This window comes from Ooceraea biroi, chromosome 3 (assembly GCF_003672135.1).
Source record: "Ooceraea biroi isolate clonal line C1 chromosome 3, Obir_v5.4, whole genome shotgun sequence".
NCBI classification, from domain to species: domain Eukaryota; kingdom Metazoa; phylum Arthropoda; class Insecta; order Hymenoptera; family Formicidae; genus Ooceraea; species Ooceraea biroi.
The window spans coordinates 11201633-11336275 of NC_039508.1; the positions used below are offsets into that span (position 1 = coordinate 11201633).

The following is a 134643-nucleotide window of genomic DNA, read 5'->3' on the forward strand; positions in this document are numbered from 1 at the left end:
CTCGGCGAAAAACTCCTCAAGGTGGTTTTTTATGTCGATCAAAGAGTTGAAGTTCTTGCCGCTAAGAGAATTTTGCAAAGACCTAAATAAGTGAAAGTCTGAAGGTGCAATGTCTGGTGAATACGGTGGGTGAGGTAGCACATCCCAGCCAAACTCCAACAATTTTTGTCGGGTAGTCAAAGAAACATGAGGTCTGGCATTGTCCTGATGGAACACGACGCCCTTTCTATTAGCTAATTCTGGACGTTTTTCCTGAATCGCTGTCTTTAATTCGTCCAGTTGCGAGCAGTACTTATCTGCATTTATCGTTTGGTTGTGTGGTAGGAGCTCATAATATAGGATTCCTTTCCAATCCCACCAGACACAGAGCATGACTGTTTTTGGATGAAGGCCGGCTTTCGGAGTGGTTAATGCTGGTTCATTTCGCTTACCCCAGGATCTTTTTCGTTCTACATTGTTGTAAATGATCCATTTTTCGTTACCCGTCACTAATTGCTTCAAAAATGGTACGTTTTCGTTGCGCTTGTACAGCGAGTCGCAGATGGAAATGCGATCCATTAAATTTTTTCGGCCAAATTATGCGGAACCCATACATCATAGCGACTTACGTAACCAAGCTTCACTACATGATCGTGGACAGAGGTTTTCGATATTTTCAGTATCTCTGCTAATTCACGTGTCGTGTAGCGCGGGTTATTCTCGATCAGTGTCTTGATTTGGTCATCATCAGTAGTAGAGGGTCTGCCCGAGCGTTCTTGGTCTTTAAGGTTAAAATCACCAGCTCTAAACGTAGCGAACCACTTACGTACGGTTCTTTCAGCTAAAGCGCCTTCTCCGTAAACAGAACATATCGAATTTGTTGCTTGTGAGGCATTTTTGCCTTTCCGGTAATAGAAAAGCATCAAGTGTCTAAAATGTTCTTTGTTTTCTTCCATCTTCAAAAGAGTACAAAACTGACACGAATCAATTTATCTGAAATAACTTTTTTCCTAAAGATGCGTTGAAATGTCACCTTTAAGCATATGTATATAAATCGTATGTTTTCAATAACATTGATATATTCAGACATGTTCCAACGCCATCTATTAAAAATCGGCACGAACTTTCCGGACGACCCAATACTTGCGTCTCCTCCAGATGTATAATACGTGTGATCGATCTTAGATATTCGGAGCGTTTGATCTAACAAATCAAGGCGCACCTGTCACATGATCACGCTTGAGGTACAATTACCATTGTCCTGCCGCATGATTGCGGTATTAATGGCGATCCATCATCGGGGCGATCCGGGGCGATCCAACGAGCCAGTCAGGACGTTCAGTGCGTGTAATGACGGCATAGCCCACGCGTCCAATCAACGTTTCTTCGTCGAGAACAAGCACGGTCCGCGAGCGATCCTACAAGGAGGGTAAAAGAAAAGCCTAATCAGCATGCGGCTCGGCCAGCCAATTAGAAATACTCTGTTTTACCAACTGTCACCGAGGATCGCGTATTGAGTTGTATTGGCCGAGTTATGTTCGCTTCGTTAGCCGGCGATCCGATCCTCTCCGACCACCGTGGGGTCCTCCTCCTCCTCCTTCTCCTCCTTCTTCGTTGTCTTCTGCTACTCCCTTCGGCGCATACACGTCCGTACTCCTTGCGTGTACGTACGAGGACTACGTGAATGCATCGGGGCACATACATCGCTTTAAGAGACTGCTCTCCTTTCCTCTCTCTCTCTGTCCTTCTCTGTATGGGCCGGTGCTTGATTTACGACCGACGAGTCAGCGGACTTCTCTCGGTAGTAAGAGAGACTGCTAATAGTCCCTCCATGGTCTGCGTGCGCCTACCTCGCAAATATTCCGCTCTCTAATTGGAATTGATTAGGAGGGCCCCGGCGCGTCGCTCCGTGGAATAAAGACGGAATTGCCGGCCAACCAACCGTCGACTCCCGCGTGTTCTCCATCGCGATCTTTCCCGCCACCGATCGCGCTCGTCTGCTTTCGCTCTCCTCCCTTCTTTCCGCATCCGAAAAGAATCGGGACAGTTGACTGCGAGCATAACGATCGCAGGTCGTTACCAAAGATCCTCGTCGTCACGGAAGAGGGAAGGCAAAGGATGCTCGCTTGGGTTCGGTACTGTCAGTCCTGGCGGCCTACGTCGGTCGCCAGAGGGATCACTCGATGATGCTGTCGCCGCGGGATACGTTGACGGAACTTTCAACTCCATTATCAAGATCGGCCCTAGCGATTCATGTATTATAGCTGAAGATGTAGAAATTTGTGTCGTGATGAGATTTGACGACGCCAGGCTAGAATATCATGTAGGCCATAATCGTAACGTATCTAGCTGTATCAAAATATTCTTCAGCGGTACACGTTGTATTTCGTATTACTCAATATAATATGATCTGCTCTCTATCCTCTCTCTTACGAATTCTGATACGCGTGTGTTCGTTTGATATTGCTGAACATTCGGATTGTATAGATCCAATAGGAACACTCCGATACAAGAAGAAACAGATCTTCCAGAGCGAAGAAGTATGCAAATGATTCCGCTCAGGCCTGATCGAGGTACTCCCGCAATGAGAGGAAGCCGAAGACGCGTACGTCCTCCAGTGTCTGACTCTCCTCTCATCCTCTCATCCTCCTCTTTCTCTCTCTCTCCCTTCATCTGACAATCTCCCTTGCAGCTCGGGTTTTGTCCGGGGACCAAGCCCCCCTTCATTTTATTTTCGCGTCCGAGGCGCGCTCGTTTGCTATCTCAGTTCAACGCTAACGAGCCTGTTAGCAGCAATTATTCTAATTAATATCTCCCCCATTGGTGGGCGACGAGAAGAGGGTCTCCACCCTATCCCGTGGTCACTCTCGGGGTACCTCTCCCTCTTGTTCCCCCCCGCTCTCTCTCTCTCTCTTTGTCTCTCTCCTTTCTCTCTGACCTGCTCATCCCAGGCCTCGTCTCGTGTAGATGCAGGGGCGAGAGATTACGCAAGAGCAACCGAGAGAGAGGCTATCGGCGGGCTTTACGACGCTTCTCGTTGTGGTTTTTGCGTCTGCCGCGTGATTGGCTATTACCGTCTCTTCCTCCTCGGCTATATACCGCGCCGCGGCTCGCTACGCGGGATTGAGTCTTCTTCGCCTTCGCTTCCTCCTTCTTCTCCTTTTGTCTCTTCCTTCTGCGGCGCCTGACTCCGCGGCGAGGAACAGCCCGAGACGCTGCTGCGCTCGGTTCACAGTGGGATAGGAAGAAAGAGAGCGGGCAGAGAGGGAGAAAGCCCTTCCGGGCCCTACCTCTAATTGTGTTTGCTCTCGCGTTTAAGACTTTTTAAGCGAACGCGTACCCCGCGCCAAAGAGGACGAGGTAGGGGCAGTCCGGTCATTACGCCAGCAGTCGTCAGGTTCAACGCGAGGTCCCTCCTCGTCATCTTTCTCCTTTTCGTTCCATTCGTCGCGCTCGTACCCCTCGTGTTCTCCGTGTTCTCACGGGGAAGATACTTGACCTCCGCGTTCTCTAATTACGCGTCGACCAAGTCGAAATCGTCCTCGCTCGTCGAGATAGCTGATCCAACGGGGAGAGCGATCGCCAGCTTCGGCTACGCCACTGGACTCTCTCAGACTTTCTCTCTTCCTCTCTCTCTTGGATTCTCGAAGCTAAGAGGAACTTTAACAGGAGCCCAATTGCATCGTCGGACTCGCGAGCGATACGCCTGGCACGCTCGAGCCAATCCGATTGAAGCTAATTTGAAATTTTTAAGCCGTGCCGGGGCATCCTCGAAGGGTCGTCGAGAACAAAACAGGAAGGAATACACCGTGCAGCGGTACGGAGGAAACGAGATGCAAGATTCGAGGAGGAAGGATAGCGGCGAGAGGGAGAAGAATGGACAGGAATGAGTGCAAGTCTCGCGGTATGGGACGACAAGGCAGCCTGGGAGGGTTTTAGGAGGGGGAGGCTGTGTGTCTGAGAGGTAGAGTGAATTATCGTGATATTTAAATTAACAAATGACATTCTGCATTACCATAAGCCTGTCCGCGGGATCGCTGTAGCGACGACCTCGACTTCTTCGACCGTTGTCGAAGAACAAAGACGTCTAACGCTCCATCCATCCGTCGGCCGATGAATCCAACGGCTCCTTCGAGATCCTACGGTAAAAATGTTGGATACTGCACCACCGGCGAGGACGATTCCGTTCTGCGACGAAATAAAATTGTAAGAATCGGTCCGAGCGAATGCTGAGAGAAGACTGAAGCATTTCTGAACAAAAACATCATAACTAACAAATGATTCTATCTCGTTACGTAATTTTTATCAATCGCAATTGTTTAACAAAAGAAAAGAAAAAGGACAACAAGGTTCAAAGGGAAAGAGGGATAAACGACTGGATTACAAGTCCGACGAAAAAATCGTGCAAATGCAAGTATAAAAGTGCGGATCAGACGGAGAGGACGAGTCTCTACTAGCGAGAAGAAAAAGAGAGCAGCGCACGTCGCCGATGAGAGAGAGAGACACAAAAGAACCCGCGTCTCGAGAAAGGGACTATGAAGGGACGAAAGGAGAGCGCAAGAGCCAGGCGAGGGGAGAACCAAGAGAGCGGCGACTGGACTCGAGCGAACGGAAGACTCGATGAGAGAGGCACGAGACAACGAGAACGTAAGAATAAAGGGCACGAGAGGACAGGAGGAAAGGGAGTCTCCTCAGCGGGCGGACGGTGGTGGCTGCGTCGCACGGTGTATACCGAAGCCGGGAGATCTGGCGACTTAGATAGCGGGGTGATCTGTGAGGCCCGGTGTGTGGTACCCCTTTCGCGAACGTCCTGCACGCTCTCGCGAAAGGGGGCTGCAGAACGGATCGGCGGAGCGGAGCGAGGGGGAGAGCGATGAGAGGAAGGAAGCGCGGAGGCCCGAAGGGCTCGGAGGGAGGCGGGAGAGAGCGGCGTGTTCCGCGTGGACCCTCCAAGGAGGCCTCCTCTCGAGAGGAGAGCTCGGGATTGAGACGTCGTGGCCTCTTTGTACCGCGCCGTGATGCTTTCGGAGCATCGTATTTACGAGTAACGCCATGTAACCGTGCGCCTGCGAGCGTATTTTCCTTCCTCCCCCTCAGTCGTCTTTCGCTTTCTCGGTGCTCCTCTCGTTTCCGCACCGTGATAACTCTCTTCGTCGATCTCTTCACCGCGCGAGGAGAGAGGGAGAGAAAGAGAGAAAGAGAGTCACAGGCCTCGCCCCTGCATGCTCGGAGCGCATTTGAATTCGAAGAAAAGGTACGGTCGGCACGACGACCGGCAGCGGCTTAGTTTATTCCGTAGAGGAAATCGGGAGATTGATTTTCTGCGAGGAGAATATATCGGAGATGTTCGATAAATGTCGGGGACGCGCCGCGTCGCCGCGAAAAAGAGCCCCTTCCGTAACAATAAACCGATGGCACGCTCTTCCTCATTTTTTCCGTTTAGCGTAACAAATTTATTAAGAACTTTCCGGGTAATTCTGCATAAAGCATTTGGAACGCGGATACGTTTTGAAAAAGGATTAATGCAGAAATAGAGTTGTAGCACGTATACAATCGTGAGGTTTTACAATGGCTTAACGCCATTACCAGCACCGTGCAAGCAAGCATTGCAAATCCTCTCGGAGAGAATAATAAAAACATTTATTTTCGCGAGTATCGCCCGGGTAAGAATCCTCGTGCGGACTTTGTAGATGTTCCAAGAAGGAGAGCTCGGATTGAGACATCGTGGTCGGTTGTAACGGTCATGATGCTCTCGGAGCACGGTATTTACGATCAGCTCTACGTACGCTCACGAACCTTCTGTCTTCCCTTTCCAATACGAGGCTCGGCTCGGTCTCGGCATTTGAATTCGAAGAAAAAGTACGATCAGCAATGAGAAAGCCGCGGCTCCTTCTATCGCAACGAACGGGCGTCAGCGCAGATTTCGATGAGCGTTCCTTGGTCTCCTGTCCTGTGGAAAAGAATTTTTATGATTCAGAAACGTGGATATTTTTGACTAGAAATTATTCCAAGAATTTTGGATGAAGAATGATCCATACACACGGACTTGGATATATTTAATCTTCATCTAGCTCTTTTTCGGAGAAATTATGATTCATTATGATAGACAATAAAATAATTTTTTTCCAAATTTCAGTAGGAAATTCAGGATTGTAAGGGTTAATAGAACTTGAACGAGAATGATGGACTCTCGATCGTAAGTCGTCCAGCTGACGAAATAGCGGGAAACCGGAGACGCCGTGATGTTGTCATCGCTGTCGACTCTACCTCGAGGGTGCGCATAAAGACGATTTAGTACTCCTGCAGATTAACGCACGTTCGCGGGATTCTATGATTAGAAACGAGCCACGCCTCGCGTCGACCGTCGTATTCCGCATTCGTCGTGTGATTTCCGAGTTCTCTGACGTTTACGTTGTCGAGTCAGTTTTAAACCAGACAAAATTGTATTTTTAGTATTATTCGCAAAATCGACGTAAAAGATCAACACACTTTTGCACACAGTATAATCACTTGTCTTGCGCTCGTGATTGGCAATTTTTACGCACAGTCTCTCGAATCGAGAGTCTCGATATCGTATTTCTTCATGCGCGAAATCTCCTTCTCTCGTTGTTTGTCCTCATTCAATCGCTAATTGAGCGTATCGCGTGACCATTGTTGCAATGATGGACGGAAACATTTTTCGTTGCCGATGCGAGGATGCAAGAGTGCTGAAAAAGCCTTTTATCATCAGCAATTATAAACTAGCATGTGAACTCGCCTAATCTGTCGGCTTCGAGGGATTAATTACTCCTCCTACGTAGGTCTCTGTTCGCGTCCATACCATTGCGGATGATCGGCTCAGGGGTGGCCCGTGCACGAACAAATCGCGCTCTCATCTTCGATATCTCGTCCGGATCGGCCGGCGGCCGCCTTTGACGCAGATGACTGGCTCTAATCCGCTAAGTTAGACAAACAAATGACAATGGAGATCGGTTATCTAGCTGTCGAGAGAGATTGAGACAAGGGCGAGCCTTCGGCCGCACGAGAGGGGTAATAACTTCGCCCGTTTCGCCCGTGGACATATCGCCGGTGTATCGTGAGATAAATTATCGCAATCGGATTCGCAGGTGGATGCGACGACACTGAGATTTAATGAGTAACGCGCCGTACTAATTGGCATTAAGCTGTCGGCCTTCCTGATCCTCCTTACAGCGCGACTATAAATCGAGTGCTCATTTAGAACTTCATTTAGAACGAAAAACGATCGATGGCAATCAGCTATTATCGTGATGTTATTTTCCTTCAAGCACAGTGATGCGTGAGTGTCGATTTATACATTAAAAATAAATATCGCGAAATGGAAAATTATATTAAAAGGCATTCGTAAAGTCAAAGTTTGACAGCCAGTTTTTCGCTTGTTAGTATTGTTACAATGAATCGAGTTATTTTAAAACTATTTTATATTTTTTATTTTATATTTATATATATTTAAAAACTATCGAACAGTGAAAATGAAATTTTGGACCATAACGGCTGGTGCCATCGAACATGATTGCATCCTCGACGCTCCTCAGAGATTCCAGCGTGAATCCTTCCTAAAGGAGTGAACTTTAGGAGGGTGTATCTGAAAGGTGCCATAAACCATGAAGGAACATCGCGTTCTATGCGTTCGAGATCCCCTTAGAAATCATATCTGTATATCTCTCCGAGGCACGGCATAGATTTCAAACAAAGGGAATTATTTTAACGATGACAAACGACTCCGCGCCGGTCACTGATCCGCTGGAATTCTCGAAAAAATTTAATTTTCCCGCCACGCCTCCCCCGGTGCGAGCCAGAAAACACAAATTACTCCGGCTGGGAATACACGTCGTCGCTTCTTCGAGGATCGTAGGTAGGTAGGTCAGGACCGAGTTAAAAAACGATTTTTCTTCGACGAGTGACCTATTGTGTGTCAGTTTTTCTTCCCTTTTTCACCTACCTGTTCGGTGTACCCGCGTAAGAGCGAGCTGATCCGTCGCGAGCGGTCATCCGGAAAATTTCTCGGCCGACTCCCACGTGGAGAAATGTCCTGTATATGATTTTATTAAGCACTCTCTCGTTCTCCTCTCGATCTGGAGTTTCCCAAGACCCGTCTTGGTGCGCTATTTCGACCATCTTGATGAGACACAAAGCGATCCCGGACAAGCAGAGCGAAGTTGTATCACCGTGGCGGCGAGTCCCGAAAGAACTCACCTGCGTCTCGCATTCATCGACTCGGCAACCTCTTAATCGACCGTAAGAAAGCTACTCGAGACGCTCAAAGAAGAGCCACTTGTGTGTCACAAAGGCGTTTGTGTTCGCACCACTATGACGTCTAGCTCTGATTCTCTTCGCCTAGAGTAGCAACTTTGGGAGCGGATGATCGGCTCCGGCAAAGGATGATCAATGTGACACCTGGTTTCTGTAATGTTGGAGGCGCCAGAGTGCAACTTCACAGAAAAGTCCAAGACCAAAGTAATGATATAGTAATTGACGAAACAGATATTTCCAATTTCATAACACAACTTAAAAAAATACCTTATGTAATCTTTAAACATTTATCTCTTCATGTGCTACCTCTTGTAGCTCGAAGCTGAAACAAATCAGTTATCTGTGAGCCGCGAAAATTGAAAATTAAACATTCGAAATGAGGAAAGACGGGGATTTTCTCGTTCCGGAATGATACGGGAAACTTTTAGTATCCTGAAAAGAGGGCGGCATGCAGAATGGAGTAAAAATGAAAGAGAAAGGGAGATAAGAGAGAGAACGAACGAAAGAGTCGGATCCAATGCGGAGGAGTAGGCCGTGGTTTTGCGTCGCTTTCTCGCGCTGAGCAATCAATAACTGCGGTCTCTATGACAGGCGACGCACACGGTCGTGCAGGTGTTGGTACCGGTAACAGGGCACCGCTCGGCCAGCCGACAAAGACCCCGGCAATGGGCGAGTTGCATTCGGCATTTGTTTCTGGAGATACTTAGATCGTAATCTCGCCGATGCTCCGACTTCGGTGGTGGTTATATGCACCGCCTTCGCCACCCCTCCGCCGATCTTAAATCCAGCGTGTCTCCCTCTCCGCCCTCGTACTCCCTTTCTGTTCCCTGTTGTTCTCTCGCTGTTTCTGAGAAACGAGATGGCGGGGTGGCTGCGCCGCACGATTTAGTGGCAAGGCGATTAATCACGACTGGCTTAATCAGAAAGTTTGCGAAGAGATGCGAATTCCGACGTTCGTTTTTACTGATTTGTGTCGTTATTCTGTCAAAGTCTTGTAAGTTTTTGCCGGATATTTGAAATTCTCTCGTGAGCGTACGTCGGTGTGCTGTGCTCCAATTTTTATACGCGAGAATACAGGAATAACTTGATTCACACGAATTTGCGCGTTCGGAGAAGAATTAATTAGGCAAAATCGCGCGAGCACACAGTGGAATCGAAATCGCCGATCTCGTGGCTTCCGATTAACGGCAGTGGTAGAACGAGTCTTGGGTAATTAGTAAGTACCTAACCGATCAGCATCTGCAAGGTGAACGAGCATTACCATGCTTAATGAGTCTCGGGCAGGGAGTAAGAGTAAGGCCGTGGATGTGGACTGTACAACTCGACATGTTCTATTTCTACTCGATCGACAACTTGTCAGAATCGAACAAACTCCGCAGCAACGAACATGTTTGTACGCATGAATAAAAATGATACTCGACACGCCTGTGTGCTTAAATAAAAAATACAACATTCGGCGCTGTCCCGTTAGCAACCTAGAAATATAGTGACCAACATGGGCGACAAACAATATTTAGAGTCGATTTTAATATCGCGACGCGCCTCACGCTAGGTCTGCGGCATCGTGCCGCGAAGATACGCGTTGATAATTGACGTAGCAGATCGGCCAGCGGGGTCCTGGGGCCCCGGGGACTCCTCTCGGCGACTAAATAGCCGTGCAATGTTCGAGCACGGGCCGAAAAGACATTCGTATCAATTATGGGAGGTAAAGTTTCAGTGCCCCGCTATGGAGTCTACGGTGGAGACAGACCAGCGCCTTTCGAAGGAACTGGCCCGCTATATTTTACCCAGCGGGGGACCGTCTCCCTCCTCCTCCCAAAGAGTATTCTACCCTGCGCCTTGTGGCAGACCATCCTACGTTCTCTTTGTCCTTGTTCATCTTCGTCCCCGTCTCTCTCCGTCCGTATTCTCTCGTCTTCTCCTTTTATCCGTCTCTTCTATCTCTCTCTCTTTCTCTCCTACTCTCCTTTTCTCTCTCTTCCGTTTCTTTCGTACAAATTAAATTAATTTTCGAGCAGCGAACATTACTCTCTTATGAATTCTACCGCAGCCCCATAACCCACGGAATGGAGATGTTTTCACGTTCCACTAGTCGCAGTCCAGGCCCCAGAAGTAAGATTCGGTCTAGGGGCCATTAGTAAGTCGTAGTTTGTCTGTCCATTTCGCTCTTTTCCTTCGGCTTCTCTGCGTACCTTTTATCCGTGAATCGTTCTTTTATTTTACGACACTCGTTCTCTCTTCTCCGTCATGGCGACGGTGATAATTTAATTCGCGCGCTTAATCGTGCAGAGACTGAAGAGATAATTTTTAGTGAGAGCTCGCAGAAAGTTTCCACGTTTACGGCTTAGTAAAGAGAATAAAAAGTCAACCTACAATATACTATTCTGAAGAACGCAATTACTAACGTATAAATTCAATTAAGTTTTTTCTACTGGTCTACAAATTTCTCAGGACGCAACGACGCGTCCTGAGAAATTTGTTCGGCCTTCGCGGACAGGCAAGAAGGTACGTCTGGTTACACGACGTAAGAATTGAAATATTTCATCATAACAAGAGAGACCCTCGAACGGAACTCTGAATCCTCCACTGGCGAGTGAAATCAACAGCGACTCGAACACTGTGCTCGTATGGGGTCAACGAGACGATAAGGCGGCCCAACGGGCTGCCAGCTTAGAGACGATAAGCAATTTGTAACGTTCGACCGGAAAAAAAGGAATAGAAGGAAATGCAGCGACAAGCAGAATAAAGTCGGACGAGGAGACGGAGTGGCAAGGGGTGGAGAGAAGATCGGAGATGAGGGCGAGGGAAAAAATGAGGCTCGGTTAGCGGAGCCTGCTAACAGATACGGTCTCGCTACGTCTGGCCCCGTGATGAAACATAAATGTTATTCCCGCTTGTGTAATTCATGTCTAAACTATTTAGATAAGCCGCTATCGCGGCATACAAGCGAGACAGAAACCCGCCGGGCCCCTTAGTCCCCCCTTATCCTCCTTTCTTTTTCTCGGCCGATATTTGCGTAATCACGTCTTCCACGCCTTTGCAGCGAGCACTTGTTATCTGCATTTATAATTTTATCCGTGGAATACTGCATATCGATGCAATTGTCCGAGAGCGAGAGAAAGAGCAAGAATTGACGAACGAGCAATCTTACGCTTCGACAAATCTTAATTGTACACGTTTGCCTTCAAATCGCAATCGCACTTTGCAAACTGCGAGGCGCAGCATCTCCAAACGAAATTTAAATATAACAATGAAATGATCCTTTTGCACATGTCACAATTTCTGCAGTTGACGAGATGTAGCAAAATCGATTTCTAGTTTTCACGAAGGCAAAGTATGGAAAACGCTTGCCGAGCAAGCGTGAAATGACCGATCGGGACGGCCGCTCGACCCGAAGGCCTAAACGACGATAGCGCTCGAGGCTATATTATTAAAGATGAGCTCGTAACAATATCGAACCGGCAGACAAATTGGACCACCCTGGGCAATACCCCCTGGTGCACTCCGCACACGCTGTTCAAAGCAAAAAAAAAGAAAAGTCCACGGATGCTACCAGCTGAGATATCGAGATAATGACGATGCCGAGTGGGGCGCTCGTCCTGCTCGTCAGGAATTTGCCTACAAGATGTGTTCGATGATCTGTCTTCTCGTAGAGGAAGGTATCTCCTTAAGATTTCATCGAGCTCCGTCTCTTAATCAATATCACGTGTCGCACGAGGAACGTGTCAGCATCATTTTCACGATCGAGACATAATATTCGACTGTACCGGAGAACTTTGTCACATTTGCAACGTTTGATAAGATGAGCAGCGAGATCGTGAAACATTAACAGATTGCAATTTTATAAAATAATTAATCGTATTGAATCGTATCAATGTTTGAACATCGGCATACGACAGATTAAGAAAATGTCCCGCTGATATATAATTTTCCACGTTTCACTGAAATTTTAATAGAAAGCTGATGAAGAGTGACTGTGGAGTCATGGATCAGCAAAGCCAGATGGAAATGAAATACGTCTCCGGGGCCGCGTAATCTAAAACAACGAGCGCGATATAGGTGGAAAATCGGGTGCCGTTGTAAGGGCACGTCCCATAAATAAGGAACTCGGATTTCGAGAAATTCAATAAGCCGACATTATCGAAAAGAGAAACGGCCGACCTATGCTCCGACTGACAGAAAGCGGCCTCCAGCAGGAAAGCCGATATCTCAATTGACCGCACTATCGAACGTTAATGAATTTCCAACGGTGCGTCCGCGCGCGCGCCCGATTGCAGCCCCCTAATATTACGAAATTAGTTCGGCGCTCGTTTCGTCCGCTCGGCCCTGACGTAGCAAGAAGAAGTCGGAACCGTATTTCCGAGGATCATAAATCACGAAAAATAGGCGCAGGAAAGATGACCGGCAAAAACAAAAGGAAAGGAAAAAAGGATCGAACGGCGCGACAGGAAGAGGAAAGGTGGATATCAGATTAAAATTCTCGCTCTTTCTCGTACCCCTACGCGTCCTCCCAACGTTCCCCAGGCCGCGCGCGCACCAGCAGATGAATGTGGCCCTAAAGAATAATTAAAGCCCCGGCTGAGAAATTTGCGGCGCGGAGAGATCGCCATTACGCACGTGGAGGGAACTCGGCAAATCTTAATTAAAGTTTACGGCGTGTAATTTGGTTTGTTCTCCGCTTGACGTTAAGTTGGATTTAATCGTGTGACCTCTAATTACGTCTACCTCTTCCCGGCACAACTGAGTTTAATTCTAACTAGTTCTAGATCTACTAAAATGTGTTTGTGCAGCTACGAAAAAGAGCTACGAGGAAAATATAATTATGTGTTGTAAAAATTGGGGTAATAATAGAATAATTGTAGTAAACGGAGTGAAAATTATCGCCTTTGAGAGATGTAGAAAAGTTTTCTATGAATAATTTTGATATTACACAAATAAGCAGTCATTTGTAATGTTAAAGATTAATGTTTAAATTTTAAAGATTAATTAATTTTTGAACTATAGGGGACTATAGTCGCGAGTTCATGTAAAATGTGTTATTTATAATGAAATAATTTGTGATATGAATATAAAATGTTTCACGTTTCCTAAAGTATGGTACATGCCATCTATTCACAGAGTTGGATACTAGCTTGTTCATTCGAGCGTACAACACGTTCAATAATCTTCTTTCTTCATGTAAATACGGTTTATAAATTTTTATAAAATATATGCAAAGTGCAATTTAAATATGTATAGAAATATATTAGAAAGTATATATTTTTCTTCAAGTTGTAATTTTAATCAATTATCTTTAGATACTATCTAAAGTTGGTAATACAGAGCGAATGCGTATCAACTGCAGAGAATTTACTGCACTTTGATATAAAACCATAAAAATTTAAAATTTAATTAAAAATTTAATTTTATAAAAAAATTTAATAATTTCTAGCTCTGTGTTGAGAACATTGATTGACATGGGATGTATAACATCATTTATTATCAGAATCTTTACTATCGATACTTTACCGACACTCGAGTATATCTTTAATATCATCCTCGATTAAAAATATTGTTTGCTGTATTTTTTGTATTTTAGAGTTGCTATCACATAGACAGATCATTCAAAATTGAAATTATATGTAATCATTAATTCTTCGCGTGGTTTAAATTTAAAAGAAATGCTCTTTTAATATTTATACGTACAACTTATTAAATACATTTTTATCAAAGTTGGGAAAATTAAACTTGGTGAGAAAAATTATTATACAAACTGTATTATAAGTGATTAAGTTTGTTGATACGGAGTTAATTCGGAAGGCGAGAGAAAAATCGTCTTATCTTCACAAGAGCCACCATCTTCCCACGGTGCCTCTCCTTAATTACAGAACGTCTTAAAAAATGTGATCGACAGAAAGTATACATAATCAAGCACAAAAATCTTACGATATATTAATCGTAATACAAAATAATGAAAAAATATTACATATTAAATTAAAAAAAAAAATTAAGAGAGAGAAAAAGAGGAAGAGAAAGAGACACCATGTATTACACTAATATATCACGATAGAAAGAATCTTTTTATTCATTATATCAGAAATATATTATATTAAAAATTAATTGCACGTTTCTTATTTTTGTATCACGATCTTCCGGGATTTCGGAACTATCATTAGCGTGAATTGAAAGCTAATTGTCCCGTGACATCTGACACGGAACAGAGGAGGAGTGTGTCATAATTTGGACATAGGGTGGTTTCACTGTCAGTATATCGAGGCTCTCGGGTAACGGAGTTAAAGCACAAACAAAACAATGCATTTTTCCCCGGGCAACATAGGAGGAGGAGATCCTCACGGCCCTTTTCAACTGCGCGACTTCGACGAGTCGAAACTAACATAATCCAGACGCGCTTCTAGAGGCGCCCGGAACCCTTGACGCCCGTGGCTGGAATTCGAAAAATCGCCCCCTCGAAACTCGAACTTGGTGCAGCGCACGCATCTTGCCGCACCGCAATTTTTACAATTTTATCATTTTTAATTTTATCATTCAACTGTCAGTTGTCATTTTCAATCCTTCAGCTTTCATTCTGCTATTCTGAAGTCAGAGGCAATCAAAGACGACGATCAGAAATCACGTTGGAAATATTATAGATAGTATCTTGCAATCTGGCGGAATGAATTTCACGTCAGTTCGGATTCTAAATGAGGTATTTGATGTAGGATTAAATATCAAATATTCAAGTTTTCCCGCTGACTGACGCGGTCTTATTAATGCGCCCTGTTAGTCACGCGTGTAATTATACACACGCACAAGCGGCGCGTGCGTGGACACACGCTGGGATTTATACGTAGTAGGCGCCAAAAGATAGCGAGGCGGGCGCCTTCTTAACTGTGGGAAAGAAGCGCCGGCGTCTGGAGAGTCCTGCGGAGGCGCCGTGTGAGCGTCCTCACGAATTTTTTAAACTAACTTGTTCTTAATTCTCATCTATCGACAACGCCGTTTCCCGGTAACGTGAACGAGTACTCCTGGGAATATAAAGTTCTCGTGATACACGAAAAAAACTGATTGCACATGATATTATTTTTGCATCAAAATGGACATGCAAAATTCTAAAGTATAACGCTGAATAACATTCTGATGTAGAATGACTTATTGGCTATCGTTTCGACTTGACATAAAAAAAAGTCTTGGAATGCACGCCGTTTCATTAGACGTGATTATTTACATGGATGAATATAATACTGAAACAATTTGTTGGTGCATTATTTAAAAGAAATTTTAATTTTAATTATTTGGTGATTTGAAGAGGAGTGTGAGGAATGAAAAGCACATTATGAAATACTTATCTCAGATATTGACAGCGCAGAGTTGCTCGAAAATTGATATTTAAATTAAGAATCAACTGAGCAGATACAGAAATTCAGTGTGCAGAATCGATGCACTTTAATTACATCACGGGCCAGGCTGAGGTCGTGGAAAGAGATCTCGGTACAATGTGGTGTCCAGTTGCAAGACGGGCCTCGTCCCTGTTGCTGCATAAATGGACCCTTTGTGCTGTCGCCTCGCGTCTAAATAGCCGCATGCGGCATCGACCGCCCTGTCCATGTACAGTTTATAGAAAAATCTTGCACGGTAGCGTGTATTCTGCTATGCTCGTGGGGGGTCCTATATCGCCCATGGCGACTCGTCTGCATATTCGGAATCTGCTCTTTCTCTCGTCGATGACTGTCATGTACTTATTACTAAACAATACCGAGCGGACGTCACGTAATGAATCAGAAAGTAATCTACAGGTGGGACTCAAAAAAATCTGATGAGGATTCCGACCTAAGCGGAAGAAGTTGCGTTGAGCTGTCAATAATATAATGATCGCAATTAGTTTTTACCCTTTCGATGCGAACAGTAACATTGTTAGAATCATTCCTAATGAACTAATTGATTAATATATTGATTAATTAATGCATTTCTGAGGATAATATAAAAATTGTTGATGTAACGAATGTTTTGCTGAAAGGTCTGACATGCTTTTAATTTATATCTAAAGGGATAAACGATAATAAAGAAAATTGTCACGTTAGTTTTAAAGTTAAATGTGATAATATAAATAAGCGTAACACGCAATGTTTTTACAAGAATTCTAATTAATGAATAACATTTAACGTGGCCCGCACGGCCGACCTTCCAGTCTTGCAGAGTTGCAGAGTTGCAGATGAGGATGCTCTCTATTTTACTTGAAGAAGTCAACGTGTTTCGGCGTTCGAGCGCATCGAACGAGACTTTTGTCGTTTTCTCATGAGTGGTCTAGACAATTGTGTGTATCTGGATGTCTAGACGGCCGTTTAAAAGTCGTTTCATGTTTTCTGTTATAACGTTTTCGAGTAGAAATCGTGTTAATTTGAGTATCTTTCTGTTGCTCAGTATTGCTTAAAAACAATGTGTATTATATTAAGCGCGATTCATAGCTTATATATACTCGTTATGTTAAATAAAATTTAACATGATTACGTGCTTTAAAAATTATTGCAACAGCGAGGTTAGCAAAGCAACAGGCAAGAAAGAAGAAATATTATTAAGATCATATTTAAATGTCATCACGCATCTGATTTATGAATTGCAATTTCTTTTATCATTTACTGTGCAAACGTGTACGGTGTAACATGGCATTTGTTTAACTGTCTGTTGAGTCTCATTTTGGCAATGACTTTTTGTCGCAAGCCGCAAGCACGTGCGATTGCCGAAAAAAACGCAAATTAATTATACTACTCGTTACTTCCAGGAAGAATGACGATATGTAACGGGCGAAAAACGAGGGGGAGTCGTATTGCGCAAACGATCGTTTAATCGTCGCTTTTAGAAACGCGACTCGCAGCATGTCTCGATTGGTCAGATTCTTCTCGCATAGGCGGGTCTTTCGTATTCTCCTCCGCCTTACATTGACGACGGTTATGGCTGTCGTGACGCAAAAAGATATTTCTTCGATTTATATTCAGATCCTTTCGATTACAATAATTATCATACATGAATCTTGGTTGCGTTCATTTATGAAATTTTTGTCCAACCGAGCTGTAAGTTGAAAACTTTTTATAGATCCAAAGAGCTAATTCGATTATTCAAATTATGATCAATTTTGATTTACAACTCTTTACGAATACGCTTGTAGGACTGATGTCATTTATAATCCGTGTCGTACAATTTTGAAAAAGTACCAAGTGTTTATCCACAAGAACTTGTGCACTTAAAAGCCACTTAAAGAATTATATCTTAATATCCACCGATCTGCGCTCGTCGCGGAAAATATATAAAATACATCTCCTAATTAATCAGTCCGTGAAAACCTTGATGCACGAACTGCTGTCAAAAAGCGTGTGCGGCTGTGATAGTGAAAATCTTCAGTCGATACACACTGACGCACCCTCACATCCGCATCAGCGTATCGCCATGACGTTCCTGTGCGACGGGACCAACACTTGACTCCCTTGCAAGACCAAGTCACATTATACGTCTGCCCTCCGACCCGACCACTCAACTGTGACCACCATCCTCCAAAACACGACTTGTCGGTGCATCGATGAACGATTACGTACGCTACGATCTCGCGGCTTTCGCAGGTTACAAAGTCGCGCGTATATCATCGAACTCGTCGCGCAGTGATGTGTTTCTGTCATCGCACGCAGCTGTAGAATTCTCGCGCTTGACAAGATTGCGAATTTGCGAGCAACGCGCCAAGACTTTCAAGTGCAAATTTTTCATTCTAACAACAGTTCATTGCATTTGAATTTAATCCTTGAATTATAGACTTTTAACTCAATTTAGTTATAATTGCGAGAGTTGTCAAGACTTTTACTGTCGAACAGTCTAACTTGGTAGACATTTGTTGCAATTATTACTTGGAGAATTGTTCTTCGAGACTTGAATTGATGACTGATTTAATCAAGATCGTCACAATAGCGAAATAAATAATTAGTTCTCAATCTGTGCAAAGTGACAGCAAAACTTGACTTTTGTTGACTTGAGTTTCGACTTTTATTGAAAATTATGAAGATGAAGATAGCTTAAAGAGAAGTTCAAGAGGAAATGCATTAATTATTGAAGTTTCTGCCGACAAAGTGACGTTCGGTACTTTTCAAGTGACTTGATCGAAGATCATGCTCTAGGATGTTGTCCTCTTCGGTATCGACTCCGTTCAGTGTTCGTGACATTCTCAGCGAAGACCAGCAGCAACTTGGCGTCATGGATTATGCACATCATCAAAATCAAATTCAGCAACAGCATGTGCATCAAGATTATTATTCGTACAACGTAGTGCCGGAGAACAGTTGGGAAATGGAGAAATTTAAGGAGCAGCCGATGCCTAGTTATCAACATTATTCGGATCTCAGTCATGTTCACCAGTTGAGTCAGGTGATACCACCATACCAAGAAACTTCTATCACTGAAGACGGTAAGTATTAATTTGACCCTTTTTCATCATACAATTATCCTGCAACATGAAACTATGTCACACTTTCTGTGTTAATTTCATTAAATATAACAGTAATTGTAAAAAAATTGCTGTTTATTCAAAACTTTTTAAATAAATAATATCTAAACAAGTGAGATATTAATCAATTTAAGAAAAACTATATTAAAATGTAATGTTTAGTTAAATTACTTATCAGTTATTTTAGTTTCGCGTTTTAACGTTATTGCTAAAAATTACTAAATGAATGAATTTCTTAACAGTGATATTTATGTAACAAACCATTTCTAGGTAACATAGTTACATCCAGCAAAACGGAACTGCGTAAAAGTCAGTCTGGTAAAAGAACGAAACGGAAGCCAAGAGTATTGTTCTCGCAAGTAGGTTTAATTCTTTAAAGTTTAGGTTTCACAAAAATATCTTTATACATTCGTAAAGTCAATTCTACAAATTCAAGATTATCTTCATAAAGAAATCCTCGCTTAACATTTCGCACAAAATCGATACGAGAAAACACTAAATAGCGCAAAATGCTACATTACAAGTAATCCGTTTCGCAGACACAGGTTTACGAACTAGAGCAGCGATTCAAGCAGCAGAGGTACCTGAGCGCCCCTGAAAGAGAGATGCTGGCGCAGACTCTGAAGCTAACCAGCACTCAGGTAAAGATCTGGTTCCAGAACAGACGGTACAAGAACAAACGCGCCCGGATCGAAGACGCGGAGAAGCTGCAAGCGCAAAACATGAAGAACCAACCCCCGAAGAAGATCACCGTGCCGATCCTCATCAAGGATGGCAAACCTAACGTGCAGGAGTCCTACAGTGGTCCATACTGGCCGAATATTCGGTCGGATCTGGGTGCGCCGATGCAGACAGATTTCAGGACGAGCGACATTCGCCTCAGTCCGGACTTTAGGTCCAATTCGAGCGAGATGAGGATCGACTCCAGCATCAGCCCGGAATACAAGCCGGACGTAAATGCGGAGATGCCTGGGAGGTCCAGCCTGAACGACATAACGGACAGACAACACGTACTGAGTCCAGAGTACAGAAGCAGTTTCGTGACGGAAGCTCCAGCCAGCGTGCACGATTGCAATCGATTGATCAAGACGGAATTCAAGGCGTGCGCGAGCGGCAACGAGACCACCACCTCATATCCTGACCTGAAGAACGTTCAGTCCGATAGACGGATGTCCATGGATGTCTCGAACAATGGCGAGTACGGATTCTCGAACTATCTCACTCCATCTAATTACCAAATGCAATACGTGAATTACATGGAGCAAGTGCCTTTGGACCAAAATCTGCAGCGACTGTGGTAGGTGCGGCCTAATTGCGAGGGAGGATCGCAATTACGGCTGATCGATCGCTGTACATTTCTGCCTACGGATTTATAGTGGTTTAGTTGATAAGCGATTTAGCGATTAAGTCATTATTTGAATTCTTTTGAATATTAAATTATGCGCTGCTGATAAAAATCTTATGTTTGTCAATGAATATTTTATTACTTGATCATACATATATAAATACGGTTGTTAATATTAATCACCGATCTAGGTGAGATAGAAAAATATGATGATAATTGATAAGAAAAGATAATGTAGCGATATCATACTTCATATTTTTATCTCATGTTATTGACTATTTTATATGGCGTACTTTAAATTTACTTACGATATTGAACAGCATTGCATAATTTGTTAACATTAAAGCAAATTGCTTAAGAATTATGAATATTGACAAAAAAAGGAGTGCACCAAAGATATTAACCAAAGATATATTCTGATGTATATTCTCTAAGTATTATGGATATATGTAAGCGATTAACGTTAAATATGCTACCTAAAAAACTTTGTTCACGATATTGGCAGCTGTTTTTTAGTCGACTAAGATTTTCCCTTCGAAATAGTAACGTGCGACACAAGAGGGCGGAAATTGCTTCAAGTGGCCGTTGCGGAAACGCCGAACACTTTTCCGCGGATGCGTGTCGGAGGAAGTTTTTTTCTGGTTTTGAAGTGCAGAGACCACGTTAGTTGTGCAATAAATTAATTTCCATTTAATAGTTTCCCTTACTGAATAAGAACGGAAATGTGTACATTGTCGACAATTGCGTAAAATGTTCAAATTTTTATTAAACATTTAATACGCATGAATATATGTCGTCTTTCCTACCTATTGATTTACTCTTACAATCGCAAGAATCATCGAAATGTACTTGTGATAAAATAATTCGTTTAACTCTTTTATACTTGGTTTATTATTTCGAAAGTTCTTAGGGCAAAGTATTAAAAAATACATCTTCAATAATAAATCAAATTTGTATGTTCCCTTTAAATTGCAAACTTTTATGTTAAACGAGAAATGTTTTTTGACAACAGCACTATATAAATTTGACACTAAATATACGAGAAACCAACAACTTTTCAAGTATAAATCAAATGCATAGTGCTTGTCGTGCATTTTCTGCTAGTGACGTGCGTCTTCACGAATGCGCCGTGTATTACCGATCGGTATCAATTCTCACCGAATCAAATTCAATCCAGATGCCTCTTGGAAGTTCGCGGTCCAATACAAAAATATGGCGAAATGGCATTTATAAATAGGTGAGTTCTGACAGCTTGAGCGAAGCCATGGGCGCCTTTTGGGTTATCGCGCGAACATGACGGGTCATCTGGCAGTCAAGTGCTGCCCACATAGACGATTTACATCAGTGTAATCGTGTTCATGGCGCTACTGGTGCCATAAAGGGTCATGGGAACAAGCTGATAAAAATGTCACTGTTAATTTTATAAGACTCACGTGGCCGCGCCGTATCTACCTAGAAAGGAAGACCAACTTGCACCACGCTTCCATCCGAGCCTGGCACCTGACTGCATCCGCGTAAGATCTCAATCTGATCGGACAAATCGACCAGACGCAATCGATCTTATGATCATATACGTTACATATCACACATTTACATAAAAGATCCAAAATTTATATGTGTTGTAAGAAGAACGAAGATAAAAGCTGAAAAAATCTAGAAACTGTAAATAGCAAATCTGTGCAATGAAACTGTGCGATTCTCATACTATGTATTTGAGAATAGGATTTTGTTGATTTTCGGAGGCTAAACGAGTGAATTCTTTTAACGCCGAGCGAGTTTCCCCGCGTTTTTCATGCGGCTTAAAACGCACGTTGATGTATCACTCGACATGCGCCGTATATCCGTGTCTTTTAATCGTGATAGTTCCATTACGATATCGTGTATTCAGATAATCAATCACGAAACGCTCAACATAGAAATTTGATCCTATTTGCTTGTAAGCCAACGGGGGGACTTTCATGAGCGTTTAGGTCCCGAGGGATGAAGCACGCGACGCTGCGCAAATAGATGAGCATATGCATAAATGCCAATGTCTACAAACCGAGCGATTTTAGTTATAGATGAGGATCTTCTTTATATGGAGATCATTAATCATCTTTTGGACAGAGCTTTTTATAATAGATATCAATCGCGTAGTTATATGCTACATATTGCATTTCTATTAATAAGATTGACAAATAAAAATAATCGGAAATATAAAAAAAGGATATCATTTAGAAATGCAAGTTAAATTTTGTATAGATTTTGAATATTATGATTTATTATTTGCAACAAAATTTGCGCATATTAGAGAATAAAATGTTTATTTACACATCATTTTTGATAATAATCTCTACACGCACATAAAGAATTATTTGAAAAAAATCGTTTTGAAGAATAAAGAAATTTTTCTGTACGTTACATATAACTTATTTTTTTTAAATGCATTAATTGCGATGGAGAACTCTACTTTACCAAGCGTCAAGCTGTAATCGTTCGTCGCTCGCATTCGACTGCTGAGAGATCGAGCGGGATGTTTCTCTCAAGAACTCAGGAACCCTCAGTCGAGATATCTAATTTATCAACATATGAAACAGTCATTGCTTCTTGCTACTGACATGTCCTGCACTCTATATTTTGATATAGGAAACATATCCAAAAAATATTTTATATATTAATAAAAATTTTTATAATAGAACAGTATCTGCTCTTTTTTTCTTTTTCTTAAGGAGAATTAAAATTTCTCCTATGTTTAAATGTTATATTACTAAAATATTAAAGAACTTATCTTTAACGTAATCGTTTATTATTCATTACTTTAGAATTTTCATTTTTGTTTTGGGAAATTATTAATTACTGTCCATCATTATTCATGTTTATTTCTTTGCCAATAAACTAACGTAAGTAACTAACACAATATTTTTGATTTTAGAGTACAAGAAGTTAAAGTATCATCAAATGTACGCTGATGACGGTGGAGGTGTGCTGTCGTCCAACTTTGTAGTTCGTAAGTACGAGAACTCCACGAAATATTCGAAAGAATTTCTTTGAGTCGTGGCGGCTGCATGAAACACCGTTGATTGGCCGCTCGTACGCCAATTTTCCTCGACGGCGCTTCGCCACGAAAAATCGCTAAATTGCTTCTTTGAAATGCCGGAAAAGCGGAGGAAACGGTTCCCTCGGTAGTTCGTCCGACAAGTTCTTGGTAGACTTCAAGCGTCGTTACCCGCTTGATGATCCGCGATGTACTCGGGCTGATTTGCTCTCTCATCCCCGCGAATTCAAAGCAGAGAAGGCATCAATTTCGAGGTGGAGAAGAATTGTCACACGTGTGAAAATAAGTAGCAATTCGTAGAGTAAATCGAGAACGTTCGAAGGTTTACATAATTATTTTTCATATGACAGATTTTCACCTTTATGGTGAAAATATCTCCGATTTTAGACACCGTAGCTCACATCAATTTAAATTTTGTGAATTTCAAACTCAAGCTTATCTCGAGTTTGAGATAACTCGAATGAATATAAATTATCCGGATGAGCGAAGTGACGTATGGGAAATCAAAGTATTTGGCAATTTTCTCATCTTCGGTGTCGCGCTTCGAATGTTTTCGGCGAAACGGAGAGGTGTCCCCTTTAACGTCTTCAATAGTCCATGTGACACTCCGACTCCTAGGTTTCCTTGGCAACCATCCCAATTGAAACGCGTGTCAGAAGTCGGAAGAATGGTACATAAGAGAGGTAGGAAAAAGTGACGACAGAGACGAAAGTAACGACTGAAATCTCAAACTTAGAACCGGCAATTCCGTTTATATTACTTCGAAGGGATGGCGAAGTTGATTCGCGTCTCGCGCGCGTTTGTCTTGCGAGAAAATAATGCAAGCCTGTCACAATTTTTTTTTCTCGCTTGCTCTTTTCAATGATTGCATGCTGATTGCAATTCCGTTCCGATACGTTTTTAATAATCGAGCTTAAAGAAATTTCTCAGATTTATAAAATAATGCAAGAATATTTTTTGTCTGGATAAACGCTTGGATTATACTTTTAAATCTGTTCGCCTGTTTCATATCCATTGTAAGAGACACCGCGCGAGCGCTTGAACAAGTCAGAATTTTTTACCCCGCCACGCAAATGGTTCGTGCAAAATTGATAATGGTCGCTATGCAGCCTCGAGCGGCTGAATTGTCCTCTTTGTATGGCTTTTTTTCAATGAAATTCAAATTGATACTGCTTCGGTGATCTTTCCGCGGTAAATCTGGCTCTCGGTATACTTGGCCACGAATTCGTTGAACCGCAAAGCATATTTAAAAGATCTCAAAAAGCAATTCGTGTTCCAAGAACTTAACACATATTTCTTATAGACAATTTTTTAGGGATAAATTGCATGAATTTATATTATCACATATTATATATATATATATATATATATATATATATATATATAATATAAAACGGCAGTTTTTTATTTAATAGCATTAATTTGTTCAATAAATTTTGCATTAATTTGATCAGTCCCTATATTATTGAGTGTGGAAAGCCAGTAACAAACGAAAGATATACGCTTGGAGGACGATATAACGCGAGGGTTAGATTAAGGTGTAGAGCAGTAGAGGGTGATCAAGGGAGAGGGTGGTCTCTCGCGCTATTAACAGCTAATGAAAATTAGCTTTCGTCGGTTGATTGAGCGTTAAATCGTTCCTTTCTCGTTTTACGAGACAAGTCCGCCAATGGTGCACTCGAACCAATGTGCTTTTCCTTCAAATTGCAAGCTTACTACAGTCACGTCGATAGCGAATTCCTGAATTGAGAATTGAAAATAGTTTGCTAGGCATATATATACAGGGTGAGGCACCTAAAACAGGCCAAAATTTCTAAGTGCTAGAACTTTTTCATTTCTGAGTTTACGGTATTTTCAATAGCAGAGAACTCTAGGCAATATAAAGTAAATTATTTTCCCTTGCAGTTGGCCTTCAGTGACCTTGAATGATTTTGACCCGTAGATCAATGTGCGCATCTTCAAACGCTCTACTAGATGGTATACGTAAAAAAACATCATACCATTTTAAAAAAACGAAGTTGACCTTCATATGACCTCTACGCGTCCACCTAATAAAAAATTATTTAGAACAAATTATGTGTCCCTCGAAACCATGCAAGTTTGGTCTGACACATTTTTTCTATCACCAATTAATAACAGCCGAGATATTCAGGTGGCCTGTTTTAGGTGCCTCATCCTGTATATATCTCTCAAACTAAATTTCAACAATCTTCTGAAAAAGATTTTGTCGATAAGGCATATATATTTATTGATAATAATGTCACTTCAATTTTCTCTAACGAAAAACGGAAATAATGAACGTTCTTTATTATATCTTCTTTATCTATCTCATTAATAGACTGATTTAATGAGGTGTTTATTTAACTTGCGCTTACGTTTTTTTTTATCTTCATAATTATAGCAACGTATTGCAAGATATGTGAATTCTTAGTGTTATTGATGTTCGTGTATCAAGAGATTAATTAGGTATTTGGATTACAGCTATTAATTAACGCGATGTCTTCCACTCGTAATACGTGTTCGTAGCATGAATGTGCGCAATAGAAAATCGACAGGGTACAGATTTTATAGCCGCTTCTGCAATCCATTATTGCTTCGTTTAGAACAGTTCTAAACATTCTAAAGCCATAATGCTCTTGCGCTAAACGAGGCCTTGTGTCGACGTACAGTCGTTGTTAACGCGGAAACTCGTTGCAATAATTTGTGGCTTGCGTCACGAAATTCGTGCTAACCACTACAGTTTATTGATTGATGTACTTAAAAGTACACACATAAAAAATACCAATTCACGGAACAAGATGATCGACTTGAACAGCTTTTTCATGCTTAAACTGATCCAATAAATTGATCCAAAAATTATAACTGTCTGCAGGAAAATATATATTAGACTCGAATAATTTGTTAAGTATTTTATGATTCATTATTATCGTACGTGCATGCAATTAAGGGATTCAAAAAGTCTAAACAAATAAATGAAATTTGACTTCTCAAACACGAAGAGACCGCCTCGTAAGGATTTACGCGGCGGGATGTAAAAGGCATTTCGGCGAGGGCAATGTAACACTTTTGTTTACAACAGATGAGTGTCAGATCTAGGTTTTTTCTTGTCTGTCGGTTAAGCCTGCTCGTCTCCGCGTCTGAATAAACATATCTGATGTCTGCTGGGCCCACCCAGACGCAGCCATTAAAACCCTTATGAGAAAGTCGGGTTACAATACCGTCGGGAAAATCCACTTTCCACCTGCAACGCTTGCGCTTTTCTCGAAAATTGGGGAAAGGATATCGGGGAAAAGGATAAGACTTTGAGAAAAGAATCCACTCATGACAGATTACGGACGATATACATATATTTAAAGACACTTTCGCGATCATTTCGGTGTACTTAAACGATAAATTGAGTTTGAACATGGTACACTCGTGATACACGATGCAAAACAAATTTTATTAGCGCTAAAATTAGCGTTAAATATTTGATTCGTACTTTTTACATTGCACACGTTCCGTCAGTAACTCGGAAAACACATTTCTCATTGTCACTGAAAAATTCCGTTTCGCAACGCTTTTCGACGTCGGACAGTATCTCGTAAAGTGAAGAACGTGATTGGCAATCTTGCAACATAATGGTAAGGCCGCGTAACATCATTTCCGCTCTGCGATACGAAATTTAAAACTTGCAAAACATGCAGAGGTTAACAAGAGCATTAAGCCAACATACTTTCAAGACCCAGTCATTCAAAGCTGCATGATAAAATCTTGTTTGTCCAAACGTCGATATTAGACGAACGGTAGTTTGGACACTTGTTTCTCATTCCACATTTTATACACTTATTTACAGGCTAATTTACACAATCGTCTGTATACCGTATTGGATTACGATAAATACGCGTACGATGACCAGTATAATAATCTCAACCAGTTCTACAAAATAATCGGCAAATCTAGTTATTTATGACATTATAATGCTGAAATGAAGAACTTTACGCACGAAGTGCGCGTACATAAAAATGTAATTGAAAAACTTGGCAATAGCATGTTACGTTACACGAGATCTTTACAGATGAATAATCAAACAACACTATAAATCATCAGCATCTAGTATCCAATCAAATTTGCATATTATTTTTCTATTCTAAAAAGAATGCAAAACATAATGTTTAATCCAAATTATGCAACTTAGCGTACCATTGGCTCAAGTCTTTCAATTAATTTCTTAGACAAATTTATGAATTATCCAGACAAGTCCTCCTTCACGCTTTGCGACGCGCTCTGAAATATCATTATTTCGAAGGATGATATTTCGTTATTTCGTTATTTCTTCAACTTCCGTTCGACGTGGACAGCTTCCAATTGACGTCTCGAGAGTAATCCTTTATTTCTCATCCTTGATTTTCGGAATCTGGCTGGGATCGAAGTCGGGCGTGATCGCGCTTTGTACCTGAATATGGGTGTGCAGGGGCGGGCACAGTAGCGGGTGGTATGGCAGACAGTAATACGGGAAACCCCCGAGCGCTTTGTTCGCCGGATGAATCTGCGGGCTCGACATTTGGCCGGGAAGTTGTCCGGAACCACGAAGTGGCAATCCCCTCAAATGCTCGTCCGGATGTACCAAAACGCGTACGGCCACGCGTCTGGCGCTACCAGAGTTTACGAGGGCTCCCAGTTCTTGCTGCTGGCGCCGTTTGGTCTTGTACCTGAAGCGGATAACGGTTCGTTTAACGGAATTGCCTGTCGAGAAAGACAGATCTGTTTGACGTTCTTCAAATTCGTCTGGAAATTTCTTTGTTACATTTGGTCTAATTAATTATTTCATTATGGACAAAGGAAATGCACCGTCGATTCTGAAACCAGATCTTCACTTGCGTCTCCGTTAACTTCAGGCCACGTGCTAGATCGGCTCTCTCCGGCCCCGACAAGTACTTTTGTGCAGCGAACCTCCTTTCCAGCTCGTAGACCTGCGCGTGCGAGAACGCTGCTCTGCTTCGTTTTTTCCTGCTTTGCAAACTCTGTCCTGAGCTTTGCGATTCGTACGTGTCATCCTCCGTTTCGTCTGTAAGATGAATGAGATGGATAAATTTTTCTTTGATAAGTGTAGCAACAGTCTTTGGCATGAAAATTGGATTGCACTTGAAGACAAGACTGTTATTAAGATATTTTAACTGTTTAACTTATTTCGTCAAACGCGTCCTGATTCGTATCTGGAAAATTATTATAAATTATTATTTATATTAAGAGAACAGTTTCTCTAAATTTTTTTATGCATTAACGCATATGTAGTCTCGTTTTCCGAATAACGTGGACTCGCCGTACGAATTCGTTTGCGGATAAATATTTAGATCCGCGCGAGAATCTGCAACTATACAGTAAAGCAATCGTTTAGCCCGAAAGTCGGAGTAACCATCAACGAGCGACCATAGAGACGGCGAATGATCGGAGAGAGGAAGAGAAAGAGAACTTCGTTGCTTTTGATGTCTCGTACAAACATTAACACATGTACTCGCTACTCCGACATGTTTACGCTTCTGTTCCGCGGTAATTCTCCTCTAAGTTTAACCAGTGGCACTAGAGTACAATCATATTGCAGATCAGACTGACTTCCCTTCTACTTCGTTCAATCCGCTACTCTGCGATACATCTGACTGCTAAAAAACATATTAAATATCAATAAAAAAATCGAGAGACGAGATTAAATTTTTCCATCACGGATTCGCGTTCAAGCGCGAGCGAAATCGTGAACGTCCGTCGACGTTATCGTTATAATTATTTCACGCTCAAAACGCTCATCCTACGTCAATGTTTATCGGCGGTGGTCAGCAGGGGATGCGGAGCATTTAGAGAGATCTATATTTGATCACTTTCGACGTCAACTAGATGCCATCTCGTCCGGCTAATGCGTCCATCCTTCGGCGCTCGTCAAACATCCTACACCGTCTATATCGAGAGCTCAGTTCCAGACGAGCAAGTGGCGTCGACTGACTCCGATTACATCGATGATCCTTTGAGACCACTAAAGCGTCATTCGGTTCCTCTACCTGTTACAGCACGCGACGGCCGAAAATCGGGAACAATTTTCCCGGTTATTATCGTAATAAAGCAGGCTGAGAATAATTCGTTGTTGCGTCGCCGATTCTTCCGGCTATCCATTATCATATTAAATGACTGGAGAGATTTCCCCTCGAGAGTGGACTCGTAATTTTCTGAGTGCACCTTGAATCGGTGCCAGCTCGTGACTACCTCTTCACCCTCGAGCCGCTGCAAACAATATGTCATCGCGACGTCAGGTGACAATCTTTCAACTACTAAGAGGCACCACTATATCGCACCTTCTCGTAATTATTTTAATATATTTCGAACGAAAGAAGAAGAGAAAAAGAAATCTATCTCTGAATCTTTATCGATAATTCTTCTTTAAGTACTTGCAATTTCTTCTTTTGAGAATTTGAATTTTGTAGATCTATGAAGCGCCACGTGAAAAGATTAATTGATTAATTACGGTCGATGTAAATTGAAGCTTCTTGTTGAGAACGCTAAGAGGTACATTCATTTTTCATAATTATAATGACCATGTAAATAGAAAATCGGAAGCGTGCGTATATCTCTCGGAGGCTGTTAATCATGATTGATTTCACGGAGTGGTGAAGAGGGGGAGTATCTGTTTACCTTCATATTAAGATAACGCTATTCGGCCGCGTAATTCTATATCTGCTCTTCGTAACGCGGTATCGAGGGCGAATATTACGGAAAAGTGGATGTGGGGCACAAAGGGGTGTAAACATCGCTAGGATATATCGCTATCTTGCGTGCAATACGTACGCGCTGCATCTGGCAGCACGATGAAATCAATCGCGTACATTCACTCGGGACGAATGCAAACGATTAAACGGAAAATATTGGCATTCTACGCGCGATATCTACTAGCGCAACACGGTGCAAGCGGATACGAACGATTAACCGAGAATTATTGCTATATCCCGGCGCAACATCTGTCACGAATAAATCAATCGTGATCGTTTACTCGGAAATAGTTGGCGATCGTAACCTTGATCTAAAACAGTTTTTGAGGTGATCCATGGATCCCCGCGCGCTCGACGGAGAGACAGAGGAACCGAGTGTGGCCAGAGATCGAACAAGTGCAAGAAGTAGCCGGTACTCGTGACGTCTGTCGGGTCGAGTGCCACTTATGCTACTAAAATTACATTCAATTACGTTATCTGCGCTCGGGTTAGCTTTAAAAACCCTTGAAAAGAGCTCGCCTGTTACGCGCGTATCTGCTTAAATGACCTCTTAAGCCAGCATCCTCGTGCTCGACGCAAGTTCCTCTGGCAGGTCACCATCTTCCAGGATCACGACGATATTATTTTCGACCGTGGCGTATCGGGTGTATCTATAACACTCGTCTTTCTGCTGGCAAAATTAATCTTGTCCTTCAAAGTTTTTAAAAACTTGACAATTGATTTACGCAAGATCGGACATAACAAGAAACTGAAGTAAACATACAAAGTACAGAGTATCGGGAAGATCAGGATCATTTATATAGTGTACTGACAATAAATAAGATAATGACAGTAAGTAGTCATATAGTGTATAAGTAATAATAACAGTAAGTTGTTTCCGAATCTAATTCCGTTTAGCGAGTTATAAGAACAATTCTGCTAATGATTCTTTGAACGCTTATAACTCTTCAATAAGGCATTTGTGAACACAGATTTACGAACTTTACTCACCTATCCGACTATTAATACACTATATAAATTTTGGCACAATGTATTGCATCCCGACACGCCGCACTGAATAAAATCCTCAAAGCTATCTTCCGCGTACAAAACTACGCTCGGCGAGAGAGTTAAAATCATGCGAACGGTAAGATTACGGTAATTAATATCGGCATATACCTAGATACTTGTTCTTGCTCATGTCCAACGCCTCGTCCTGTTGCCTGTGGCTGGTCTCCATCGGTTCCTTAACTGGCTGGTACGCCGTCAGGTTTCCCAGAGTCTCGAGGTGATGCTTGAAGGTTCCCTGGGTCAAGTGCGGGACGCCACCGAAATTCGATAGATTTGCCTGGGCCAGATTCCTCCTCAAGATGTCCAGCTCGTGCGCCATGCTTAGCTCCGGGCTGGGCAATCGCGGGTAATGAATCATCTGATCGTGATCGTAGTTTCCGTCCGACTGCTCGTTCTCCACGTGCTCGTATTCCCGATTGTGCCTTCTCGTCGGCGTGGAGACGGCCACCTGGATCTTCTCCAGGTCGCATCTCCTGGTGTCCATGCAGGGGGTTCTCCGGCTCAGGATGTCGGCGATGCTGAAGGGAGTCGGTTGAGAAGGTTTCGGCGACGCTTCGCTACGTTTGTCGTCCTCCATGATAATCCCGCGCGTATGATCACGACGAAAGGGCTGCGATCAAAACAATTTCTCTCTCTTTCTCTTTCTCTCTTCGGATCGTTCGCACGCGAGAAAGCTCGTCACGTCACATGTTACGAATCGTCACCACGTAGATTCACTTGTCCTTTTCCTTTATAAAACTTGGTCCTTGTTCACTGTTACGGATTTGTCGGACTACGGACTTGAGAATTGAAAGAGCGGACTTTCTCTGATCACTCGCGACGTTGTGGGTAACCAACTCGCTCTGTCTGCATCCGCCGATACGTCGGAGCAGAGGATCGACCGACGAATGTTATGCGCCTTCCGCATTCACATAATCCCTGCGGGCCCTCGAGGCAGTCAGAAGATCGCTGGCAAGCCGGACGATGTTATTAATTGTTATTCCCGAGTGCTCGACCCTTCCGATTCGAGTGTGCTTCGGTCAAGTGTACTTGTCGCCCGCGGAGACTTATTTTTCGAATTACCACACTCAGCCCGCGGCTCTCCCTTCCTCCCTCTTTTGCCCGAGCAACCCCCACTCGAGAGAGCTCGACTCTTCGTCCTTCTCTTCTCTCCTCCCTCCTCTCACTCTCACTCTCTCTTTCTCCCTTGCTCTCCTTCTGTTTCTCTTTCTATGACGTCAAAGTTTCTCTGCTTCGGTACGTAGATGAACTCCCTCACTCGAAGCGCTTTTTTGTCTCTGTCCATCGGGGGATAAAGCTCGACGATTGTCAGATTTTGATGGTGCTCTCCTCGATCGATCTTTCACCAGATATCATGGAAACGATCTGCCTCTTTTTTCCTAACGCGCGCGCTTTTCATCGTAGATACGGACGCCCACCCTCTCTCGATCCCGGCTTTCGGAGCGAGCTTGCACGCGCGAGTACCGCGCGTTCTGAGGAGGTGGAGCTTTCAGATGTCGTACGTGTGATCGGGTGCGACGCTTCCGTCACGACGCAAGCCTCGCCCTACGACCAATCCGCGGGTTTTCCCGCGACGCCGCTTTTCCGCGATGACCAATCCAGACGAGTACACGAGCCCGGAAAGATACCGCGACGGAGTGGGATCTCGGGGGGATTTTTAGATCGTCGTAGTCGTCGCGACCCCGCCGGAAACGTACTGCCACTTTGGGCATTTTCTCGTTTTGTCATCCGCGTCAGCGAGGATGATAAAAAGACCGCTTGAGTTCTCTTGCGATCACTCGTCATCTATGATCACAACAGTTTCGTCATTTATGTGTGTCTCATGATCGAGATTAGTTGCACAAGTATTTGGACAAAGTGTGCATTAATATATTGCAGCAGAACTTGCTCGATTCGGTTTATTCTTGTCTCTTCTTGAAATACGATGGAAATCTTTTTTTAGACTTGCAATATTTTTATCAAATATATTGTTACATGTATTTCTTTTCTTCCATATTCTATATCAATTTTTTTTCTCATCGCATTTTCACGTTATTCTTTCTCGTTCGAATAGTAAAGAGTAATAGAATTCTAGAGGTCGCGTCACTAATCGATCGAAGTTGCGCCAGTTGAATTGCAGCTAATGCTTTGAAAAAGTTATTTCTCTCACTCTGCACATAGATAGTACAAGCGGAATAGTACCTACGTACTTCTCGTCTCGATACGATACGAGAGAAACTGCGCGGTGCATATATAGGGTGTGCTTTACATAACAATCGTCGCTAAAGACTCGCGGCATTGTCCGCCACGTGCTGGCACCCGAGTTCCTATGGCGGTTTAATTAAGTGTGAACCACAGGAACGTGAACTACGCCTGACTTGATCTGATGATGACCTCGCGCGCTCGAGATATCGATGAGAGAATACTTTCACCCCTCTGTCGTTGCGGGATATCCTCTCTCATTCGGTACTCTTCTCGGAAAGATACATGTTGAACATAAATTGCATGAGCACGAAAATAGTTGCAAATATAATGGTTTTTATCATTTTTTATTTTAATTCTTTTTATTTTAATTGAGAGTTGGAAAGACAACAGTCTTTTACTAACAAACTTATTTCATATTTTTTCATCAAAAAAAACCGTCCATAGTAAATTCGATTGTATCAAGTACTAACATTAGCATGCTTCGGGTGTTCGGTCCGGAAATTGGAAAAACGACATCCGACATTTGCTCGTTACACACATAGAGACGATCTCGAGCCAATCTTAAGTCTACATACCAAGACCTCTTTTTCTCGATCCGGTCTAATCAATAATAAATTATAGGGGGATGGCGGTACATCTCTCCCCTAAAGCTAAGGCTCTGACCCTCCTGCTCAATTGGTCGCAATTCTTAAAGACCTTAATTGGCGCGGAAAATTATACCTTATTCCAGTTACCCCCGAACAAGACCAGCGTCCGCCCTCTGCTCGTCGTCGTCGCACGCTCTCAGCCACGTTGTACTTTGTTGCCTCTCGTCTCCTCCGACGTTCGATTTCTGCTACTCGGATATTTCCTTTTCCGCCGTGAGCAATCGCTCGAAATATCGGAGACCGCGCGAGCAGCGCCCAGAGCAGCTGACAATTTTTATTGCGCAGGAAAGGGAGGAAGGGGTGGCCCCTTTGCTAAGACACACGCGATCGAGGAGCGAAGTGTCGGTCGTTCGCGAGATGAAATCTGTGTCAGCGAACATCTCGCCGGCAGCATCCGTCCGTCAACTCCGGCAACCGTCATCCTTGCGACAAGTCACTCGGTCCTGCAGCGCAAAAAATCGCCGGTCTCGGCGCGTTTGTCTCGAGCGGAGCGTCGCGGTTACCCTTTTAACAAGCTCGTCGTCGCCTGTCGAGCGCGCGCGCGATGAGAGCGGCCGGAGATGTCCCATAAAATCAAATAGTTCCGTACGAGGCTCCTTCCGAGCCTCCCGATTTAACCGGCAGCCAATAACGGCGACGGGGACCGCGCGGCTCGTTCAACGACCGTATCGGAACGAAAGCGAAACGTTAACGTAAACTGAAAAACAATCGTCGGCCACGGCGGCTGTCACTCCGACGAGGAGTTGGCATCCGCGTGGCGAGTCATCTGTTCCCTACGTGGCCGCGGTCGTTTATTTTTCCAGAATGCCCGCTAAAACACCATCGTTCCGCTCGGTCCTCCGAGTAATTTCGACTATTTATAACCGTCCACCTAGTCGAACTATCGGGACGCTTTTTACGGGAAGGGTGCTAACGCGAATCGATCAACAGGGCTTATTACGCAGCAATTTTGCCCTGACGTGCGGATCGATGCATGTTGAGCCATCTTGCAACATAATTGGCGCAAATCACTTACAATATTAATTAATATTAGTATGATACTATTAGTAATTATAATAACATGCATAATACTAATTGTCACTCATGTCCCCAAAATTATAAAGAATTATGTGATAATAATTATTAAAAAAATATAAAAAAAGATAATCTTCTCGGATGAAGAATGTCAGATTGCGATGATGGAAGGGTACCAAATCACTGAAGCGTCAAGTAATCGTTGGTTGCATAATTGTATCAAGATAGGTAGGCCATTAACCCCAATTAACGCACGATAGTTTAATCGCGTTACGACGAGGATGGTTTGAGGCGTGCAAGAAGCCGAGGGGAAATGCAAGAGAGAAGAGAGAGAATCGAGCGAAGAGAAGACGAGAGAATCGCGCGCTGGTGGTGCACAACGAGACGGGGTGGGAAAGGGGGAGGCAAGGAGAGAGGAAGAGTGAATGAGCGGGAGTGGAGGCGGCAGCGTACACTAAGCACTAATATTACGTCTCTGGACTGACAGACGCGCGGACTTTAAAACCCAAGACTAACAAACAGTTAGCAGTCATCCGGTCTTCTTGTTTTTATATTCTTATGCGCGCGCGTGAACGTGCGCGGCCGCCCATATCGCACGCCAGCACTCGTGCGCGAGTAGTCCACCCTTGCATGTTCGTTACTTTCGCGTCGTCAAACGGCGATCGAAATTTCCTGCTCGCCTTCTTCGACGAAGACGACGACGAGATTTCCCGTCGGTGACGGGCTCGAGGAGCCTTTAAGCCTTCAAAGCGAGAGCAATTTCGCTCGACGCAAATCAGGAATAAATGCCACAATGTGTAATCGTTTATACCATGAGCAAATAGTTTTTTTAACAATTAAAAATCTAGTCTGTATTTAGGTAGTCTCCTTCGTCTACTTTTGCAAGCAACAATTGTATCTTGGAATTTTGATACTTATTGTCTACACTGAGTACAAGTTTTGAAATGACTTGTTTATTGATTAGTATAATTTTTATATGGTTTTATATAACTCCTGGCTGCGAATAGTAATAATACTTATTTTATTAATTTAAAATTAAGGGGATCCTGATATGATTGCCAAATTCCGTCGCAAAAGCCATCATTTGATGGAACTAAAAAAATCGTGATTAACGTTACCGACATGTCGGGAAGACGTGATAAATTATGAAAAAATGCTTCGAAACACTCTTTATTTTCGTGTGTTTTACAAATTTTTATATTAAACAAATTATCATACGAGATTAGAACACACATCGACAAAACTGCAATTTTCTTCGTTTTTAACATAAAGTCGAGTTATTTATCAATTTATTTCTGCGTGTACTTTAATCGTGGAAAAAGATTTATTATTTTACAACCAATAAAAAGAAAAAGAAAATTAAAAATTAAAATTCGTCAATTCCTTCGATAAGACAGATTCCAGGATTCTCTTAAGTCAGATAAATATTTGTGACAAAACGTTGTTAAAAAGAACATTCCAATGCACGTAAATTAATTTTCATACTTATTTGCATCGAATAGGAAAGATATCTGACTTGATGAGTGATAGATGCTAGAGATTATCATTTTACCATCAAGAGGTATTAGAACTGCGTTCTCACATGTTGATACTTGATAGACACATCTGGCAGTCTACCATTCAGTGTTAAGGCAGTTCTCTCTCGACGGATACAATCGCACGGTTACCTCGGGGTAACTCACCACAGATGGCTGGAGATACTAGTGGTTACCCTTCTCTCCTACAGCTCATCCTGCTCATTCAGCTGTACCAGTAGAACAAATCGTAATAGCCCATAAATCCCCGTTTTTTCCTCGGGCATCGGACTCTTTTTATTATTTTCGACCGAGCCAGTGTGAATAATCGAATAATTATCTTTCCGAGTCGTAATTAGGCCACCACGGAAGATCTTTTTTCCCCCAAAGCCAAATCGTTCCAGAATCAAGAACCTCAGAGAGAACGGAGTCCCGTGTAATAACACTTGCACTTTACCTTACTAATTGTCTTGCACCTTCGAGGTAGATCGTCGTGTAACATGCACATGCTATCCTGTCCGAGTGCAGGTAGAATACGCTTCGCGCGCTACCAGAGAGAGAGGAAGCGCAAAATTTCATCATTACGTAGACTCGCGCTTGATGCAAAGGGAACATAATGCAGTGTCAATTTTAAGCATCTCTCGCTTTTCTCAATGGCTGACAATGATCCGTTTTTCCGTCTTCTCTGCTTGCCAAATGAATCCGCTTATGACCTAATTGCGTGATTCAATAGGTCGAAATAGATCGGCGAAGAGGACCGAGGGGAGTCTTTTCTTTCGCTCGCCATAATAGAATTTGTCGGTCGACGAGGAACTCCGTTACGAGACAGTCAGAAAACAAAGCGGAACCCCAAGTACGATCGCCAGGGCAAACAATCGACGTGATCGAATTTTTTCGAAAATCGGTTGACAGTCCGGTCGAGCAGGAGATTCAGCCACGTCATCGGCGGCTCCTTTGGGCAGCTATCCTTTTTTCTTGTCCCGGAGCCTCCTCCCATTTCCCCCCTCCCCCTCCGTCGCGTCGATTTTTAAAGGGGATCCCAAGATCGCTAATTGATTAATCATGACCCCCGGGAGTTACCGGCGTCCCCGCCACGCTCCGCGCCCGCCATGCTCTTTATTTCTTCGTTGCTCTCTTCCTTTCGCGGATCGTCCGTTCCGACCGACCAATCTCCCTCTTTTTCTTGCTCGTAGTCCTTGAAGTGAGGTGAAAGGATTATCCGCGAAAAGACGCGACGTTGACGACGATGACGTTTCGGCAAATCTCGTTCCTTGACTTTTCGCGCTGGCAATCCTGCTGCAAGCGGTATTTGCGAATTTAGGTACAGGTGGTGACAGATAGTTTAAGTAATCGTAACAGATTACGATGTCAGGACAACAAAAGATGTCAGATTTTGTCGATCGCGCGATTTTTTGAAGTTGCGCATGACACTCACGTGTTGCCAGTGTGTCGACGTGCCCAATCAGGAAGCCTGAATTTTATTGCGGGTCCAAAAGCGGCCGCACAAATCCTGCAGGTCAGCCAGGGCGCGGTTATCTCCTCCTTTCTGAAAGCTTTTTATTTTATTACTGCATCCTCGTATAATGCATACCCCGGGACGTGTTCTTACTTTTATTACGACCCCGCGTCGGCAGTCTTTGATTTAATTAACTCTTAAAGTTCTGTTACCTCGTCCGTTACCGACACGTTTCCCGAACAGCAAGCGGATAGAAATATCAAGCAGCGAGCTGTTCTAGAAATTGATGTTATTTGGACGACTGACATTTTGATCTTTCACGGCCGACAATATTGTAAATAATTCTAACAATGCACATAATTTTCTCTTCTGCTTACTGTCGACTCTTTCGCTGCTGCAATATGAGTGTTTTCTGTTCTTGTAAACATTATTTTGGTACCTGTATCTAGTTTTGCGAGTTTTATCATCGGAAATTTTATCTTGCATTGAATGAATACAGTATTGGCAGTAATAAATGTACGATTATTATATATAGTTATATCGTGGCTCTTCGATTCTAAAGCTTTTTTAAAATTACGAGATCGTTTAACGATAAAGCAAATACCGCGTATACGAGACCGTATTTCATCGCTTTTGTTATTTTATTTAATATTTGACGCGCGCTTTGTTGCGCGGCCTAAGATTAAATATAGTAAATACAACCCTGTATTATCGAAGATAATTTTCTTGCTCTCGTCCAAGTACATTCGCGAGGCTGCATTGCCATGAGTTATTAGTCAGATACCTGACTTATTGCATTACAAAGCTGGATACTCGCGTATAGTTTGCAGAGAGAAAAATTTCTTGATGAATTAATGGAGACTAGCAATTAATCAGCATTAATCGCACAAGTCGATGATAAACTTTCTCGCGATGGATAGAAACATCTTTTCTTACCGGCAACGGCTACATTTCTCGTGACTGGAATTTTGTGGCTGCATTTTCAAAAATGTACATGCTTCTATTTTGAAGATTTTCTCAGACAGAATGCAAGCCGGAAAGGAGAGCAAAGGTATTTTCGAGCACGGACTTGGTAACAGAATTCATAGAAGTCCAAATAAAGCTCTAGTTTATCGACCGGTATCCTCATGGTTTTCTAACTTTTTAATAGTTATGTCATATTTGAGTAACATGTTCTGAATCACATGAAAGTGTATCGCCCCCCGACATTCTATATGCTCACATTTATTTATAGATTCGAGTACGTTGCTCATACATTCTTCCATCCTTTCTAGACCGTTGGCATATCAGAAAATATAAGTTCAAGAGCCGCGCGATATAAAGTAAGCGCGCGTAAGAAGTACATGAATAACGGTCTCGGAATTTGCTTGAAATTTCATTAGTGATCCTTGTGTTTTTTTCGCGTCTGTGAGATTTGCATGGCGAAAAAATTCGCCGTTTTGCACTCGCAACGTGATCGTATACCCCTTAAGAGTCAAAGCTTGCACGACCAAGCCAGGTGTAGCGAATTCGCACAATATCCAGGATGTTGAAGGAGAGTGCGTCTGTCGAGGGTGGATTCAGGCAGATACGATCGGTCGGCGGGAGAGATCGTTGACGCGGATAAGGGAGGATTTTCCGACGTGGCGAGACGATCGATCCTGTCATCGAGGCGGGTAGTGAGAAAATTGCTGGCGGAACCCGTCGACCTCAATTGTTTAATTAGGGTCTCCATATATCTACGTGGGATCTAAGCTGGCCCGGGCAGTCGGTGGGGAAGTCTCGATCGCCAGGATCGCTCGATCTTCTCGCGCGTTCGGAACCGAGCACTCGCGTGACCCGCTAATTTCCCTAATAGATTAAGTATCGGAAGAGGTTGTCATTTGGCTGGCACGCTAAGTGAGGCGAGCACCGAGCAACATTGTTTCACAAACAAAAGCCGGCCGCTTTGCGAGTCATGGCGGCGCTCTTTGAACGCCCCTCGACCAATCAACGGCCGCCTTTAGAGCTCCAAGTACAAAAGAAACCGGCCGGAGATGATTGAGATTTTCTGTGTGTACTGCCGCTGCCTTATACATCTCGCGAAGAGGGAAAGAGACGGATGCAAGGAGAAAGGGAGAAGAGAAAGCGCGGTGACCGCGTAGAGAGGAGGTGCGGGTTTGCTCGAAATAGATGATAGAGCGACGACGCCGAGCGTCGATCGATAAGAGATCCGAAAAAAAGCGACGGACACTCGGTGCTTTCGCATAGCTCGCGATGTAAATCGCAATTTTTATGTAGACATGGCATAAAGATACTGAATCGTTGGCGAGCAGATCAAACGTACTCGCCGTGAATAAAATAAGAGACACGTGACGGTTTGTTGGATTAATACGAAAGCTACCATCAACCGTTGGTTAGTAATTTGTTAATTAGTTCTTGAATTAACGTTTCTACACGAGCACCTACGAGTTCGAATGGTGGCACCTAAATGCAGCGTTTCACGGAAACGTACTTACGGAACATACGCGTCCGGTACTCTGGTCTCGACTGTTTCCGCGGAACGGAAGGGTGACGGCTGCCAACTGCGAACAATTCCAGTTTATGTGTCGAAGGAAAATAATGACTCTTCTGAAATTCAATACGGGATAGTTGCCGCGGCTCCGAACGTGGCTCGGAACACTTTAGAACGTCCATGAATTCCGGGTTCCGGGAGCTAGTTCTCGTTACGTATTTAGGGGTCGCGAAACGCGATCGTCGTTTCTTACATCGCAACGATATCGTACGCGATTCTCGTATCAAACGAATCAAGTGCGATCACACAATTGTCACACTCGAAGATGCTGCAAGATTCTGAAATTATGATTACGTAACGATTGGGAGGGCCGAATACCTCCACGTTCGGAGAAGTTTGGATGCAGCGAGAATTCCGAGAACCGGAGAACGTTCGCGTTAGCCGGCAATTTAAGATTGACAATTAAGCGACAACACGCGGCCGCTACAACAAACCGCAGGCCCTCGCTCGTTTTTCTCTTCATAGAAAGATCGAACCGCACCGCCAGGCGCGCTCCTGTCAAAATACATATCGGATACCATGAAGCGGACGAGGGGCAAGCGGGACCAGGATACAAGATAGACGCGAAAAGAGGAAGGAGACAAAAAACGGACGACGACGGAGCTGCGCGCGGGGGCGGCGAGCGGAGTTAATGTGGAAGAAGAGGAGGCCCCTCGCGGACTTACGACCCTCGGCCGACCGCGGGCCGGACTAATGATCGAAGAAAGAAGCCGCCTAAACGACCCGTGTCCTCGGGTGTTAGGCTCTCCTTGGATCGGGCTCCGATCGCCGTAGAATCTAAGGGGCTCCCTCGTTACCGACTGCCGAAGACGCCGGCCGTGGGAGTCGGCACGCCGATTTTTGCGTCCGTCAAGACGGAAGCGCGCGAGACTGCAGGAAAATTCGAATGGATTTTGGAAAATAGGTGGATCAAGTTAGGGTGCAGCGCTGCAGCGTGCGAGAGAGACCGCAGACAACGCAGAAAGGAAGATGCAGAAAATATTTCACTGCAATGACGTTTTATTACATGCCTCGACTGTGTATCTTGTTCTGTATGGTGCACGTTGATACTTGTTTCGCTTCTGGAACAAGCGTGCGTGTCTCCAATAAGCGAAGATCGATAATTCTTCCTCTCACGTGTCTTCCGTCCAACGATAAATCACTCGTTGGTCTTGTGGGGATACTATAAATATTCTAAGCATTCCGGACTTGAGACGTCCGCCCAGAAGGATCGTTATTCTATGGACGCGCGGCGGCATTCCGATTATTTTTGCGAATCCACGGCGACGGAGAAGAGACTCCTCGGCAACCGAGAACTCCCGTGTTTTGTCGGCAGCCCTGCTTTCGATCTTTCTACGATCCGCTGGAACGAACACCGTTACCCCTGCGCGGCGACGTCACCCGACGTCACCCCGTGGACATCCCGCGGCGACGGGTGTCGAAGCGGCGAAAAAATTCATATACACACATATATCGAGCGATTAACCAAACGAGACAGGGGTCTCCCGTATCGAACATTATCTGGCCCATGTCGAAACACCAGTGAGCGATTTCGTCCGTCTTGTTCGTTCCCTCGCTCGCTCCGTCCTCGTCGCACCCCCGTGACACGTTCTAACCCCGTCCTGCTCGTGCTCCTCGACGCAATATCCACCGGGCGTCCTTGTCGCACACCTCCCTCTCCCCTTCCTTGCCACACCTATCACTCGTTCTGCGTCTCTCTTCCTCCCGTCCCCGTTCTCCAATTCCACGTGATATTCGTTTCTCTGTCAGCCCTATGAACCCAGCAGGGCTCGCCTCGTCCTTCTCCCTCACGTCGCTCGGGTCTCACCCACCCTCGAACGACCCTCTCGCTCGCGCTCGAGCGTCGCGCATGGCGCGTATAATTTTCATATGGTGTTCTCTCTCTCTCTCTCTTGCACGGCCGTCGGCCGGCGAGCGAACCGCCGGCTCTCTCGCGCCCGTGGCGGCGCGGATGAAGGAGAGCGGCGCCCTTTGAAGTCCAGTTGGGAGCCAATTACACGAGTCACACAGGGCCGCACGCACCGCGCGGCGCGGCACCGAAAATATTATCGCGCCCTCGCGCGCTCCGAGATCGATTAAAACCGAGAATTATGATCGTAGGTGCGCGGAACACGCCGCGGACAGGGCTCGGGGAAGAGGGATTAAGCGCTTTAATTAATTAACGATCGGACTGACATCGGCGAATGCGTACGGAAGCGCGAAAGCACTCGCGCAACGTCGCTTCGCCGACTGCCGGCGAGTTTTCCGACACGACGCGTTAAAATTATTGAACGATCATCGTTCTGCAAAAATTATTTTGTAGAAAATTGTTTGATGTTGATGAAGATGGATTGCCGTAAATTTTTACCTTGCGATTAGAAGAGCGATAGTCATCTAGCGTTTGCAAAAACAATTCTATTTTCATACTATATCCTCTATAATTATACTTGACTCCTCATATAGCAATAATTAATGATTAGCACGGATTTTTTACATCGTGTATCGGAATTGTAATAGCAGCGAGAAGCATTGCTACTTGCGTAATGAACTGAACTTATCGTCCGTGATCTGTGAGTAACTTGTTAACGCTTATTAGACATGTAAATGCTTATTAATACGGTGGTAATACGCGAAGGCATCGAGAGGATCGAAGGCCGGCATCATGCGCGTTTTGATACGAATCGTTAGCCGTGACTAAACGACTAATTATCTTGTCCGAGTTTTTGCGTCGCACGAATCGATCATACTGCCGATAAGCTATCCGTCGTTCAGAAATCGTGTACACGTATCAGCCGTAATGCGTAGTGATTCGCATGATTCATTCCGTCTTGTAAATTGGAATGTTTATTGCAAATCCACGTCGCGCGACAACGTTTGAAGGAAACACGCGTCTGGCAATTCAACGTCATGAACACAAACGTAACGCATCTGATTTCTCATCGGACGTAAAAATCACAAATTTCCCATACAAATTTACTAGATTTCGTGAAGCGAATGTTACCGATTGGAGATCGTAATTTAACGCCAGCAAAAGGAATTCGCCGATCAAGAGGTAGAAAGAATTAATCTCGGAACACACTGAATCACGGCACGTTGCGTTTGCGTTGTTGCTCCAACCATGCACGTGCCTATCCACGACACGGTGCTTGGTACGGCGCACCATACAGCCTGATGCCCGCAAACACCCACATGTTTTCGTATCCATGCGGTAACGGGAGAGACTAGCCAGGGAGAACGACGGCGGGATGGGGAACGAACGGGGGGGAGGAAAGAGGAGGAAGAGCCGCGGGAGGGAAGTTGGGTGTGCATAGTGTCGGTCGTAAAGTTGCAAAAGCTCGCGTGTTAAAACGCAACCTCGGCGCAACGCGGACCAACGAGAGTGGCAAAGCCCGGGTTTCATCGTCGTTTCAAATACCCAAGCTCAGGCTGTCACGAACGATCTTCTCTCGTGACGAAGTTCGCGGCTATTTGACCTCTCGCGGCTCCCCGCGGGGTAAAGCTTGCTGCTTTGCGTTGGACTTACAACGTGCACGCTGCGTGCCTAACGAGAAATGCATCGGCGGATTCGTGATTTAAAAGCTCTCGATTCTACTCGACGGAATCGCGCGGCATGTAACCGTGTCTCTATTAAATTTGTAAGAAACATGCACACCCGCTGATGACCTAAAAATTGCACAAAATCGCATTTAGTGCTCTCAAATACACGAAAAAATGGTCGATCGTTCGAAAGCTCCTAATACAAATTTATTTCCTGTTATATTTTGCCACTTGCAAATTTAACGTTGTTCTTGGATCGTCAGGATATGTCTACCGTTGTCACACGTATAAGCATACAAGTCTATCGACAGGCAGGTGTCGGTAACCATGACCGTGCGCCAAGTTGATTGCGTTTCTTATCTCGGGTGGCGCAAGACCACCCAAACGGCGGTGAGTTCCCCGTTTGGCAACTACGCTGCAAGTGCACCATGGGTTCTGCCTTCTCTCATTCTTATAGAGGTAGAGATCTATCGAAGAAGAACGAGGAAACGGGACAGCAAATACGAGAGAGAAAGAGAGAAAGGGAGAACCGGGATTTGCGGTGGAAGAATGAACAGGTGGTGCAAGAAATTAGTGGTGGCGAAGCAAAGCGCGGGCGTTCTCGCCCTCAAGGTCCCTAATAGCCCGGATGGTATTGACGATGCTGGGTCCGCCACCCCTGCAGTTCCTCCCGCGCCCTCCTTGTTGCATTACCCTCGGCATCTATAGCTCAATTTGCCGACACCTCGCTAAGTATAGGTTGGGTGGGTGGTCCTTTCCTTGGGACCACGGGATCCACGAGCGGAGGAGTGGACCTGACCCGGGGACGATAGGTGAGAGACAGAGCGCGCGAGAGGGTGAGAGGCTCGAGGTATCGTACGGTGAGCAAGGGGTTGGGAGAAGTGAGGGGATCGCGCCTCATATATCTATCGGGCCCATGAGACAATGGGGGCCCTCGATCGGGCCGGCATCTTCGGATCGGCCGTGAAGAGCACGCAGGAAACGCCGCCCGTCCCACCCACCGCTTCGACTCGCGCGAGCGCGGTGCGTATTTACGCATCGGATCCGCCGAATTTATTTGTTCGTTTTGCGTGCGCGCCGAGGAACCACCTACGCGCGCGAGCGTTCTAGCGGGGCCAGCTGGCGACCGAAAAAAGAGAAGCCACGAACTATCCCGAGCGGAATTGCGAGGACGAGGAAAGCCGCCACCGCGAGCGAAACGCGCCGAGAGATCACGCTGCGAGGGGAGATAATGCTATCGTTGCGTTCATCGTGGCGAGAGAAAGGTCTCCGACGAACGCTCGAAGCTCCGCTCCGTCAAGATCGCGATCTCCTGACGAACTCCGCCGTTGAAGGAACTCGTCCGTCAGATTATGCTAATTCTCGCGGACGTAAGCGAGCGCGCTCTCGTCGATGCTATTCACACGGGACACCATGGCGGTATACGTGCACCGCAGTGGTGGTTTCGGGAACCACGTACATCCGCCACGTCGACTTGACGCTGACGTGATGGCCGTCCAGATGGCGAATGACATTGTGTGGAAGTATTTCGTGAAGTAGTCAATACTCGCGCCGGACACGATGCCTTTTGATGCGGCCACGCCTCTCCGCAAAAATCTGCTCCCTCACGAGAATGAGGGGGAAGTCGCGGGTAACACAAGGGATGCGGTGACGCCGTGTTAAGACGGCAGCCGACGCGTTCTTAATTGACGTTCTTATTTGCATGAGACACATTAACCGGCGCATTAACCATTATTACAAGACGTTAACGTCCCTTTGTCACCTTACGTCGTCGGGCGGCGCGATGAATACGTGGATAATGTCCGCCGTACAATCGCGTCACCTTTAAGATCGCATATTCGCGTTTCCTTTGTGCTAGTCATACGAACCGAACGACTTACGTAATGTCTCACGAGCCACGTCGAGTCTTTTTACTTTCTCGTATCGCCCCTTGTAACGAAATGATTTTATCTTATAATTATTATGCAGGTTGCACCACGAGAACAGGGCACGCGTATTCTTTTTTCTTTGTTTCGCCTTATTGAGCATTTCGACATTAAATAACGTCGGATACAATGTGCGTTAAAAAAAAACAGAAAGAAAATTAACGGGTCTCACAGGTTTACGCAGTGTAAATAAAATGTCTTGCTCGCTGCTTCTCCTCTGTTTATCGCACCCAGTCGCAACCTGTCGCGGTGCACGCAGGATGAACATCTCTTCTATCTTTTATCGCGTAGAACCAAAGAAGCAGAGCCGGCGTACGATTAGCGGGGATAATCTTGCGGTCTCCTGACCGCAGTACTTTTCCGGCTCGTCATTAATGTTTGTATGATAATGGCGAAGGTGTGGAGAAATGAGAGATACTCGCGGCAATGAGGAAAGAAAGAGGGAGACGGGGGAGAGAAGGAGCCAGGACCAGAACTCTCGGTGGTAAACGGAGAAGGGAGAGAATCGAGCGACGACGAGAAAGGAGAAGAGGAACACACGAAGCGCAGAAGGAAACGAAGAGAGAGTGGGCGCACAAGGAGAAAGAGGCGCGCGAGAGAAGCGCGGAGAAGGGGTGGAAAAAGGACGTGGAACGAGCTACGCGGAGGGGGAGGAAAGCGGTCCTTTTGATGGGGCCTTTGTCGGGTCTCGCGGCGCTTTGCGATTTGCAACTAAAATCGCGTCGCCCTCCTTCCCTCCCTCTCTCGCCGCGCCGTCCTCTCTCTCTTTCTCTCTCTCTCGCTTCTCGCTTCTCGCCGAGTGATTTGCTGCGAATTTATTAATGCAACGCTCGCACGTGACGATCGAACGCGCGTCCTCGCGCGGGCCCGAGCGGCGCGCGCAAAATTCGGTACACGTGCGTATTCAATCGGGCTTTGAATTTTCAAGTCCTATGCGTAGGGGAGGCTTTTCGTCCTTTTTTATCGATTAAACCGCAGTTTCCTTTAAATCAGATTAAACCAGATTCCTCCTGAAATTCATGTGCTCAGTAATTTTTTAAATAATATTTTTTGCTCGACTCTTACGTCAGAACCGAAGCAAGTTTTTCGAACAATTGTGCACCGCGCAATGTCGCGCAATAATAAAAAAATGGAGGATTCCTGCATCTCGTATTTAAAGTAAGAGAACGCTGGAGACTGTAATGATTTGAGTATTAGTGGTTTTACGACTCATAAATTGGAGAGTAGCACTCTCGGGTCTTTCATGATATCGAAACACCACGGATATTGCAATTGGAAAATTATGCGTGCGGGAAATCTCGGGTTACTCTATCTCAAAACGACGAGCAGGGGGATACCGGAGTCGACGGTGCAGCTTTCCGTCGAACAATTTCGCGAGGCACTGCGGCCTGTTGCGGGCCCCGGTCGTATGGTAACGGGCGCAGGGAGATCAGAGGGAACGTAGATCGTCGAACCACATAGTCGAAGAACATGAGCGTGGAAATATGAATAATATAAGCGCGAGAAGGACGGCGGGTGCGAGAGCGGGTTGCGGAGGAGCGAGAGAGACCGAGGACGCGCCGAGGCAAGATAAAAAGAGAGGAACGCCAGGAGAGCGAGGACTCTTGGTAGGCAGCGGTGGAAGAGAAGGAAGAAACGCGAGGGAGCGCGGGTAGGGACCACCCCGTGGCTCGTCGGCTCGTTTGATCTTCTCCCACCCCGGACGGCCCTTCACCCCCTCGTCGTCCCCTCTCCGAGCTGGGGCCCATGTCGTCTCGTTTCTGCTCGTTCGCTGCTCGGTACCGCCGTCTCCCTCCGCCTGCTCTCTCGCTTCCTCTCGCTCGCTCTCTTTCTCTTCCTTCTCTCGTCTCGTGATCTCTCACCTGCGGAGAAGAGGCGTCCGACACGTCAGAATCACACCTTCTACGACTACCCGCTCACTAATAATCCGAAGCTCCGTGCTGTGGTCCTTTTCTCGGGATCCGTGGAATCCTTCGAGAGGCGATGGACGCCTTTTGTCTCTGCCGTGAGCGCCGCCTGCGCGTGGATTCGCTCGACGCACGGATGCATTTTCTGGGTATTGGCGATGTAATAAACTCAACATTCTCTCTCTTTCTCTCTGCTAATTCGTCGGGTGACTCCCTCGTTCGGCTCATCTTTCACTTTTAAACAATACGCCACCGAGCTGCCGTAAACCAGTTATTAACCAATGATTGTTTAGCGCGTTTGAAGGATTCCATAAAGAAAATAAAATACTTGACGCTGTTATTATAGGACAGAGAGATGAGTTTGAAGGACATCGTAGATGGTGAACTAGTAATCTTTCTCGTTACCAATCTGTGATTTATTTGCTATAGTGCCTCTAGAACTTTAATGTGAAGCTTCGTTATCGGAATATATAATGTAGAAAATCAAGAAAACCGCAATAAAGTTATGGTGGCCGTGAAGCTTTGAGAAAAGAGAAATCGACTTCTTATCCATGCCAAGAATCTTGTTGAGACGGACGTTTGAGACACTGGACTTCGTCAGGGCCGTCGGGCTAAAGGCGCAGAGATTTACCCGCGGCAATATTTTTACGAGAGAAAACATTAATTAATCAATTATACGCTTATAATCCGCGGTAAACATAATGCACGTCGATCGCGCTCGAGTGAAGTCTCGCAAGAGAACGTGCCGACGCCGATCACGCTCTTTCCCATCATCCTCGACGAAGAAGATGTCACTGATGGGACAGAATTGCAGAAGAGGCGCGAAATTTCTCAAAGGGAAATCCGAGGCACGAATATCGGGCGTCGTTGTGTAGCTGGGCGTTATTCGAAGGCGCTACTTAATTATCTCGCAGCCTCTAATCTTCCTCAGCCGACGTGCACACGCCACGTAGCGTCTAGTGGACGTTACCTCTCCTGGCCCGGTCTATACCTAAATCTAAATCTTCCTTAACTGGAGGGCAGACTGCATAACGATCGCATTCAAAATATTACGCATTCTGACGTGAGTCCGTATCGATCGCCCGAAGGTGCTTCCTCGGAACTATTTCAGCATTGTTTACCCCGATTGAAGAATTTGCGAGTGACGATTCGATTATTTGTCGATTGTCGCACATTTAAAAATCAGTAAACTCGGAAAGCCCGCTTGTGAATGTTTTATTCAATTAATGCGCAAGTCCTGGACCGCGCGTAAGCTGAAAATTCGATGCACCATGATCTCCAAAATCTCTCTGAATTCAAACACTTCAATCAGCATCGGAAAATCAATCAGACCACCAATTTCAGGTTTCAGAGATCCAAACGCGCGATGCGTCCTGCGAATTCTAGAATCCCCGTAAGTGTCCAAATGATCTCGATAACTCACTGAGATCCAGATTGATCTGAGATCCGAGAGATCCGAGAGATCCGTGATGATCGACGGAGAACATCGAGAACCAAGCGAGTGATCCTCTCCTGGTGCGGACGACGCATTAGCGGGGGCAGGAGAACGCCACCGATAAATTTCTCGTGAAAGTGGAATGCTAGGGACCACCTCCGCGCTTTACGGGTTGCAACACCTCCTTTTCCAATCGGCGCCGCTGGTGTCGCTGCCGTCGCGCTTGAGCCGTGCCGATCGACAAACGACCGGCCGGTGATCTATAGTGGTGTCTCGGCGTCGCTCGGTACAATAACCGAAGTGAGAGCGAGAGTGTAGAGTATCCGGTGGTCTGTAATCAGGAGCCGAGCCGCTGGCAGACCCTGCCTTCGGTCCCGGGGCCTCTCCTTACCATTAACCTATCCGGTACCCGTTCCGTTCCGTCAATCTGACGTCATCGTAATTCCTGATCATTCTATACGCACGCACAGCACCTCGCGAACATCGCCGTCCACCGCGAGTGATCCGCGAAACAAGGTGGAATTAACGCACACGAAACCGGGGGTGGGCTTCGACTTCAAATGCAGGGGGAGGGCTTTTTTGCGCGCGGAATCGGCCCTTATTAGATTTACCGCTCCGAGAACCCAGGAAACTGCAACATCCTCCTTAACTCTCTCGCTAATGGGCGCCTTTGAAGCTGATAAAGGTATCAATCAACCCCTCTGGTCCAAATTGTTCCTCAACACTGTTAGGGCAATTTTTTCAGTTGGACTTTGCGAGTTGGTAAACAAGAATTTCTAAATCTCAGAAATTCAAGGCTCGTGTACGCAGGGGAATAACGAGCTGCAAGCAAACTGCTGCGTCTTGTGTATACAATATCATACGGTATTGCGGCCGCGATCCCGCGCTTGCGTTTCAGCCGCGCGGTTCTTGCGGCGCGCAGCAGAGTTCGTTAGCGTCCGGCTGTTGAATATCATGGCTTTTTAGCCTGCAGGTGTCATTAGGGCGCGGACGGACGAACGAACGCTGATTGGTCTCGGCCGATCGCCCTCGGGGACACCGGCCCATCAGCTGTCCCATTCGCGCCAACGATGCCGACGACGAACGGCTCGCACGCCCGCTCCCCGTCCTCGAGGAACGCGCGCGCAGCGGCGGCCTGCCTTTCGCTAGCCTGCTGTTTTCCAGACGCACGCGTTTTTCTTCCCGATCCGCGCGTGTGAAAGTTTTAATCACTCAGCGCACTCAGGTTTCTCATACACTGTCTGCTTAACCCCGCGCGCTAGTGCGCTTGTTAATACCGCTGTAATTAATACCGAGTGTTTGTACGCCGCGACTCACGCGGTTTCCGCAGGAGAGCATGACACGGAGTCGGAGTCGGAGCCGAGTGACAGACACAACGATGTTCGACGGCAGCATTCAGAAAACGGAAATTGCATTTCCCCTCACACTCGCGAGACGCCAACTCGCGTGTAGAAACCAGACTCGGAGTTGGCGAACACGTTTCCATCATTACCGAGATCATTTGCACTTTGTCTCCCTTTTAAAATCTTCTATGCCGAGTGCCGTGGTGGCACGTTTGTATACTCCGACACTGAGAAAAATTTTTCATCGGATAAACCGATTAAATAGTTTTCCGATTGTTAATTTTGTTTTCCGATTACCTTCATCGGATATGTCCGATCATTTTCCTTTGTCTTTTATGCACTTTAATCGGATATATCCGTTTGTTACTATGTAATCGGTTTATCCGATGAAAATTTTTCTCAGTGGAAACGGAGGTAACGTCCGCGCTACCCTTTACCGTCGAAAATGGAGAACCCCGTGAGGAATCATTCCCCGGCCATCATCCGTTATCTAACCGAGGCAACGTTTCGCAAGATCCCGACCGCGCGAATAATATATCGTCTCAATCCCCCACCCACCCTCGCCTAAACACTCCCACGTATTAATCTTCCATCGTCGGGGCCTGTGCGAGCTCTCGTTAGCCGGTGCCCGTAGCGCGTAGAGAGGCCCTGGCCCTCCGAAAAGAAGTCCTCCCGCCGTGTAAATGGACCTCGTTGGCGAAGACGAGATGAAAGACCGCGCAGGTAGAGGAGTCGGCCCGCGTGAAAGAGAGGACTCTCGGTCTAGGAGGAATCGAAAAAAGGACAACGGGCGAGATAGAGGGGAGAAGCGGGGACGGGCGGATGGATCGAGCGTGCTAGAATCGGCGCGCGGGGGACGCGGCGGGGTCAGGATATCGCATTAACGAGGCTCGCTGATGGACCGGGGCCTAGATCCACGTCTAATTACGGCGGCGCGGAGCGCGGGGAAACCCGTTTCTCGCGTGCTGAAACGGCTCGAATCGAAATTATGGATCTGCGGCACTCCGCGCGCCGGCTTGACTGACGCGTGACTGGCTGCGGGTTAAGCGAGTCAACGAGTAAATGAGTCCGAATTACGTGGGCGTGTCAATGCCGGGAAAATGAGGCCCGCGAGCTCTGCCGTTACGGAGGTATCTTCTGGCGGGCTTATGCAAAGCAAGTCGGCTCGGATAATGCGCTCGCACGCGCTCGCTCGCGCACGGCACCGATCGGTAGCACGCTCGACGACACGCGCGGCGACGCCGCGTTTTGTTGCACGTGTTTTCCCGCGCAGACAACGATGGCTGGCTGGCGTAATGGCTCGTAAGATGGATCGACTAGGCCGCTTTCCGGAGCAAATGACTTACCGGTCGTTCCGAGATGTTGGCTGTTCGGGATACAAATGTCACTCGATGGAGAATCCTGGACACCCGGCGCCTCATTCATCATCGGCGTGCACTGTCGTGCGTGTCGTCGCTTCGGGTAATTGGATGTGTCATTAATTTTTCGAGCGTCCTCGAACGCTCGAGGCCTTGAACTTTCACGCGCGTAGACTCCTCTCGTACACCACGCTCTCGCGATATCAATAATTGGATGCCCGCTCGGTGAATTTGTTACGAATCGGCAGTTTCGGACGACCTCGGTTTCTCGTATCTTGATATTGTGAGGGGAACCTTGCGAGAGAGGCAAGGGCATACGCTCGCGAAATTCAATTAAGGGTAATGAAGAGACAAGTTTTTAATTGAGAGTTTCGTCCGGGTCCGGCGAGTAAACGAGAGTGCTGCTGCTGCTGCTGCCGATCGATAATTAGTGCAAAATTAATATTTCGATAATCCGATGTAATAACATTCATTTCGCGTGCAATCTGTTGATACGTTGAATAAATGCGATCCCCCTCGGGCCTCGCATTAACGAGCGCCGTTTCGCAATGCCATTTAATTACGGGCAATATATCGGAAATAATTAGGCCGCGATCTCGCGACATTAAGTGAACCGCAAATTAATTGCGGCCGAGAATCGAGCTCGCGCATGATTCCCATCTATATCGACATCGCGGTAATAAAACTCGGAGTAAAGACGTGAACGTAGGGCCCGGTTAGATTATTGCGATTAAACGGCAATTTGTTAATGTCGCGCGCTACTCGCGCGATCCTCGCTCGCGAGTCTTGCGCTCCGGAGGAGCGTGAAGGACAGTGAATGATATTGCACGCTCATTCCGAGTCAGAGATCACCTGAATTATTGGTGTATCGGATATATCGAGAAAATTGGCGGTGGTCATCATCGCCATTATGAATTCTTTATTTGGACGTTGGCGGCGTCTGAATTACAGGGCGGCATGGGCTACCTTGCTTACCGCTTCATATATGGGCCCCATCGATACCAGCGATGGCTACGAGCCGCCTCGTATCCGTGCAAGCGTGCCTTAGCACTATCGCGTCGTTTTCATTTTTCCTCACGTCAGTCACACGCATCACACATTTTTATTCTCCTCTCACGATCTTAGAAATTTCTCTCGCGATAATTTGCTATTTTAGAAACTGCAACTATCCTGTTTGACGAAACTTTATGTTTTGGGATATTCGAATTGCCGAGTTCGAGGATCCTGTCGGACCCATCGCTTTCCGATGATCGCACATATCGATCAGGCCGATCGTAACGAGCGCCATAAACAGTCGATTTCTTAAAGCACCGGATATTTGAGAGTTTTGAAATCCGCGGGGATAGGGGTCTGCGTATAAACGCGCGGGAATTCGAAGATATTTCGCGAGATGTATATCGGGTTTATATAAGCTTCATATAAATAGAGCAACTAATCGCATATCAGCGACGAGCCTCGCCACGCCTGATACGCGAGCAGATAGACTCGACATTACCAACCTGCTTCCTGCTACTTGAATATCTGATACTAAATGGAACCGTTTGATATGAGGCCTCGCGTTAATGAGTCTATCATTAACTTGTCGTCATTATCTCTGATATAAAACGCATGCTACTGCCGCGCGATAGATTAATCGTGTCGAATCTAGGATGTTTAGAACGGATGTGTGATTACGCCTGTTAAAGATATGCTGATTATACGTCTCCCGTCTTGGGTATACTTTGTGCTTTCTCAACATTTCTAATAAGGCCCCGGCGGACATTCGCGAGTGTGCAGGTGGCTTACGCAGTCAGCATCTCTGAATCTCATTAGAACTCTTTCTCTCCGAAACAGTTGAAGCGCATGTTTCATATTTCCTGCAGTATCAAATTTTCCCATTTATCATCGCTCTATAATGAAGGAAAATTGTAGAGGATTAAGTCTTGGAGATATGACTGCGTCACCACGTATTTCGCGACACTTCCCAGTTCGCAGACTCGCGTTTCAAACTATCGACAGCAAAAGCGGCCGGTTATGACGAGTTGCAGACTCCGCGCGAGCGGATACATCGGGGAAAAGGCGAAATGACTTCATCTTAATAAATTACGTCTCCGGGTAAACCTCGCGAGCAGCTTCAAAAAGATTCCCAGAAGGACCGCGGTACACGTTATTTTTGGCGAATAATTCCGTTTCATCTTTGTGTACTGCGTGTTTGTGGCTCTTTTACCCAACGTGTACGCCGGCGTGCACGTTGGACCTTTTTTGCTGCGTGCGGTATTACGTAAGACGCAATAAAATGTAAATCTTCCCTCGTTAAAGCGATCCGCAGACAAATAACACATGCTTTTTGCGCGATTTTTTTCTTGTTAATTCGAGATTTCGTAAGTTTTCTCCGGCGGAAACTATTACCTTTTTTTTAATCGTGCATTTCTGCAGTTTCTGAAGGTGCGACGTCAGTAGTACCATTTTACAAATTTTATTTGTTCGATTAAATTAAAAAAAAGTGGAGCAAGTGTCGCGCAATGCGTGGAAATTGTAGGAGAATTGAAAGGAGAATTGAGGAAAGTGGCAAACTGGCGAGATTGATACGTGAACAATTTCAATAATGTTTCCATTTATTTAATTTCACTATACACTGTATACTAAGTCGATTTACACACGCGCTCCTTGCTTATTCTCACACGCCTATCACTTTATGAATTGCCGCAGATGTACAACTTAATCATTTCTAAACTTCGCTAATTAATTCATAATCAGGTATATTGCAATATCCCATTTATCAGTTACGAATTTTCGCTATTCTAATCATGTATAAGGACTTTATCATGTCAGATCTATGCGTAACGTTAACATTATTAAGAGAACGATATACGTATATACAACGTATGTACACCATGGCGCCACGGCACACGTGGCTATTTATAATTTACGAAATGATATCAAGAGTTAATAATTTATTACCGAGATTTCAACCGAGTCTCCCACGTTTCTTCATTTCCCCACAAATTTATAATAAATACATTATAATACATCGTGTCGAATTTCAAACTACGGTAACGCTTGTCGTTCCATTTAAAGCCGAGAATTACAGTACAAGGACACCGCCTTCGGTTCTGACAAGCACAACGGAAAGTCTTTCATCAAAGCTTTCAAGAGATCATGTTCTTTTTTCTACAAAGTCTTGATTTGTCAATCCACTTTTATACAATTCACTAAAATGAATTGAAAACAAGTGCAGCAATTTTATGAAATGTTCCTGACGTTGACATTATAATCGTCCTAATAATTGTATAGCTGGAGACGGATTTTTCTTTTTTAAATTTAAAAATTTTAATTTAAAAAAACGAATTTGTAAATTGCCCTTATCAACGATGAAAGGATTAACATTTTCGTTTTCAATCGAATTTTCACGGATCAATCGAACGACCGGATACAGCCAAACAACGTACGCCAACTCGCATAAATTTGCAGTCGATGTGCATAATTCTGGAATGACAGAATCGAGTCAAGCGAACGGATCAATAAATAGATAGCGTCAAGCGAGTCCGAGGAGAGCCTCGATTTCATGCGAAAAATCGATCGAGCGATCTCGCGCGATTCTACGATTTCTCGTCCATAGAGTTTGGCAATGGTCGTTTCTTCAGGATTCCCAGGTCCTGCACGTTCTCCAGGAAAGTCTTGTGATGCTGGGCGACCAGAAGCGGATTCACGGACTGCACGTCCTTCTTGAGCTCCTCCATATCCCTCTTGAGTTTCGCCCTTCTGTTTTGGAACCACGTGATCACTTGGGCATTGCTGAGACCCAATTGAGCGGCGATCTCGTCCCTGTCGGCCGGGCTCAAGTACTTCTGGTAGAGGAATCTCTTCTCCAGCTCGAATATCTGTTGATTCGTGAACGCGGTCCGGCTCTTGCGCTTCTTCTTCGGCTGCTGCCGATTGTTGAACAGGTTCAAGTGATTGGCTTGCTCTGCAACACAAGAGACCCGATGCTATTAGTCACGCGCTTGTAACTTCCTTAATACATCGTGTACACCGAATCGATATCGAATATCCGAATGGATTAAAGCCTCTCGTGAGATTTTAATCGGTTCGTGGCTTTCTCGGATTCTCTTCGGTTAACGCGCGTTTCTCGTGGGACTGGATATATGTAATTCCATCGATTACGATTTCTTGCGCGTAAGATGCGAAAGTGATTTGACTTTCGCGTTACCGCGTTACACCGCGTCGCCGGTTATTACGGATGCGTGTTGCGCAAACGAACCGTCGATTAAGCGGCAATTAAATCTTGCCGATAACGAGACCGTTCATCGAGCGTGTCCTCAAGAAACACGACGCGATAATTAGCTGCTGATACCGAATAAGTTTTATCACGCGTTAAGATTTTATCGCGTCGCTTACGTCGTCCGCTTGGGAACTCTCCGAGCGGGCAGAAATTCCTTCGCGAAAACGCGTCACAGCGACATGTAAAACGCGACGCGGGAAGAGGGGCATTGGGGAATTTAAACGAACGTTTAGTCCACGCTGCGTGCTTTATCCAGTTTTCGCCACTTACTTATAACGTGCGCTATGCGTAGTTAATCTCACGCGTGGGAACAAAGCGAGATAGTCGCGATAACAGGAGGATATAACGGCAGATCTGATCCGGTATACGCGCTTTTCCCATATCGTGCAGATTTGTGAAGGCATCGGTGCGATGCAGGATATGCGCGCGTGTGTCGCAATAATCGGGACGAGATAATTATTAATTAATTCCATAAGATTGCCAATAAGCGGCAGGCACATGCCGCGCGCAGATTGGAGAACATGCAGCTGCGCAATAAATAACGGCGTTTCGGGGTAACAGTTGTATCTATGAAACGAGGTTCACGTCAGGTATTTATATATACACTTTCGATCGCTACGTAATACTTTTTACCCGTACAAATTAATATCTGGGCGAGATTCTTTAAATAAGTCCTTGGAAAATCTTCTTTCCTTTCATTTTAATTTCGCTTTGATCTAGTCTTTCAAAAAATTCGTAATATCTTTGTGATATCAAAGTTTCATGATTTTGTAATAATAATGGCAATCGAGCGAGGAGATGCGACAGGAATTAAAAATCTTCCTACTCGTGAGTTCGAATTGTGGCTGGAGAATCGTGTACAAGGGCTACAAATTTAAATGCATTTCGAAACACGTGGAAGGGTTCCCCCATAAAAGTATTACGCATTCGTTACGGTGCTCACAGCACAGCGGAATTCCAAGAGAGAGCCATAACTATCATAGTTCCCGGTGATCAAGTCAAAAAAGGTTGCAGCTAAAAATGTTTCCATCAAACGTTTACTTTTTGTTGGCAGCCAAAGTGACTTATAATTGCAATAATGATGTGTATATGATTATATTTTGTAATGTCACATGCAATGTTCATTGCTGAACGATACATATAATATTATATCGATTGTAACACACACTCCCTTCATTCAAGTTAACTAACTGAATTTTCCGATTTTTCAATTAAGCAATTTTTTAATTTGAAATCGTCGAGATGTATATCAGGCGTCGAATATTTTAACGTGTTATTACAGATTTCCTCCTAAATATGCTCTGCGAGAATGGATTGCTACTTAAAAAAAAGTTCCGACTTCCATCGCGTATCTTATCGAGCTCGTTGCGAGCGCGCATTATCGCGGCAATTTTCTCAAATCGGCCTGTTATTATAAATTAATTGCCGGTGTAAGGAGCAGCCAGTTAAAGCAATCATCGTCGTATCTCATTGAGCGCTGTTCACTGAAGGTGGAAATTGCAGCCCAGTTTTTCGAATACACGCTACATACATTATTTATCAAGATCGCAAGCTGCATAAAGGTCAATTATTCCACATGAAAAAATGTGTGATATCACTAACGACACGTGCGATATCGTCGAATCGGAGAAGCATCCAATGTTTACGCGATTAGATCTTGAAGAATTCATCCCGGGACGTTATCCTGAGTGCTTGACAGGAAGATTACCGTATCGATCCTCTCGACTAATCCGTTAATCGCCTCTGCGCGAGCTGGCCGAAAATAATCGCTGACCGCCGTCGTATCTTATTAGCGGACGGCGGCGGCGCGCGTAATACCGGTTCCCGTTTTACAATTTTCGTGATGCTCGCGCTGACCCTTGGATATAGAAAATATTGTCAATTAACGTCGCCGGCCAACAACCGGAGCGCCACTGGGCGCTTTTTTTTGTATAACGTTTACCGGCCGCGTGTATGCGCGATGGCCGTTTTCGCAATGGCGTTAGCCATTAGGAAATAATCGAACCGAATGACGAAAAAGAGAGGCGGGCGCGATGAGTCGTGGACAAAGTAGCCGAGGAGTCGCTCCAGGATCAAAGGCCGCCGCCATCGGTCACACCTGCGCAACCCGACCGTACAGTCCACCTGAAAAACTCTCGCTGAGCGACACCGACGGTTTCATGTACATATAAGGCGATCGAACATCGCGCTTTTGGCAGCTCGGCGAAGCCTTAACAGAATCATTCGCGTTATTAGCCGTGCGTTTTAATTGTTACATCAATCGAAGAGCTGAGAGTCATGTACCAGCGCATTTGATGTCAGACGCTCGCCGAGAGTGCGAGTAACACGTGTTTCACTAGAGCCGCAACTCACTTTGCTAATGATAAGCTGACATTCTTGTTTAGGATCAGACGTCAGTAAACGCACCGTCCGACACTAAAGAATGTTCGTGTAAATGCATAGCTGTGCGACTTTCTATCGCTTTCAGAGTGCCTCGTTCGACCAAGCGCTGTTGGCGTGTTCGCGTCGGAGATATCGAATCGACGAAGGCGCACGGTCGTTACGTCAGGGTAAAAAAAAAACGAAAGGGATAAAAATGCAAACGAACAACTCTATGCGCGAGTGATAAGTGGATTGGACGTGCGTGGAATGCAATCGCACGTCTAAACGATATTCTCATTCCCCGATCGATTACTTTGGCCGTGTTTACGACGGAAATCAATCTCGTATCGGATAGAAATATTAATAACCGGCGTGTGTGTGTACGTAGAGAAGATTAATTTCCAATTTACGAGCCTCGGGGAAATAATTAAAGAGTTGGAAATAATTAAAGAGCATCAAATATTTCGCGATCGAGGCGAGACCTTCGCGACGGAGAGATATGGAGAGTTCTTGGGATTCTGATAATTGCAGCTTGCTTTGGGAGAAGAGCGAGATCGAAAAAATACGCCGAGGAATAAAATGGAAGGCGAATCGAACGACCTTTGCACGAGAAAGACGATGGCGAGACGACGAACGATGAACGACCGGACGAGACGAAATGGACGGAAGAAGCGGTGTGCGTCGAGATATTAGTTTCTGCGGTCGACTCTCCGCAGAGATTTAATTCGTTTGATGTTCACGAATTCGCCGCTTCGGCTGTCTTTTCGCAACTCGCGTCTCCGCAATCTCCTCTCTCTCTCTCTCTCTTTCTCTGTCTCCTTCGCTGCAACTTTCTAACAATTTTAACGGTTGCCATCGATGCCCTCGTTCCTGCGATTTTCTCACCCCTTTCGTCGAACGCAGAATCTCTCTCTCATCGAATCAATAACATTTATTTCTTTAAAAATTTGATATTGTTGAATTTTTATTTAAAAATATTAAAGATACCAGTATGACACGCATGCAACTCTCTAAATTTGATTTCTCGACCGAGTATTTATGAAAATCGACTGACACATTTCTTTGAATACTGGCAATTAATAAATCAAACAAGTTAAAGTATATCGCGTGTATTCATGGGTATACAAATTGTACAGAGTTGTACAGAAATAAATTCTTGATAAAGGGTAGCCGACTGCGACCACCTGCCGTGCGTCGAGCACCATGTATGATATTTACTAGGGTCACAGATGGCGGTGAAATTCGCTTGATTAATGTGCTGACTTGGCCGAAAATTTGGTTTAATTACGTGAGCCGGTATACTCCTCCGTATCTGTGCTTTATCTTTTCCCGAACTTAATTTAACAAACTGCTCTTATAATGAATCGCAATAATTAATAACAAATTGACTGTTTCGGCGCTGCGTGAGCACTATGCCAAGTTTCGAAAGTGGGCCACAAACTGTATCTACATGTATCTTGCTATAATATTGGACTATATATAACCACATACTGACATATAAATATCCACCAGAAGTGCAACCGATAAAATGGCAACAATTTCATAAATATAGATGGAACATTTCAAGTTTTGTACTTGACATACTTTATATCTTTCAATCAAGTTTAGTCATCAAGAAAAGATTCATATATCTGAAAAATCTGGATCATCTAACATTCAAAGAATTTTCAGAATTCAAATGTTTTTCAGAATTAAAGTTTTCTGAATTAAAAGAAATAATTTTACTGATTTGGAATCGGCTTTAGTACGATGAAATCATCGAAGAAGAACAGTTCTTGCAAACTGTCCATCAAGGCTCAAACGCTCAGATTGAGGTAAACGAAGATTACGGATCATGGGGAGGGAGGCACATCGGAAGTTCTCGAAACTCGATCTACCGTAATCACGGAAAGCGATAGGAGGGAAACAGCCGCGGAAGCGACATGATATGTTTCGCGGAGCCAACAAAACCGCCGCACCGCCATCTTGGTTACGCTCGAGCAGGATTCACTCGAGTAGAATAGTGACTGAGTTAAGAGGCGCGACGATCTTGAAGCGACCTAACTGGCATCCTCGTCGGGCGGATTATTCGACAACAGTTTCTTGTTAGCTGAATTTTACGGTCAACCTGCGAGCGAGCCTGTGACGCAACGCTCGGCGAAGAAATCGTTTGCGCCGTTAACGAGTTCCACAATGTGGCCGGTACTCGTCGTTATTATCCACTATGCTTAGGCTAATTGGCAGTTCAAGATCTCTGTGACTTATTTCTAGGTCATTTACGCTCTTGACAACCGCCGGCATGCCAAGATACTTTAGCATCCAAAAGAAATTCCCCTTCAACTTCTGAAAGCCATCATCCATCGACGTGTCTATCTTAATTCGCGTTGCAGGGTCATTCCGTGATGAGAAAGCGAAGGAGACGACGGACATAGATAGATAGATCACACAATATCGCCGCGTTAATTTGATTTCCGTTACATCGCGGGACCATCTTTGATCCGCTCGCAAGGTCTCCGACTCGGGGAGCGATTCCCGCGAGGAGGTGATTTCGTGAATGACAGACTCCTCGCGAGGATCAATTTTTTTCCCACGGCGTTACGAGATTACGAGGTCATAAACGAGATCGCAAACAGCTACCGCAGTGCTGAAGGGATTAATTGCAAATCGCGGCGATGCTACTAGGTAAGAAGCTGATTGCGCGGACGTAAATCGCTTTGAATGGCTCGAAGCGACGCGCTCGTTTCGGCTCGCCGACGCGACGCGACGTATCTTTTGCGGCAATACCGCTATCGCGTAAGGAAAGATCGAAATGGGTTAACGACTGTGAGCGATGCATCACTCGAATTCCCCGTGAGTATATTAGCGGCGTGTCGGGTTTCCATCGCTTCTTGCCATTGTGAATAACCAGTCTTTCGAGATATTTGACGTCTTTATCGACGCGCGGAACCGAGTAAAAAAGCAACTCGTTACACTGTCTCGACGTGCTTTTAACGGTATTGCCACGTTTCTCGCTTTTTATAAGCGACATTACGTGCCAACGGCAGCCTTTCGCGCCGGACAAGTTCCACGGTGAAATGCAGATACAAGAAATTCGGCGGGGAGAATAGTAAAATATTTAATCTTCGTGAAGAGAAAAACTTATCCAAAGCCCTTTTGATGCGTAAATCAGTGCGGAAAGGTAGTTTGAGAGATCCGTGGTTATTGAACGTGATAGCAAGCACTAATAAATAAATTGGGTACTACTACTTGCCGCGATTACGGTAATTTATCGACCTGATTTCCGGAGCGCGACGAAAACGCTAAGTCGAGCGATTGCGCATTGCGCGCAATTACGATCCGGAGAGAATCTAAGCGTGCAGCAATTGTTAGACACGCAGTCGAGACCGTGTAAATCCAACACGTTGCAAATAATCCTTTGCGAAATGCAAGCAGGGGGACCAATCATTTCGCATACATGTTATACATTGTCCAACAACGTAATCTCTTTAGAAATAAATATCCCATTAAAAGGTGTCCGTAAAATCTCAATTTCTTTTATAAACTGTATCGCACAAAACCTTCCGCAAGAGAAAAACACATCTCAAATTGGCGGATTGAATTCGAGGATGCCCTGCACGATCCGAGGATCGTTCTGCGATCGGATTGCGAACGCAGAATCGGCGGAGCAAAGTCGCTCGTGCCGCACGTCGACGTCGCGCGGTATTTCGCTAATAAGTCGTCCGCCCGCTACAAGAGAGCATTCGAAGAAGAATATACGAAGAGACACGCAAAAAGAGGCGGGACTGCGACACCGTGGAGCAATTTGGAAGTGTCTTCCGCCGGTCGGCGGTCATTTGTCTCCCGACTGTATCTCCGGGAGTCTCTCCTCTCCCCTGCTTCCGCCTCTCTCCAGCGCTTCTTCTCTCTCTCTCTTTCTCTCTTTCTGTCGTCTTGGCTTACTATCCCGGCTCTTAACCCGAGGGGCTTTGCCCACATGTCAACGATATATTTTCTGCCGGGCCACAAATCGTTTAGCGGGTAATTTTGAAATTGGAACACTTATTTAGTCGTTTAGACCCAAGGGCATAACCGCAGCCCGGACTTCGAGATTTATCGTTTGATTTTTCGCCGGTTTGTAAGCGCGACCTGCCACTCTCGCTTTCCTGCTCTTTCCTTCCCGCCCCGGCTTGATCCCCGCGTCGGGAATCGCGAGCGACGAAGTTACGGTGCCCTTCATCACCGCGCGACTTCTTAGTGCGCTCGGCACCGTTAATCCGTGACCGACGAGTCGTTGTCTGTAAGAGCGGAATGACGCATTCGATGAAGCGCGGCTGTGAGAGCGCAATTCTCGCGAGCTCACGTCGATAGCTGAAATGTCACGTTTCCTTCCTCCCTCTCCTTCGCTCCGGTATCGAATAAGACATCAATGAAGACTCTTTCAAAGGGGAAACGCGCAAGAAGATCAGAGACACGCGTGCGTTCGATCGCCCCGTCGATGCGGACAAACCGCATCCATCCTGGCTTTAATCGCTTCCGGAGCGATTTAGAAGCGATCGGCTCGATCGAAGGTAGCCAAGTATAACGAAGCCAAGTATACGTTAAACGCTCGCAAAACGTTCGAACGCAGAAACGAGGCGCGCGAGAGAGCCGTTGCGAGCGCGGAGCGCGTAAAACGTGGTGACCCGGCTGCCACGTAAGGATCCCCCTTGGGAATATAACTACGATGTGTCGGCTCACGCACGGTCACGGCCGACCTTATGGAGGAGGCGTGCATACATGGGGGACGCAGGGGGACGTAGGGCGTGGAGCGAAAAAAATGCTTAGTGGCTTCTAATTGCAGAAGTGACGACGCCGTAACTAATGACCGGGAGACGACGTGCTTTGTCAGTAGTCGCGACGAGACGCGCTGGTCGTCCCCCTGCGCGGACGCGGGCCGTTTAAATACTTGGAAGAAAAGTCACTTGCTTGGATCGGGGACGGATCTCCCTTCTTCCGCTCTCTCAGAACTCGGAGCGCGCTTTGGTCCGATTTTATCTCGGCGAGCGTACGCGAGCGCGCGTTTTATTGTTACAGAGAATAATTATCGCCTTGCCGCTGAAACGCAGGACGGATACGTGTTAATTGTCCCTCCGGACGTTCGCCGCACGCGATCTAAGCAGACGGATCGACGACGGAATCGCCGATCTATGGATCGCCGCGCGGCTGCTTACGCCGTAAAATAGCGCCGCAGATGCCCCGCGGGTAAATTGCAGTTGTTTATACGCGCGCGCACGGCATTAGTTTAAATTGAAAATGCCGTAGCGCGGCGAAGTTTAATGCGACTTGCGCGAAGTGCAATTTGTTCGCGAGCTCGGTTCCCCGAATTTTCGTCACGACGTAACACGCGACGTAACGCCGCTCTCCGACGTCTCTTTCGCGTCTCTCTTGAAATAACGGCGACTTCAAGGATCGTTTGAGCGCGGCCCTCTGATCCTATTAGCTCAGACTTCTTTCTCAGATTTTCATCTCTCTCGCGCGTCCTGCTTCCACCACTCGGCCGCGCGTTCGCGCAACCCCCGTCGGCGTCTCCCGCGTCTATTTCCGGCGCCTGTGGTCCTTTACTCGCTTTTGGCGGCTTTGAGACCGTCGAAAACCAGCCTTTCGGTCGATTCACGTGCCGCTGATTAGCGTAATTACGAGAGAAATTCTTCTCGGGCTGATTCTTCGCGGATTGTCACACCACCCCTTTTTCCTTTTTCCCTCCTGACTAACTGTTCGAGGTTCTCCGCCATTTACCTTATTATCGTTGCGCGCGAAAACAATGATCTATATTTGCATCGCGCAAATAACGCATAATTTAACGCTCAATGCGGTTTCCGACCCTGAATTTTATCTCGTGCAAAGATCGCGTTAATATACGCGCATAGCGGGGATTCACTCATATCTAGCGTAAATCTCATTAGGGGCAATTATGTACGAGCGTATGTTTGCTCTGTTCTAGAACGTATATTTACAATGTATAATAAAAAGGAAAGAAATAATTTTCACAGCAAGGGTGTTGCGCTCTTCCAAGATTAAAGAAAGCGATGACAATTTGGTATAATAAATTACACATTACATAGGTATCCATAACACAATTTGCATTGATGCACTTCTTGAGATAAATTGATCGTAACAAGTAAAACCCGCTAAATCATCAATAAGTAAAACTATTAAGGTATCAGTTAAATCATCAGCTGTTTTAGAGCAAAGGTATTACACGTGACACTGGTACACGTGTCTCTTAAAGCTCGTATATTTTATTGTACCTCCGTCGCATGTAAAATGGACATAATGAACGAGGGAACTTGAAAGAGAATCAAAACCTTGCCTGACACCAGGTACACAGGTATACTTTAAGTACACCCTGTACTTCGCTCGGCGAAGGGTCGCCTTGGTAAATCCACACGAGGGGTGAATAAGTCGGCTCTCAGGTCGTAAGTCCGAGGAAGACGAAGGAGAGCCAACTGTTCGCGTCTTCATCAACGACACCGAGGTGGGGGACCACCCATCAGGAGCAATATCGTTTCATCAGCCGCTAATATCACCGCTTCGAGTGGTTCAACACCTTGTAACGCCAGGTGGGACGTTAGTGGCGCCGCAGGAAGTCCTAATGAAGACAAATCTCACCCAAAATGGCGGCCGAACTTATTTCCTGCTCCGCCTCCTTCTCTCTCCGTCTGTCCCTCTTCTTTCGACCTGTCTTCCCCCTTTCCCCTCGCGAATCAATTTGGCGGCGGTGTTTTTACATTTTCCTGCGCGCCTGCATGGAGATAAAAGAGAGAGAAAGACGCAGAAAAAGAGACAAGGAGAGAGGAAGAGTCGGTGACAATTTTAATCGATCGAAGGATTATCCATGACTGTCTGAAAGGACCGCGATAGTCCTTAGAACAATCTCGGGGTGGAATTGATGTCCAGAATCAATAGGTGAAGACCGATTCTCTCGTTTGGATGCAACAAAGTGCAGGTTTTCGTTTCGTAGTTCGGTGTCATCGGTCGATGCTGGCCGGGAGTCACGTAGCGCGAAACATTTCGCGCGCTACACATGGACGTTCGCTCAACGTATGGCAATTAAACTACCGAGCGTATTTGCATATGTAAGCAAGAACATAGACGCGCGTCTACACGCTTCGGCAGCAATAGCTGTCGGATCGACGCTATAAAGTTGCCCGCTTATCGATCGCACATCTATCCGCGGATGTTACGGTCGGCATGGGAATAAACGATCGGCTGAAAAATCATAGGCTTCTTTCGCGTCGAACGAACAATTGTGGAGCATCATTCGGCTAGATATATCTCAGCTTGTGCGTCACGTGTATTTGCATTCGAAAGACCGAGACCGTCGCGAGTGCAGAATGTAAAATTTCCACGAAATCTCGAAAGACCGCGCGTGCACGATAATCTATGCTTTCTGATAATTTTGTAATTTTTTAAATAATTTTTCTTGTAATAAGGTTCTTATTGGAACACTACTTGGTGCATGCCTCCAACGACGCTGTCAATACGTCCTCTGTTTTTATGAGACATAAATTTTAGAAAGGGGAGATGCGTCCGCAACGCACACGTTTTCGGATACTCAATCTTCGCGCGGACCACACGTGCCCACCCGGAAATAGTCTCAATTCCCTTGGGTGTAATATTGCGACAGAATCTCTGGCCTAAGCGTCAAATATCAACGCTCGTCGCGGCGGGATGACGTTTCCTGGAAAATAATTTTCTTCGACGTTGTCCCTTCTCGGACATCGTTGCAGTTAGTGTGTCAGGATGTCCCGGCAATTTGTCTGGCGTAGTTTTTGTCTCCGGCTCGCTCCGCTGTTGCGGACTGTTCTCCTTGATTTTTATTTATGGCGTGACTTTTCGACTGACGCTTCGACTGACGACTGCAAATAGCGCGTAACTTACGCAGCAGCAACCTGTTTGCATTTTTCAGTACAAATTGCTTTAAAAAAACTCTTGCCTCTGAGCAGGATGAGATTTATGAAAAGGATGAAAATTTATTTGTTTGTTTGAGTTTGTGGTTTTTTTAGGTTGTTTTTTTAGAGCTGAAATAGGCAGACGAAATATTTTGTCAATTTCGTTAATTCACGACAGCTCGCCTGATAGAAACGTCAGCAGGTAGAGCTGGACCACCAACAATGCGGAAGGGTCCGAGAAGATAGCATTACGTTGCAAGCAGCTGAGAGTTAATGATCCCATATAGAACGCAAATATTGTTCTCTCTCTTTCTCTCGCTCTTTCTCTCCCACATGATGTATTAATTATAAAAAATAATCGATCGAAGAAATGGACAAATAGGTCGCGCGATTTCATCATTTGCGCACGACGAGCGTCGTAATCATTGAGTGGGAGGGAGAGAATTATTAGCTGCGGCATAAAATTAATAAACTCATAAACAATCATGCGCGCGCGGGCAACATCTCACGATAAGCTAAAAAAGCGTCTTAACGACGTCAGATTATCGCGCGACAATCGCCGGGGCCCTAAGTTCAGGGTTCAAGGTCTGTAAGGTGTCACAGTGGCAGCGGCAGCATGATGACGATGACGACGATGACTATGTACGACGAAGATGAAGACGACGCTCGCATTGGCTTCTTAATACAAAGCGCTCGTTTTACGAGACACTAATGCGCCGCATTGCTCGTAAACCGATCGGGCGTCATCTCTCTCCCCCGTTTTTCTTTTCTCTCACTTCCGGCACGCATAAATGTCGCTCATGCCGCGGGATGAAAAACGTCGCGGGGTGAGAAAGAAAAAGGCGCGTGGTGCACAATTAGCATTTATAACGTAGTAACGGCGCGGTGCGAAGCTGTTGTCGCGCTCGCGCGACTGCCAGTCGACGCGATGAAACTGATGATGCTGAATAATCGCGCTGCGAATGTGCTTCTCGCAGAATGAAGCTTTTTGTGGCACGGCAGGCCGACCGCCACGACGAGGCCAAACGTCGGATTCCCCTGCGATACCTAACGCGATCGAGATGTAGTGCACGAATGGTATTGTAATACAGATAATAGACAATTCCGGATGTCGATATGAGAAGTCATTGGTTCCGAGCAATTACAGCAGACCATTAGCGTCTCAAAACGAGCGTGTCGCGATGTTAATGAAGCTGTCGCGCGGAAAAGGGCTCTAAATATGATTTAAACGAAAATTGGGTAATTATTTAGATTAACGGAGCAACCTCGAATGACTTTGACCTTGACATATGTTGTCACGGTCACCCTCCTGAGTGACCTTCAAAAGGTTTTAGCCGTCGCTCATTGTTTATTAAAAAGTTATTAACAAAAGAAGTTTCGAAAATATAGTAGTTATTTTGAATAGTGAAAGACAAACGACGAATATGAACGAAGGAAAGAAAGTGATTTAACCTAACCTAATCTAACCTGGGTTAGGTTAGGCGTTGCCCCTCCCCCCCCCGCCCTCCCGCGAAGCGGGTTGAAAACGAGCGTATGTGTCCGGGGCTCCAGTTTCGGAAAATATAACCTAACCCAAACCTATTTCTGATTTAAAGGTAAAATTCCATCAAATATACTCTTTCGTAAACGTATATGATATCGTAAAATTATGCTCTATTCATTAAACTTTTTTGTTAATAACTTTTTACCAAACAACGAGTAACGGGTGAAACCTAGTGCGGGTTATTCGGGAAGGTGACTTTTGTAATATATGTCAAACTCAAGTCCTTGCTTCACGTGGACAGTTGAAAATTCGTGCAAAATCATTAAACTTCTTTTGTTAATAACTTTTCAATAAACAATGAGCGACGGCTAAAATCTTTTGAAGGTCACTCAGGAGGGTGACCTCTATAATATATGTCAAGGTCAAGGTCATCCGAGGTTGCTTCGTTAAACTAAATAATTACCGAAAATTGATTTATGCTATGAATGTGATTGTCTAGAACGGGAATTAATGGTTGCTACGGTAATATTTGTGCAAAATGCTAAGTACAACCTCGGCAGGCACCGATTGTAACAAGAGGTTCACACTTTTCGCTCCTCGCAGAGTAGGAATTAAAAGTACCGATCACACTCGACCAATTAGACCCGAAGGTCCTTAATGAGCCGGAGTTTCTTGTTTTTTAATCTGCACCCGGCCGACCTTGTTAATGTGTCGTCGACTGTAAATCCGACGGAACGGAATGCGCCACGGTTCTCCGCGACTTTGTCGAACTCTGGCCGAGCATCGCCGAGGACAGTAAAAAGGCAGCGTTATTAAACGCCATCGCCGCGGGGGGAGCCGGTTGAATTCTCGCTCGCCCGGCGAATAATATCATTACGAGACGAGCCGAGTGAGTGTAAGGTAAACGCGGAAGAGGAAGATCTCGATAACGGCGCTTTCGGCTTCCAGAGTCTCATCTCGTTTGGACTTTTTCTTTTCGCCGGGCCGGATTCGTCGGCGAGCGGGTGATGACGTAAGGCCGGTGTCAGAATAAAAAAGGAAACGTTGGTCTTGCACCACCAAGAGCTCGTCTTGTCTTCGTCGAGCGGCGTGAATATTCGTCACGGACGTGCAAATCAACAACCCGTAAACAATCGGATCTTCGAGACGCATCTGTCTCGAGGCTACCCGCTTCGCTGGTCCGACGCGTCGTTTTAATCCGCGCGGCGCGGAGCAAGAGTTCTGTTCGGCAGCGCGTCTCATTTATCTGTAAAATAATAAGGATTATCGTTAATACCGAGACGTTTGCGGGCTATGCGTTGCGGGGTTCTTCGCTTTAATGGCCCCGCAAGAAGCTGCCTGAACGCAGGCCTGAATCCTGTGTCCGATCACCGTGAAATAACCGACCGGGCCGGGATCGACGTGCGTAGAGCATAATGCACGGTAGCGCGGTCTTCCTAGTAGTGCTGACGATAAGCAGGTATGAGACAAGTCGGAACCGCATCAAGGCAGGCAAGCACGGGAAAAGAGTTCTATCGATTTCACTGTTACGTGCCGTTAATAATATCGACGACAGCCATTTCATCGGCCGATTCGAAAGCGAGAGGCGTGCGCGTGTGATGTATCAAATGTGACGTTCCTCCTTGATCGTCTCTGCCACGCGGCGTCCTCCCCCCGCTCTCCCGCCGTTTTAGAATTTCCTAAAGGCTATAAAGACAAGGCACGACAGATTTATTTCAAAGATACGGCTTGATTGACAGATGACTGTCACTTGTGTGTTGAGTACATGTTACATTAACAAAAATATCCGTTGACTAGGATAGATTGGATTACAGGGATAGATTAGATCTGTTAATTTCGTTTCAATTTTATTCCGAGCAACGGGAGAATGAATTGCGCTCATGTTTGCCGCTATAATCGATGCTCTTTCGTTAATAGCTCGGCTAGACAAAGTTGTACAAATTTATTGCGTTAACGGTTAACAGCGGAGAAATTACGTTCTTCTGCGTAAAAAAGAACGAACGCATACAGGCACGCATGCCGCACACGTACAGGAGAGAGTAGAAACTTAAAACCTGCTCGACAACATGATTAGCGCTCGAACTTCTACTATATAGGATGTAGGCGGAACGTATGCATTATGATATATAAGGTGCCTTCGCAGTCGCGCACTCTCTTCTAAGTATCGCCGATACTTGCAGATTCGTATGCAAATTCAAGGACGAAATTTATTATTTAAAGCTGTTCATTAATTTTCCGGTTTTAAATTTCATTAATGTTCCTTTTGACTATTTCTTTTCGAATTCTTGCGAATTTAAATGCTCTTATCGATGACTTATATGGAGTAATTGGAAACATTTAAAGCTTAAAGACCCCGCAAAATATTTTTCATAATTAATCTTGTAAAGATATAAACAAATGTGTTCTTAATGATTCTGCGAAGGTTCACGGCGCAGACTTTCCTCGGATGAGTAATTGCATGGTGTTACCATATTAACTACCTACGTTTAGCTACGTGTGCGGTAGAAATGAGCGACATCCTTACAGGACGTATCGATTTCCTTTCACTGCCACTCCCGGATGGTATTACTTGTACAGATACTCGTTAACGTCACTCGATGATCGGGACGTGAGATTAATTCGAGGAAGGCAGTTAATATGGAGAAATCAAATCAAATCATTAAGCACGATGACATTTTCCATGACAACAGTCTGCCCTGATATCAGTTTTGTCGTATTGCAGATTAAATAATTATTCGCGAGAAACATAAAACGTTCTAAGAAGAAGTCTAACATTTCTATTTTCTTCTCTCACTTTTTTCAACAGTTCTCTTTCTTTGCTAAAGATACGCTCAAGAATCTTTAACATGCTTAAACTTTGTAAGCACACAGGCATTTTATCGTGTCGCATGATAAAAACAATTATTCCCCTGTCAGCCGTTTTGCTTGATTTCGTTCCTCACTCCTTTGAAAATCATCAAAGCGAGGAAAATGATGGGAAAAGGGCGGTAACACGGAAAGAAGAAGTTAATGGCTAGACAAGCCTCGTGAGATTCCATCCGACGTTCGTCGCGCTTCGCCGAGAGGAAAGAAAAAGAAACAATGAAGGGGGCGTTTCTTGATCGCGTTCTTAATTTCCTGTCCGATTGTTGCCAATCGGCCGGCTGTGCCTCTTTGTGCGACGCCGAATCCCTCTTCCCGGTTGGACCACCATCGAATTAATTATGTTAGACCAAGTAAAAACCGCGCGCCCGTTCACACCTAGCTACCAAAGAAGTGCGCAAAGCAAGCAAGGAATTTTTCGGCCGTGCTGTGTTCCAGAACGCAGATCCTCGTACAGCGAATCAAATTCGCGAATCAGAAGACACCGTTGGTAAATCCCGTTTTAACATCAGGGCTCGTCAGTTTCGAGATCGAAATCTAATAAAAGCCTTTGATAATGCATTGTAATACAATGATGGAAGGGATAATTGTACATTTTATGCAGTTACACATTTTCTTTTTCTCGTGACATGTGGAAAGAAGTGGTTCTCGCGATCGCGCGCGACGAGGTGCTTCTTCCTTTGAGACTCTTTTACTCCTTTCTCTTACTTTACGCGGATTCTCTATTTAGCTTCGTCGGCGCATGGAAACGCGCTCGACGATGCGCGACAAACGGTGCAGTCTAATTAGCAGCCGTCCAATCCCTCCACAGCTGTGTAAAGTTGCAGCGAGCCTAATCGTCGACAGCGATGCTACAACGTTTCTGAATGCCGCAATCGCAAGCGACTGCACTGGCGGAGGATTTGTCGTGGGATATTGCAAGCATGTGCCTGGATTTTTAAAGAAAGCAAGAATTGTGTAATTTACTTGAGACATTTATAAAAAATGTAATATGTTTATATATTTCAAAAAATTGTGCTAAAGAGATTCCTAACGTATCCTCTCTTCGACCTTAAGTAAGACGTATCAGAGCTACTATTATGTGCTCCAGGCACGTGCAAACACATTGTTTGTTACTCCGCTGCAGAGGATCGCAATCTGTGTGCAAATCGACTTCTTACAGAGTTGGAACAATGGTTCCAGCGCAAAAAACCGAGCAGCATTCCGCGTAACTTGGCGCGAGCGCGAATGAAGCGCTCGATAAAGCTCACACGCGGCGCGATAAATCTCCGATTTCCGCGAGCGCGATTTAATAGCTCTCGACGCTCAAACAGCGCAGAAGAGATTGCTCTTCGTTGTCTCGCGTTCTCCCCCGAACAGCCGCTCCAGCTTCAAACGTCCGATGAGCCTCGTCGGCGAGACATCGTCGGCTTGACTTACGACGTGCGAATATAATTACAAAAAGCGTACACGTCGGCGGGATATAAAATATACGCTAAAATTATACGCTTCCACGCGAGTTGGAAGTTACCCTTTCCTTCCTCCGCGTGTACGTGTACGACGAGCAAGCTCGCACGCGAGTCTACAATCTTGCGTGAATCTCCGGCGCGTCTCTCATGGAGAACGGACGGACGACTCCTTGTATGAACGCGTTAACGGTGTATCGCTCACAATAGCCGAGGTGGTATCACAACGTGCCGCACTCGCAGAAGCATCATCCAGCCAATCGATTCCGGCCGGGATGCACGCGAGAGAGATGCACGCACGCATCTGTACACGTATAGTTTCATCGCGCCAACGTGGCGTTAAATTGCGCCCCGTGATCGGCATCGTCCTCACCGTTATTACTTACGCATTGTTTCATTATTACGCTCAGATTAATTCCTAGCGAGCGGCCATCTGCGCAGGTTGCGAAACGAAGGCCGATATGAATAGAATAGAAACCGCGTGGTTTCGTTCGGTACGGAATCACGGATTGCGCAATGACTGCAAAGATCGCAAAGAGGTTTCTAATTTATTCCTCTTTCGCTCTCAAGTAGAAATTGATCTCCAGAATCGGTTTGATAAGTAGAAAATAATTCCGTACAATTGCAAATTTATTATGTTAGTGGAGAGAGTATTCGGCAAGCGGCATTTATTTCCGCTGCAGCGGAGTGCACCAACACAAGTTGATATAAATGTAATTTATATTATACAAGAAGATACAAAAAAACCTGATCTTTCACGCATCATCTGGATTAGCGTCCATTGTGACACGGAATCCGCGGATCAATCAATTTTACCGATCGTGAAGGGAATAATCGCATGCGCCGCTCGAATGTGCCACGCTATGCCAAACGTCACCACCTGTGCGTACCGTGGCTAAACCGATTTCGCTTTCGCCTGAGCTCCCCGAGTTTTCCAGTAGATTAAATCCCGATCCCATAATTGGATGTTCGGCGACCAGGAAGCAGATGCCCGCCGCGAAAACGCTCGCCCGGCCGAATAGGCTGCAGCTCGAGAATCATCCGTATCTAATCGCGACGCGGGTACCGCTCGTATTTCCATCCCCTGCTTTCCAACAATTAGCATACACTCCTTGCGGCTTGAATAATTTATTACACAAATTTTAACGTGACGGATTCGATTTCCTCGAAAAATTAAACGTAGCAGAAAGTGCGCGATCTGACTATTGAAAATTTGTTATCTCAGTAACACAAATGTCACTGTAAAATCGTTTATCAATAATCGTTTATGACTTTGACTACATAATACTGGAAATACTAAAAACACAAATCGTAAACGGAGAACTGGCACTGCGTTATCTAGAGCAACGTAGTTGCTGTCCACGCCATTTACGCCGTATAGAGCACACGAAACTACAAAAAGCAAAATGCAATAATCTACTGCTCTTGATAAGCGTGCTGTATGCGTCCATAAAGCGTAATGCCGACTGTGCGCGCAAAAAACGGAAGGTGCCAAGATGGAAAAGCTGACTTAAGCGTGCACCTGTCGAATTCAATTAGAGCGTCCCGACCTTGAGTAATCTCCGGGAAACGGTTTTCCTCCGGGCCGTTCTCTGCGATCGAAAGAATCAATTCCTCGCAATTTGCCCGGGGCTAATTACAGAAAGCACGTGACCTAATCTCATTACGGGGTGGCTGTGAGGAACAAGGCTAACCGAGCGAAAGTGCATCAGCACGGCGACGTCCCCCTTCCGTGCGATCGGGCTCCATTCACGCCTTCGAAAATGCAGCCGGAGAAAATTCACCAATAGACATTAGCAGGTGTCTGTTTCCGCCAGAATGACCGCGGCGCGTTGCTCGTCATGCAGCAGACGCGCGTGTCCAATCCGAGTGCGCTCGAAATCATCGACGTGACGAGGAAACTTGTTCCGGGAACAAAAAAGACCAAAAAGGATTCCTTCGTTCATTATCCTGATCGACTGCAAACGTCACCTATCTATCTAATCTATCTAAACTTATCTACAAAAATCTACCAATGTCTACGAATGTACGCAAGATATGCAAGACTTGATTTTTCAGAATAAAATCTGCAAAATGAGATTCTTCTAATGCACATCGATACACACGATACTAGGAAGCAGTGTGCATGTATTGTATTGTGATAATACATATTCAGCTCGTACGTTTCTCTCAGAAAAGAATGCGAGCCGGCGAAGAAAGGGTTTACCATCGGAAGAGTTATTTTCCGCGGCAAGTTGTACAGCGAGATGACTGCGTTCTATATTTTTCGTCGGCCCCGGGGGCGCAGCCCCCGGTAAGACGAGAATATTTTCCACGCCGGCTCTACAAATCTCTCGTCATGGCGGTGGCGTAGCCAGAAGGGTGCGAACGACTTCATTCCTCCGAGCTTGCATGGAATGTTAGTTGAAACGCGGCTGCGTGAAATACACGCGTGCGGAAAACCGTAAAACGCGACTCTTGTAGATGCGCCCGCGTGGTACGCCATCCCTTTCCCCGACACGCTCGCGAGCGCGATCTCTTTTGCTCGTAAAGCTCCAATTTGCAGGGTGGCGTGTGCGCGCGCGCTACTAGGCCGCCCTTTGCAATTTTCGTTTGTTTTCAGCGGTTTTAATTTAAACCCCGCGCGTTAATGGCGTCATCCGCGTGGCTATTCACTCCACGTGCGTGTGTTAAACGCGGGGGTGGAATCCGTGGCATTCTTATATACGTGTGCAAAACGAGCAAGCCGCGTGCACGCAAGCGAGACTATTAATCTCTAAAAACTGTTCCCGCGGCGGAAATCATCATCGCGAGAATTCCGCTTTTTCGAAATTACTCGGAACTTATTTAATTGTATTTCTTAGCTGCAGGTGCGACGCGATTACGTGTTCATGAAAAATAGTACTCTTGAAAAAATATTTAATAAATTCCAGTTAAAGTTATCGTCCACTTTAAACTGGAAATTTATTCAATCGAGAGAGAGAGAGAGCGATGTCGTTGCAAGCTTATTTTGCCGCGGCGATATTCTCAGTACGAATGAACTATCTGTTCAGACACGAGTTCATTACAGGCCGGGAAAGAGAGAAAGACGACGGATCCTCTCCTTACCGGTCTATTTCTACGCCGCCATCGTTCTGCTGCGCATGGCGCATTTATCTTTCTCTATTTCTCCTCCCGCGTTAGCCACAAAGAACCAGATGACAGAATCCGACGTGTAAGTATGTATAAAGCGGCACAGGTGATTAGGTAATGACTCCTTTAGCACTGGAACAACGCCAACACCCGGCACGAGACACCGACGACACTAACGACACGCCGATAAAAGATTCCCTTGTTCCTTTGGCGCGAGTTGCGAGTCCGTTCGCGCGCGGGTATCCTCATTACCGAAAGTATCCCCGGCAATCAGCGGCAACCGACGTGATTGCGTGATTCGCGTCATTCAGGTCGCCGTTTTTAAACCGTCGTCCACGCGAGCGCGAGCGCGCGTGCAACGTCCACCGCCGAGAGCGACGTAAAAACGATTACAAAGTACCGCGAGCCGCACTCTTCTTGCCGGCGTTCGTTAGGGTTTCACGCGCTTATTTTATTATTGTATTACGGAATTGCGTTCGGCGCGTCTCCCTCGCGTCTAATTAGATTTGTCACGAAGCGACGAAGCGTCACGCGCGCGGCGATATTAAATAAATAGCCGCGCGACCCTGCCTCGTACGCTCGGCTGTGTAACGAGGAGATGACACGTTCAACGTTGGAATGCATCCAGCACTTGGTTGTTGCGATCGTGGCCGACGTTGCCGATATACGCGATGATCCTCGGGACGGCCGATCACTTTGATCCATAATTCTCGACCCGGCAGATCATAATCGCGAACGCCGGCGCGTGACTTCATTAGTCTGCCATTAATATGACGTCCGTCTATTAGTGCGCCCCTCGATATGTTCCGATACATATATGAGCATTGGATATCCCGGGGCGAGATTAGATCGATACAGTTTCAGTAAGTTCACGTCGCGAATCGGACGATCGCGAGTGATACGCAACGCGAGGGATCAATTGGCCATCGCTTTGCAGTTGAATTATGCTTAATGAAGATGCATAGAAAGTTATAAGTTAAATTATTATGATTTCTCGAGACAAAATTAATTTCATCGGAAACATTACAACCGATCGTGACCTACAATTGAGAAAAATTATTATAACGGAATTCTAGTTTTTGGAACAATATTATTTTCCATGTTCATGTCTACAACATCGTCCTTCGTTGCGTTCGCCGTTTCGCTCGGGCTGTTGTGAGTGACATATCGCGATTACGCGCGATCCATTCGCGTCCCACTTTCGCGGGTGAAAAATTCGCGAACGTTTTAGCCGCGCGTATCGGCTCGAATCTCGTTAGCGTCAAAAAACCGAGATGGCTATGATAGATCGTTAATGATCGCGGACGCAGCACGCACATCTCGTCGGCTAGAGACTATCCGATCGAGCAGCCTGCGGTGCTTTATTTGCATCATTGACGTCTAAATTGGACGCGTGAATGGAGGTCGCCCGCGGCGAGCGGGCTAACGGCATCGCCGGGCCTATAAGAGAAGCAACACGAGACCAGAACTCGAGATAAGCCCTCAAACGTGCCGCCCATGCGAGTATCTGTCGGTGATTCGAAGCAGAAGCCTGGTTCGCCACAGGAGACACTTCTGCTTATCTGCTCCGTTAGCCGCTGCGACAGAAATGGCCGCTGAGATTTTCCGTTCCGAAAAATGTCTATCCCCCGAGCGTCGTCTTACCTGAGGAAAGAGCCTCTCGCAAGTTTACTCACTCTAGACTTTTGAGCTAAACCATCAACGTGCACCAAATCTCTGTTTAAACAGTAACAAACGGAGGCCTTGCTTAAACGGAAGCGCGAAGATCTCGATAAGAACAGCGGCATCGCTTACTTGTCCTTCTCAAGAAAAGACAAGCGGATGGTCTTTCGGATTTTGCGATTTTCGCGTGCGTGTCTGATTTCACAAGCGTCGCTGGAGGGAAAAGCAGGAGACGAGATGATGAAGATTGATGGAAATTAACGTCTACGACTTTCTCGATTAATTCCAGCTGCAATAAGAATCGTAAATTAACAACCGCGGAATTACTAAGTAAGGGTCTTTAGATTCGAGGGAAAATACTCACACAACATAAATCGGTGATTAAACTCGTCGCGCGCGCGGACTAAACGCGCTAAACGTACGGGTACGCGCGCGGCGCTCGCTCGAATCGTTGATCGCGTCAGCCCGAAAGCCGCCTGTTATTTCAGCGTCTACCAACCCCAGATTCTCTCTCGCACCGTCAACAGATTGCGGACTTAATCGGCCGTGAAAAGAGCAAATCGTTTCGCGCGATTATCCGGGCGCATTGTCTCCTTTCCGCCCGCGTCCCTCGGCCGTCTTACTCCCGGCGGAAAATGCGAAGTCTTTCGACGAGGGGCGAGATATTAGCACGGCGAGATGTAAACCGATTCGTAACGCTCGCGGGATTCACGACGTGAGTTTGGGGAGTACTGGAGGGTCCGATGTGGAGAAGAGGGTGAGAGAGAAGGACGCGTCTGCTCCGCGAGAGGGGTGGCATTTAATTATCCTCTGAGAATTCAGCAATTTTCCGTTTTGTCGCGTACGTAGTGCTAGTCACCCCGCGGGATTGCCGGAGACCGCATTACGTAAGGAAACTTTACTAGATCTCTTGAGGAAATGCCGCGTTTTACGACTCCCGCAAAATTCAAAAGTCTTGAAATTCGAGAAATTATTTATCAGTCGAAATTCAAGTCGAATGCAGCTTTTCCTGAGAAGAGTTCGATCTTATCAAGATTCAAGAGATTCTAGAGGCTCAATCTCTCCTCATAAAGAGCTGAAAAATTTTATTGCGAATTTTAATGCGCAGTATGTTGATCCATTTTACAGCCGTAGCTTTAGTTGGGGACCAGAGAAATCTTATTTTACGCCTTCATGTCTCTTCCAGCCGGAATATAAACGGAAATTATGCGGCGGGAAAAAAATAAAATGGAAAAACGCAGTTGGGTGGTCTCACGCGCTCGTCGACGCGTTTACACACGCAAAGACGCGTGCACGCCGTTTAATTATTCCCCGGGAATCCGGCAATTTTCCGTTTTATCGCTCTCCCACTTTTCACAACCCTTGGCAGAAGAGGGTTCCTCGCCCCAGGCTTTCGTACCGTATGGCGGCCATAGCTCGAAGGTCGATCCACGTTGTCTCCCGTCGTAACTTACAAGTGCCTATTTCTTCGCCTACTCCGCTCGTAGGTCATCCTACACCGCCCCATTCGCCATAAGGAAAAACGCTTTTCCATCGAAGGTGACAAAAGAAACCCGCTTGGCCACGTAAAATAAATGGACCGATTTATGAGCCGCAGCTCGAATCCCGGCTAATCAAGCGCCCGCCGATAGATACTTTCCCTCGATACTTTCGCGATAACACTGACTACAGAATTACGCTTCAGGTTTCAATTCGTCAGAAAAACTCGTCGTCATGTACGGAATGGCTCTTCGAGCAGCTATGATCGAAGATTCCTAAAGAATCCTGGCGATGCAGCTCTGTAGCTTATTAGCAATGAAATTAACGAAAGATAATTAAGAATCTGTATTAATCCTTGAAACCAGTTTAAAGAGCTATATCCTGCGGCGGTTTGCAGTCTCATATACTTACGTACTTATGTATTAGGCACCTACATATAACGGTTAATGTAATATTATTACTGTGGTTCTCCTGCATCGCAGCGTCATGTTATCTGTAGCGCACGAAACCATCCGGACGACGATGGTGGACGTCGTCGTTCGTGGTTTTCTTGTCACATACGATCACGAGATGTCTCCTTTTAGATACACGCTTTTATTAATCCTAAACCCGCGTGGCAGCATTAAAGAATTTCCAAGCTTCATTAGAACGCAGAAATTGCGAAATCGCGATGCTAATCACATCGTTACGGTTCTTTCCGAGGAGAGGGTTACTTTTATCAATCTCATGCTTTTCAAGGAGATCATGAGTTTCAAGATCATCGGCTAAACGTCGCGTATTCGCGAATTTATCCGGCCGCGCGTCTCGAGAAGTCCGAAGCCGAAAGAACTGACACGCTCGGTAATTCACTCTCGCCGAGAAAAGGGCGTCGCGACGTCGCCGGAAGTTAACGGGGGGACCGTGTCTGGCCCCCCGTGCCCATCGCGCGTATATCACCGTCCCAAGTTTCGCGGCCATATAGCCTCGCGTTCCTGCCCAATGACCGCGGTGTATTCGCCCCATCCCTTGTGTCGTCGCCCTCGTAATACCAGCCGGGCGGAGCGAGCGGCAGCGTTCTCTCTCGCGCGGTGATCAACCATTTGTCACCAGGCCGCTGGATTTCCCATTTTCCGCCCGATTTCCCGGCAACGACACTGATATCCCCCTCTAAATGCGGCCCACCCCCACGTCGTCCGCATCCACCCTCGCCCTTCCGCATCGGTGCGAGGTGGAAGAACGAGGAGGTGGTGCGCTACCCCGGCGTCAAAGTATCACTGCCGGCACTAGGGAGGCCATCAGGGGTGTGCTTGTCCGAGAGGACAGGATCCGATATCGTCGCAGATAGAATTCGAACATGTTACAGCTGGAATGTGTTGTGTCAGTCGCTCTGCGCGTGCAAAATGCAAAGTTGCAGAATTGGTATCATCATTGATGATGAAGGATGTTTTTTTGAAGGCATACATTTTCGGGGTGTCTAATCCTGGTTGCTGGAGCTTGAAATTGGATGAAAATTAAAGTAACACGCGAATTCTCCGTTTCAGAATTATGTCTTGCTTTCGAGCATCTATTTATGTACTTGAGAATTAATTTGTCAAGATCCTCTTTAGTTCTTAATTTCGGATCATCATCGCGGCATCATTAGCGTCTCGATACTAAAACGACAGCCATTCACGCGAGCAAGGGTACGCATTGTAGGTGTAAGAACAGCCCTGAGCGATCCTAACGATTATCAGCGCCCAGGGGGTGTGCAACCACCGTTGTCCTTACCCGGAGGATACCCACACCGACGTCGTTACTTGGTGGGGATCGTTGTCGACGTTTGCGGGCGACGCTATTGGGGAAAAGCTCATTTTCGCTGTTAGCACCGGCGCGCCTGTGGACGCTCGTTTGTTTTCCACGCCAACGCCATTGTCATCGTCACCGAGCGGAAAATCGATACCGGGCCTTTGAACGACTTTCGTCTATCGACGAGTAAGGAGGGTGTATAGAACACGGAGTGCTTTTCGTCAATGTGACGAGGAAGAGGGTGGAAAATCCGAGCCGAAACAATTTTCGCGAAAATGTATCTCCGGCGATAGATGTATAATTTTATTAAATTAAATTAAACAATCGTTGATCTTTATGAATTTGCTTACTGGCAAATAATTGGCGATTTGATGTAACAGAATTGGGTCGACACTTTTTTTTTATCAACGTTCATTTCGACATTGGAGCAAAAAGTGCACGGCGTAAAAATGGCGTAGAAGCGAGGATCTCACTTCGCACTGTCGTACGTGCGGAGCTTCTTCACGTTCGCTGATTTCATTGAGCGGGACGTGTAATGACGCGGTTATTATATCTCGTATGATAATATAATATTCCGGAAGAGGCTCCGATAACGATCATGACGCGCCATTCGCGTAATGAGGATCGCGTGTGCCCTTTCGCGGAGGTTGAGTACTCGAATGTCGGCAGAATGTTTTCCTTGCACAGCCGCCCCCGCCCCTCACTCTCTTCGGTAATATCTTGAAACATCCGCTCTTTAAGGGTGAAACGCGATATCCCGCCGCTCGTTCGATACCTCGTTATTATAATGTGGCTAACACTCGTTAACCTTTACGGGGGAAGTCTAATTCGCGCTAGTAACAGTATCCAACTCCGAGTTAACCGACGTTTTTGCTTCATGTTTGCGATCATGTGAATTGCATTTATTACAAAGCCGATGCGTATCTGCGCACAACCGTCTTTAATATTTGGCATTACTTATTCATGCGGCGTGTGTAATTGTATTGGATTTTTAGAGCGTGTCGGGGGACATAACTTTAGAATGTTTAATTATTATTATATTGTATATAAAATATTCGTGTGAATGCATAATATTTTTGTATAATTAATTTATCCTAAAAAGAGAAAATAAAATAGGAGATTTCTAAATTGGTTAATCCAACATTTCTCAGGGAACAATTTGTAAGCAGGTATGAAAAGGATATAAAAAATAACGTATGTCGCAAAATAAATTTGTGTTATTAGGCACTGCAATAGGCAGTCACATTACGTGAATGTTAACTTAATAGACAGAGGTTACAATATAAACGATTTTAATTGCGGCTACTCTTGACGCTTTCGCGCCGTAAATATAACTCATAAATCACATCAAATTATGAATTGAATTTTGTGTGACGTCGTTCTTAAGAACGCGTCACACTAAACTGCAACATCATAAATCGTTTCTTTTGCCGGCTATATCGTCAGCCGCGCGATGATGAAGCTACCAGAGCTAGAGTAAGCGGACGTACACGTAGCTGAGATTGCATAAGGCACATATGTCTTTCATATCGTACGTTATTTATCCCGATAGCACGACGATCCCCACCAAGTAACGATGTGTTGCGCCTTGCAAGAACAAGCAAGAAACAAGATAACAACGTTATATGACACATATTAAAAAGTAATATAAATCATTTATAAAAAAAAGGTAAAATTAGGCAGGCAACAATTTCTCTTTCCTTGCTCAAAAATATCTATTTCTCAAATGACAAACGCGTTGAACGAGTTGAAGAAAATTAAATTCCTGAGGAAATTCTCATTTTTCACGAACCTTGAAGGCGTCAGAAAATGTGTTCAATGTGTTCTCAGTTCAAGTTGTACAATTTGACGAAATGTGCAACTGTGATACATGCGATTGCGTAATACGTATGACGTATGAATCGTTATACGTTATTTATTTCATCCACACCACTTCAGGTGAGGTCGTTCGATTGCTGCATCATATATACAGCAGTAAGTGGACTGGTTAATGTAAGCATGATATATAGAAACTGTAAAGACACCGTGTGTTACAGCCGCGAAAAAGTGTGAACTTTTCCGTGAACGGAAGACGTTACGTGGCGTGTTTGTTTTGCGTTACGGTATTACAAGTGTTATATTCTACGAAACAGCATTTCAAAGAGCAAAAAAAGAAAATCTTTCTAACTGTGCAAGATCTGACTTCCGCGCGCACTTGGTTTAAATGCCAAGAATTTCCTCTTTTCCAAAAGCTTTGCACAAAGATGCAGAAACTGTCACGTGAGTGTGCCACGCGCTCGTGCGTTCTACTGTGACACATCGTTCATTTTACTCTCTTTAAACATTAAACCATCGCCGTCGCCCCGAATCCTCGGCATATTAAACTGCCAACTGCATTAACTGCAGTCTTTCGCCTTACCGTTAATAATAAAGTGCTCCTAACACAGGTAAGTCGGTATATGTGTAGATATTGCCCGCACCTTATCATAGCGCGCCTTTACCTTTGCTTTGACACATAATTGCGCGATATTCTTCTATACTCGCCTTCATTTATATTATTTAATAGCATACTACGATACTCTCTTAAACTATCGTACGTGCTATAGAGCACTTCTTTCTGTGCGTCACAATCTTACGGGTACAAAACACAAACAGGACCGAGGAAACACAAAGAAAGAACGAGACCAAGAGAGATAGAAGTAGAAAGAGAGACCGTAGGGATAAATCGATCCTTCCAGTCGTTAGCACATTGGGCATGATAGGCCTGCACGATACGGCCGGCCAGAACGGCCATGTTTGCGCTAGATTAATGTCTCGTGGACATGAACCGCGCGCGTTTCACATTCTTTAATTAGACAGGTCAGGAAGTCATTCGCCGCAAGTCACAGCGCGATGCGGACCGACGCGCCGCGAGTTATCTCGAAATCTCCCGGGGTTGGTTTTTACAGTAAATTAAATAAGCGGACGAGAGCGGGAGTCGACAGCCGCGAGTCCGATTGCGCGATCGAATCGCTCATTATGCTCCTAATTATGCGCGCGCGAGCGCGCCAACGATACGCTCTACTTGTGATGCCGGGAAGTTCATGATTAACTGGCTGTCTTCAGTCCTACGGGAAGTGACGACACGTTATGTGCGTGAGGAGGACGTTCGTTCAACGCTCAGATCGATCGCGTCACCTCGCTCTGTCCTCGCGTGAGGCTCGTCTCTCATGATCCTTGACTTAGCTGGATGTATCAAGGATGTTGGGTATAAATAGTGTTGTGTGCGTTGGAATTTGATGTGTCGATGTGTAACTGAAAATAATGACAGCGATAGAAAATTCCCGTGTTCGTGGAGCACTTTCGTCTCGATGGTATGCGTAATTCGCGCACCCATCGGGGATGCACAATTAATAATGTTAACGATACACGCTGCGAACAGCGTCGGGGTTTAAGGTCGCTCGTAATATCAGTCATTGCGAAATGCTTGCGGGTAATATCAAACGAGATGATTCTCAAACGAACATCTGTTGTCGAGTCGACACACAGGCCGAGCGACGTTAAGTGACTCTTGTTTTTTTCCCTCGAATCACAGGGGACGCCGGCCGTAATTAACGTCTATCAATTACGAATTGCCAGATTGCACGGTGCCGCGCTACGTCGTCGAGAGTCCTTTCCGGTACTGACGCTTCGCTTTATAGCCGGTCTTTAAAGGCTACCACGCACTACCCGCGCCCGCGTCCGAGGAAATTCATTACCCTCGCCGCGGGAAAATCGCAGTGTTTCCAGAGCGCCGTTAGTCAGTCCCAGTGAATTTCCCTGCTCCGGTCAACAACAAGAATGTACTTTTTTATTCAGGCCGTTGGATTTCACGTTGGAGAATCTCTACGTGCACAGCGGCTCTGGGGGGACGCGAGTCCGATTAGTAAGTCGATACTTTAATATTTCAGAATACCGCTTCGAAGCTAGAAAAATTATTGTGCGTTTTTCAAAGTTTCACTGCTATCATCAGGCAATTACGCAAACGTTGATTTCGGCGAACAGTTAAGCATTCTCGGAATTAACGGTATCATGGCATCGCGTGGAATAATATATATCGCGACGTTGCGAGGGGGGAAAAAGAAGAGAAAAGAAGAGAGATTGCTCGCGACACGAACAAGAGAGCAAGAGGAACGGAGCGACATCGCTAGACGGTAGCAGGGATGAAGGGGAGGAGGGTGAGAAACACAGCGGAAGAAAAAGGGAAGAAGAGCTACCAATACGAATTCAAAAAGAGAAGCAGAGCCGCGGAATAGAGCCATAAAGGCTTTACTGCTCGCGTCAGACCGCGCGGCTCGCGAGGCTCATTGTTTCGATTTCGAGACTTCCGTTTGGTCGGGACAGCTCAGACCAGATGCCTATTAACTGAGAAGATACACGCGAGTGCAGCGCGCGGGATGAGATGCACCGGCGCGCATTCATAAACGGTTGTCGAGCTGTGAATGGCGACGTTTCGGCGAAATTCGTGGGCTATTTGAAAAGAAATTTTTGTCTCTATTATATAGAAATTGCGGACGGACAGGCGGCCGTCGGTAAATTAGCTCTTTTGGCACACGCATCGGGCTAATAAAATAATGCTGACATCAGTTGTTTTATCGAAATGGAACTGCGGGTTAAATATTAATAGGTGGGCCAGGTTTTATTTTGGAGAGAGAAATCGCGTGACGGATTTGAGATCTGCAATTTATCGCAATTTTAAAGTGACTCGCTTTAAAATTGCGATGTCGAAAACAAACGATGGACACTTTTCCAAAAGTACTCCAAAAAAAGAATACTCTCTGAAAACTAAAAACAGGAGTAATAATATCATGTAAACAGCCATTACCGAAAACATTTTGTAAAATGAGGGAAAATGAGGGTGCAATCGTTGAAAAGTGATATTAACTTGCCATTATCTTGGCAACTTGACGCGGAGCGCAGAAAGCTCGATCTCGCGTCGCGCTTCGTTCGTTTTCATATGCAAATCAATTCGGCGAGGTAGCCATCTTTTCGCTCGATAGCATCGGGCCTCCGCGCGCGGAGCTTTATTACGCTGCTAATTAGTTGGGGCGCGGACGGAAGGTGCTAAGTGAAACAAAAGGCCCGAGCTGAATCGCAAAGGTCACTTCGGATCGAGAAGAAACGGCCGATTTTTCTTTCCGCTCGCCTCGTATCGCCCGTCGCATCTGCCACGACTTCCTGTCCCGGTTCACCGCTAGGAATTAGTGGCGAGTTTTGCACCTAAGGAAGTTCTATTCACGCTCAATAATGGCTAGTGTTGTTTCAGTCGTAGGACCAACTCGAACAATATAGGTAACACAGAAAGAGTAAATTTTGACAAACTTAAATCTCGTCAGAATTTTGAATTTCGTTTACTCGATAATTTCTCGCTAATATTTTTGAGATTTCTATAGATCAGTATTTATAAATGAATTTTTATAGATCAATTTCATTGACGACTTTTATTCTTCATTGAAGACAAAGAAAATTAAGATATCTTAAGAAGTCAAACGGTCAGGTATAACAGACATCTCTTTCCTTCTCGGTCTTTCTCTGTCTTTCGTACAACTTTTTTGCGTAATCTTTTCTCTCTCCATCGCCTTCGCGCTCCTGCGTACTCTTTCCTCTCACCCCTTTTCTCGCCCGCTGCATCCTCGTTTCGGATTCCCGTCGATTGTGTCGGTGCGTCGGTGTGTCCAGTCGGTGAGATCCGGTAAAAAGGATGCCGCTCCCGCGGGCATCTCTCACAATCAGACGGGGCTGCCGAAAAATACGTGACACGCGAAAATCAATTTCAACGGCGGTTGGCTCGGACGGGGTTAGCCGTAAAAGCCATTGTATCGATGCCCCGACCAGAGGGAGACGGAGGAAGACGGACGTCCTTTCTTCTACGCCGCGCACAAGAGGAGGACCTCTCTCGAGGGGACCCCCGCGCTATATATGCAGCTCTTGTCGAGCGTGCGAATTTCCTGTGGCTGCGGATTGGGTGTTAAACGATGTTTTATGCGACCATTTGCGGCTTTTTGGCCAGTGTGACTTTCGCGCGAGCGAAATTATGCTCGCCGACGAATTCGCGCGGCGATTCCTAAATGAACGGACGTCGCGCAGCAGACATCCGGCCGCCCGAAATCGAACAGTCATCGAATCGAAAAACTTCGACTTTTCGAAGTATTCCGAAAAATCGCACCATCGGCAAAAGTTGTACATTTTTTATGGCCTTACAAGTCAATTCTCCTGTTTGCTACGGATTTACTTTAACTTCCACATTCGGTTTTTAAAACTTCTTGTATAATTATATAATATTTTTATAAGTTTATATTCTTTATAAGAGAGTTATAAATTTTTCACGCATATATCTTGCGAGAAATGAAGGGATTTTCGTCTCATAGACCTGTTTTCAGGAAGAGATGCGACTTTGAGGGATGTTTAGTTACTTAGGATTCAATTAAGACGTACATTATCGCATCGCGTAACGCATTGGGTCGAGCTCAAAGTCTCGGAAGGGAAACATTAGCAAATGTGTCAATAAAGACTAGGGAGATTTACGCGTAAGCACACGCGCTTGTCTCCTCGTCCCCTGACGTACACCGTTCCTCGAGCGTGTAATCTGCCTCGAATTTATTTCTATTTGGTCTCGAGGGTCGGCTATGATTTGCCCCGCTAGAAATCCTTCGAACGTGTCACGAGGGAGCGATCTCGCTCATGTCTCATCATGTTGCAAGAACGGCAACTCATTAAGGTAACAAATCAATTGCAATTTTAACGAGACCAACAAAATCCTATCGCATTAACGATAACATCGAATATAAAACTATCGACATTACCTAACAACATAAAAAAATCATATACAGAAAATACAAACTGGTTTATTTATGTCGAATTATATTTCGAGTGAAAGTCGAGAATGAAAAATTCGCAATAAAAGGTTCTGTGAAATCCGCGAGCGAGTAGCGCGGCGAGAGGGTAGAGATACGATGGAGGGTTGTCGAGATCCAAGGACGAAGCGGGAAGGAGAGGCGGGAAGATCCACGGACAAACTGAGACGGATCGGTCGCATAAATCTCCAGGCTCGGTCCAATATAAATCCGAAGGCAGCGCGTCGACGCCACACCGGCGGGCATAAATACGACTTAGCAGGCTGCGATCTCCAGCAGCTAATTGAGAATTATTTCCCCGTGATAGTAAGTGGCGGCGAGATCCCGCCGTTCGCTCGCAGTTCCCCGGCTAATTTTCCCGGGAGTTACGCGAGGGGCGGGGGGGAGGGGGAGAGGGAGGGCAACGGCAGGGAGAAAAACCCAATTGAAACTGATGCTTCGATTGAATTCACGAGATATTACGCGCGAAGCCACCGAATCGAATGAAACGATAATTTACGTCGAGCGAGGAAAATGCTTTTAAACGTCCTGAAAAACCGGATGAGAAGTCCACCTTTTCTCTGCTTTTCGGAATTTTAAAATACCTTTTCTATGATATATAGTTCTTTTGTGTAGTTTTTAAATGCTTTTTTCTTTTCAAACCTTTTCAAACGTTTCTAAAATTTATGATAATGCACGTTAACATTGCTCGCAACTTTGTATGGCAACTTCCCGTCAAAACTGAACACGTCATGCAGGACTATACATGAAAATAAGAATAAAATTATTAACAATTTGAAGAACATGCAGTCTTTTCTTACATATAAATGTTATATATTGCAGCATCATTTTTCAGTTTTTCAATTGAATAAAGTTTTCGTTGGCGCAAATCGTCTCGATATCATTTTTGTGCAGAAAATACATATTTAATCAACAACATTTAGGCCTTTTTCTGTTTCTTTTAGTAAAAAGAAGTTTTACGTCATCATCTTTGGCTTTACAGCCCTTGTCCCCTGACAAGGGTTCTGGTCTACTTCTTTCTTGTATATATGTGTTGCGCACATAGATTATGATACATGACATCTACGGTACGGTTTAACGTCGGCTATATTGAACTTAAGTTTTATTGGCAGAATTACTCTCGAGTGTCCTGCCACTGCCTTTTGAGAGGAAAGTGAGCGGCAGAATTTTCGGTTCTTTCGGAGATAGCATCTGGGAAGACCTTGGACTTTGTAGAGCAATGCGTTGTCTGCTACGCTTGTCTTTTGTCTAATTTTTTTCTTTTTTTCTCAAAATATGACTAACCATTACATAATACATGTGCGTGGATGAATACTATATTTAACGAAGGATGCAATTCTGAAGCGCACAAATTGCAAGCTCGGGAAAACATACGCGATATGTATGAAAGTTGTTTGATAACTAATTAAAAAATATATAAGTGTATATATATATGGAATTGTAAAAAAAGTCCGTAGCGTTGTTTTAATAAAAATTTCAAGACAAAATTATTATATGAATAAATATTTATTCAACTACATATTCGCTTCTTGTTTTATTAACATTTGACATCTTTGTGGTTCATGATTCCATCTTTCCAGAACTTATCTTTTTTTCATTAAAAAAAAATTAAACGATGCTACGGACTTTGGTACAACATATATATACGTCAATTATCATGTCAATTGATATGATTTGATATTAGTGCCGCAATCTCATATATTTTCTAAGGATTTATCAAACGACCCTCATAACTGGACTCTCGTTTAGCTTTGGTGACGAAGAAAATGAGAATCAGAGGGAGGAGCGAGAGTGGTAACTACTTTTGTCCGTTTCGAAATTTCGTTTGTTCGTTTGAAGTCGAGGGTCTCGAAAAAGCGCACTTGTTCGGAAACCGAATGGTCACTTAACGCAGCGGGATGCCCGTAGTAAAAAGTTTTGCCTGCATTCACACGCGCAACCCACGTTCGCAGGAGCCCAAGAGAGGGAGGAACTGGCGTTTTGTTTGTTCGGTAAACTGTCACAACAACTCGAGAACCAGAGGATCCTCCATTTCCCTCTCCTTCGGCAGTCTCGTTTCCTCGAGTGCTGGAAATTCGAGTGTCGCCGCTCGTGTCACCATACTTGAGTGTGATTAATGTACGTGTTTTGTCAGGACAGAGGCAAACGCCACAGCCGGAAGCGACCAATATTACCAAATCGCATCGATCTCTCCGAAAATAATGCAATTGAATTATTGAATAATAACTGAGAAGAGAGAAGAGAAGGGAGGAAAAAAGAAGATAAATAACCGAGCGAGCGCACCATTTTACTGTGTTAAATTTCTTTGTTGTTCTTCGATTTACAAATACCTATTGTAAATCGAATTGATTGAGAGATAATCGATTATCTCTCGCTTTCTTTTTTACACTAAGAGAAAAAATGGTTGTTAATTTACTTATAATTTACAGTAAGTTTCTTGGCGGATAACAATATTTTTATTGCACTTTTAAATGACGAAGAAAAACGGTTTCACTCAAACAAAAAATTACATAAATTAACTCAAGAACGAGAAAATTGCAGAATGTCGCGGGACACGGGAGACGTGAAACTTGATCTCTTGAAATCTCTTCTTGTATCTATCTTTTTTAATTACATCATTTCTTTAATGATCTCTTATTGAGTTGCTCATGAAAATCATCAGCGTTTGGTCGCACGTACGTTCTTTGCGGCTTCGGATTGAGTTCTCACGCCGTTAATAATTCGCGCAGAAATGAGTATCAATCGACGAGCTGTTTATGACGTGTATAATAATCTATGCGCAGTGCAATGGTCGACTTTGTAGCTTTTTACGACGCACATAGATATTACTCGCAGTAAGCACCTGCCTAAGTAAGGCAATAAAATCGGACAGCAGATAAAAAGCTACTTCAATGGTATGCAAGATGCAACACTGAAAAGCATTTACCTTTCTTGTCCAAGTCACGTTTGTCCTTGCACGTATCATGAAAAAGAGACACAAATGTCACGATGCGCTTCTGTCAGACGAAAAACCTATGTCGAATCGATACATTTCAGATTGTCTATCGCGCAAAAGAATCAGCCTTTGTCGTCAGTACAATAATTATAACTTTGCATAAAAAGAAATTTACGAATCAATCGCCAGCACGAACGTTACAGGAAATCACGAAGTGAGATTCACCGGAAGAGACAGCATGAGGAAAGCTGATGATCGGCTCGGTAAATGTCGGCTCATTTCTAGAATCAACCTTGATCTTAATTCTTGTAGTTTGAAAAGCAAAGTAGGGGCTATACATATATTATACGCGCTGCCAAAAAAGGCGGACGAAAAAGTGAACCGCAGGGCCCCATCGGCGGGGCCCTCTCTAGCGTCCAGATTGTAACGTATCAGGTCCCGTAAATCGATACCCCGCCGCGGTTCCCGTTCGGGGCATCATCGGAGCGAGTTACGGAGCCGCGGAGCGGCCGAGGGGGGAAATAAGAATGCCGCGTAAGTATAGAGAGCATAATAATCAGAAGTAAATTGCGAATACGTGAGGCTACCGTATTGTAGGGATCCCCGAGGTGTATCCGCGGTTTCGTTCCCGCCGTGAGGCCCCTCCTCCGTGGGCCAGCGGCGTTCCCTCCGCGGCAGGGTCCACTACGTAGGGCCCGCTTCTCCCCTCCCTCCTCTCATATGCGCTCGCGTCCGTGTGCGAGCGTCTAACCTACCGGTAATCTAATTTGAATCTCGGGGCCTCACAGTCGGGTAATGGAACACGTATCGAATAATATTACGAGCGATTCGATTCGATATCATTTGTAATTCCGGACTCGGAAGACCGCAGCGAGCCGCGGGTTCACGGAGGGACCCCCCGTACAAACGGGGGGCTTCCGACGCGTTATGTGAACGGCTCATTTTATCGTCGGAATAGCGGCGAACGCGGCGAAACGCGCGCGTGAGAGGATACCCGGAGAGACTTTGGGACCTCGTTGGGGTATGATGGGGGTACGGAGATGAGATCCTGCGGCCGTACGCACCTCTGAAGAGAATTCCGGCAATGCGCGATCCGTGTTTAAAAAAAAAAAATAAAAGAATGGGAAAAGTAAAAGTAAGCGGCGAAGTGTGGAAACAAGCGCCTTTATCTCGAATATAACCGGTAATCATCATGCAGAGTCGGAATTTCCCGCTGCTATTTGCGATCTTGGTATTCCAATATTTATTGTTTAGACCTGACTTTATATCCTCAACAGTCAAGATGAACCTCTGTCGATACTACTTGGAATTGTGATCTTTGAAATTCCTTCATGTCTTCCCAATCTCTTTTAACATTGTTGTATTTTGTCTTATACCTATTTTTTAATATTACAATCCTTTTACAAAAATATTCGATTGACCGGAAAATCGATTTTTAGCAAAATTCAAACGCAAAACTTTGTATTAAGAATTCCTCTTTCAACCTTCCTGTAAAAAATCGTTCGTTTATTGCTTCTTCAAGATGTATAATATTTAATCTATGATTTCTAGAAAATAAACCTATAGCATTTCTTTCAGTACTTACAAATGAAACTAGACGCACAATTTCGACTCGGGCAATTATATACTTCCAAGTGCAAAGTAAGAAGAGAAAATACTTGATGTAATAATTTAATTTTTACACTTTCTCGCTGAGAAAATAAATTGAATGAAAGGTCGCTCAATCGCTAGATTAGATATGTTGAGATAGAAAGCGATTACGTGGAAAAACAGTGCACATATACATGTTTTTGTAATAAATGGGGCATTATCTTTTTTGTCAAGCTCATTTGCTTATAGTTTTCGCAGCCGCCAACAGTCAGCCAATTAATTAAATCGAAATGTAATGGTTAATATCACTTATCGTTAATTTGTATGAATTTCATGATTTCGTATGATTTTCTTGTAACGTTTCCGAGACGAAATACACGCGTTTTATAAAAAGAAAAAAATGATTAGGGCTTTCCATTAGTGTGCAGCTATTAGAAAATGAGGCAACTTCACAATTATATGTCGATTAATCCTCCAGCAGCATTCATTAATACGTCCGATCATTTAGTGGTGTAACATTAACGGAAATTTAACAACTATCAGGTATATACAATATATTAGATTGGATATCGCAATCTTGCATCTAGTCATCGATAATAGGGCATCACGCTGACAAACTGAGACGTAACAATATATGAAAAAAGATTTCAATCTGGGATTTTTAATTGGATTCCCTAAATTCGCTCGTTTCGGAAATAAATAACTCTCTTGACAGAAATAAATCATCGGATTATTATCACATTTTTGCTTTTGTAGTTCCAATATAGTCAACTACCATAATCTGACCTAATAAGCGACCCTAAATTTTTGTCCAAAGCATGTCGTTGCAAATAGTAATTTTCTATTCTGATATTTGAAACTACCTGAAACATAGGACAGGCCTAAGGAAAGTTATGGAAGAAAACTAACGAAGTTTTCAGGAGAAGAAGAAAAGCAGTGAAAATGCCGAAAAACTCCCATTTCGTCGGTCATCTTCACATACTGTCGTCGTCGGAAGTCGCGAGCTGCGTTTTCTGTATCACGCTATATGCAAATGAGACATATGCTCTCGCTGAGCCACGTAATAAATTACTCGTACATATAGGTAGGCCTAAAATTACGTACCCCACTGCCCCGCGCGCCACGCACGCGTGCACGCACGCACGCATACGGCGACTCGCACGCATGCATAAGGACCTACGTAACACGTGTCACGGACGCATGTGTGCATGTCGTGTGCATGTACGTTTGCTGGCCGTCTTATGGGATAAATACGTGCTTTTTACTCGGACGGATTTGAATGGACGGTGCGCGCGCTCGCTCGCGATGGTAAACCGTCCTTTCGTCGCAGTTCGCCGTTTTAAAGAGGTAACAATCGCCACCGATCTTTTCGTGCCCCCCTCTAAGTCACGGTACACCACCGTAAGGAGAGGAAAAGTCATTGGTGCACGCGATACCGCGAGCGATCGTGACTTCTTTTGAGGATTTGCCACGATCTGACGATTTGAGAAATCTGTCGGGAGTTTGCGAGCAAATTTGCAACAAAGTATTTTTTTAATGAAGCTTTACGATTAAACTTCTGCTCTGAGTTATTTACGATTTCTTTTGGCTTTCTTCAAGCTCGAGAAAAAAATATTCGCTCAGTTACGTCGATTATTTATTTTTTATCTACAATTGAATATTTTTTCGGAATATTTTTGTCAAGAGAAATCATTTCAGGACAAAGAGACAGTCCACCGGAGAATCTGTTTGCCGAATTACTCTAACATGTTTCATCCGAGCGTAAATAAAATGAGCAGACGTTTTCGCTTATCTTGTTGGTTTCTGTATACGAGCGCATCTCTATACCAATCCGTTTGTCGGGGTGCGAGTTGACGGTCAAAATAAACGTGGGCTCTTTTGTGAGATTGGATTTTCGGGTGATAATTGGGGAAGAAGTGTCCCCGTGCGCGCACACGTGTATAAACATCAATCGACCTCCCTCTCATGATTACCGACGCATCAAAAATTTTCCGGTTTCCCCAGTCCGATTACCTGAGGAGGAAAATCTCCCGTCTGGAGATCCGGCAGAGAGATCCGCTTGTACATGAGCTCGATCGTAAAGCAGACGCCGGTACTTTATTTCGGCGCGTCCTCAGGAAGGCTCGTAAAACCCTTTCGTTTCCCGAGAGGCAGGCATCACTTTGTCGCAGAATCGGATCCGCCACAGTTTAAGATCGCCGGTCCAGCGATGGTCTCCGCAATAATCATCGTAAAATTAAACGTCTGTGTGTGCACCGACGACGAGGACAGCGGCACAAGGATGCGTCTGGCCCTACCGTATCGAGACGGCAATTGTTACTACCCTCCAGGAACTACCCTCGTGATCGGCTATTATTTACCGTGGATTCGTCATACTTTATGACGTATTTCCTTCCGAAAAGGAAAAAAGGAAAGGAAAGTGCAGCCTGTCGTTTCAGCATGCCGACAGAGGCGGGCATGCATCGCGGCACCGTCCACTAAAGTAACGTAAACAAGGAGCATGGATTTCTAAAGTGAGTTTTACGATCCTGCAGAAGTGCCGATATTTTTCCGGGAAGCAAGCGCGATAACTAGAGATGCACAGAATCTTACTAGGACCCGATTGGAAGGGACCGCTGGACCAAAGCCGTTCTCGGTAAAGAGAAGAGCTCGTTATCTTCGCAAGCCCACGCGGGTCGAAGAGAGTTCACGAACGTGCCCACTGTTGAATGCACAAATCAGACCACTAACTCCTCCCAGATATCGAATCGCAACGTCTCTCTAACCCCGTTCGCAAAACCCCGCGAATTCTTGACCCCCGCGCGACGCCACCCCCATAACACTCCGATAGCGCGCCTCGATACGCGAAATCGAACGAGTGCCGATCGATATCTGCGTAATGACAAATGCGCGCACGACGGGCTTGGCGCGCGACGACTGTACTTATCCATTAGTGGCGATCGCGTAATCGCGCACTTGTGCCTCTCGTACGCCATCAATCGTCGGCGGCCAAGCTCGTGGCACCTCTTTTGAAGCTAATACTCGCCGGCATCGACATAGGTGCCGGGGCACGGCGTGCACGCCTAATAATAATATCGCGCGAGAAACGTGCGCGCCGGCAATGATCGTCGCGCGCTGAGAAAAAGTCTCGTCATTTAATTACGGTACGCATCTAGAGCTCGTAACTCGCGCCGCCGCGCCGGCCGCTAATATTAGTGTCGTTCGCAGAAACGCGCTTCTGAAAAGCGATTAACACAATGCGCGGCGGGTGTTAAGCGCGCTGCGATTTCGCGCCGGCCCGGATCTCACGCCGATCTCGCGATTCTTGTAATTGGAATTATTGTGAGGCTTAACGCGCGGCTCGTCCAGATTGAGGCGTAAACTCGATTTGAATTCAGACCTCGAAAATATTCCTCAATTTATTATTATTATTATTGTTGTAATCTTGATCTATATATTTTCCTCGTTATTATATTTTATATTATTATTCCTTATTCACTAATTCAATAATAAACTATACACTACATGCGTTATACGTAAAAGATCAATTACTTCGCTAACGATTTTTCAGCACAGGTCTAATCACAGATCGCTGAAACAGGAAAGAAACAGCTCGTCGTCTCCACGACGTTTTGGTGAGAGCTGCGCGAGGTATTGTGAACAATTAGAAAATATATCCGGTCGTCACACTCGTAAGAGCCGTCATTATTACTGACGTATACGTTGTGAAGGTGTGTCATGCGTCACGGAATTCTCGAGCAGAACGGAAAGGCGGCTGTCCGCCGCAGTAATCTCTCACATGTCGCTTCGGGACATCGCAGATGCGTGATCCGCGAGCGAGGAATCAATAGAGAGTTAAAGATCGTCGTAATACACGTGGATTCGCCGTGATCTCCCTCGGCTGACGCTTATTGCCCGGCATTTCCGTCACATATGAGAATTCGAGAAACACGGTAGACGGTAAAACGCTCCCGTTTCTGCGGCTGTCACGTTAATATCGGATGGTCGCGCGGGCGACCGGAGAATTTATCAATTACGTTTAACAAATAATGCGCCTCTTTACGCCGCGGATAATATTGTAATCAGCACACCGCGGCAACATGCATTATGCATTAACGATAATTAATTGCGCTCGCGCCGTTGAACAAACAGGCGCAATTTACACGATTAAGCGAGCGTTATTTAAACGACGTGGCGAACGACACCTAGTCTCAAGAACGCTCGAATTGGAACGCGCAGACTTCGAAGAAACGATTGTGTGTATGATTGAGAGAACAAATGACTTAAACTGTAATTGACGGATTGCTCGGTGTAATAGATTGTCTGTCACTGGGATAATGTTAAGTGTAGTGCGCGATGCAATATACGCACACAAAAAATTACAGTTATCCATCATTTAGTTTTAATTACGTTAAATAATAGCAGGAGCCAAGCGGTGGCTTCATCATATTTCTTTCGGTTATGCAACAGTACATTCCGCGGCAATTTCATTGCCTTATTTATATGTAAAACTATATTAATTATTCCTTCATTATTCATCCATTATACGTCCACGTTAATAGTGGGCGATTAGTTTTATAGACGGCAAGGATTACTCTTGATTGGTCCGTCACTCGCGACACCGTGACTCTGATTGAAAAATGTCGTTGAATCTAAGGATTGCTCCGGAGCAGCAAGTCTGCTGACTCGTATTTTCGGAACCTGTCACATCTAACGCACCACGAAATTTCAAGCGTTCCGTACGCGTTCCGAGACGCAGGGCCGAGTGAAAGAGTGTAAAATAAAGCGACGCTTTTGAAAGGATCGCGCGCGGGCCGCGCTTCCTGACTCTCTCGCCGGGAACATCAATCAAAATTAAAGCCCGTATTCATCGGCGATATTTAAGCTCACCAATTACGAGCGATAGGTTCTGCGAACGATCAGCGGCGCGTCTTCGCGCGCGTTCTACCTCGTTTGTTCGGGATATAAATTCGACGGTGGTGTAACAGTGGAATCCCGAGCGAAACTCTGCACGGGCGACTACGTTCGAGACTCGATTACGAGACGCAGAGACGATTTGCATTTCTTTTATTAAGTGTTATACTGATTATAAATACATATATGCTGACTGACGTCAATTTTTATACGACAGACTGAAGTTTCGGGGATTGGCGTAAAATTGAAATCACGTAATCGCAAATGTAAAGCGGAAGCAACATAAAAATGAGAACAAGGCTCGCACTCTGCGTTTCTGGAAACTGTTTACCGTTCCGGTAACAGCTTGCCGTCGCTTGGCTGAAATCGTGTGTGGTGCGAGGCGCGCGCAAAATTAATGTTTCACTGTGTATAATAATGCTGTAATATATTTAACTTGTGGATTGAATAATGTAGATTGAAAATAATACTTTCACGTATGCGAGAATCACGTAGTGGTGAGGCTAATGATTGAGATGAATAAATATTGTTGAATTTATTCCCGTCAGTAATATCAATCAATCATTTGATTTGTTAATCGAGTTTGAAACAATTTCACGTTCAGTTTATTAGCGGGGAATTATTGCCTAATGATTTCTTGCTGGAAACATAAATGCTTGGAACGTCTAGATAAAGTGTTTTCTGATACTTCTTTCTCGAGAAATATCTATTTCATATTGCAACGAGATATTCGCAGCATTCGCATAAATAAATCAGCACGAAATACTGCGATTCAGATATGAAATTGTTCGCATCAAGTAGCAGTTGATCTCACAATGTATTTATTGTAACAAGGTATTTATCAATAATTATACAACATGTAACAAGGTATTTATCAATAATTACACAGCATGTACAGTCGACTTTGACTTTCGCGCGTACGTTTAATTATATTTACTTAATCGTCGATCTTTTGGCTTCATGCAGAGACTGTACTGCAGAAGATACATCAAGTTCTTTTAAAACAAATTTTATTCTGCATTGGTTAAGTAACAGCGGAACGATTTAAACGAACAAGTATTCCAAGGAACAACAACTATTTTCGATACTATATATAGTAATCTATTCTTAAACATAATCATAAGGTTCATTAGAAACTTTACCTTACAAATCATTAGCAACGAATTAGCAACGCTCGATTCTCCAACACAATGAGACGTAAGAGAAAAGATCACGCTAGAATTCCATTCATTCTCCACGTATTGCGATAGAAATAAAACGAGTCTCAACGAGAGTACCGAAACGTCCATGTCTGAAGAACTCAAATGCATATTGACGCGACGTTTCTTTCGCAAAATTCTTCTATCTGCAAAATTTCTGAACAGCTTACCCTGACTATGCTCGCCCGCGTCGAAGGTCTTGCTGGTCATCTGGAAGAGGGCATCTAGAGGGCTGCCCTGGCCGGTGGTTCTCTTGCCGTTTTGACCGGCGTGCGAGCCGTGTTGCTGCGGCGTTTTCCTCTTGAATTGCTGTTGCTGCTGTGGCTGCTGCGACTGCGGCTGCTGGAGCGCCGGGTGATGCAGGCCGGGATGAATGCCCGCGTGATGGAGCGCGGCGTGATGATGGTGATGATGGGTGAGTGGGTCCGGGCTACCGGAATCCGACACGGAGCTCCTTCCGGACGACGAGGAGCTGCTCAGTGGCGGCTCGCTGATGGAGCCGGACATGGACGCGAGTGACATGCCCATCAGCGAAAGGTCCCGGGGCCCGGTTACGTGACTGTGATGGTGATGGTGATGCAGATGGTGATGTTGCTGCTGCTGATGCTGATGCTGCACGTGACGATGCTGGTGTCCGACACCAGAGTCTACCGTGTCCCAGGGACGAACAATCTTCGCCTTTGGCCGATGCGAGAGAATATCCAGGATACTGAAAGACTTGACCCCTCGATCATTGGACTCCCGCTCTCTCTCGTCCTCGTCGTCCGAGTGTTGCATCTGCACCATCTTCAGACGTTTGAGCGGTTTGAAATAGTCGTCTGCGCCAGTAGCAGTTGCACCGCTGCTACCGGTCCTGCTATCCACATCATCCTCCTCCTCCTCCTCGTCCTCCTCGTCGTCATGAATCGTCGTCACCGAGTCGTTGCTGTCGCGCGTCTTGCCGCCGGTCCGGCCGTTCGACATCCTGTAGTCGCCGTTTCTGGAGTAGTCTCTTTCCTCGTCGTCTGCGAGCGAGTCTCGCGGGTAGGACCTTCTAGGACTCAAGCGATCAGCATAGTCCTCCCGGGAAGAGGCTAGCTCATCCTCCGTGTTGGGAGACACCACCACTAGCGGTAGAGGACTAGGACAGCCTACGGAGATCTCGTCCTCGTCGTCCTGAACGTCCCCTCGACTGGGCGATCCTCTGCACGATGTCCGTCGGTGACCCGGCGAGCCGCTCCCGCATCCAGGCGTCGCAGCGCTCGAAGATACCGTCGTCGATGGCGACATCGTGTAGGATTCTGTCATCTCCGTAGTGCACATACCTACCTTCGCCTCTTTGGGGAAAAGGTTCGATCTACCAGTTGGAGCACTCAATCAAAACACACCTGATGATTCGTTTTGCGGCCGATTGGGGCCGCGAAGGTTCAGCCCTTCAAACACCACGCATTCTCACAACGTGAGAACCTGCCTCTTCGAGGAAGCGGTTCACCAGATTGCCGCGCAATCTTGTCCAATCTCATTCACTGGTTTAATATCGTCCGGGCGATATTCCGCCTCAGACGCGACCGCCGAACTCTCTCACACCGCCGTTATCGACAACCCGTGAACGCGCGCGGATGATTCCTCATCATCCTGCCGGAGCCAACGCACGAGTCGCATCGTTCACTATCTGGACCCGTCTCACTCCCGCGGGAACATGTGTCCCAAATCGAATGTCAGCTGCCGAATGAAAAGTCTTGTTTTCTTTTACTATTTTAACACTGTCACCACTGTCCTATTCGACGGAAGATCCAGGACACCATGCGGGAGTCTCATAGCGAGGTAAGGCAAAGCGAGCTATGCAGCATCCTCATCTTCCTCAGCGATGCCCGCGACAACCTGTTTCTGGCAGTAGAAGAGCCCGGCCAGGGTCCCTTTATCCGCTATCCTCACTGAACACCAGCACTTGTGAACAACGTTACGAACGCGTTCGGACGTTGCGGAGGTAACCCGCGGCAGCGAGCGAGAATACACGCGCGAAACGTCAATACGTCGGCGTTTAACGAGCTTTCCGGAGCCCAGGTGGCAGCGGTTGCCTCCTCTCTCAGACCAGTCCAAGCCGGTGACGCGAAATGGTACGGTGAACGGGGGATCCGTTGGCGCGGCGTCGGGCAAGCGCTTTCCTCACGGCCGGCTCGGCGCAGGCGTAGGAGGGTGATGGAGCCTCTCCGATCCGGCCGTATGCCTTGAAGCTGTTGGGTCGCTGCTACGGCACCGGGTACCACCTCCGTTGTGGGGACGTACCCTTTGGTAGACCCGGGGGCCGGGCTAAACCAAACCCCGCCTACGGTACTCAACATAGCCGGCGCAGCAAAATGACGTCGTCGCCGCCGCCACGGGATGGAATTTTTACGAGACGTACTTAACGTCCCGCAGCACTGCGGCGGGCGCGACCGTCCTTCCTTCCTTTCGCCCTGGCCTCTCTCCTCTCTCTGTTCTTCTATTTTTTTCGATTTTTCTCTCTCTTTCCCTTTACCCTCTGCCTTCGTGAAGCTCCTTTCGTCTGTGTTCCGCCCTCTCTCTCTCTCTCTCTTTCTCTTTCCCCCCCCCCCTCTCTCTTTCTCTGCCTTTCTCTACCCCTGAAATTGCTCGCTTTCGCGTTCTCTCCCTCCGATGACGCAGGACTGACCCTCCACGACGCGGAGGGCGACTAACGAGGGCCCACCGTGATTTCGTCCCACCCGTGGTGCGTGGATTTCGGCCTCCACCGCGAGCGGGCTTGGGAACGGATTATCGGGCGGAAAGTTAACGCGGACCGCGTCTCTGTCTCTCCCTCTTTGTCTCTCTCTCTTGATACCCCGGACGATGGACGACTTTGAGGCGGCAGGCGACCAACAGCGTTTGATAGGCGCGCTGTATTCCGCACTGGGGAACCGAGGACTCGTCTTCCGTAGTATTATGCATTATGCATTATGCATAACGTCTCTATAATTTGCGTTTGTCAGTTACTTCCTCTGTTATTATCCACGTCTTTCTACTTTACCTGTTATCTCGCGGTTATTTGAGCATAAAATATAAGTATGTAATGTGATACGGGTATAAGGATATTTTTATTCTTCTCCTTTCCTTTTTCATATTTTGGGGCGGTACTCGTGAAATTAACGCGGTAATGCCGACGTGTAAATTATACCCGCCAGTTGCAACGCGACAAAGTCACCGGCTCGCGCGTCGAGCGCAATTTGTTAACGCGCACTGTCAATCAGTAGAAAATGTTGCCGATGTTGTGTAATAGAATTTTAAGAAGAAACGTAAGATCATTTTTGCGGGGAAACCTTTCGCGTCTTTTAATCATTTCGAATTGATCCTCGAAGGATGCAATGTCACCGCGCTATCAGACTGATTCAAACAAGCGGAAGTACTGTCAGTGAGCCAGGGATGGTTGATAGAGTACAGCTCGAACTGTCAAAGGACATGGAAAACGATGATGGCTGCCACCGATAATGTGACGGGAGATTGCACGCCCGTAACGACATTGGAAGGGTATCGCGACTATTACACACAAGACTATTATCTACAGTCCGATTTGAGAATCGATTTAGCCATGTAATTGCGGCAATCTTGTCGGCAACTGGCAGCCAGTGTCTCGGCATCGTTCGATATTACTCTCTTCCTCTTCACAGACGTCATTAAATCGCACAAGTTAAAGACTTACACAGAGATCATTTCCCTCTTGTGAGTGTGTCCACTGTGTGTGCCATTTTTTCCTAATCACTTTAATTATCCCCACCACTGTAGTTTCTCCCTTGTTGCAAAATGAAGATAGAAGAGAGAGATAGATAGATAATAGAACTTTCTAATTATCTTGGGGATGAAATTCAAATTACATCTCTTCAAAATCAATTGTCTGGTTTTGTTCTAGAAGGTCCTAGTTTTTAGAATATTCCAGAAGTTTCTGCTATAAGATTGTTGCACTCTAAAATATTCTTACAATGATATTTGTAGTTGTTAATTTAAATATATTGCTGGATAAGAACAGTTACTTTTCGTTTCCGTGAGAGTTTATTGAAGTTTGAAGAAGAGCAAGCTGCGAGAATTCCCACAAAATCAGACTCAACTGCTGTTTCTTGCGACAATCTTTTGTACGAATTGATGAATGGAGAAAAAGCGAGCAAACATATGCGTTCCCATTGAACAGACTCAACTTAAAGGGAGCCGAGTTGATGACCGTTAAATTCTGTGGTATACGTAATTTTTGCTCTTTTCACGTGTGCGTGGCTCTTAGCCGGTGAAATCGCACACCGGACGTATCCGACGGATCGTAATGCGTCTACCTCGTACCATCTTTCGACGATGCTTCAAGCTTTTCTATTTCTGTTAATAGTGCAAGCATCGAAAAACGTCACAGCGATTGCGATTCTTAGAATTTACTCGAATTTCATGAAAAAATAGAGGTATTAACAATGAAATATATCAAAACATTGGATATTATTTGCACAAGTATGAAATTAAATAATAATCAAACTACAATTAAAATGTTTTAATGTGTCATAGCAAGGTATCAGTAAGATAAATATTAAATTTGCGATTAAATAAAATTTGCGAGTGAAGTCGTTATTATTACGTAATAGCAGCGTGAGCATAATAGAAGCTGCGTGTTGCACGTCGACGTGTGCACGCACACACGTCCCCGCTATTTCTGTACGTCGATATTAATCGGCGATTTGTGCGACGGTACACTGCGAATTTATGTAACGACGAGAAACAATTCGCTTTCACCGAGCGACGAGCTGCTTTCGTGCCATCGAAATTTCACAGAAGCGGATTTCGCGAGTCTGTAATACGAACACCGATAATTGTAATAAATCGCGCTGGGACCAATTTGCCGCGCTTTACGTACACGACGATGCTAAATCGTGTGCGCGATTGCATGCTACGTGTAATGTGATCCTACCGGCGTCCTGCCTATCTAGATTGCCGTGGATTAATAGTCGTTATTTCGCGTAAGTGGCATAGCTGAAAAATACATGCTGCGTAAACGCGTGCGGCATGCTGCGACGTACGAGGAGCAATTGTCTCATTGTCAGACATCGACTGGCCGCGATCACATTGCCGTAACTTCCGTAATGGTGCTCCTCGAATTAATGCGATAAATTAATGCAAACAGGAAACTCGAGCAGTCATTTTCTCGTCTGCGAGGCAATCGGTTCTCCGGAAAGCACATGGTAAAAGAGGAAAGCAAATTAAAATTTCCTTACATTTCTTTCTTATTCCCTTTTATTCGTCGAATATTTCAGGTTACATTAATGATCGCGTATTTTCCGTTGACGGATTTTGTCGGTGCGAATAAAAAAGCGACTTTAGCTTATGAAGTATCTTCCAAGTGATTGAATGATTCAAGATAAAGTGCTCCCCCAAAAGCTTGGAGAGGATTCTTCGCCCAGCGGGCGCTCGGTTCGACACCTCCTCCCGCAATCGCTTAATTCCCGACGCGCGTGCAGATATCTCGGTTGATCAATCTGAAGATCGGGGCTCCTATGAAGTTCACTTGCACGGGAAATAAGACTTCACTCTCCTCAAACGGGCACGTTCGTTGTCGATCACTCATAGCGGGACGATGGACACCTTCGCTACGAAACGACGGACTCGTACGTGGATCAAAGAGCACGCTCGTCCAGATTGCCCATTTGTTTCGCGGACACCCTGCATTTAATATCTAATACTCGAACGTCACGCGATTCTCACCGCCCTTCTCCTTCCTCCGCACCGGCAATTAGAGAATCGTATGGGAAAAACATTTATTGAATCAATCACCGGCGTGAAACGCGCCGCGTTCGGCGTCTCGAGGCCGCTGCTGATTGCGCCGAGAGGAGCGCGCGGCTCGTCTCTCATTCACCGAAATCAGTAAAATCTTTTTAGAGTCCCCTTTAGGTTCAATTTAGCAGGCAGGAGCGGTGCCGGTGCCGCTCTTCCACGGCCAGTCCGTTCGTCCGTCCGTTCGTCCGCGGTCCTTTTTCTTCCTCTTCTTCTGCGTCTTCGCCTCTTCTTCCCGGCCTTCCACGTCGGCTTTTCTATCCCGATACAAAGAGGCGCGAGCGAGCCTAATTATTATGATAGCTCGCCACCGGATTCTGTCGGCCCCTTTGATCTGCCGCCGTTTAGCATGATCCCCCGATATTTAGGTAGGCTCCGTTGTCCAGCCGGGCTTGGAGGGGGCACCCCTTGTGCGGTAGAAGAGGAGAGAACGGTGCGTCCATGCGTGTGCGTTATACGTGTGACCGGGGGACGCGAGGGACCGAGGGGGACGAGGAATTTTCGGGGAGAGAATCGTGTCGGTAGGAACGGGAACGCGATAAACTATCCATCAATGAGGATTTTTTCCCGAAAAATTTACGCCTGTCCCCGTCCCACCTCTGCCGACCGCTCTGCCACCGCTCTCGTTTCTTTTCTTCGTCTCGCTTGATTGCTTCCAGCAGCCACCGGTTCCGTCGTCTCCTGGGCCACACGCGAACGCGGATTACATTAAGACATTTTTTACGAAGTAAGAAAGACCGGCCTTTGATTGATAATTCCTTTTCTTCTCTTTCTCGCGAGCGAGCGAGCGAGCGCGCGCGCTGCGCTGCACTGGGATGCGCTCGGAGCGGTAAAAAAATGGGCCGCCTTTTATGCGGTAACGAGGCGGCCGTTTGGAATTTTTGTTGTTCTTCTTGCGTTCGATTTCGGAAAATTAATTTGCGTGATCGGATATATGTATCTCTAATATCACATTCTGACAGGCTGGATAAATAGTATATTTCATTTTATTTATTATTTATCTATATTATCATACATACATACATATCATAATCATAATGTCTTAATTATTTACGGTGTCGTCACGCAGGTACAAGCTCTGCGAAACGACTTTCTCTATTAAAGATTCGTGACATTTGGCAGAATGTCAGGAGGCCATCGCATACGTTATTGAGATCGGGATTTATTCATATTTTTCAGAGCACTTTTGTCAGAACTGTTTGCGATTTTGTAAGCCTTAAATTTGGGGAATTTATAAAATATTTTTTATAGTTACATTTTGGACGTAACATTGACAGTCGATAGTCGATAGTGGACAGTCGATGCCATAATATAATGCTCGCGGACGTTATAAGCATCTATCAATATTTTAAAAGAATGTATCGATGCTCTAAAAATATCGGAGCAGATATATCGTGCAATTAAACTTATTTAGCATTGTGATATATAACATCAGAGATATAACATCAGAGATGATGCGACAACGATGCAAGCACTCGCTAGTTAAACTTAGTGACAATCAATAACGTAAAAAAAACTGCGCTTGCATCAACAGTCTGGACTTATAGCCGATGCTCGCACGAAGCTTTCCCTTCTCGATTGATAATTCCAACCAGAATGTACAATGTAGGTACGGAAAAACTCAGTCAACGCCGATAAACCCATTGAGCGGAGTCCAGTGCAATGCACCCTAGTCCAAGTGTATCAGCTCGCTCGCGTTCGATCGCGGGCTATGGTCGCTGCCTATTTGATTATCGGAGTGATCCATCCGTCTGTCCGTCTGTCCGTCACCGTCCGTATCTCCATATTAGATGCGCGTTTCCATATTAGATGCGATACGTGTACTTAGCCGTAATTGACGAGAGTTCGGGACGGGTCACGGAGGCGAGGAAGGCGCGGCGCGGCGCGACGCATGGGCGGCCACCCCTACCCATCGGGTGTCCCGATGCAACGTGCATCGTCGCCTGCATGCGTGCTGATCCCCCGTATTGCGGCCCATCGGACCCCCCACCAACGCGAGCCGTCATTCACCCATGCCCGTCGCGCTCTCCCCACTCCACGCGCCCACGACCTCTCCCCCTCCCTGTCGCGCACTCGGCGGCACGCTCTATCGATGTAGAACGTTCTGCTCGAGCACCGCCTCGTCCGCCTGCTGATTGGTCGAGCGGCACTTTGACTCGCTCGCCCCGCGAATCGATTTATATCGCGAGGGATTTTTGCTTCCTCTCTCTCCTCGCGAGCGAGCGAGCGTGTACGCGTTGCCGATGCGACAAGAGGTACCGAAATTTTCACGCTCTCGGCGAAACTTGCCTCGCCTTTTCATTGCCTCTCCCGTGTCTTTGGCTCCTCACACCGAGCACTGAGTAAGGAGGCACATTATTGGCAGACTGTATGATTTGTTTTAGAAAAATGTACATTGTTCTTTCATTTTTAAAAAGTAGTTTCCTTTACTATTTTTAGAAATCAATGTTGAAAACATTGTTATGTCGAAATTTAAATAATCCAAATTTTTTATTTTGTTTGATTGCATCATATTGTCTATATTCTATTGTCTACAGTCACGTATAAGAGTTTGTGTTTGCTTGAATTTTTCTGGAAACATTCGAAAATGCTGACGATAATAGGTTTTCCGGCCGTAGTGAATACCTGCAGATGACCAGCGGTCTTTGAGCGACCGGACAATATGGCTGAGTGGCCGCGACCAATCGAACAAACGACTCGGCTTTGTTAACCTCTGCGAAGGTGACGAAGCTTCGAAGCATCACTTGTTAGGCACGCGACTCTCGTAGAAGATGACTGTAGCATAGCTACGAGTAAAATGGAAAACAATGTAATCGCTATCCTCCATCGGCATTCTCATACAAAAGATTTACTCAGAACCATAAAAACTCGGTAAAACGTTATAAAATGAAAGAAGCGTATAGCTCGCTATTTGCCAAACCTTTTGAAGAATCCGCTGGGTATCTTGGAACCATAGCTAATTTACATTAAATTTAATGTAACTACATTTTATAATGGATTTAAAAAACGGACGTTTGCCAGAAAGCTTTAACATAAATGCATTCGCACAGTTTTTATATTTCAAATATTTTCTGAAATTTATTTTCAATTTTATGTTTTGTTTATTTCTCACTCCATCACTCTTCATCCTACAACGTTTGCGGCTAACTCTTCGCTGTATTGAACAATAGTAACATTGCTTACACTAGTAGGGAGGGATAAGCATCCCCTGGTCCGGATTTCTTGCCGCTAGAACGAGGGTGGGTGCCGTGCTTCATCGTCCGGAAGTGATTCGATATAGTCGAAGAGCATCTGATGGAGGAACAGCTAGGGAGGTGACAAATTGAATGTCGCCTTCGTCACAGATACTGCAAAATTCTATCCCTGGTAACACAGGATCGATAACACGAGTCCTCTCCGTTTACGAGTTTAATCTTGAGATACGGGGTACCCAAAAAATATATTAAGCTGCGAGTGCTCGCGAGTGCCAAGTGCCGAAATTCCATTCTCCAGCTTATACCAACATAAATAATTGCATCTAGCAGAGGTGTTTGTGCTATAGAAACGAAACGTCTCATTTGTATCTCGTTCGAACGGCAAATTTCAGTCTCGTCATCGGACAGAGAGAGCGAAAGAGAGTCGGCTTCCGTGCGCTAACTCGGACGGGCGCGCACCACCGGGCAAACACGTGAATATACAGCCATCAACCTGGCTATTCACAGCGCTGGCAGTAATCAGCGCTCTTTCACGTCCCTGCGAGCCCGACGAGTTCATCGGCGCTCGGGAAAGAGGCTTTCTGTGCGATTTTCTCTGGTTCTTGTGTGCTCGTGGAGCCGACCTGTGCGCGACAAATCGCCCGGGTTCATGACATGTAAATCCTGAATCGACGAGGGCGCTACGAGATCCGGCGCGATCTCCTTTCCGCTTCGTCAATGAACTCGACGAGAGCATTTAGACACGCTTGCCTACTACGGGCAATATCTATGGGTGGGCCTGGCGACCCATCGAGCGGACGAGGACGGGGTGCTCTCGATCATGCCCACAAGCCAGCCTTACTTTCCGCAAGGCCCCATCACGCGTACTGCGAGAACGACGGTGACGCTTCCCTTGGCCCTCCGCAGGCGTTTATTTGCGAGCGTAACTCTGAGTCCGATCGATTCGCGATACCTTGGCCGGCGAGGGTTTCTCCACGTCCTGTTCCCCACGAATCTCGGCGCAACGAACGCTCGTGTTTCTGCAGCCGGTTCGTTGCCATCTTGCTGCGATCGCGATGATTTCGCACGTTACATTCGATCCTCGTTGTTGCACTACTGAAGTGCTGCACGCTGATCCTACACTATTCGTGGGATTATTATATCGTGAATTGTATCAGACTTGTCACACGATACTTTGTAGTATCTGACTTTGATAAATGACGTACATGCCCTTTTGTTACGCCAGACCGCATAACTGTGTCCAGCAATTAATGATAATAGCACGTTGAGCGTTTATTTATTCTTATTAATATGGAGTATATTACATTCAGCTTGTGATTACTTATTATTTAAATTTATCATCTATTATTGTCAGAATCCTGCATCCTGTCTCCCCTCAAGGAGGATTTCTCCTATTGAGACAGAAACTGTTTGCACATACCTTGCACCCCATGTCCTCGGCACGAAAAGACCACGGAAAATCATTACGCGTTACGCAAGGGTGCTCGTAGCGCGACGTATTAGCATGATAATGTTCTCGATTAGGGGCGTGCGCGAGAGCCACTTGGTTCCCTGGCCGGTCATTGTCGGGGAACGTCGTTATGAACATCTCGATCAAGAAAGAGAGAGATGTGGGTACAGCAGGGGTACAGAATGATGGCATCAAGGGTACACACACGCCCCTCGGACCTGCCCTAAACTAGGCTGACATTAAGTCCGCGAAAAAACGAGCGATCTTCCCCTTTAGCCATCCCTTCCTCCGCCTTTCCGGTCTCCTCAGTTTGGCGACCCTCCGGCAATAATTAAGCCCATTCAATGAGGAGATTTATGTAACTCACCGTGATGGAATATCTTATTCCGTCGGTGGCAAGAGGGAGAAAGAGAGACAGAGAGAAAGAGAAAGAAAGTGGACACTCTGAGAGGAAGAGCTCGGCAAACCACAGGCAATAATTTATTTATCACATCCATACGACCGCACGACAGATCCGCCGGCTGGTAAATCGTTTCACGCGAGGGGGTTCCGCTGCGGTGGTGGACCGGGGGTAACTCGTTCCCTTTCTGACGATCGAATCCTTTCGGGATCCACCGCGGAGCGGTTACTCGGGCTCGGTCAAGTCAATCTTACATGAACTCACGTTTGATCGAAAATCCATTCGGTGCGATGCAAGAATGTCCGCGAGGCCGCCATTTTACTCGCAGTGCTCTTGCATTCTGCTCCTACGACCACGATTCTGCGGTAAAAAAGCGCATGCTGGTGCAGATTTAATTACACCCGTGTCTGATATACGAGATCTCTAAATTATGCTTCAGATTTTATTCTTTTCTTTTTTTTAATTTCAAAAAATGCACTTTGGTTTCCTCGCCCCCACATATTTAGCTTGCGAGGCTTTGCGCGACTGCCCGAGCAAGTTTCTTCAGTGTCTAGGCTTCCAAAGCGAGCGGAGGGTCGTTTAAAAATGATAAAAATATTACGGTCTCGCTGCGTCACGGGTGTTCACCCCGGATCGCATAATCCGCGACAGTAAAATTAATTGAACGCTGCGTCGCGGAAGGAACTGTCGCGCGTAGTTTCCGACGCAAGTTTTTAATCTAATAAGTATGTAAGGGGATCTCTTATCCTATCAGATAATTCCTCCGTCGTGCGCGCGAGCAGTCGCCTCTGAAAAACCCATATTTATCGGCCGCGTTTACGAGCATCCTCCGTCGAGAGGGTAATTTCGCATGTCTTGCGCGTCTCGGGATCGATTAGCGAGATCACTGCGCGCGTCGCCATGTTGGCTCGGTTGCAAGTGCCTCGGCAGAAAATGTGCCGGCAACCGCGACAGGAAATACATAAGGAATTTATGACGTCGTACGGCAGCCGCGCATCGAACGCGCGGTGAACCGCGGTTAGTATCGAAAACCCCGACCGGCGTCGTTTCGAGTTGGCATATTTCCCGTTAATGCACGAGAGAACTGATCGTCGACTCCAGATCCCTCGCGGAACGGAACGCCATTGGCAGTATGCATCTCGGGGCGCAAGTGATGCCGGAATAAGTGCTTTTTGGACTTTACTAAGCGCACCACGCTTTACCGGCGTAAAACCGCAAGTTTTGTTGTGAGATTTTGTCGTCCAAGATATTTAGCAAAATTATAAGTTATCCAAGAAGAATTTTCCCGCAAGAGTATCTGTTTGATAATTCTTTGAACAATCAAGGCTTCGTGTTCGAACGTCGAATGTTGCTGACTGCGTCAGTGATTATACATCGTTAAACGTTTATCGTTCTGCAACGAGAATGCCTTTTTTACGCGGCCGACATATTTGTTATTTAAAGTCAGCAGCGATAGTGTCATGGTTAGAAGCGTACAGAACGACTGCCCTCATGCATACGCTTCGCGGGGTCGGACGATAAGAAACTTTTAGAGCTATTTCCAAGTGCCTCGCGGGTCTATTTTCGCTCGGTGTAATGCCGCGGTATGTGCATGCGAGAAGGAGGTTTTATTACGGCCTATTCGAATCGCCTATTGTCATTCCCGTGCATGTCGAAAACACTAACCCCGATAGCGTCTTACACGCACGCACAGAACGGTCCCCGACCTTCGAACTTGAATTTAATTGCCGCTGCACCTTGCTCCCGCTGGCTCAGCGCGCGATAAGAAGCATTGACGTCTGCAGAATTCGAAATCGGACACGTGCGGAAAATCCGAGCTTCGGAAACGCGCGGATCATCCTTGCTTCCTCGCAGGATATATAAAAAAGGAGATGTACATTTTATTCGTAAAAGAATATTTATTGTAAAGTCCATGCTTTAAAAAGCATAATCTTGGATACAGAAGAATAGTGGTTTGATAAATTATCGTATATTATTTTATCATTTACATGAGATACATTTACAAATATGATATAAATGCAATATTAAGAGAGATGATCGGCCACAAAAGAGAGACGTCGAATGGATGATCAGGATGATCTTTCCCCAAAGCGGGGCTCTTGACTCTTCCATTCTCTGACACGTTGAAAGGAGGACCACACCACACTCGAGCGATCGCATCTTGCTAGCGACCGATCGAAGCTTCACGGTGCTTACAAAACATCGACGACGTCGCGCGACACAAAGGCGCGGCACGGTGCTAGCAGTCAATTCGAGTACCATTTAGGCCCCATTTAACTCGAATCAGTTTCACTAACCATCTTCCCCCGATCCCAGCCCCGGAGGGAGAAGAGTCGAGGGTTCCCCGCGGCCATTGTAGCGCGTCGGGCGACCTTGTGGATTTTCGTGAAGCGCGCTGGTATCGCGCGCGCGCGCGCGTAAAAGCGATCCTCTTTGAAGAGCAGCACCGTGGGCCCGGTTCCATCAATTTTCCGTCCCCGTCCTCGCGCCTACCTCGCCCCGTTCCATGTGATTTGACACACCTCGAGGCCCGGGCCGTCGATCGTAATGACATTGGGGACCCATAGCCGCCCCCCGTGCGCGCGAGCAGACGCGCGCACACACACGGTCATGTGACCTCTTAAAAGTCGACCGGGGAGGATGAGGGACCACCGCGCGGATTCGTCACGCCCGTAGAGCGCGATTCGTCCTCGGACGTGTCTGAATAGTCGCTGATGACTTGATACCCGGCATGCGAACGATGGAAGCCGGAACGGCGAGCCGTGGCGCCGCTTTGAGCGCGCGTCGCGCTTTGTCGAGGCGCTCGAATTGAGGCGGGGATGATCCGTTATTTTCAATCGAGTCGAATCGAGTAACAGAGAGAGGCTTGCTCCGGGCAGCGCGATGATCTTGTCTCGATTTTTCTCGGTACACTTCGAGAACGGAAATTCCTGTGTCATAATTGTTGTTTATTTGCTGAAGTAGTCGTCTTTGATCTGTCGATCAAAGTTTTTGCGTGCATTCAGATTAAATTCCGACGCATCGGTCGCTCCTCAAGGAAGCGGCTTCAAAGTAACTCTGATCGACTTTGCGATCGCATGTCGCGCCGTAAATCAACATGGTATTGATCTAAAGTAGCAAAGCTCGTCCTAAGACATAACTGTGACTTAACTGCGATTTTTGCGAGGACAGAGAACTCCGCGCGCGTTTCTCCCGACTGCGAGGTCCAGCTCTTCGGACGAGCAAACGCATAATAAATTAAGCCAAAGAATTTACATCCATTCCTTAAGGAACCGAGTGAGCAAAAACGCGGATGTCCAGAGAATAAAGGGAGAAGAAAATAGGATAAAAGGGAACGCAAACCACGTGTTCTGCGTGGCCGCTGGTGGGCGAAATTTGCGTAATCCCGCGTGCGTTTCCGCGGCGCGGCGCGGCGCGCCGAAAAGGTATTACACTTTAGTGGTACCGAACGTAAAGTAAGTATATAAAAGCAATTCGTGTGTGGCCCGGAGATGGCCGGTTCTTCACCTCGCGAACGAGAAGTCGGTTCCCTTTGATGTTGCGCCTACCCGCGCCTGGTGGGAGTCACTTCTCTACCGTCTTCTGCTTCGCTCGTCTCCCTTCGCCGAGCCCCCTCGTGCGAGCTTCGTCCTTCTCGCCCTCTCCCGCGCCACAAGAGAGACGGACCTCGAGCCCTTTTCCCTCCGCTCGCCGCGATACATTTTCTCGGCTTCGGCCATTTTTTATCCCTCGCTGATAGTGATAATAAGCGTACGGAAATTGATGAAATCGAATCCTCTAATCGTGTTCGGTCCCTCTTAAATACGATTCCTGATCCTTTACCTGAAACGAAGATGAAGAAAACGCAGATCTCGATTGCTCGAAGCTCCAATGAAATAATTTTCTTCATATAATTGAAGAATTTTTTTTCAATTATACGTTGCGCGAGTGAAAAAGGATACGTTCCCTTTAACACCTTCACCGAGTCCCCGAGAGGCTTATTAACTTGAAGGGTCCTCCGAGGGGTCATCATCCGCTGCGCGAATTATGTATGCAAGCTGAACCGGCGATCGACGTGCGCGAGATCGCCGCTAATTATGTACGATAATAATAATCGCGTTAATAATATCCCCGGCGACGCGCGAGGGAAAGAGAGGTAATTAATCGGCGAGATAACATCGCGGCCGCTACAGTTCGCGGACGATGGCGAGAAATGGCGCGGATGGCGAATCGCGAAAAGGGATAACGCTCGCCGAGCGCGGCGTATTATCGCCGTTAACGTCGCGTTAAACAGTCCGAGCGGTTAGCGTAACGAGTTAATAACTCCCATTAGAAAGTGCGCGAATATCGACCGCGAGTCAAATCGCCGGGTTTAATATTATATAATCGTTGCTCAATAAACTGCGGAGCTGTCACAAATCGTCGAGGCACTCGCGCGACACTCGCGCAAATTCTATTTCGAGCTGATGATCATACTCTGCGTACAGCTGCGACTGTGTTCTATTACTGATTTACGTTGCGCTTGGTAATAATAGTTAATCGATACTTCGCACTCGAATCCTCCGCATTAATTCTTTAATCCATCCGTGATTAATAATGCCATGTGACTTTCATTAGCGTTTCGGCTTCGATCGAGCTGCTCGATCGTCTATCGAACGACGATCGACTGTTTTATTACTATTATCGGTATCTTTATTACCAGGATTATTACCAATTATGATATTAATTACGCGAAAATGGGACACGTATAATCTGAGCGTGTATCGCAGGCGGTCGGCTTCGAATATCCGTCAGGATTTTCTGTGAAAGGCGATCGCGGTGACCCATTCGCGGGGATGAAGCGAGAATTATCGTGGTATTCCGATCGGAATCGAGGAGCTCGCGCGGCAAATTATTCTTCTGCCGCTTGGTCGCGCTCACGTGGAAATTCGATTAACGATCGCGAGGCGAGCGCGTCGCCGTAAATCATCAGCCGTTCGCATCACGGCGCCGTGACGCGAAATCAAAAGTTATCTACGAATTAATTAGCGCGCTCGCGCGCACGTTAACGAAGCGTGTCAGCGTTTGTCTATCGTGCACCGTCAGCAACGCGGCTCTCGTCTCGCGTTGCGTTTGCGGTGCATGTGCACCGTCACACGGCTTAACACGAGATGCGAGATACCGGGCGGCGGTGCCCGTGATACGTTACAATCGGAATTCCAGCGTAACGTGAAATTAAGAATTACACAAGCAATTACCCTGCTCGCTCGGGGCGGCGGTGTATCATCTTCCAATTATTGCCCGCACGATATCCATCCATCGTCAGCGCGGTTCTGGGAAATAGTTGGTCGCCGCGTGATACACATCTCGGATCATGCGAGAGGGAATATACGATTTCGGGAGACTGCAATCGATGATGACTCACGCGCGTCCTCACTTGCGTGGTCGCAGATCGCAGAGGCGAGTGGAGGCTGAAAACTCCAAAAACATCTCATGATTACGGATGATGTGGATTAGCAGGGTAGTCTCGCGGTACCCTGCGCGCGAAAACGCGGCTTAACGCGGGAATTTGTCACAGATTATCGCAAACCATCTATATGTGTCGTTACTTCATAGAGCGGTGTAAGCACGTCGCGCTGCGATCAGAGCTACAATCGCGCTCGTTCCAGCGACATAACGTCGGAGCGATTGATCGGGCGTTGTGCGCCGATGCTTCTGAATAACTTGCAGAATCATTTGCGTAGCGGCGACGCGACATATGGCGTTAAGTGCGGCGTCGTCTATGCCGTAGCGACTTTGCTCGTCGGCGGTCGATATCCCTCTCGCGTCGCCGCATGTAGGCCACATAGCGTCACTTCGAGGAGATCGACGTGTATCGCGACGTGCAGTCGGGCTTATAAATCGCGACGACGACCCCGTCGTCTCCGTCCGGCTCGCGCAAATTTCCGCCGACGCGAGCGAAATCGCGGAGGAAACCAAGCGAGACAGCTGCGCTTTTCTCAGCGCTCGTACTTCTACTCTCCTGCTCATTCCCGATTAATTACAACATTGTAATACCGAATACCGTATTTACTTATACGCCAACAGCCGAATCGTCCCGGCCAGCTCGCGCGCGCATTCCGCGCCGAGCGCGACGATCGGATCCGCAGAATCAGCCCGGTGTTTAATGGTGTGGATAATAGAAGCATGGGGTTAATTATTTCTTAGCTCGGAGGAGGCTCGCGCTGAAAAATGCTCGGGCTAATCAAGCGTCGGGGGTGGAGAGGGCAGGGGGACAGAGGAGGGGGCAGTAAAATTGGGAAATCAGTTGGCAAAAAAGTCAATTAGCTCGCGGCGCTCGAGCGGGGGATCCTCGTGCGAGCGGCCGAAAAAATCGCGCGAAAAGACGGTGCAGAATAGGTAATTTGCGCAGTGGTGGCTGCGGCGCCGACTTCCTCGTCTGCATCTCTCGGGGCTCTCTCGCGGGTGTAATTAAAACGATCAAACGGTCTCGATCCTCGCGGCGCGCGGTTATAAAGCGGCTGCCGTGCAGCGTGCGGAACGGAACAGAACGGAGCGGCAATTGCGGCGCGGACGAGACGACGCGCGGGCGATTTCGAGGCAATCAACGAAATACCGTAATGTCCCGAGCGAGCTCGCTCCCTCGACTCTCGCCCCTCGCTCACCGCTCGATCCTCACCCCGTTCGCTGCTTCCCTCTTCATTACGACGTCCGCTACCCCGCATGTAAATTGTCTGCCGCGCGTTTCCAGGAGCGGGTATAATATCATTTTAATGACGAAAAAGCTGCGCGTCCACGGCAATTAATCCGGCGAAAAAATGGCGGGTAGAAAAGGGAAGGGAGAGAAGAAGCCCCGTAGCGCTCACGTTGCTAGCGCTACGTCGATTACGACGTTCCTCTTCTTCTTCGTCGGTCTTCCTTCGCGACTTCCACCTTTCTCGTCGGCATCTCCTCTTTTCCGCCCCTTTCCCATCTACCGATGGAAGTTGGATGTATCGTGGGACTTGCTGTGGCGTATCGATTGTTGAAGGATCGTCGTACGGTGCGAACAGCTACGTAGCTTTATAAAACATAAGTAGTCCTATAATATATAGAAATTTATTTATTCGACCACAAACTGGTTATACAGTGATGACAAATCACGCAACGTTTCGACCCAACTATTTCGGTCCTTCTCAAGCGTGAAAAAACCCCAAACTTTAGTTTTACATAAAAGTCGCTTTCTAAAAGGAAAATAAAAAATAAAAATAAAAAATGAATATTAAACTTATAAATGATACAATTAAATACAATGTCCAAGTGTAATAAACTTACTGGCAGAAAACAACTTTAAAAAACACTCAGATTAACAAGAGAACGCGTCACACACCACAGCAGATGAAACACAAATGAGAGAGAGAAGCCAGTCAACAAGCAAAACAAAGTCAAATCTCGAAAACAGTCATCAAACACATTTAAAAATAGAGTCATATATGCAAGGAAGATTATCCGTGTCTTTTTGAACATTAATAGAATTGTCATTACATTTGATAAAACACATTTCCGCGATCTCTCTCTTCCTGCGATTACTTTCCTGACGTAAAACTTTAGTATTACACCAATCAAAATTATGGTTATGACAGTCTATGGTTGCTAACCACCGACTGGCAGCTAACATCCTTCTTGATATCACAAATATGTTCATTAACTCGTGTCTTTAAGTGGCGCTTAGTTTGCCCTACATAACAACAACTGCATTCCTTACAATCTATTCTGTACACTACATTTGTTTTTTGCAAATTAGTTAAGACGTCTTTACCTCTTTTAATAATACAATCGAGTTTTTTCGGTATTTTAAAAACAACATTAATGTCGAAGCGTTTCAAACCACGTTTAATATTGTCACTGAAACGGGAAACAAAAGGTATACAAATGTTATTTTTTCTATTGTTAACACCTAAGTCACCATCCACATTCATGCCATATTTGATCTTTTTTAATCTTTTATCAATATATTTATCAACAAAATCCAAAGGATAACTATTATTTAACAAAATATTCCATACTAAATCAACATTCGAACAATGAAACCTAGAATCCGACAGCAAAACAGCCCTATCAACCAGACTGTTAACTACACTGATTCTAAGTGTCGCTGGATGATTTGACCAGTAATTAATGTATCGGCCCGAAAAAATCGGTTTTAAAAACCAATTCGTAACCAAAATTCCATCACGGAAAACTTTTGTGTCTAAAAAACTCAAGGAGCCACTGCTCTCAGTCTCAATGGTAAATTTCAAACGTGGATGGTAACTATTAAAAACATTAAAAATCTCATGAATACGGTCTCTCGGTATAATTGTAAAAATATCGTCAACATATCTAAAATAAGTGACAATATCAAAACTAAGTGTTTCAATACATTCCATCTCCAAATCCTCCATGACCAAATCCGCAAGTACCGGAGACAGTGGTGAGCCCATCGGACACCCAAAAATTTGTTCATAATAACAACCCTCAAAACTGAAGCTAGTAGAATTCAGTACTACTTCGATAGCATGTTTAAATTGATTTAAATTTATCTTTGTAGCACCCTGTATCGAATGCCAGTCCTATAATACATAAAAAATAAACTGAACTGTATTTATTTAACGCGATTAGATTATTTCAAGATGCACGAGATGCTGAAATCTTGAAAATAAATCATGAAAATAAAAGTTCTGAATAAAAACTCTTGCATTTGGCGTTCTTTCTTCTTTCGCGTTATACCTTCATACACGGGTTGATTCCATTATCTCCATTCTGTCGGCCGGTTCCCAAAATAGCGATGAAATCACGAAGATAGGGGGAAATATAATGTATTCAGACATAACGTTCCTTGTTCATGTCAGAAACGAATTCCAACGATGCAGATGAGTCCTAATGGTGATCATCGGCACACCCCGATTCTTTCGATTCACCTTGAGAATGCAATTTTCCCGCGCTTGCTGCTCCGGCCTCGCGCGGCGCTTCTATTTGCACTTGAAATTTTACTGGGAACCGTCACGAGAGAGAGCATGCTCGATCACGTCTAACCGTCCAATTTCACGGGAATCCCGCCGTTATGACAAACTTGCCTCGATCACGTACCCCTTTCGGCGAAGCACTTATCCATCGACGTACCGGGAACGTCTAGATTGAAAAGACCTTAAGATTTTATATCTTCGACTTGTTCAAGACCCTCATGCGAGTATATCATCAAGCACTCGCTAATTATTCGTAGCATCAAAAGATTTATTAACAAATCGGACCATCAGACAGAGAAAGACATCGCTCGATGCTGATCCACCATTAGAGGAAGACAACATAAGTATCGCGAGCAGCATTGGCAGTTTAACTGATTGCTCAGGCGGCGAATTTCTTGTTGGCTTCCGGAGAAGCAAATGGAGACGTATTCGCACAACGGATTCGGAGTCGGGAGATGATCACGCTGCATTGCATGAAATGTAAGCAAAAGTGGACCGTTTTAAGCCGGCCAAAAGCGGGTTCCTTCGCGCGTTCTGCACATGTCGAAGCGGCAAGTGGGTAACCATGCGCGCCGGGATGAATTATGCGCTGTCGGAATGAAGTTCTCGATTATTTATAGAAGAAAAAACGAGGCGTGGGCATAAATCTCGCCGATCGCGATCGCGGTTGCTCGTTTCGGTGAAAGAAAGCTCCCCGAAATGATTTATGCGAGACGGCGCGCATTTCGCCGCATCGCCGCGGCAATCTTAATCTCGCGCGGCGGCTTCGGCCGGCTTCGAGCGGCCATAAATACGAATTCTAATGCACGACGGATAACGACGCGTGCGGCAATTACGTCGCATTGAAATCGAGATGTCGAGGGGGAAAGTCCTCGCTTGCGCCGAGCGGAATAAATCGCGCGAGCGTTTAGCGTTGCGAGCGCTTGCCGAAATTCCGCAGCGAGGATTGAATTCTCGATGGAGGACGTCTCGTCGATCGATTCTCATGAATATTTCTTTGTTCAGCTTCACCGCGAACGGCTGGAACGTTTCTGTTCTCTTGGATTATTAATGTTGTGTTTTGTAATTTGTTTATCGTCGTAATAGTGATCGTTATTGGTTATAACGCGTTTAAACTGCGGTATTGCAAGAGTAGCGGGTATCGATTATTGTCCTTATGACATATGTATCTTGTTCGCGGACCCTACCGCCGTGCACCGCCGAGCCTTCGGAAGCAAACAGCGAAGTTTAGTTTCAACGAGGCAATTTCTTGTCTTCCTTCGTATTATCTACTACTAAACGTAGGGTGCAAAGGGTATAATCATCAGAGTTGCAGTACGTTGCCTCCTTCAGCCTGAATCGTAAAGTATTCTGGGAATGAGTGGCAGTCTGGTTGCAAAGTTTTTGGGGGCCATCGATCTTGTCATTAAACCATACGTTCTCTCTGCCGGCCCCTCTTCTGCTAATACTAATCTTTCCGGCAGCGAAAAATTGGGAATTTAAACAAATAGAGAAATTTGCATTTTTCACAGAACAATCACTTGCTCAATCACGATTGAAGAAGAACGTGATTACGAATCCTGATACGTCCTGCCAGTTCCAAATCTCGAGCAGTTTATGCAAGATACTCGTCTCGCAAGCAGCTTCCAGTTTCATTAATTGATTCAGTCCTTCAGTGAGGATGACGTATTGTGCGAAAGGTCATAAATAACGTAACATTGTCGTTCTCAGAAAACGCGCGATCTTAGACAAAGAACTTCGGTCGAGGCTATAGAGTATAAGGAGGCTAACAACTCTTGTTGTTTAACGCTCCATGGCGCAGCGGACAAGATGGCCGACGCCGTAAATGTATCAAATATTCAGGAAATCGAAGCCCATTACGTAATTCCGTGATGAGCGTTGATATGGCTAAGCTGTCAGTTTCCAGCTACTCTTCCCACGATTTTAATACAAAAGTGGCCAATGCCGCTTCTTTGTTACTGCGATGTCGCCTCGCGTCCCCTTTTCGCGCCACGTTTTATAGGCTCGCCGTAACATCTCTATAACGGCTTCGATGCAGCCCTTTTTTATATACATACAGTTTACAGCTCCGTAAACTGCAAAATGTTTACAGATAGTAACAAAAGCAACAATGCGCGCCATACGAAGCGTCCGCACGTTAAACGAGATATTCTCGATTCATCGAGCACTTCCGGATCGAGAACACCGTGCTTGGCGGAACGTAATCTATTTAAACAATGTAATAAATGATGTAATAAATATCGTTCGATCGATTACGTAACGTCATGCCTGAAAATTTGTATACGCATATCCGAGCAAGCGGATATCCTCCCGAGTCGCTAGAAGAAGCACCACCAAGTGAGTGCTTTAGTTAACAAATGATGCCCCACGACGCAAAATTGTTCATCACGCGATGCCCAGGAAATGCGCCGGCCCTTTTGTCGTTGACGCGAGAAGCGAGGACACCGTTAACACCAACGCGTTAACTACCAAGTGTCGAAGCCGAAGTGTATCCACGAGCGACCAGCCGGAAAACGAAATTACAAGAAATGATAGACTGCGTTGGTACGCAGCAGGCGCACGTTTCTACCCCCGCATCCGAACCCCCGTTGTGTACTTCAACTTCGTAGCGTTATTATTTTCGATGCTGTTTAATTTCCGGTTTTGTAACGGAGTGCATCGCGCTGCTAGGCACGTTCTCCGTTCGCTTCATCCCCGAAAACTCACCCTCTTTTGTTAAAAATTGTTAGCACGGCGTAAGCTTTTCTTCGCGATCATTTTCTTGGTGCCCTTTTATAAACATTGATTCTACCATGCTTAATATGCTTTATATATTTTATATATATTCTTTTATATAAATAAATATATAAGATACAAGATATATAAGACATTCTCTCGATCCATGATTATATATAAATATTCCTATAGGCAAGATTTACATTTCTATCGACTCGCAAGCTTCTCGAAACCGGAAAAGGTAGATTTCGCAGAGTTCTCACGTCGCATTGTCGCGGTGTAGGGTGAACGACGTCGGCAGTATTGACATTATCATCGCCGGAGAGCCTTGTCCTTCTCGGATCCGAGGTCTGAACTTTCCCATCCCGAAGTGTTACTCCCGTAACGCTATTTCCGTGAAATCGAGTTTCTCGCGAAATGCACCGCCGTAGATCGCGATTTTTCACACAAGTCGGCCGGCAGGTCAAGTCCTATAGAACTTGTCGCAGTACGCGTTTGTGGTAACTTGCCGTTAATTCGACTCGCATAAAAATCGATCGGTCGCGCAACGACTCCCTCGTTAATCCTTTCTCCCGTAATTCTTTCTTCTCGCCGGTCCCCCGTACGAATACGCGTCGAGTCTTATCAGCATCATTCGCAGCGTGTTTACGAGCTTACGAGGATTTCGCGTGTGCGCGGGTAATCGCTCTGGTATCATTAACAGCGGTGTATAAGTCACGTATCTTGATGCACTCCGTCAATCACGCGGAGCCGCATTCTGCCAGCCGTCACGGTCGCGGATGTAATCTCGAGACTAGGCCGAGTGTGCATCGTGCGCAATGAGCAACGACGATTTTTAAAACCTCCGTGGGCTCTGATTGTCACGTGACATCGCTTTCCAGGGCAAACTACCTCCGCGCGCACCAGAAACCTGCCGCTTTTGAGCCGCCGGTCTCAAAGTTGGAGGATAATTGCCCGAGCGCCGATATCAGAGGGAAAGCAGCCTCGTATGGAGAAGATCAAAGAACGGTGCAGAGTCAAACGTGAAACTCGGTCTATACGACGCGATGATGCACGGTTCGTGTACTTAGTGTAAGGCCCGTTGACTTGCCGCAAATTTGAGTGCACCTTCGAGGCACAAAGAGACGCAAGGTTAATAACCCGTGTATAATAAGCAACTATAGAGCCTGCGGATACTTGTACTATTATAGATCTATGGGCTGGCGAAGTTGTCCATGGACGACACACAATGTACACATATGGTCTTTGTCGCTGGAAATTGCTGCGTGCGTGACATTTATGCGGAGCCTCGCTGAGTGACATTTCGCGCAATTACCGCATAAATGCCGCGTAAACGGTATGAATATTCGCAAATACGGCAAGCCGCGACGATTCTGGCGCGCCTCGAATATAAATAAAGATTAGCGGAAAATAAAAACTTATCTACATATGTATACATGCTCGAAATGCGCGCATCGCAAATCGATATCGGCGCTTTCCGGCGAGCTCTCTCTCTCTCCCTCTCGATCTTCTCTCTGCGTGTTGCAATAAATAATAATACGTAGCATTAATTTAAGCAGCACGGACTGTTGAGGCATGGGGAATACTTTGCAAGCACCTGTGGTTATAACGAGATTGCAGCCTCAAAAACGCCTTTGTTCCGCTCAAGTCGTTGCGACTCGTAGGCAGAACTCGGGCTCGGGCAATTTTCTCGTTCGTAATTCGTGTGTTTGCATTGAAAAATGAGCGAGTGCACGGTGCATGAGATTTCTCATGACTTCTCCGGCAATACCCACATCACGTGCGCCATGCTAAATAACATTTCCTACGGTTAAATGCATCCGTTTCTTTTTCCGCCGTATTACCTATTGTTTCCTACTTTTCTGTCCCGATTAAATCCGTATCTCTTGCGAGCGTCCGTTACGCGCGATCGTCGCGGCCATTTAACTTTGCCGCGTTTGTGCCTCTCTGGTTGGGTTACACATACGCATGCGCGATAATTTAATGAAAAAAATGAGAAAAATGCTCGGCGCAATCATGCGGCGTGTTTTTGAGAAACGCGCTTCTTCTTCGGTGCGTGGACGTGAATAATTGAAGCAATTGCTGCGATCGCATAATTAATATTAAGTAGCCGCCGCGGCGACCATCTTCCCCTTCTTGTACGTCGTTTTGCTCCAAGAATGGCAGTTAACACGCTCGAAAGTCCGCGCGCGGTAATTTTTATTTTAATTTGTCGCCAGCGGTACAAAGTACAGTAAATGTATGCACTTTGCGAGCGCAATTTGTGCTCGTTCTCGATTTGTATAAACGCGTAAACGGCGGCAGAGCGAGAGAGACGAGATGAGGCCGTTTCGTGACGGGGCGGCGATGGTTTGCAGAAAAAAGAAGGCGGAAAAAGGGGGGAAACGACCGCGCGAGCGCGCGCCCCGGAGCGCAGCGTCTCTCACGACTTTTGTACACTTTTGCGCTCCATTTTGCGACCGGGCTAATGACACGGTGCAACATTGAGAGCGAGGGAAAGAGAAAAAGTGAGAGAGAGATAGAGAGAGAGAGAGAGAGAGAGGGGCTGCTCACTATGCGTGTGTAACGACATGGGGCGGCGACGCGGACGACCGATGCTCGTCGTCGTGGTGTACGCGAAGCGATGCGTGCGCGAACCGCATGCATGCAAATTTTTCTGTGTCAACAAGCCGAGGTGCCCCTCCTCCGTCTCACGAACGACGACACGGGCGCAGAAGACGAAGAAGAAGTCCTCGTCGTTGTCATCTTCGTCGTCGTCGTCGTCGTCGTCCCGGTCGAGTCCCTCGCACACACTCGTTACCTCGAGGAAGTCCGGTCGGCTCGTTCCTTCTCTGCAATTTTAATAACCACATCCCTCAGCCCCATTGGATAAAGATGGCGGGTGAAGATCGGAAGGCGCGGCCCTTCTCGTATCTTCTTCTCCTGGTCCTCCCTCTTTTCCCCCCACGGCCCCTATCCGCCGAAGGGTGGACTCGTTCCGAGAGACGCATGCTTCTCGCTACGTTACGTCATCTGAATTTCCTGGCGACGAGATCGATGATGGTTTCGCGGTTCGTGGATGCTTCAGGCTCGGAGATGTGAATGAGAGAGAGAGCGATCGGCCCCTTCCCCTCCTCCCTTGATGTAATTCCCCCGTTATCCCAGCGTCGTGTAAGTTACACGATTGCGAGATCCAGGCACGCGTCTCGATGTGCGACGTACGCAAGATCTCAAGGACTTCGATATGATCGATGCAAATTGTACTCGCAACGGATCGGAAGAGAGATAGAGAGAGAAAGAGAGAGAGCGTTTATTTGCGCGCTCGTGTTAAGACACGACGTGTATTTCCCGCTCAATTAAGTAGTTACAAAACAAAGTGGCGTTTATTGAAGAGATCCGTTGATATGAGATAATGCGGGCTTAGACGATGTTACATGTAACCGATAATGTCACGTTGCTCGATCATAGATGCTGATTACGAGGTAGCACAATTATCGCTGCTAACTGCATAATAGCCGAGGACGATTCATTAGATCATGCGGTGTGTTTTGCGTACGCGAAAATGTAAAATTTGCAATGTAAATAAAGCGCTAATGTCGCGCAACTGTCTCAAAATGCCAAGAGAATTTGTTATCCAGCTGCTCGAAAATTCCACGATGCTCCATACTGAAAAAAAAAGCCCATGTTACCTAATATTATGCAAACATTATGCTCCTGTTTGCGCTTTTTATTCTTGCACTTTTTCCGCGAGGATTTTGCGCTGATCTCAGAGTGACGAATTTATTTGATTCGTGACGTGCGTAAATTTGTGCCAACTAATAATCTAGATTCGTGCCAGCGTTTCGTGATGGCGTGATCACCTGATTCCAGTGCGTACGGCGAAGGCCTGGATTTTCCCGAATCAATATGACTCTTTGAGATATCTAATTGCCGCCTTGTTTCGATCTCACTTACATGACAGAAATTGCGGAATGAGTCGGCGGTTTGCGCGACTGTTACACGCCGACGTCGATAACGTGATTGAATTTTCCTGTCTACTACGTAATATCCAGTGATGTAATTACGGGAACGTCGCGGCTGAAACGGATACGAAACGCCGACGGACTTCTGTATTGAGAAGAACGCCTCGGTGGTGTCGCGAAAGTCTTATCGCCGCAAGAGCTTGCTGATGGTAGAAACAATAAAAATGCAGCAGCGAATCTCGAATTACAAGTATTAATTATAAGTAATTACAAGATAAATATGAGACGCGTTTTCCGATGCATCAGCATCATCTACCTGCGATCGAGAAATCAGGATAGAATTAAATGGAAAATAATCTAAGATCTACAAATGGAGAGTTTAATAAAAATAAAAACATAGAAAGAAGGGAACGGCTAATCTCACTGAGGAGATCTTCGTGCCTGAAGGATAGCTGCGAGTTTGCGAACTGTATTTGGCATGAGAAATATACGTGTACAACAAAAAGATAACGAAGAAGATGCAAATGTCAAATACGATACGTCAATACATCGATAGATCGATACATCGTGAAGTTCTATGCTGAGAGCTGCTGGATCGATGCTTTTACGAATAGATTCTACTACTACTAATAGAATCGTTACATGAAAGCCATCCATTGCACGTGCAGTTAATGCAATCGACAAGACGGTAAAGGATTGCATGTCACGTGGCAGACGTGGATTACGCAGCGCAGGCTGCGGTGCAAAATTTCTCGCAGGCCGTATAACTCTGCGAAACTCGCGGCTTATCGCGCAGATATAGCGCGTCCCAAAATAGCAATTGAGAGAGAATAATGATCCTTCACAACTACTTGTTCGCGTCAACCGACCGCGTCGTTCCTTATCTCACGTACGAAATGCAAAACTTCGCAGGACTGGTAGCAATTCTGACGTGCGCTTGATCAATCAAGCAGCGCTTCTAGATCAACGAGAACGCTACTTTTGCGAGCGACAGCAGAGCGCGTAGCAAAAAATCAAAAGTATCATTACAGCTAATTTAAACAGTTCGTAATTCGAGGAAGTATACAACGTTGCATTAACGAGAGACGCCTCGGAGCATCTCGAACGAATTAATTAAGTGACGTTAGCGTGACACGCAGATAATGTACGATACCGTACTCCCGATCCCTCCCACCGCCAATTTACCGGCAATTTACTCGTCCTCTAGTTCTTATCGGCTCTATCGTCAAGCCTTCTATGCGGACGAATACCGAATCGGTATCTGCAGTAATCAACTTGCTGGAAGCGACATAATAAGTTACGATGTAGTTCCCGCTAGAGCCGACTATAATGCTCAACGTACCGCCTCTATTTATCCGGCGACGAGCTGCGTGCGTGTCGATTCTAATTTCGCGTTGATATTAAACACGATCATTGTTAAGCGAACGAAACAAAAATGGAGAGGCATTTCACGTCGGCGTGCGATCGAAATACGCGCCGTAAATCCTCTTCATAAGTCCTCTCTAGTCCTTTTCAAGTAGTCCTTCTAAAATCCTCTTTTAAGTCTAAGGCGATTTTCCAGCGAGTCAAAGACTAATTCTTGCTCGCCGAATCGCACGCACCAGCTCGAATCGAAACGCAATCGAGGAGAGGATGCGGAAGCAGCCGGCTACTGCGTAAGCATTTGAATCACATACTTAGTTTATTGCACGTTGGCCGCTGATGTCTCTTATCTTATTACGTAGTAATCGTTGAATAACATGGCGGATAATGGACGTGCGCGGGGAAACTACTTTATTTCCTGCGCCAACTTTTTTAACATCCCTCACTAAATTTCATATTATTAAGAAGGCGTCTTCTCTCCGCGTGTCCTTTTCTTCTCTCTCTCTCTCTCTCTGGCTCCCTTCCTATTCTCCCTTTCGCTCTTTTTCTTCGTACCTCGTCTTCCCTCGATCGAGCAGTTTCAAACTTTCCTTCGTCGACCTTTAATCGCGCGTCTTCTACCGAGTTACGTCGCGTTCGTCGTTAGCTTCGTAGTTGAAAACTAATTATGGTGCACGAGGACGAGAGCCATCCGCCATTGGCTAGTATTCCCGCGTTGAAATTGCCATGTCTGCGCGCTCTCGACCATCAATAATTCGTACGCGATTCAATCGATGTAGCAGGCGCTCTCGCCGATTCTCATTCGCTCGTTCGCTCGCTCGTTCCACCGCCTTTCAAACCGCGCTTTCGTCAAGTATGCTCATGCACAATTCTTTTCACGTCGCTGTATTTCGGTATTACGTCACTTGACGAATCAAATTCGTGAAAATTAACGTTGCGGAAAAATCAGCCTGATCCAGCGTTCTGATCCAGCGATTGCAGCGTGTATCCAAGCTGCAATCGCTAATGTGGGGTGCGACTCATGATGACGTCATCACGTCTGTCGATCGCAGATAGCAACGCAAGAGAAATTTTGGGAATGTGCGGAATCGAAATTAGGGATTAGAGAAGGCATCTTCTCTATGCCCGGGTAGCGCGCGTTTGTGCCGAGACGAGCGACGACGGTGGGATAGGAAGTTCCTCGTTCATCAGGAAGGTTTGTCGGATGATCAATCGGATATTGCTGGCCACTCGCTCTTACCCGTTCTTTCTCTCTTTCTTTTTCTCTCTCTCTCTCCCTCGTTCGCTTTCCCTCACCCTCTCCACCTCCCGGCCCATTAGCCTCGAGACGCGGGGATCGGATAATTAGCGAAGCATTCGCCCGATTCTTGCCTCCTTCTCCATCCGTCTGCCCTCTTCCTCTCACCGCGCGCGGCGAGGTGAGTCCTTAATAATTGTAACTGGACACGGAGCCGGCAGCTTCACCTACAGCGTAGAGCCTCGTACCCTCTCGCTCCCTCCCGTCCTGTCCCTTGCCGCCGCCGCGTCTCCTCGCACTCTTTCTCGCTCCCTCTCGCGCGCGCTGTCTTTCCGAGCGCGCTGCCCACTTTACAATACACTTTGTCCATCTGCCTTTTAAGGAGTGAAAAAATGAAAAAAGGGGGCGTGGCCAGGGAGATCAAAGGGTGCCGCCGCCGGTGCCTCCACCACCCAGCGCCAACGAGTAGAGGTGAGACAGGCACGAGGCGAGCGAGAAGGAGGAAGAAAGAGACTGTGTGCGAGTGTATGAGAAAAAGCGTGCGAGCGTCGCGTGAGGAAGAGAAAGAAAGAGAGAGAGGAGAGGACCAGAGACGAGACACACACCACGCCACACGCATCACACCGCATCGCACCGCATCGTGCGCGCGCGATGGTATGCACGCCACACGCTAAGCTCGCCGCAAGCGAGCGGCGCGAGTTACTAAGGTCCGCGCGCTAACCACGCTAACGCTTTACGATACAGCCGGACCGTGTGGATACGCCGTGGCTACCACCGCATCACGTAATATTCGCTCGCCCCGTGGTCGCTCGTTGCTCCTCCGACATCTCGCTACGTGTCGAACGAGAGGGAAGGGGAGGTGCGGCAAATAAATAATCGATTCCACAAATAGAGAAAGAACGAGAACACACGCGGAGACATCAGCAGGGACGAGGCAAAAATCCGAGCTGCACGTCAGAGCAAAATTTGCAATTTGTGTAAAGTAAAATATTTTCTGAAACGTAAGCTCGACTTTGCGACAACTTTGAGTTCCATATTTCACGACGTATATATAATTATCACCGTGTACATTATCACCGAGAGATTCACAGATGCGTACGGTTCGGTCCTGTTAGGACCGCGCGAACGTAATAACAGGTGTCCCGCGCATCCCTGAAGGGGGATTTCCCATTAATAATTTTATTTGCGCGAATATGAGAGCGAATCAGCCGCCGCGGCTGGACATCTATACCCGTGCGCGCTTCCGCTTCCATGTACTTGTGCTCCCATTTGTGTACCTGCGGCACGGGCTCGCTACGTTCGATACTAGCCTGTCAAGCTGACACGCTTAACGAAGATAAGTGAGAACGGTGAGAAAGGAAGTGCCTCGTTTATCTGGAAGGTTTCTCGAATAACATATTCGATGCTGCGCGCTGCCTCTCCCTTCCTTCCTCTCTTTCTCTCTTTCTCCGTAATGATCGTAATAATATTTGCCGCTACTGTAACGCCGGTAAGTATCCTCCATTATCGGCCTTTTCGCCTTTACCTCGGGCTCGGGTTCTTCCTTCCGTTTTTCAGTCGCTCTCCTCGCGCTCCGCAAATAAAATGAAATAAAATACCAGTTACAAATTATGGGAACGCGTTTTTCTTTTTTAAGCGACTCGCCTGCGCGCTGAGTCTCTCTTTCTCTCTCTCGCGGCGCGATTAAGCATGGATGACACAAGCGAGGAAGATATATTAATAATGCCCGCGGACGCAGTATTGGGCATAACGATTCACAATTGCATCGCGGTAAACGAACGGCGGACAATATAAGCGCGTCGTATTCGTCGTCTTGCGCGTCTTAACGGATACGCGAGAAAAAGGGCCGCGATCGGTTTCGAGAGCCGGCTTTAGCGGTTGAGCGTTGCATCACGAGACACCATTCAGAAGTTGGTAATAATTGTGGCTCTTACACGCAATACCGAAAGTCCCATGGAGCTGACCGTCGTGGTTTGGCAAAATTTAGATTCGGTCCAGCACGGCGATGATTCCACAAAAGCGCCGTATGCGCGTCTCTCAGACGGAAGGGTGTTAACAAAAGGAGCGAAAAGAAGCACGGATACGTGTGTCTTCATCAGTATTCTTGAGATTTTGCGCGTCGCAGGGAACAAAAAGTCGGCGTAACATTGTCGAGGAATCACTTTAGTTTCAACGTTTTACTTTTTACGCGGAAGTGTATAATGGACTCTTTTTCTTCTCGTAAGAAGATTTATATTTAATGTCACGTATTATTTTATGTCGGCGAGATAAAAGATAAGAGGATAATATAACACTTATGAAGATTGGTTGGTCTCAATTTTCGTGAAAATATGATTATGGTGCTTTACCTCGCGGTTTGCGGCGTTCAATTAATAATTCAATTCTGTCTCCCTCTTGCTCTCTCTTTCTTTTCTTCATCTTCGATACATATTTCCCTAAAATATGTAAATGGAGAAATAAACGTGAAATGCTGGCCGTTCGCAAATTGATACGGCGCGGCGCAGTGAAATAATCTTGTTGCGCGTCGTTCCAAATTGGACATTCTAATTGATAGACGCGTAAATACGAAGCATGAATAATGAAGCTGGTGTTGGTGGCCGGACGACCCACTAATGAATTCCGGACGCTGTTTGTCGGCTATTTATTCGTAGCATCGAATATACTGCGTCCCGGAGTAATTGGTTAATAAAACCCCGGAAGGCCGCGCTCTTTTCGGCGTGATTAATTGTGCCCCCGAGCGGTTCTGTTCTTATTTTGAGACACGGACAACAGTCTCTTCTCGCGTATATCTCGACACTCCGGCCGGCTTTCCCTTCATTGAGCAAACGGCGTATCATTTATCAAGCGCGCAATATTGATTTATAAAGCTGGCCTGGATCTCAGAAAAATAAGCAAGTATAATTTGCCGGATAAATGGGGATCTAAATCTCGTAAGAGAATTACGATTTCATTAAGACGTTAAGGTATCGGATGAATTTACGAAATTAAAAACGGAGTCTATATATTAGGTTGTTCATTAAGTTCTGCGGTTTTCTTGAAAGATAGCGTTTGTCCGTTGAAAAAGATAGCATGCATCGCCTGAACCGCGGATTGCCGAATACTCCGTGGCAGGTTAGACAACGCTTGACATTTCGCCAGAGTCTTTGTTGTGTTTTGACGTGTTGTGTGTACGCGCTATTCATTGAAAATGGAGGATCAAAAGGTGCATTTTCGGCACATTTTGCTATTTTTCTTCCGCAAAGGAGTAAAAGCGACGGACGCGCAACGTGAGATATGTCGCGTGTACGGGGACTCGGCCATAAGCGCTGACACTTGTCAGCGTTGGTTCGCGCGCTTTCGTTCCGGAGATGTGAACGTCTCCGATGCTGCTCGCTCCGGTCGTCCATCCACCACTGACGACGACCAAATCGTGGCCGCAATCAAAGCAGACCGACACCTGACGACGCGAGAGATCGCGGAGCGCTTCGACATCGCCCATGCAACGGTTGCGCAGCGATTAAAACGGCTTGGGATGTCGAAAAAAGCAGATGTTTGGGTCCCTCGCGAGCTCACCGAAAAGAACATTTTGGACCGCGTCATGATCTGTGAATCCCTGCTGAAATGGAACTCGCTGGAGGCCTTTCTCAAACGGGTGGTCACGGGAGATGAAAAATGGGTGGTATATTCCAACATTCGACGCAAGCGGTCATGGTGCGGTCCGGGTGAGTCGTCACAATCGGTTGCCAAAGCGGATTTGCATCCGAAGAAAGTGATGCTGAGCGTGTGGTGGGATTGGCGAGGCGTCCTGTACTTCGAGCTGCTTCCGCGCGGTCGGACCATCGACGCCGAGAAGCATTGCGCTCAGTTAGAAAAATTGAAGCAGGCAGTGGCGGAGAAGCGGCCGGAATTGGCGAACAGGAAGGGCGTTGTCTTCCACCACGACAACGCCAAACCACACACTGCTTCGGTGACCAAGAAGAAGTTGAAGCGCTTTGGCTGGGAAGTCATGCAGCACCCACCGTACTCCCCAGACCTTGCGCCGTCGGATTACCATCTGTTCCGGTCACTCGAAAACAATCTCGACGGGCAGCGCTTTAATTCAGTGGACGATATTCAAACGTACTTGAAGGACTTTTTCGCGCAGAAGTCGCGCGACTTCTACAAACGCGGCATTATGTCCCTTCCAGAACGTTGGCAGAAGGTGGTCGATCAAGATGGACAATACATTCTAGATTGAATAAATGTGTAAGTACAATAGATTTATGTTTTAATTTAGGGCAAAAAAACCGCAGAACTTAATGAACAACCTAATAGTTGCCTTCTCTGTTCAAAATTTCATGCGAGACGACTGTATTAAACATGAAAAAAAGACGAGAATGTGTACGGGGTGAGCGATTGACGACTGACAGGAACGAATTTTGAGATTCGCGGATAACAGCGACCGACGCGACGTCGCGAGACACAAGCGACTCTAAACACGTTGTTACAACGTTACTTGATGCAACTTTTATGCATCCGTAAAGGGAGACACGCCCGCGTATTCAGTCCGAGACGAGTCATCATCTGTCTACGGGCAGTCAACGCCGAGAATCGAATTTTATATGGAGATTGCCGTTGTTCCCAGGAGCACTAAAGAGAGAGTTAAGGGTCTCTTAAAATGGCTGTCGTTTGTTCGTAAGAGAGGCAGCTCTTCCTCCTCGCCGGAACTCTGTTTCTCTCTTTCTCGCACTTTTATTCTTCCTCTTTCTCGTGTGCGCCTGGTATTATTATTACAAAGAGGAGTCCGCGGCATAAATAAATCGTAAATCACGCGCCGTCATAAACGTCAAAAACCTTCGAGACAGTTCGGGCCGCGCGATCACCGCACAATGGCGGCGTAATTTTGCAATTTTAACGCTTATAACTCCCCCAACTCCCCCCCTCGCGCCCCTGCCGCGGTCTCGGGCGAGATACCCCTTCTTGCGATATTTTTTGCGACGTGTTACGAGATGTCACCGTGAAGTGCTTTGGAAATTGTAATAGTGATAAATTGAGGCGCACTCGTGCGCTCTGTCAAGGTATCAACGCAGTTGTGGACTTTATTCTGTTTTTCTCTTTCGAGAAATAAAATTCTGTTTTGAGAAATGGTTTCACGATCGTCACTAATATACAGTTTGTAAAAATGAACATATTTTAATATATCCTATCAGATGCAATCAGATCCTACAAATTCGGGTAAGAAGAAACGAGTAGAACTTTCGCGTTCCCCGTGAAGTAAAATTAAAAGAAGGAATTTCTCAAGTACATTCACTATAATTGCAAGTATCAACCCCTCGTTGGTTTATGCCAAACATTTAATTTGTGGCGTGCATACGTTCGCCTATCTACCCCAGACATCGCGGCCGAGAGCGCGTTACCCGGATAACGAGACTCGAGTTGCGAGTTGTTAGTAGTTTAATTGTTCGCGGTGTGCGTTCGTTCGCGCCGCAGAGCTCGTCGGATGAGGCTCCCACAGAATTTGCATAAACAATCAGTGGACCGTTAATAATTCACTACAAGCACCGTGACTTCTCGACACCAGGCAAACGTAGATCTTCCCATTGGTATGTTTTTTAACGATTACAAAAAATGGAGGACCGGCGCGTTGTATCCTCCTCTTTAAGTACCACAGATCGCTGGAACAACGATGGCGATCTTTTCGATGGGGTTACGCCATTATTATACGTTACGACCGTGCCAGCCACCTGTCTACTCCTTTTCCTACCACTCATTTCGAATTAACGTTACGTCAGGAGCGGCGGTAGGGCTGAAACGAAAGATCCCGCGGGGAACTCAACTGGTGATCCATCCGCCGAAAATAAGAGGGGAAGAATCTATATCCGCGCCTTTATTGAGACACCTGACAGCGGCGCAGCTGATCATTGTCCAATGAAAACCTTGAAAGGGAAACGAGAATACGACCGCAAGAGCATTGGATGCTCCCTCGTTGGCCAATAGCGTGCCGAAACCCGCCACGGAAATGCCGCCTGTTCAATGATCAATGCTCGAAAAATGGATCGAAGCGCACGAAACGAAACGAGAGCCGCAAATAGAAAATGGGTAATTGCACTTTTCCATTGCGAAAGCTACGGAAACACTGGACCTTGGGAACCATTGGACGCGATACTTCCCGCGCGGCAAGGTAATATTGTTATTGAAACTAGGGGTAAGAAGAGGCGAGGACGATGCTCGAGGTGGAGTCGCCTTGCAATGCATGAACTTCAAAAGAAATATTTCTTTATTACGAACTCGGCGCATAACATTCTCTTATTGAAACTAGAGGTAAGATTAGACGAAAACAATGTTCATGTGGAGTCTCCTTAATGCATGAACTTCAAAGAAATATTTATTTATGACAAACTCGGCGATGATACGTATGATGCGATGCCTTTTCCTCACGTCCTGATCTGTCACTCGAGTTCTCGTGATTATGTCCAAAGATAAAACTCTGAATGTATTATAACACCACGCGCATGATTTTATCGCACGAAGAAGGAGACTCCGAATGTGATCAGACAATTGAAGTCTCAACCGGATGGTAATGAATTGCGGCGATGATTGCACCGGCGAGCCGTCTGTGCCTTCAGCCCGGTATTTCAGCACGTAATGACAGGCATGTTAAAAATTAAGAGTCCAACCTTGGCCTCTCTATTATCACGCCGACCCGTTCATTCAGCGAGCAGTCGTTCTAACATCTTTTCCCGCGTCCGCAACACCAGGTGCAGTTCCACCGCTGAAACCCTGGGCGAACCGATCGCTGAAGACGCAATCGTCTCCTTTCGCGTGTCTTCCTTTTTTTCTCTTTCTCTCCTCCTGCCTCCGCGTCCGTCCGTCCGTCCGTCCGTCTCTTTCGGGCAATAAAGGGCACGTATATACGTGCACGTTGGGCGAAACGATTGGGCGCAATGTACACGGAGCATAACGACTGTGGCGAATGAACGTAGCGAGTTCTCGAAGGAGCTACGCTCCGCTGCGCGACCTAACGATTCGCTAAGTACGTACTTGTAGGCGGTTATTTTTCCCCTGATATCAGAAGAGAGGGCCGCCTCGCGTACTTTTTCGCCATCTTTGATACGAACGCACACACGTACGAGAACGCACTCTCCTCGCGTATGCACGCGGACTTGCCCGACACGCAATTGGGACCCCACGTTCCCTCCGCGCGTCGCGCCTTTATCATACCCTCCCTCGTCTCCTCCCTACCGCTGAATTGATCTGCTTAAATTACCGCGTTTCAACCACCGACGAGGCCACGATGCGAAGAAACGACGTGCTATTGTCTTCCCGTCGTGTTCGCAGAGAAGAATATTCAGACTTAAGCAAACAAAGGTCCGGAGAAGAGAAGAGCCGTCCTTTTCAAAATGGAATATTGCTTTATTATTATATTCTAATCACTCGCCTTTGATCGTTCGATAAGGAAACGGATATTTGTCGCCCAACCTGGCTTCCACCTGTCCTCCTCAAACTGCACAGTGGAAATAATGATTCATTTCCAGAGATGAGTCGCGATTCTCCCGAGAAAATGCGGGCACTCTTCGCCCCAGTTCCTGTCTTGTCCCCCAGTTACGAGAGCGTGATGATTCTCATTGACGAGAGTGACGATCAGGAAGGAAGAACGACGTGGGGATTTCGCGAGCGAGCGAGCCAGAGTTACAGACGAGATTCCTCATCCAGCTCCGCCGTCATGCTCTCCCCGGTTCTCTCTCGTGAAGACGTGAAAGCTGGCTTGGCGCTTGCCTTGGCGCGGCGTCAAGCGCTCATTATTAATACGCGAGGCGGTGCTCGCCAAAGCGGCGGGCGGCAGGCATTCACGTGTTTTTCCTCGGGGCGCCCGGCAGGGAAACGGGATGAAACTGCAAGCGGGGGGTTGCCGCGGACGTGATGAAGGAGGAGGAGGGTGGCCTCTCTGGTCGGCATTGGGGAGAGCACCTGCCGCCTCTAAATCTCGCTACTTAAGGCCGCCTAAGTGTCACGGCCGTGAAGGAAGCCTCTTGCCGTTGCATTTAATTGGCTGGTCCACGCCGTGCGCTACGCTATTTCTAGCGGGCTGGGGAGTAGTTAGCCCATTACCGGTTACCGGGCGCGGTTCACGTACGGTAAACATACGGTACGGTGTGGCCCGAGCACAGTTTCGCGGAAATGCGTGT

The 134643-nt window shown here is 46.0% G+C and overlaps 3 protein-coding genes across 4 annotated transcripts; 1 reads left to right on the forward strand and 2 right to left on the reverse strand.

Moving 5' to 3' along the window:
- Positions 1 to 17739: 17739 nt before the first annotated feature.
- Positions 17740 to 20240, forward strand: LOC105276989 (homeobox protein Nkx-2.5). The gene is made up of 3 exons (XM_011335090.3): positions 17740 to 18670; positions 18980 to 19068; positions 19249 to 20240. The coding sequence occupies exons 1-3, from the start codon at positions 18385 to 18387 to the stop codon at positions 20008 to 20010; spliced, it is 1137 nt and encodes a 378-aa protein (XP_011333392.1). The 5' UTR covers positions 17740 to 18384; the 3' UTR covers positions 20011 to 20240.
- A 6172-nt stretch (positions 20241 to 26412) lies between these two features.
- LOC105276990 (homeobox protein bagpipe) lies at positions 26413 to 36031 on the reverse strand. Its single transcript, XM_011335091.2, has 3 exons — positions 30978 to 36031; positions 27919 to 28135; positions 26413 to 27779 (listed from the first exon to the last, which is right to left on the reverse strand). Exons 1-3 carry the CDS (start codon positions 31444 to 31446, stop codon positions 27458 to 27460), a joined length of 1008 nt encoding a protein of 335 aa, XP_011333393.1. The 5' UTR covers positions 31447 to 36031; the 3' UTR covers positions 26413 to 27457.
- An 18246-nt stretch (positions 36032 to 54277) lies between these two features.
- On the reverse strand, positions 54278 to 99602 carry LOC105276991 (polycomb group protein Pc). 2 transcript variants are annotated; one of them, XM_011335092.2, is made up of 2 exons: positions 97657 to 99596; positions 54278 to 55647 (listed from the first exon to the last, which is right to left on the reverse strand). In XM_011335092.2, exons 1-2 carry the CDS (start codon positions 98786 to 98788, stop codon positions 55280 to 55282), a joined length of 1500 nt encoding a protein of 499 aa, XP_011333394.1. In that variant the 5' UTR covers positions 98789 to 99596; the 3' UTR covers positions 54278 to 55279. The 2 variants fall into 2 exon arrangements, with proteins under 2 accessions (XP_011333394.1, XP_019886431.1); XM_020030872.2 differs by lacking the exon at positions 54278 to 55647 and adding an exon at positions 93068 to 97578 and having other exon boundaries at positions 97657 to 99602.
- Positions 99603 to 134643: the final 35041 nt, after the last annotated feature.

What these genes read in the sequence shown, in the direction of transcription:
- LOC105276990 (XM_011335091.2), bottom strand. Translation starts at nt 31,446, where the DNA reads ATGGAGGACGACAAACGTAGCGAAGCGTCGCCGAAACCTTCTCAACCG. An exon ending in GAGCAAGAACAAGTATCTAG is followed by an intron (nt 28,136 to 30,977) that starts GTATATGCCGAT and finishes TTCATCTTACAG; the next exon opens with ACGAAACGGAGGATGACACG. An exon ending in ATCTGGTTTCAGAATCGACG is followed by an intron (nt 27,780 to 27,918) that starts GTGCATTTCCTT and finishes TATCCGCTTCAG; the next exon opens with GTACAAGACCAAACGGCGCC.
- LOC105276989 (XM_011335090.3), top strand. Translation starts at nt 18,385, where the DNA reads ATGTTGTCCTCTTCGGTATCGACTCCGTTCAGTGTTCGTGACATTCTC. An exon ending in AACTTCTATCACTGAAGACG is followed by an intron (nt 18,671 to 18,979) that starts GTAAGTATTAAT and finishes AACCATTTCTAG; the next exon opens with GTAACATAGTTACATCCAGC. An exon ending in CAAGAGTATTGTTCTCGCAA is followed by an intron (nt 19,069 to 19,248) that starts GTAGGTTTAATT and finishes TCCGTTTCGCAG; the next exon opens with ACACAGGTTTACGAACTAGA.
- LOC105276991 (XM_011335092.2), bottom strand. Translation starts at nt 98,788, where the DNA reads ATGTGCACTACGGAGATGACAGAATCCTACACGATGTCGCCATCGACG. An exon ending in CGCGGGCGAGCATAGTCAGG is followed by an intron (nt 55,648 to 97,656) that starts GTAAGCTGTTCA and finishes CTTGTGTTGCAG; the next exon opens with AGCAAGCCAATCACTTGAAC.